Source organism: Melitaea cinxia, chromosome 10, assembly GCF_905220565.1.
Source record: "Melitaea cinxia chromosome 10, ilMelCinx1.1, whole genome shotgun sequence".
Taxonomy (NCBI): domain Eukaryota; kingdom Metazoa; phylum Arthropoda; class Insecta; order Lepidoptera; family Nymphalidae; genus Melitaea; species Melitaea cinxia.
Genome location: NC_059403.1, coordinates 1,485,510 through 1,629,688, shown reverse-complemented (window position 1 = coordinate 1,629,688; position 144,179 = coordinate 1,485,510). Strand labels below are relative to the sequence as shown.

The window sequence follows — 144,179 nt, the reverse complement described above, 5'->3', positions numbered from 1 at the left end:
AGGAAACTTGTCGCCGCAGAGACGCTACCCAAACAATGCTAGTTTGACGGCGAATTGGAATCTTGATTTAGCCTTACGTTTAGCCGTCGATCAGGGTTACTGCGTTTTATCCTGCTGCATTGTTACAACAACGCACATAAAATGATGCACCGATCAATAAATTAATCTTATTTGACATTAAAATATGTAGTATCAAACCTGTACTTGTAGATATATTTATTATGATATCTAATTTATTAGTAAAATAAAATCTCCTGTGCTCATTCATCAGACTCTCACTACTGATAATGAGTCACGTGATTATTATTTTAAAATGATCATATATTTTGTTAATATATAAATACGATAATTATTTAATGTTTACAGGCATAAAGCAAATAATAATTAAAAAATAAACTTAATTTTTTTTAATAATTACAAAAATATTAAGTATAAGTGTTGTGAGCCTAACGAAGATTCCACAATAATCTAAGTATGTATGTATTGTATATCTTGTGTGTATATACAGGTGCGAAATTGTAGAAAGTTCTTAGAAATAAATTGCCAATGACATTTTATTGGTTGTGCGAATTCTTAGCACGATTGTACCAAGAACGTCGCGAGGCCGTTTACTTCCTCTGAACTAATACTTACGTGATGCTCAATCCGCACAACAATGAGGTTATTAACGTATGTAGAACTCATTTATAATAAGCTCTGAAAAAAAAAATAGTTTATGGTCCTTATTTTTGCGGGAATAAAGTTCACACTACCCGAGCAACAAGGTTAGCCTAACGTTTGGGTGGCGGGCGCCAATGTTAATGTTTGCAATAGAACAGTTCCCCTGCTTCCTGCCTTATCGATATTTAGAAACGGTCGACCTGAATATCGATTCCTATGCACGTCTGTAATTTCCTCCTGAATATATAGTTGTCCGCAGAATTTCCATTGCAAATATTAAAAAATTCCAAACCTAACTAATAAAAAAGTACCTATTTTAAATTATATTTTTAAGTATTCAAATGTTTTTATTTTTAAATATTTTTTCACTAGCTCGTTGTCGCAGTTTATAGTGATCCCCCAACGCGATGTATTTTTTTTAGAATTATTAATACTCGTACATACTTTAGGTACTTTAAAATTGAGTTTCTTTAATTATTTTGTACTTTTTAAAGGCAACTCAGGTTATTGTGTCGGGCTTTTTCTTAATTTTTAATTTAATTTTTATTACGTCACGCATTTATATTTTTATATCTTGCAGAGTTAGTGTTGGTAAAGAGAATACGTAAAAAAAATCGTCAGCTATAATGATGCGTCAATCATCAAAGAATCATGATTAAACTGTAATGGAGATATAAATTTATTAAGATATTTTTCTATAATTAAAGGACAAAAGTAAGAAATATGGAGAAAAACAATTACGTAATGAAAATATATAAATTATTAATCGAGGACATGTCTCAAAAATTCGTTGTATAAAATAGACAAATACAAATGATGTTTGATGTATCGACAGTATAAAGGAAGGAGGAATTAGTAATAGAGTCGATTTTTGCTTTTTTGAAGTATTTCTTATCTTTACTTTTTTTTTCTCTACAACATACACACATGGTCGTCTATTCATAATGTAAACAACTTAATGCTTGTATTATAGACCGACTGGTATTAGCTTTTTTTTTTGGTAAACATACATATAAATAATACATATATATATGAAGGAACGCCGAGCGAATTCTGAGGATAGACCGGACTCTCTTCATCATGGTTATTCACAGCGGGCGCTTCCTCAGAATCGGCCATCATGGATGTTATTTTACAAAGATTTAAAACAATTATACCACTACGAAATATTATCGAACTAATTTTAATTGGCAAAAAAAAATTAAGAAACTGAATTTGAAAAGATTACAAAGAAACAAACTGATTTGGAGCTGATGGGTTTGCGAGTACATGTCACACGTCCGCTCTCAATCCAAAAAGTGACCAGCGACCGAACTGACACCTGACTGACAACTCCATCCGGTGTTTACCCGCTCCAAAATACAATAATCGTAATAAAGCACCTAATTCATTATTAACGTAATAATTCACGTAATAATTTCACATGGCAACAGTATAAATCAAACCAAATTTAATTATTTCCTTTAAAATATAGTACGCTCCATTTTATATATAAAAATAAATATGTATATTATACCCATACTCGGTGTGGGAATCGAACCCACAACCCCCGGAGCAGAAAGCAGCACTACAAACTGAGCCAAAGGGCTAGTCAAAAAAGTAAAAATATTTAGTACAAAGCTAGTATATTGTTGGTGTCCTAAGAGGCGACTAAGGGATAACACAGTTCCACTACCACCTTGGAACTTAAAAAGCCGACCATCTAACTGCTGGCTTTGAAATACACAGGCCGAAGACGGGCAGCAGCGTCTTCGGTGCGACAAAGCTAGTACTGCGGTCACCAACCCGCCTGCCCAGCGTGGTGACTATGGGCAAAACACATGAGTTCACGTTATTTTTGGCGTAAACTTGTGGAGGCCTATGTCCAGCAGTGGACTGTATAGGCTGTAATGATTGATGATGATAGTATATTGTGAGAACGTCACATAACTAATCCTTTTTTACTAAATGTTTTTTTTTTCTTTTTCGGGCTTAGCGTCTCAATATATCAAAAAATTTCATCATTATCCAAGAAGTATGTAAAAAAACGAATTAAATACAAGTTCGTTGAATGTCAAATTTCAACGACCCGGGGCCAGGTAACCCATTTTCTTTGTTCTGCGCGTGATCCATCAAAGTATATTTACTTTGATGGATTTACAGCGTTTAGGTCAATTGTCTTGTCTCTTAGAGTCAAACAAACCGATGTAGATTTACGATATTTACGAAGTATAACTGTTTATGTGTTACTAATACTGGCGCTGTGAGTAACTGCAAAATTAGGATTAAACAAGAACTTATATAGCATGCAATTTTCAATTTAAAATATGATGTTTCTGTAGCATTATTTGTATGTAATGATTTTAATTCTAATAAACAGTCAAGATATACACTCAGTAATTTTTTTTTAAAACGGATATAATGTAACTAATATTTTTATTAGATATTTTGATTAAAAAATGGTTGCGGTAAAAGGTAATGGTTGTAGTACTGAGTGAACTTTAAAAGACAGACACTGCAGATTATCTAAGCTTTAACAAAAGCTACTTATCAACTCAAAAAATGAAGTTTCTTCCCCTTATCAAAACCTGGATGAGAGCATTATATCTACATTGAAACCTTAACTGAAGAAAGTACTAAGTGACATGAAATTAGTGACAAAGTAGGGTAATTAATGAGAAAAGGCCATAGACCGTGATGACCTTTGTATATATTGTTACTATGTAGTGATTCATAAAAATAATATAATATATATATAGTTCGTATGCAGTTTTTATATGATTCGTTATTTCAATCATTCAATTTCATTTATTACTCAAATAAAATAACGTATATTTTTAATCTGTGGCAAATAAAATTGTTGTTACTTTAAATATTTTTGGTTAAATACTGACTAATTCTATTACTTTATTGTAACGAAGAGAAAAAAAATATAATAAGTAAAAAATTATAAATATGTGTTATCAAATGTGGTGCAATTCAATTATTCTTTATATTTTAAGCAGTAACGAAGTTATGTGTGTTGGACTCTAGGCCGCTTTTTATAATTCTTTCACTATAGCAAAATTCAGAAAGCTAGATCAGTCCTGATTTTTGTGATGATTTTGTGATGATGTGTGATTTTGTGATTTGTGATTTTTTAAAATATATATTTATATATATACAATTAGTTCTGCAAACAAGCGTACGGCTCACCTGATGGTAAGCGATTACCGTAGCTTATTACACATGTATATTAGTTGCCGACTCTACCCCCAATCCCCCCAGCTTTCGTCACCTTACTCGCCACAGGAACGCAACACTGCTTGAAAGTAGTATTATTTAGCCGTGATCGTCTGTAAATTCGAGGTACTTCTTCAGTCGGACTGGATATTTTTTGCTGTGCCCTATCTCAGTTTTAAAGTGTTTATGTAACCGCGAGTTCTAATAAAAGGGATAAATTTAAAATCAGTAAAGAAGTTGCTAGTGTGTTAAAATGTATTATGAATTAAGGCATCTCTGACTGAAGTAGCAATAGTTCAATAGCACCTGATAGTAACATTTCAATGTACAGACTTAGTTGTCTTCGCTTCAGCCTGTATTATCCCACTGCTGGGCATAGGCCTCTTTCCCCATGTAGGAGAAGGATCAGAGCTTAATCCACCGAGCTGCTCCAATGCGGGTTGGCACTTGGCGGATATATTCCTTACTATGAGTAACGACCGCTATTAGGTGTATATGATAACAACCGGGACCGACGGCTTAACGTGCTCTCCGAGGCACGGTGGGGAGACCCACAAAGACTGCACAAACACCCAGACCACGGCAAACAACTGTATAGCCAATACGCAATCGGGATCGCCCGCAACCGCCAGCGCAACAGGTACAATCCATGACTGTGACCGTTGCGCCAACGCGTCGTCGTTGTCTTCGTCTATATTTTTTTTCTCTGATAAGATTAATAACGCTTCAAAGTAAAATATATAATCTTTCCATGTTTCTTATTACATTTTTTGTCTGCGTCTATCATGACATATCAAAATATAAAACCGAAGTTTCGGTACGAGTGACTCACCTAAACCAGTTCAAAGAACCGTTGAGATCTAAGTGGTATCAAAGCAAAAACATTTTTTACGATAAATGTCATTGCCTTGACATATCTGATTTTAAAATCATTTTTTTTTAATTTATTTATAGAGTATAATATCATTGTAGTCGTATTAAAAATATTTTACATTTAAAACTATTGGATAATGGTAAGAAAAATTACTACACCTTAGAGTCGTAGAACATTCTATAGACAAATCTCTATCAAGCCCTTTGCATAGCAACGAATAAGAAATCCGACACAATTAAGCCGACTAGGCATATTAAGATCAAACACGTTTCATTTGTCGAGAACCACGTGTCATATTCATTATACAATCGCATTCATGTGGTCGTTTTAAATTATATTTATACCTAAAGGAAATGGCATCATAGGTTCAATTTTTGTTAAATTATAGTTAATAATGGGGTTATTATTATTCTAGTATTATATGTATATTTGCTATTTTAAATTGTTTATTGTAGTAGATCGATATACATATATATTAATCAATAAATTTTAGTTCTGAATACATCCACATGTGATATACGTACTAGATGTTTGCAGTAGTACAGGATACTAGCTATATTTTGTAAGAAGATAATGCCATCTATGAGGGAATAGCGAAATTAAAGTTATCCCATGAATATGTGACACGAAAATAGGATAGCAGCTGTACGCGAGACTATTTCAAACTCGCGTGTCACCATTGGAGCGACTTGGCAACAGTATTTGCGTTTCCACTGAGGACGAAGTTCATCCTGAGATATTTAAGTCATTGGCTAATGGTACTAAATTTAAAGACACAAATCATTAAATATGAACATGAATCTAATATTTCGGTTTCGGTAAACTTAGAATCATTCATAATAATAATAATAATAATTATTATTATTATTGATTTAATTCAGATTTACACCTATACAAGTGTTAGTAACAATTTTATATGTTAAATTATAATAAATTTAAAGTAACTAATTTCAGAACAATGAATTCAATATTTTTCACTCTTGTTCATTTTCCCGGAACACAAAATAAGCTAGAATCAATTAACTTCTTACATGTCTATATGTTGCAGTCAGAACTCTTAACCAGTCAAAAGTACTATTGACTAGTGAAATCAGTCAAAAGTACTTTTGACTGGACAAGTTGGTCAAAAGTGGTTTTGACTGAAAGTTATTGGTTATTAGTACTTTTGACTGCAAATTCGCGGTTAAAAATACTTTTGACTGACGCTCTCCGTCAAAAGTAGTTTTAACCTCAAAAAAAACGTCAGTCAAAAGCACTATGAACTCGTTAGATGTGAATAAATTTAGTCAAATGATCCTGATAAACCATAATAAATTTATGCCCGAGATCTTCTTGCGACTGCATGTCAATCAAATCGACTTGGCAGCGACTGTTCATTTCAGTATGCAGGATCAGTTTCTAAAACTGACCCATCCTTTTCTTGTTTTCCTTCCTTTGGCATACTTCGCACATTGATAAATATATATTAATCATTTTTTTTTGGTAACATTAGCGTACTTTTTTGCCGTTTCATTCTAAAGTCTATCGCGACCACCATGCCCTATAGAAATATGAGCAGCATCAATAATGTCATAGATTTCCTCAGCCGGCAAAAATATTTGACAGGTTCTGTGTTTGTAACTAATTTTTTTATACCACAAACTTCAATGTGTTAAAGCGTTGTAATCTACTGTACTTTGATGGTGTTTCCATTTCATTAAATTTCGCGTCTGCCACATCCATTGCAAACTTTTCAAATTTTTCTTTTGTCGTCACATTGAAATGATTATCTTTCATATCTTCCATCGCTAAAATTCTTTGTAAAAAGCCTTCTTTCTTTTCATAGTCACTCATTTTTGTTCTAATATCAGCACGTTCTCCACTAATAATGAGTAATATAAAAGTATATATGTGCGTTTGTCGTTATTTTTATCGACCACCTTTACTTTTTAAGAGTTTTGACGGAATCATTTAGTCAAAAGTACTTTTAACCAGCTCCATTGGGCAAAAGTACTTTTAACTGTTATTTTAGTCAAAAGTATTATTGACTAAAGCAAACGGTCAAAAGTACTTCTGACTGATTTTGCTAGTCAATAGTGCTTTTGACTGGTTAAGAGTTTTGACTGCAACATATATACTAAAGCCGCAAAAGTTGGGTGGCGGTGATCACTCAAACATTAGTTACCTGCATACTCGTTTATCAACATAAAAAATAAATAAAAATCCATATGTGCGCGAAGCATCCGCACAAAAACAAGATGTTCAATCTCTCGATTTGCCTCGAATCAGAGAAACTTCGAATTATGTGTTGCATGCTTACATTTTAATTCAATCAGTTAGCTGATATATGGGAAATACTGACTAAATAAACAAGGTTTTGTATACAAATGCGTTTCGAGCTTCCCATTATACACTAAGTTTAGTAACCCGTGTGTGTGTGATCAATAATAGCATTACATTTGTTATGGTATCAAATAAATCTTATATTGCTGATAAATACTTTATGAATCGTTTAAAGCATCATTTGGGTTAATTGTAACCATTGCTTCTCTTAGAACCTGTTGCATGAAGCTATCTGATGGAAGAGCCTTCGTTGATCTAACGCACTTTTTTTATGTATCTTATACGTTTCCATGTTCTTTATTAGTTATGTGAACAGAATTTTTAGAAAAAAAAAATACGTATTATTCAGTCAAAAAACACACAGACATAATTTGACGGATAAATTTACAATGATGTATAATTTTTTTATCGCAAGAATGCTCAATTACTTGTGGATGTAAAAAAATTGAAAAAAGATGTTTAATTCGTTGGATGTATTGAAACACTGCAATCAAGCGGCGTCTTCACGACGCCGAAGAAACGACTTATCGGGTTTCACATGATAAACGACGAAGAAATATAAATATTCTAACTCGTTCCCATGTTAGTTTTATATAGGCTTGCAATTTATTAATACCTCATTGTGTTATATACACGAAATAATCCGATATTTGTGTACTTTTTCAATTGACAACTTAGTGTTGTCTTGGATTAGACCACTTTATTGTAATGAGTAGAGGGGGGAGGGGGGGCTGAAAGTGTTGTTCCCTGTACACTTAGTACACTAATTTTTTTTGAAGTGAAATTTCTTTAGAATGTGATTTGAAACTCGATAAAACGAAAATGCGTCACGATAAATAAATAATCACACAAATGTATAGGAGTGAATGAGATAGAATACATCACGTAGTGGTTATATCCTCTTTGGAATACATTACTGCTTAAAGGGGTAAGAGACACGTTTTACGACGCTTACGACCTTTTTTAAACGGTTTTATTTAGCTCACCCCGTTTGTTTTATTTTTTATTCTTGGGTCAAATTTAGTCATTCAAATTTCACCCTCTTCCTGTCAACCGATTAATCTGAAATTTTGTATACACTTTGGATTTTGGTGACAATACAATTATGTTTATTCATTATCATTATAAATTCAAGATGGCCGCCGCTACAAAATGGCGGATAATTCATGTTTTATTAATCCCATCAATATGGGTATCAAATGAAAGGGCTCAACAAGCAGAATACAATATACTATAAAAAATTGAAATCCAAGATGGCGGCCGCTACAAAATGGCGGATAACGTAGGTTTTATCAATCCCATCAATATGGGTATCAAATGAAAGGGCTCAACAAGCAGAATACAATATACTATAAAAAATTGAAATACAAGATGGCGGCCGCTACAAAATGGCGGATAACGTAGGTTTTATCGATCCCATCAATATGGGTATCAAATGAAAGTGCTCAACCAGTATAATCAATGTACTATATAAAATTAAAATCCAAGATGGCGGCCTCTACAAAATGGCGGATAACTTAGGTTTTATCAATCCCATCAACATGGGTATCAAATGAAAGGTCTCAACAAGTAGAATACAATTTACTATGCAAAATTGAAATCTAAGCTGGCCGCCGCTACCAAATGTCTGATAACAATTTTTTTATCAATCCTACCAATATGGGTATCAAATAAAAGGGCTTGACAAGAAGAATACAGTGCACTATACAACCTCAATATTTAAGATGGGCCTTGCAATAATGAAGCACTAAATGAATTAAACAGAATGCGAAATAAAAACTAAAAACTAGAAAATAAAAATAGGTAAAAAAACTTTTTAAGTTAAACGGTTTTATGTTGAACATACATTGCAATGTTTAAGATAAATGTACTAAAAACCAAAAAATAATAAAATAGATACAGTCGTGGGAATTATAAACATATGCATAGACTAGACTAAAATAAAACCGTGGGGCACGTCAATTGTCTACAAATTATCGACTTAATGTGCGATAGAAGAATCGTTTAATTCGTCGTTAAAATAGGCAGTTGGCCCGCAGACGGTGAGGAAATTACTATTTTCTTGCTCATGGAAATTCCAATAGTTACATACACTCCATGTAAATAAAAGAGATGTTTCAACTAGTTTATCGTTGGACATTCACACTGCTGGCTGGCGAGGAATCGTTTCACTGCTCGTAGTTTGTCTTTAATCGACAAAACATATGATAAAAGTACTACTCGCTCACCACTATGAAACCCTAAAACTCGCTTATAATCGAGCTTGCTAGCTTGTTTCCACATTCTAGCCCTACTTATCACACGTCCATCGTTGTCGGTTGAACAACTGCCTAATTATAGTGTAACATTACAAAACAAACATTTTAATCAACGATTGTAGACAATTGACGTGCCCCACGGTTTTATTTTAGTCTAGTCTATGCATATGTTTATAATTCCCACGACTGTATCTATTTTATTATTTTTTGGTTTTTAGTACATTTATCTTAAACATTGCAATGTATGTTTAACATAAAACCGTTTAACTTAAAAAGTTTTTTTACCTATTTTTATTACGAGACCGTGATTATCGTCGATAGAACAATTGGAACGGCATACCTTCCTACGACTTTTCAGAAGTTTCAAATCTGCCGTGTGTGAATTGCACACACACACACACAATTCTTTTTAAGTTAATTAATGTTTCAATACAATATGTACTTATTATTATATTCTTTATTGCACTTAAAAAAAAAAACAAGTAAAAATCATATTTATAAAGTTCGCAAGGGCGAACTTATCTCTAGAAGAGATCTCTACCAGTCTACCCATGGTGGTGAGAATTGCCGTATAACGGGGCACAGAAGTGCAAGAGTGATTAATAATAATAATGATTATTAATCTATTTATATTATATTTATATATTTTTCAGAATTATTCAGAATTAATAATATAAAATACATGTAGACTACATAAACACTTAGATGAACGTGTATATACATACATAAAATAAATACATACATTGAAACTTATTTTAAATATTATTATATTATAATAGTTTTCAGCCAATACTCGTTTTTATGGTTTTATAAAGATAGACTTAATTGTTCCTCGCGATAAGGCACACATGAGTTCACGCCATTTTTGGCCCCAACTTTGTCCTATATAGGCTCCTTATCTATCTTCTCCTTATTCTTGTAGGCCTATGTCCAACATTGGATTGCGATAGGCTGAAGTGATGATGAGGCATGACTTATAGCCATAAAATGAGTTGGTTTTAGAGATACATATATACCTACACAATTATTATTAAGTATCGCTTGAACAAGTTCTGTAAACTCTTGGCATTGCTTTGAACATACCTCGTGTATTACACGTACACTGACGATACATTTTCAGGTTCCCAGTAATACAAATTTAGAATACTTTTTAGAGATTTAAATAGTATAAGTACGCGCATACAGTACATGCATCGGTAATTCCATTGTTATAGGTAGGCATATGTTGCGACGCGTTGGCGCACAAGTCACAGCATCGGTTTGTGGCTGTTGCGCGCACATTTGTATTGGTCATACAAATATTAGCCGTGGTCTGGATATCTGTGCAGACCTTGTAGGTCTCTCCACCGTGCTTCGGAGAGCACGGTAAGCCGTCGGTCCCGGTTGTTATCATGTATACCTGATAGCGATCGTTAGTCATAGTAGGGAAGATATCCACCAATTTGCATTGGAGCAGCATGGTGGATAAAGCTCTGATCCTTCTTCTACTTGTAGAAAGAGGCCTATGCAGTGGGATATTACAGGCTGAAGCGAGGTATATGTTGGTCGATTTTTAGCGTATATATTGTTATAACAGTTATGAATTTAAAGGAAACAGAAAAACTAAAAAATAAAAAAAATAACATGTGTTGAGTTAATTTCCAATACAATTTTTTTGCGATACTTTCTTTTATATTTTTCAAAGTTTATGCTTCGATTTTTGAAAACTAAGCTAAACTGTATAAATGAGCTTAAGAATTTCATCTGGTCCTTTTCAAGTCGATTAGAAGATAAGATTAGACTGCTAGATGTTTTGTAAAATAGGGTAATAAATGCAGTTTTTGATATAAAATAGTCGAAATGTTGTCATAACACTTATCAACGTAAATCTTAGTACTTTGAGATTTTCATCATTTGACCTAAAATATATATAAATTGATCAATGATTATGACTTTAACAAGTATACATTTAATAGAAAAGGGATTTGAAGACTGTTTCGCTATTAGAACGCCACATTATGGGTTGTGTATTCTGCAGAATGACGCTACGTCTATGCTTTATGGGCATAAAAAAAATCAAAATGAATGAAATTTTAAGGCAACGTTATAGGAATAATATACTTTATAATTACATATTTCGAATAAAAAACAGTTAAAACAATAGTTGAGTTCTCTGATCATAAATAATTGTCGACAATTCAATGAATAATGTTTTGTCTACAATGAACAAAGTCTTTTAATTACACAATCTTTATGTCATTAGTGAAGCTAATTTCACGGTATGTATTGTAATTGTCTGTGGTTACTAGTTGCTATTGTTCTGAATATTGAATCTTAAATAGCCGTGAAGTCACTGTCACTTACATATGATTTTAAGGTCTCCTATTTTTTATTACAGCCATTATTGCAACGTTCATTTAATTTTTTAACTCTTTCGTATCCACACAAAACTGATTAAAATGCGATTAATCTATTTTTTAGAAGTCGAATCGATTGTATTGTAGCGGGTATAAAACGTCGACTCTATCCTCGTCACACTTGCTTATGCGTCATTTACGTCGAATTCGTAAAATCCAAGGAACTACGAGATTACGTCAACTTTTTTGCGCAACCAAAGTTTATAAAAAGCTGTCACTTCAAGAGTTCAAGCGTCTGATTTGATAAATATTTAGAAAAAAATGTAAAATCAAAATATGATTCTTAGAAAATAAACACATTATCGACTAATCGAGTTATAATATTATCATTAATGATCGAATGATCAATTTAGAAATTAGGGAAGGCGACGGTGAGACGCGCCGCGGCGCCACTGGCAGCGTTGGCACGGGCCGCTTGCAGTTGTGTAGTGTTTGTTTGTGATCGTCTTCACAGCCGTTTCATTAAACATCCGTCTGTTTCAGTTCTCGACCTATTCTGTCCACAATCAGTGCCAGTGTAATACGGCGTTTCGATATTTCTGCGACGCCATTACCGTACCATACTAGTGTGAGTTTTTTTTTCAAAATGATTTTGATAAAGACATTGAAAAAGTTTGTCGTACTATTGTTTGATATAAAAGAAGTGTTCAGTGAATCTCTTATTAATGTGTTACTGAAAGATGGACCGGTGGCACGTTTGTAATTATAGCTGTCATTCCTGTTAAAGATACATTCGTAAATAATTAATTAGTTTTAGACTTTTTTTAAAGTAACTTCTAAGCGCTGGTGTCGCTTTTTTTATTAAAAACTTTATTGAAGAAATTTTAAAGACTGACGAAAAGTATTCGCCTGTTATAGTGCATTAAAATTACCAAAATAGAGAGAGGTAAAATATTTATGTTAAAGAGAATGTCCGGTTTAAAGAGATGCATAAGCCAAGTGTCGATGTTTATGACTGGAAAGCCATTAAATTCATCAGAGTCTGCTTGGAGAGAAGAGTTACAAAAGTAAGTTATTTTTCTAAAAATATATAAGAAAATGAATTAAAAGAGAGAGAAAGAGTAGATTAAATATACCAAAAAAACAAATATCAGTGATTCAATAACATTATTCTCAGATATTTGTAAGATGAGAGAATCATTCACAGAAAAGTTGTCAGTTATCCAAAAATTGTTTGTTTTAAACAGTAACTAAAGTTTGTGTATAAGAAAATAAATAATACACATTATCACTTAAGCCGATTAAGCCTGCTGTGATTATTCTGATTGAATATTGCCGGTCATTAGTGGTCAATCATTGTAAAAATCATTCAACGCCACTTAAACCATGATGGCCGATCAACAACAAATAAATCAATTAAGCGCCCACAGTAAGTAATACGACACTTAATGTACCGTATAAATATTTGTAAAAGAAGCTTATTACTAAGTAGACCCAAAACAATTTTATCAGCCGACTTTAAAAAAGGAGGAAGTCGTCAATTCGACTGTATTTTTTATGTGTACATCATAACTACATTCTAACTTTTAATTGATCTCACTTCAGCCTATCGTAGTCCACTGCTGGACATAGGCCTCCCCAAGTTTGCCCTGAAAATGGCGTGAACTCGTGTGTTTTACCCATACAGAGAAGACGGGCAGCAGCGTCTTCGGACTGTGTATTTCAAAGCCAGCAGTTAGATGGTTATACCGCCATCGGTCGGCTTTTTAAGTTCCAAGGTGGTAGCGGAAATGTGTTATCCCTTAGTCGCCTCTTCCGACACCCACGGGAAGAGAAGGGGTGGCTATATTCTTTACTGCCGTAGCCACGCAGCAGGTTTAATTGATCAGTTACCGTTTTAGATCATTAATTTTTTTAGAAAGCTAGAGCCTCTCGATCGAGTCACTTTTTGACTTATAACGCGTTTTTAACTGACTGTTAGACTACTTTCGTTGTATTATTTGATGATGTCAATCGATGTAGTTCTTTTTTTCGTTTTCACGCAAACACTACTAATTAATCAAGGAAATAATTCTGCGTCTGTCTTTTTATAACATGATCTTTAGGCGTATTGGCGATTGTCAAGTGTTTACTATTGACATATGGCTAAAGGAGATGACAGTGCACTGTTGGGTTATAAGTAACAATAAACTATTGAAGAGGTGTGAAAAGAAATTTTGTTCAGATACAGCAGGAGAAAAAAAATTGGCTCTCTTGTTTAAAAAGATCCAGTTGAAATAGCTCGAATAGGCTTCAAAAGCACTTTCGAATTGTCATTTTATAAGTGAAAATTTTTAATGTGATTATTATTTTTAAATTTAACCCCCTCTCTTCCCGTGGGTGTCGTAAGAGGCGACTAAGGGATAACAAGGTTCCACTATCACCTTGGAACTTAAGAAGCCAACCGATGGCGGGATAAACATCTAACCGCTGGCTTTGAAAGACACAGGCTGAAGACGGGCAGCAGCGTCTTAGGTGCGACAAAGCCAGCCCTGCGGTCGCCAACCCGCCTGCCCAGCGTGGTGACTATGGGCAACATACATGAGTTCACGAATTTTGCGCGAACTTGTGGAGGCCAATGTCCAGCAGTGGACTGCAATAGGCTGAAATGATGATGATGATTATTTTTAAAAGTGAAGCTACCGCCGATTCGGAATGTAGATTCTGCAGAGAAGAATCGGGATAAATGAGATAATACTTAAAATTGATTTTATAAAAGTATGATATACCTTGTTTGTTAACACAATTCCGTTAAATCTATCTTTGATAATTATGCTTTAATAGAGAATACAAAATTTAATTTACAACATTCCCTCTGAAAGAATGAAATTGATAACGCAAATTCAAAGCCGACTGATACGAACATTATAATTTTACTTCTGTAAATCAAAAATAGTGAATCCTTTATACCGGCAACTTTGCTTTGGTACTTTGACTTCAGCAAACGAAAAATCACGTGACATTAAGACTAGGTTAAGACATTGATAGATGTCTCACCAACTCCTTGTTATATTTATTAAAACCCACGTCACCCGTATTGACGTCACCGCTCCGGCTATGTCAATAGAACCAATACTGGACAATATCATATAAGTATTGTATTTACGTAATTCTATAATATAAAAATGAGTCGCTGAATGTGTTGCTAAGCGCAAAACTCGAGAACGGTTGGACCGATTTCGCTAATTCTTTTTTTAAAATATTCCTTGAAGTACGAGGATGGTTCTAACGGAGAGAAAAATTCTAAAAAAAAAAAATAATAATAAAATTAAAGAATCGACTGTTAGGCGATACGAAGTTCGCCGGGTCAGCTAGTATTAAATACAAATTATTGTCATATTACGAAGGTGAGCGTTGCTTAAATCATAGTACTAAACTGTGTACTCGTAAATAATATGTATGTTCGCAGTTATAGATATATGTTCGAAGTTCGTTGAACGGAAATCGTGGTCAAAATACAAAAGTAATCAAAATGCGATTGTAATTTTAACTGTTTATATGTTACGCTTCCACGGCAAGGCCACTAGATTATTTTTGTAAAAATCGAAAATGTTTGGGGGCAGACCTAATAAGTATAGAAGTAGTAAGCAATATGGTACGGACGTATTTTTCATAGAGAAAAGAAAAACTCAGCGCAAACGCTGTCGCGATCACTAGAAATTTGTAAAAGATTAGCCGGATCAAAAAACAGACAGAGAGACTAAAATTGTAAAAAAATGTTATTTTGGTGTATGTACCGTGTATACATATATATAAATTTAGTAAAAAGCGGTTATTTTAACATTACAAACAGACACTCCATTTTTTTTATTTGCATATTTTATAAAAAATAGTAAAATTTTGTTTGTATATTTCTTTATTCATTTATACTTATAAGGATCACAAAAAAATAATATAAAAACTAATATATTACGGGGTCAGCGATGACAGAGCGCTAGAACCATCTCCATATTCATTATACGATCGAGAATACACGTAATAAATTAACAGGAAACGCGACGTTCACGAATGTAACAGTAAACCCGTAATTTCACCCTAGACGAATCGACTCTAGTCCTGCACTATCGTCACTCCCCAAAGCAACTCTGTCCACGTGCTGCCATTGCAATAACAAATGACGTTACGGTGTTTATCATTATCTTCTTAATACAATGACTAAACCATAATTTGTTACTGTAACAATACCCAATCCCACGACGTACAATCCTTTCAATGTTCCACCCTTATAATAACAATCCTAAATCTTAATCTCACGTCGTTCTTCCTTCAACACACTCATACTTTATACTACAGAGCTATACAAAATACAAGTCAAATCAAAAACAAGTGATAAATATATATTATTAATTTTTATATATTTTTGTTCTTAATACATTTGTTGTATTTCTTGTCATACTAGGAATTTCGCTTTGTTTTTTGTGCGGAGATCGAACCCGCAACCGCCAGCGCAACAGCCACAACCCAGTGCTGTGACTGTTGCGCCAACGCGTCGTCACTAGGAATTTAATACACTAAAATGTCTAAATATAAATTTCCATAAATTGAGAATAATTATATCCATATGTACTCAATAAGATAAAATAGTTAGGGCCTGTTTCACAAGTTTTGGATAACGCTATTTTACCGATGACAGTACCCGACAGTAAAAAGTTTTTGATTCATTATTCTTTTTACCATCGAATTCTTACTATATTTATGAAATATTTCTATTCACATATATTAATCTTAAACTTGTAGTTTATTAATTCAAGAGAAACAGGTCCTATGGCCCATTCTACCTCCCGCTGTCAAAGTCTGTATCGTCATCCGTCAAATAGCGTTATCCACGCCTGCTAGCGCCTGCCCAGCGTGATGACTATGGGCAAAACACATGAGTTCACGCCCTTTTTGGCGTGAACTTGTGGAGGCCTATGTCCAGTAGTGGACTGCGAAAGGCTGCTGTAATGATGATTATGTGATAGTAGTAATACATACATTATATATATGTACCATATAATAATACTACTACTACTATTGAATAACTAGCGTCAGTAGTATCAATAACTTTCATTAGTATAACCTTATTATATGGAACCTTTTATATCTTTTAATTTAACACTCCACCATATGAAACGGCTATGGATAAGATAATCCGACATAACGTACAGCGTTTGAGATAATGCTATAGTGCTTTCATTTACTTTATTAAGTTTTACATTTATCATGATCTGATATACATATACAATATTCCACTTTAGTTAATGAAATAAATGTTATACATACAATTTTATTTGATGATAAACTAAGATTAGATATGTGTAAGTGAATAGTTGTTCAGAGGATGTAGGTAGTAAAGGATTACACGCGATGAAAATCTGGTCTCGCAACAAGTCAAAAAGTCCTTTTTGTATCCGGATATTATACACAATATACTTGTGTTGTTTGTTTTTTAAAAATTTCGTTCAGTGTATAATTTTTACCTTAAGGTTTGTATTTCAGTCTAATTTATAATTTATATTTTACTTAAAAATTACCCTATGATCTCGAATTATAATAAACAAATTTTATTATAATCAGTTCAGTAGATATTGTGTGAGATAATCACTATCGCATTTATAATAGTAGTTGGTTTTATTGAGGTAGTACAGCAGGAAACATCTCGCCTAAAAATTGGAGCAGCCTGACTAAGAGGAGTACCCTCAATAGAAAAATAATGAACAATTTGCCTTTAGACATATTCTAGGTTAACTTAAGGAATGTTTAAAATGATAAGTTACAAGTATATTAATCTGTAGCATATACTTTTGAGGTTGGACAAATAGCAGGCAGCAGCCCATCTAGGGCAGTAACTCAAGATATAAGAGAAATATATAGAAATAATACAACTCATAAGTAGTGTTGATTCTATGGTGAGTTAGGTTGCCAGAGTTCTTGAAGAAAGTCGGGGTATACATAGGATCGGCCACGCGCTTGCAGTGCTCCTGGTGTTGCAAGCGTCCACAAGCTATATTCGCTTAACCTCAGGCGGAACTGTACGCTAAAAAAATAATTAAAAAATAAAATTGCGATAGCTATAAAAAATAAAATATATTTAACGAGAAGAACTGTACAGAATATAAGTTTTTCAGTTAAATAAATAAAAACGTAAAAAAATATATATAATATTTAATTTATTCTAAATAAAATTAAAAATAGAAAATTTTGAATTTAAATAATTTTTATATAAAATTACAATTGAGTAACAAGTGCAGCATTTATTCTAAAATCTAGTTCTATAGGGCAGAAAAAGCAGAAAATATTTTGTTATTTTAAACAAAATATAGGAAACTGAAAAGTGAGATTATATTTAGTTATTTTTGTGGATTCGATAGTAAGCCACTTTCTTACCAAATAGTGCGCTTTCCTAACATTTTTGTGTTATTTTTAAAACCAAAATATAATAAGTCGATTGGAAATAACGTATCAAATGCTTATCCACGAAATTTGATTTTTGATCCTCCTCTACTTACAGATATTTTTGTTTATAATGCATGTATTGATTGTTTAAATTAAATATCGTTTAATTAAATTATATATTCAGTTTTCAAAAGACTGATTTACTTAAACGCTTTTGTTTGTTCAAAGCTTTTTTTAAGCCTTAACAACAACTTACGCAAAGTATCAGTATTAAATTTAGCAAATTACAATATTTTTCACGCAAAAAAACAAAGCAAAAATGTTGTTGTTTTGAACCGGTATCAAAAGAAAGCGTATGTTCTTAATTCGACCGTATAGTTTATGTGTGTACTTGTGTAGGTAACACATAACTTCTTATTATAGGTTTACTGATTTTGATGATTCTTAATTTGAAACCTGGTGCATATCGTGTATGTCCGTCGCATTTAAATTTAAGAGAGATCTGACGAGTAGTTTTGAGTAATTTTATTAATAATGTATATTGCACTATTAATTGATGTAAATTATTAATAATAATAATAATAATAAATTCATTTCGGTTTTTTATTTTATTTGAATTCAAACAATTATTTCGTACAAATTGTTCATATAACGTTTCTTTTGCAGATACCGCAACGCCCGTTATGCAGCGAGACGTGTTCGCAAGCGCGTCATCTTCAAACACGGGGATTGTAACGTCGTTCAATGGAACGTGGCGAAGCGCAGGCGCCGATACCTCCAGGACATCTTCACGACCCTCGTGGACGCGCAGTGGCGTTGGACGCTACTCGTATTCGCTCTCTCTTTCATTCTCTCGTGGCTCCTCTTTGCCCTTATTTGGTGGCTAATCATTTTCACCCACGGCGACCTTACCCCGCCCACCAATAGCTCCGAAGTATTCGTTCCTTGCCTAAATAATGTCAATTCTTTCACTGGCTGCTTCCTCTTCTCAGTAGAAACACAACATACTATTGGATACGGTTCACGAACGACGAATGAGGAATGCCCAGAAGCAATTTTTGTCATGTGCTTACAGAGTATTGTCGGTGTATTCATTCAGGCTTTCATGGTAAGTTTTCAAACTACTTTTGATTTCTGTTTTTTTTTGTGTGACATTGGGAATTAAGTAATAGTAAATTTGAATAGTAATTTACATAATGATCGTTTTACTCTAAAAGCCAAATACAATAATTACTTTTTATTTTTACAAATAATGTAATGTTGGCTTTTGTTCGTCAAACCAGAGACGAAAATGTTAAATTTACAAAACAACAATCACGTTCTAAAATAATTATTAAACCCCCATATTTTAGTTAAAAACACATTAGAAATATTTAACAACCAAAGTGGTGTAGTAACAAAAACTAAAGATAATACTCTTATAATTTGAACCAAAATTTTAACCATTAAAAGGGCTATCAAAATATATATTTTTATTAAGAAATCTTCCTGCTTCGTAGCCAATATGATAATATGATATTAAAATAAGCTTGGAACTAAGCCAAATGTATACGAACCAATCTGTGATCCAGATGCTCTCTTAAAAATAATTACGAAATTAAATATACCCACTTAAGATTTTACGTTTTACTAGATTGTGTAGGTTGGTTTTTTCAAATAAAAATTGTACTTTCGGATTATGACATTTTAATTACAAACTTTGTAATAATGTTTTCAATATAAAAATGTCGACGAACGCACCAAGAGGTGGTAGATGTAAAAATTGTTCCAATTTTAGGTGGGAATTGTGTTCGCTAAACTGTCTAGACCAAAAAAGCGAGCCCAGACCCTGCTTTACTCCCGGAACGCCGTAATTTGCCTACGAGACGGTCAACTGTGTCTCATGTTTCGAGTCGGTGATATGAGAAAATCTCACATTGTCGAAGCGCATATAAGAGCACAAATAATCCGCCGCAAGGTATATTATTACGACAAAGCGGAGACTGGTTAGTGATTGGGGAATTCAGTCAGCACGCTTCGAGCCTTCCGACTCGTTCTCACCACCTAACCGAAAGGGATTGAAATCTGTTCTTGAACATAAAATCACCAGCTGTACAGATTTTAATTCCCATCAATTTGATTTTAACCTACCAAATTCCTTATGTTGTCCGTAGGTGGGTCTAATATTCGCAAAGCTGGCGCGGGCTAAAAAGAGAAATACGACACTTCTGTTTTCGAGGAATGCCGTAATATGTCTAAGAGATGGGGAATATTGCCTTCTATTTAGAGTCGGGGATATTCGCAAGTCACATATCTTGGAAGCGCATGTTCGTGCCCAGATAATTCGGAGAAAGGTGGCGTACCTATATTACCTACCCTGCCTTAAGCACGTTTTATGCGGCTGTTTTTATATTTTTTGTACATATTTTGGTGTTTTTTTTTTTCTTCGAATACAATTATTTATTTACGTTTATTTTATTAGACCCATCTATGGATTGCCTAACATCACTCATTTTCGATACAATCACTGTGTGAACACAGTGCTTTAATATTATTTTGCTTCATTTGTGTCTGCAACTAATTTAATAGTTAACTAAAACTAAGGTATGTATTGTATATATTTAGTCATAATCATATTCCTTTGATCCGAAATCCCACGTAGTTTCATTTGCTTGTCACTGTAATTTTGAACCGCCTGTAGAAGTGAATGTTTTAACAGTTACTTGTGTATTTGTATTGTAACGTTGTTTGATTTTTTCTTTACTCTTAACGATAACCCTTAACCATCTCCTAATTGCAATTCATATCGCATGAACCAATACTTCTTATTTTTAAAAACACATTGGTGGAGGTAAATTGTTTTCTTTCGATAATTTTTATAATGTTCATTCGTAACGCCCAGCAGGTCACAAGGGAGGGGGAGACGCTGCCATTCTACCAACAGGAGTTAAAGGTTGGGGCTGACGGGGAGGAAGATAGGCTAATGTTCATCTGGCCTATGACCATAGTGCACAAGATCAATGAGAAGTCGCCTCTGTATAACCTTTCCGCTTCGGATATGTTGAGGGAGCGATTCGAAATTGTAGTCATGTTAGGTGAGTAACTAAATTAGCATTTTTAGTAAGTAGTAAATATTATAACAAATTAGTAATTGAGATAAGGTAGAGAACAAAATATTTAGCACAAATTTTCAGAGCAGTTGGAACATCCATAATACATAAGTACATAGAGTGGGACATGGGCAGAAGTCGAATTCTCGATTTTGTCAAGTAATTCTTGTATTCCTTTTTTAAAAATATTTTTTATTATCAAATCTAAATTATAACGATACAACCAAATTTCGTGCATCGTAATCGTATTATAATAGTGTAATTAAAAACTGTCGCATACAAAGGAGTAGGCGACACACCACACAGCAATGAAAAGCAAATTTAATAAACTATGAAATAGTTTTAAGCTGCGTTCTCTGCGACGCAGACACGTGCAACGCAATTATGCTTGTAATTTATTTTATACATCGTACGACATGCGCTGTCTATTCTGAAATATATCGTTTTATATATTTCGGGTACACTCGACCTTACGTTTAATAAATTGTCTTTACAATTCTTTACTCTAAATTTCTTTACAGTTATATTATTTTATGAATAACTATGAATTAATAAAATTTATAAAAAAATCATCATATCAAAAAATTTCGCTCTAGCGGGTACATCGTTCCATAGCTTAATTGGCTAGAGCGCCAACACGGTCAGTCGGAGACGCGGGTTCGAATCCCGCTGGAGCGGTCAATTTTTGATATGATATTCAAAAATGTTTAGAATTCCTAATGTGTGGGTACACAAAAATAAAATCGTACATATTAAATTTATAAAACTTGAAATATTATGCATATAATAGTAATTTTATATATAAAATGTTATAACGTTAAACACTATGTGGTAACAATTATCGTTTAAAACACGAAGCAGGATGTTGTTTTCTTATCTGCATAGATTAATAAAGCAAGGATTTAATATATTCAGTTGCTGTACAATATAAATAATAGTACCATCAAGTTTAATTATTAAGTATACTTTATATACATATGTATCTCGATTCGCCTGTAACATCCCACTGCTGGGCATAGGCTTCTTTCTCCATGTAGGAGAAGGATCGGAGCTTAATCCACCACGCTGCTCCACTTCGAGCTGGCGGATGTATATATATATATATATATATATATATATATAAATTTAATAATAATATTTCAGAGGGAGTCATAGAGTCCACGGGTATGACGACGCAGGCCAGAAGCAGCTACTTACCATCGGAGATTCAGTGGGGACATCGATTTGAAACTATGGTATCATTCCGAAAAGACACGGGAGAGTATGAGGTGAGATAAAAAGTCAAGTATTTTAAGATTTACGTATACCGTATCTATTTTAAGACGGTCTGGCACAGTGACGAGTTTTGCTTCAGTTTTGTGGGTTTCATTAAATTATTACTGTCTTAAAAAAAAAAAGTTTATATTTGAATTTTTATTTCTTGTTAGCCAAAAGGGCTCTTTTTCTGAGCAAGAGAGGGATCGGAGCTTAATCCAAAATATAAACTGGATATACAACATAAAATACATTTATTTATTTTTCTATTTGTAATTTTGACAACAATAGGGAATTTGTAGGCGCACATTTTCATTTTTTATATTTACTATTTTCAAAACAAACAGAAAATTGAACAGTTAAATGTAACTTTTATTGTTTTGAGAGTATTGTTAATTAATATACATACAAGAAACACATAACACAGACACATACAAACAAGATGAAGGACACATACATCGAGTGTACAACATTAAATTAACTTTTTTTTTCTCTTACAGTCGAGTTTTTCATTAGTGATAGAATAATCAGATGGATGGGTTTTACCATAGAATCCATATTTATATCTAGAAAAACATAAAATTGGTACATCTTAGATCGGAAATACTATAGATAAATAATATAGTATTGTTATTATTTTTTTTGTTTGTATTGAAGTTAGTTTATTTTCCATAGTTTAACAATTACAAAACGATGACATAAAAACTTATCTTTAACCGGTTTGATTACAAATAAAATATATTAATGCATATAAATATTCAGTTAAATATTTTTCCATTGTGTAACTTTTTTATGTAACTCCTTTATATAATATACTGAGTGATCAATCAATACTTACTAACTGAAGACACTTTTCACTAAAAATATATACCTACACATAACTAGCTGACCCCGCAAACGTTGTTTTGCCATATATCTTATTAAACCCCTTAATCCCTCCCCCCTACAACTTAGGGGTATGAAAAATAGATGTTGTTCGATTCTCAGACCTACCGGATATGCACACAAAATTTCATAAGAATCTATAAAGCCGTTTCGGAGCAGTTTAACTACCAACACCGCGACACGAGAATTTTATATATTAGATGTATTTGATGGCTAGAGTATCTATACTAATATAACAAAATGGATATATTTGTATTTTTTGTTTGTGTGTAATAGATACACTAAAATCTTTTGTACCAGTTTTAAACTTTTTTTACCAGTAAAATGCTAAGTGACAATTAAGTGAAATAGCCTGCATTTTAACGTAAGAAAACGTAGCATTCAAGATCTTGTAATATACGCGGGCAAAATCGCGGTGGAAAGCTACTCTTTAATAAAGAAAGAAAATAAATAATGAATAAATAAATAAGAAATGCTGCCAGCATTCTTGGCACAATTCCACGCGGACATGATTTGTACCATAACTATATGTAAGTATTTAGTTCTTAAGTTGTGAATTGTAAATATGTATAATGTTTAATAAACTATTTATAATTAAAAAAAAAATAAACAATAAAGAGAGTAAGACAAAAAAAATAGATAGTTAAAAAAGTGAGTAAATGTCATCCTGTAATGAGCAAATATAAATGGTAAATTGAAGTATTTTTCCAATCTTCTACTTAACTCGACATATTAGTCTTATCTATAAAAAATATGGAATATATTTTTTATTCATGCTTAAGTGTGTAGTATTTGTATATCTTATATAAATATAAATGAATCACTGAAATGTACACGTGTTCGACTTTACCAAATAGAAAATCATTTTTTGGTTTCGTTATTTCCAAAATAAATTTTATAAAAAATATATTATTGCGGAAAAAATATGGCGATAAAAGTCCGAAGTTCGCTTAGTTCACAATATTCATGAATTTGATTTAATGACACGGCCTTTACTATATCAAGGTATCTTCACGCTGTCTATTTAATTCTATATTCATTACTAAAAATACTAGTGGTTGCCCAGTGGTCGTAATTCGACCAAATTAATTTAAATTATAAGTTTGAACATTATTAACGTTCTTTTTTCAAAGACTATAGCTTCTATAATAATAAACAAAAGAGTGAATATGCGTGTGTGTGTCGAGTACATGTTAGTGTGTAATGTTTTTTTTTTTTTATTGATTTTCATGTTTTTTTTATTTATATTTTAAATAAAATATTAGTATTCTGCACTCCTTCGCTAAATAACTTATAAGTGTACGAATTTTCATACTCCTCTGTCAGCGCAATTTTCGCAAAAAGGGCAAAGTTTTTGCTTCACGTAATAATATATATTTATAGATGATGTCAGTTCGTATTAAAAATATTTAAATAAGTGGCGGAAGAGTCATTGATACCTGTGTAGAAAAAACAACATAAAAAAAAAACAAAGAGTTAAACTTAGATAAAAAAGTTGGCTAAGTAAGAGTCGTATTATCGTAAAAATTGTTCCGTAACACATTTAATTTAATACGAATAGTGCACGCGGTTTTTAAGATTCACTACAGCCTATTGCAGCCGCCTGCTGGAGATAGGCCTCCTCAAGGGCAGGCGGGTTGGTGACCGTTTTTAAGATTAAAATACCAAAATGATGGAGTTTTCGAATAAGTTGTTGCTAGGTGTACCGATTTTGATGTTTTTTTTTTTTTTGTAATCGATAGCTGTATTGACGTGTATTTCCTTGACAATTTTTTTTGTCTACTTACGTTGTATTATTTGTCGATATAATTAAAGTCTTTTATTTTCTTTTGCGAAAAAACACAGGTATATAAATGCAAAAAGAAATTTAGAAACTGTCATATCAAATTCAGTTAATGTACAAATTACATAACAATCGTATTCGATTTAAATTATAGGTAGGTACTATACCTGCTAATGTTGAGTGAAATCACTTGCCTTATGTTTTCCTAAAGATAAAATTTTTATTTCTTCTTAGAATATTAAATAAACGATTTAGTTAACTCCGTTGTCAACGTATATAATATTATTTATATTTCTAGTAAAAACACACGTACAAGTTTATCATTAGCTCAATATCTCATTTTCCTTCCTGTTCGTCATGGATTTTACAGAATTTTATTAACTATTTGTAAAGCTTAAATATAATATTATCAGTTTTAATAATACGATTAGTAGCTGAAAATTATGTTTGATATTATGACGAGATTGATTAAAGCAAAATAATAAATATTGTAGTTAAGAATATTACTTAATATATCCATATTACCTAAGTATGTAATGTACCTTATTTTAAAATGCAGCAATTTTGCACTTGTTAGTTGATTCTGCTAGCATGACACTTTTTTCTCGACTGTCGCTAAGTGTGTATGATTCGCCTTATGGCGATACAAATCTATAATATAAAAATGAGTCGCTGAATGTGTTGCTAAGCGCAAAACTCGAGAACGGTTGGACCGATTTCGCTAATTCTTTTTTTTAAATATTCCTTGAAGTACGAGGATGGTTCTTACGGCGAGAAAAATTTAAAAAAAAAAATTTAAATTTCCTGAAAAACTAAAAACAACACTTTTCTATACTCCCATACAAAAGATTTGTGATAATACTTAAAAGTCAATTTGAACTTTAATACCATACGATAAAGTTTGTGTTAGGCGATACGAAGTTCGCCGGGTCAGCTAGTGTTTTTATAAATGTAATGTATAGTGTTTATATGTAAATCAAAACCTTATATATCCTACTTTATTGAAATTGGCTTCGAAAAAACTTATTACTTAACTTATAGTTAAAAATGCATCATTGATTTGGAACATAGGTTCTGCAGCGAGAAGAATCGGAGAGACTCCGCAGGTGTTCTTTAAAAAAAGAAATGTAGTTTTTGTGCATAAATACATTCTTAAATGTAAATAAGTGTGCCTTGAAAATGACATCACTAGTGAATCAGTGATGTCACCTGTTGCAAGCTTTAAAAAAGTAGCTGGTTTTACGTTATATTGAGTAAAAGCGTTACGCCTCCTGCATCGTAATTTATTTTAATGACACATAACAGTTTGCTTTTGCCTTGCCTTTATTATCTACCTACCGTTATGAGAAATCCAAAAGACAATCAAGTTTTGGAGTATTATTTGAGAAAGCGGTGTTAACTAAATAAATAACGGAATTACCTAAACTTCTAAATCATAATTTGAGTTCATTGATCACATAATTAACTTGACAATTCTAATGTCTGTTGAAATATTTGTGAATACGATTCAAGGATATACAGACGAAACAAGTAATTTTGCTTAAGTTTATTACTGACATTTTTTTATAAATTAAATTAGCATTAAAAATGTGTAATTATATTAAATTTTACCACAAAGAACGTCTTAAATAAACTTTAATTGACACGTTAATGAACTTATTAAACATAGAGTAATATTTATTACTTACATATGTATTATTTATAGGTGAATTTATCATTACAAAATAATAAATCGCTACATTAATTGACTGTTATCTATAATACAGGAATTGTGTTGCCTATACGACCGTGTTAAACATATTTGATATAATCGTATTTAACACGTGGATCGCCATGGGGGACACCAGTTGGGCCTCACTTATTTAGTCCATGGGGCCACTATAAAAGTCATTATTTACAAAACAATTATGATAAGTTTCTATTGCACTACCTGTATTCCTAAGGATCTTACTTATTTTTCCTTACACTCTATGACATATTTTTCAAAGTGTTTCATGTGGAAACAAATGCCACAATTGTGTGTCGATTACATGGTGCACCCCATGGCCCATACAGAAAAACTAAAAAACCAAGCCAACGTTAAACGTGTTAAAAAACCTTGTTCTTTATAAATCGTCTTTGTCTGTATTATCCGACAAAGTCCAAACAAACCTTGTGTATATAAACTATTTCTCTTATCCTTTTATATATTCGTTTCAGGTCGATTACACGAGGTTCAACAATACATACGAAGTAGACACACCATTGTGTTCGGCAAAGCAACTTGACGAGCTCCGAGCCACGGTCTCTACTTCGCAGAAGTTAGGTGCGTCCGAAATTTCCTTGACAACTTGATAATATATCGAGAATGTCGCTCGATATTGTTCTGAGCATACTTTAAACCTGTTTTATACAGATTTTCTGTCATAATATTGGTTTGTAATAAAGGAAAGATCGCGTTATATAATAATTTTATTATTCTTAAAATGTGTTTTTTATTTTATTCACAAAAATTTAATACTTAAGTTTTTAAACTATTAATAACAAATAACAAAACAAATTTGAAATGTCGAGTAGATAAATTAAAATTTAACCTTTATATTGTTAGAATCTTAGTTGTCTTACAATCAATATCAAATTAAAAATAAAAAAAAATTCAAATAACCATCTAAAATAAAGTAAATAAAAATAAACTCTAAAATCTCTTATAAATTAAATAATTATAGAAGTCGTTATTATTGTTATTATTATTATTATTAAAAAGTATAGTAAATAAATAGTTATATTAATAAAATAATTTCACATTTCCAGATCGAATGCTAGGCACGATACCGAAGACCTTCTCAAACGACACGCTGGACATGAGCTCAGTGGACTCGATGTCGCTGGACGAACACATCGAGATCAAGATACCGGAGGCCAGGGTTAGAGAGAACAGGCTGATGGCTCAGAACAACTTCGTGCAGCACGTCAACGAGAAAACGCGCTGCAGTCACACGCACCTGGCCGTAGAGAACGGACTCGATGGTCTCGGCAAACACAACACTATAGATGTCAAGGAACACCACATGCATAGAAGCCACAGTCATGCCAACATGAAGAGGGTCCACGGTTTGACTCCAAACGGTATCAACCACATCAATGGCCACGATCATAAAATTGAACTTAATAAAATCAAAAAGTAAGTTTCCCTAATTTTTGATTGTTGAGTTTTCTATTTTTATTTTAGCGATAATTTGCTGATTCATAATCAAATAGCTTTAAGAACTTTTTAAGAACCTTTCAACTAACATAAATCTTTTGTTATAAAATATTATTCATTAATTACTGCTTATTTTATTTTTATGTTACTTGAACTTTTGAATCATAATTCAAATTAATCTATATAAATAAATAAAATTGGAGTGTCTGTTTGTAATATTGAACAGCTTTTTACTAAATGCATATTGATTTATACACGGTACATATACAAAAATAGCATTTTTTACAATTTTTGTCTGTCTGTTTATCTGTCTGTTTGTTCCGACTAATCTCTGAAACCGCTGGACTGATTTTGACAGCCAACTTTCATTGGCAAATAGCTGATGTAATAATGAGTAACTAAGGCAACTTTTATTTTAGAAATTTATTTATTTTATAACTCTGCGAACTGAACGATAACATTTTTGTGCGCGCGGATAAGTCGCGGGCACAGTTAGTTTTAAATATAATTCTAATTGTGTTGAAATGGTATTTTGAGCAGTAAAATGTTCGCGGACATTCTTTTTATACTCGTATATTACAATAAACGCTTCCATTGCTTGTTTAACAGAAAAGTACCAGTACAAAAACCTAAAAAAAAAATATGTATATAAAACCGACCTATATTATTTTTGTTACGTCTCTTTCTTGTACAATAGAGAGTATTTATTATAATATCAAATATAGCAAATAGGAAAAAAAAAACTGAAAAATATACGGGTAAAATAATTTAAAACATTGTATTAGAAAAATGTCGTGAGCGTTGGACCACGTCCTTACTTTACGAGGCTGTCGTTCTGTAGTCATAAGCGTAAGCTATTTACCTTAATCAATGTGCACGATTCCACTTGCTTCCTTTATACAAACGTCGTGAAATTGCTGACATTATTTTTTTAATAAAACTTATTACTAATAAAATTAACTCTCCGGAACTACTTTCTAAAATTAATTTCATTGTACCATTGAAATCAGTACGGCATTACACACCTATTCAACTACCTCTGGTATCCACAAATTACTGTCAAAATGCTTTCCTGTGGCGCGCGAGTAAAGGCTTAAATAATTTGTGTAGACAGAGCGATTTTGATGTATTCTGTTCGGGTGTGGTGGTGGCGAGGCGATTATTGAACCAGAATTTCTTTGCATTGTTTAGTTGATATATGTATATGTAATGTTTAAAAAAGGTTATGTAATAATATCTTGACGTGCAACTACTCTGTCCGCATGATATGTTTATTTATGTACTAGTTCTTATACGTGAAGACCTTTCATTAGCCAAATGTTGTTTAGTTCAATTTACTATGTGTTGTTATTTGTGCTGTTGGTTTTCCGAATATTAAATAAATAAATAAATAAATAAATAAATAAGTAATGGATGATGGTTGAAAAATGCATGGGTTACTTGGAGCCTGTGGATATTGTTCATTTTAAATAAAAATTACTAGTAATCAATTCTGATGATTTAATTATAACCAATATTAATTTAAATAAATATCTAATTAATTTAGAATATTGTTATTTTCTTTATGTAATTTCAAATTTAGTATAATTAGCTGAGGTAGGGCAGAACGGGAAATTTCCTGCTCAAAATATGGAGCAGCTCGACTGGGGTAGTATCTACCTCGACCTTACAAACGAGCCGACCTTACAAACGAACACAGCTAAATAATATTGTTTTCAAGCAGTGTTATGTTTCTGTTGGTGAGTAAGGTGACTAGAGCTCCTGGGGTGATTTGAGAATAGAGTCGGCAACGCGTTTGGTTGCCGACCTAGTTATATAAAAAAAATGTGGAACAAAATGTTAAATAAATAAAACAATAATAATTTGTTTATTTATTATAAACTCACCAGATCCCCGAGCGATAACAACATAGCAGACCAGATTCCAGTGATCCCTATCCTCGTGACGTCACCGGACACAGAAGCTTGACTGACAATTGAGGCGTGTTGAAGTAGACGATTATGGTAACAGATAAAAAATTAAACAAAATTTGTATACTTAAAAAAAAACTTAAAAATGTAATTCTGGAAATATTTATACACTTGTTGTTCAGTAACCATAATGTTATAATTGCTGTATCCCCGCTGAAAATTCCAAATGAAAAACGATGATTAAATAGGAAGTTATTTTAAACTGTTGTGTGTTGGAATCCAGATAGATCTATCTGGATCTAGATAACTCAGATAAAAACAGACAAACGATAGTTTACAGTAAGTTCCCATACTATTGTATCGTTTTTTATTTGGAACTTCCAGCAGAGATGGTAGACGTATTTAATAGTGACAAAGCAGTTTACTGGTCTTTTCTATCTAACTGGATTTTAATTTTATATCGATGAATAAATATAGATTAGGCGTTTATATTGTTTATTGTATGTTATTGAATTTATAAAGGCTATTTTGAAACAAACATAATTTAACCTTTTGTATAGGTAAAAAAAATGTCCAGTTTATATGGATTTTAATGAGCTACTAAATAAAACTTACTATATAATAAGATGAATCAAGAGTCTATGAGTTAAGCAACAAATAAAAAAAAAAGTAGGAAAAATTAAGTGCCAACATCTATTACATAGAGAAACATTGTGATATGTGAAAGTATTAATATCAATACTATAAATTATTTATGATAGCGCTAGAAAATTTATTTTTAACGGACACCGACCAACCTTGGTGCCACTAAATTAAAAAAAAAAAAAAACAAATATAAATACTCACTCTGTAGAAACTAAAGTGACAATCGAATGATGTAAAAATGGTTCTTTTTTATTTTAAACGTCTTTTAAACCATAAATATATAATCTTTAATAATTTCCTAGACATCTTTTTGCTTTATATAATTCGTCCAATATTAGACCAAAGATTATAATCAAGATAAATTACCTTCAAATTTTAAGAAAGTTTGGCAACGTTTTGGCTGCATGATGTTTGGCAATAGTTTATAACAACGCCAGTATCTAATACAGAAATTACTTACAGGCGATGCTTTCACTCATCTTCACTATTAATAAAAGCAAATAGTTTCTTATGAATATTATTATATATACAAAACAACAGGCAACGTTACATGTTCCGGAAAGAGTTGCGTTTCTACTAATCTGGCTGTAAGCCAAAGCTATTAAAAATACAACGAGAAAAAAAATTAGAAAACATTAACTTGTAGTAGCGAATTATTCCTATTATGAGTTTCATTTACTATGAATCATCGTCACTTCCTTGTGCGTAGCAAATTTTTTTGTAGGTATTTTTACAGGTCCTTTGTTTATAATGTCCAGTTATATTCCTACAGAATAACTTGTAACTTATTGTATGTCTCTTGAATTCTTTGTAAATTATTGTATTAAAAAAAAATAGGAAATATTATCACAAAAAAATAAAATAAAATTACTTCTGCTGAATATTGGAACCAAGTAAATTTCTTTCAAACCTAGCCTTTTGAAAGTCATATAATAGACCCTTAAATATATATTTTAAGTTCGTAGCTATTTAAAAAATAAATAGAAATGACTTTTGAAACTAACCTCTTGTTTCGAGGTTATATAATATAAATTAATTATCTTTAATAAACAATAAAAAAAACTTTTAATATTGAATGCGAATTCTTATTATTCATACTTCAAAATTTCAAAAACGAGTTTAAATATTGTTCTCTTGGCTCTTTATCATATATTTTTTTTAAACCTACGATGATAATATTTAATTAAAATAAAGTGTATTCGAATTGATATTGGCTTCAAGAACAATTATTTTTATATCATTTAACTTGTCACCTGATTAGCTATGATGTCATTAGCTATAATGAAATGATATAAGCGATGTTCAAATTAAATGTTTTGAAAATAACAACATATTTTAATAGTTTATTTCTGAATATTTTCTGATTTTTTACAAATAACCTCCTCAAGGCAAAAGTAAAGTTCTTACAATTATTCTCGTCGCCTCGTCTACTTCAACAGAGCTATTAATTACAGGGTTGTACTTGACAAACTATTTCTAGATCATATTAGTGAAATTGGAAACATGTACTTCAGTAGCCCTATCATCTTATTACTGCAGTCATGTTTTCTCTAAGTGTATAAGGATTAAAAACAATTTGTGTTAATATTTTTTTTTCTATCAACAGTCAAACAGATAGAAAATTTTCCATTTTATAGTTCAAAGTCGCATTAAGGCCGAATTGAATGACCGTGAATATATCGAATTTCCTGTACAAATGCGGCCCCTGTTACATTATTAACCATGTAAAATATTATATAATTCTGTCGTACCGGCTTTTAATCTATTGATTGATATAACTACAATTTAAAATTAATTTAATTCGATATATTTTGAATGTAAACAATCGAATGTACAAATATATATTTATAGTCTACGCTTGATTTTAATGCCATTTAATAAAAGTATTGAAAAAAATTCGCGTTCCTTTATCATAGTCATGTTAAGCACTTATTTATGAATAGTTAATAATAATTAGGCGATTTTTTTATATATATATCAATATACTTTTATCATTTTTTCTTAACTAATTTACTAGTGTTAGTTTAACTAATGCTATAGACGAAGTGTATCTAAATTTAATAACTTCAATGGATAAGTTTTTATTATACATTGTAGTGTTACGATTACTATTTACTCAATTGAATTATTTTAAAATTTATTGTCTGTATACCATACCATAATCAGATGCTGTTTAATAAAAAAAAAATCGATGTATTTAAAACGGCTGTAATAGAAATATTTTTTTAAACTGTTATTAGAAATCAGGGGCCTGAAACGGCGCTGGCGCCGCCAAGTATACATTATATGTGTATAAAAGCTTTTTATCTCGCTCATAAATTATGTACATTAGATATAAAATAAAATATGGTCCATATACATTTTACAAGACTTTTATTTCAACCTTTTAATTTTACTTACAATTAATTGCTTACTTTTTAAAAGTAATGACTTAAGAACATGTTTCTTTAATAACTGTAGAAAATTATTTAAGAATAAAATACATTAATTCTATCTATATAAACAAATATAATAAAGGTTAAACTTATAAATGAACAATATTTATAAAAAAATATTATTAGATAATTTTTACAAACATAACTGTGTGAACTATCGCCAAGAACACGATTTGAAATATAGTACAACTACTCGATGATAGATGGCGTTAGCGAGCGTATGCCTAAAAAGAGATTATACTTGTTTTTTTTCCTTCATATTTTCCTTTTGGTTTCATCTTCACTGGACGACGTCGTGTGTTCCTCAGTATTAATACTATTAAAGAAATCAGGTGGGTATTTCACAACAGAGGGTTTGTTGCTTAGACTCGTTCGCCTCATAGCATCAACAACCAGTCTGTTGACTACGTTTGCGAGAGGTGATATTGGTTTGTCATAAAAAATACCAGTCACCGTTGAGCTGTTCGTGTAGCCTGAAAATATAATATACCTATATTTTTTTATTATGTCAAAAATTGAAGATTTAAAATATTTATGACGTAACTACTAAGGTATGATTATTCAAATAGCTACATAATAATAGTTTCTCAATATTTAGTAAAATATGTCTGTTATTAATATAGGTAATATATTGATAACGTGAAATAATTTTTACATTATTCAGAATAAGCAAACGCATTGTTGCTTACATATTTTTGTAGTTACGCTTTGATAAGTTGTTTGAAAATCAACACGTTCGTAATATTATTGTAAAGAAAATATGTATATTAAATTATATTACGAATATTTAAAAAAAATACGTTACCTGTTTTTTTTTATCCACACAGCGGAACTTTATAAACATAAATAGCAAAGCATATGCTTAAAGAGGATGTATTTTGAACAGACTTCAAGGAGATGAGTGGGTCTGGGTACTCAATTTTAATGTAATTTATGTGTGTTACCTAACAATTTTTTTCTGAGTGTACTGATTATGATAACTCTTCATTGAAAGCTGGTACTTGTCGTGTGGCTATATTTAAATTTAACCGACATCTGACGAGTAATTTCTCAGTTATGTATTAATTAGCTATTTTTTCGACGACCTACGTTGCATTAATACTCGTCCATGTAAATTGAAGTCAGTTTTTTTATCGTTTGCGAGCAAATTTTTATCATTGAGATATTATCATGTTTTGTTTTTTAAATGCGTCGTAAAAATTTAGAAATTACAATTTTTAAATATGTGTTTGTGACTGCATCCTTATACAATTGACTGGCCCGTTGGCGCAGTTTGCATTATGAAGTTGCAGAATTTAATGTCATTACATTCTGGGTGTAGTATACCTAAATTTTTTCTACACATGAATTGTTTCGCTTCAGTCTGTAATATCCCACAACTGGGCATAGGCCTCTTTCCCCATGTAGAAGAAGGTTCAGAGCTTAATCCACCAAGCTGCTCCAATGCGGGTTGGCGGATGTTTATGCTATATCCGCCGACGTTTATTTAAAACACAAGCATCTTTGGAACAGACGATCGTGGCTTTATGTTAAAGCTATCTCTTTATAATTTAAAAAAAGAACAAATATGTATATGTATGTATATTTACTTCTTTTTAATATCATATTGTTTGTTAACTATATGCCAATTCTTTATCAACTGTTTGTACACTTCCCTACCGCTCCTCTTTTTCTACGCTATGTCCTATGCCCAAAGGTTGTCTGGAAGAAATCGCTCTTAGCGATAAGACCGCCTGTGTACATCTTTCTTTGAATGTATCACTTTTTTTTGTAAAGTTTCTTTGTGGTGTACAATAAAGAGTATTTATTATTTATTAACAAAAGTTACATATTTAAGTAAATCTGCATTTGATCATGATTCGATATTTTACCATTTCCATTTCCCTTATTTGGTAATTTTAATAGAGGATAATAAAAATTTAGATAAGAAAATTTGTTTTCGTACTGTATTTATCAATTATAATCTGAAATTGTTAATACAATTAGGTATAAATCGTAGAAAACATAAAAGAATTAAGTACTAATTTCCTACGATTAATAGTTTTTTTTTTTTAAGATTGTAGGATTTACGTATTAACAGCTTAAAATTGACGCAAAAATACATTCTCCTTAAGACTTTCAGCACTAGTTGTTTATGTACAACACAACAATAAGGGACAAAAGACATCACAAGAAACAAGCGGAAATATAACATTCTTAAATTACGATACACGCGATACCCTTTATTGAAATTTAATATTGGTAACAATAAATAGATAACATATAAATGACAAGCATCTGTGAACATATATTTGCAGGCGATTTACTCGTAACAACGATTGAAAGAATAGTCAAAAGAAGAACCATTAAATTCGAAAGAAAAACCATAAAATTATAATAATAAATTGTATAATAATTGATGAATATTGAAACTGTTTTTGATGTTGTTTTTTACCTACTATGTTTTTTATCCTTTTAAAATATATATACAATGTTCTTTGGTACTTTTAATTGTGACTTTGTATATAATTAAATAAATAAATTATCTGTATTCATTTGTAAAATAAAAAAATAGGGGGTTTATACAAAGAAAAACAAATTAATTATATTTTATCTATATAGGTGTAATTCTGACAAGAACAAAAAAAAAAAATGTATGTATGTAATTCCATATCCAAAATATGATTATGATTATCAAAGTAATGTAGTGATAAAAATCAGAACATTTCTATTGTTATCTAAATCTATGGAAAGTAATAGAAACACGATTTCGTTACTTCAAATAACTCTGTAATCAAATACATATTTTATATCACTATAAAGTAGTTTTATCTTTACTTCACATCGTATATCATCACTGGCTAAGCCTAGCGGATTTACACGCGCTAATTTAAAAAAAAGTAGCCTATAGCCTTTATCTGTAAACAGGCTGTCCAACACAAATAAAAATTTTCAATTCGAACCAGTATATACCTGAGATTAGCAAATAAACTGTTCAAGCGGGGATCGAACCTGCATCTCCGTGACCGTGTCGGTGCTCTAGCCAATTAAGCTATTGATATGATATTCAAAAATGTTTAGAATTCCTAATGTGTGGGTCACACAAAAATAAAATCGTACAAACTGTTCAAATTCATATTATTAGTCTTTATGTATTTATATACATAAAGAATATATATTAAGTAGTAATTTTATTTTATCTTGAGTAACAAATATTTTATTATTTAAATAAAGCACAGCCGTTTAAGTTTCGGTTAGGTAAATAACATTTAGGTAATACTGCAATACATGATTACTGTTCAGATTTACATTTCATTTTTTATATTTTATTTATTTGTCTATTTAATTTATAATATATGACTGATTGCTTATAACATTTCATCTTATATTTACATAAACACGTTACTTAAGGTTGAAATATCAGTAAATTGAGTAGCCATTTTTTTAAACGTATTTTAACCTAAACTTTTGAAAATTTCGTTTCCGAAAATTTGTGTATGTCGTATCGTATAGTTTGTTGTTTTTTTATCTGTTCTATTTATGCGTCTGTATTTAAAAAAATACTTTGTTTTATATTCTTTTTAATAGTTTGATGTTTTTTTTTTTTTAATTATCTTCGTTAACGTCAAAGTAACGTAACTATAACTCGTAAGCAAAGATACGACATTTTTGGGTCTAAGTTATAGTCTAATAAAAAGTAAATAACAAATTGAGGTTAAGTTTTTAGCTTTTATTCACTCAAAATAACTTCTATGAGGTACTTGTTGAATTTGTGCAAATTATAATGACTTTTTGACACTTACCTACCATTTTAAACCAATTTAAAAAAAATGAGGTACGTCTTTATTTATGTTTGTGTACTTTTTTCAATTTTAGATAAAATCATCGTTATTTGTTAAGTGATTTTGCAATATGATGACACATGAGTTCACGTTGTTTTTGGCGTGAACTTATGGAGGCCTATGTCCAGCAGTGGACTGTATAGGCTGTAATGACTTTGCAATATTCCTTTTAGTTTTAAAGAATAGAGATAGAATCAGGATAGAATTGTTGAAACACGTTAGCGACTTTGCGCTTCATTTTCAAAATCCGTTTGAATGTTAAGAGAACGTTTTACGTTTCACTGCGTTCTACAAACTACGACTTGGAAGGAGTTATAAATTAAACACGAATCAACCTCACATTATAAATTATTCATTTAATATTTACATCGAACTAGATTCAGTAACACAATAGTGATGCTATCTCTCGCATGTGATACATATTGTAACAACAAAATAAATATATCAAACAAACAGTATATCAACATCGATAAAACAAATTTCAATACTGGGATATCTTTCGAAAACTTTATTTGTATAATTAATAAATTAAAAGTCGTATATCGTTAGTATTTAACTAGAACTTAGCTTTACCCTCTATATATATATTTTTAATTTCTTATCAAATAAAGATAATAATTTATTTTCTTTATAAAAATATAATGGAATGTATTTGAACAACGATCTTTATCGCACAACCTAAAAGGAAGACAGGTAAATGTAACAAATCTCTTATCTGATAATTTCACTACTTCTGTTGGAAATTCGATAAAATACAAAATTTGGAATGACTAGTAAAATGAATTAAAATTAACCTCTTATTTCATGAAGACTAGTTGAAATCTACAAAATACTGTTATTTAAAAAACCGAAGTACATGAAAAGAGATTCAATAATATTACTTTTGTCTATAATTATACATATTTGTTTTCGATAATTAATATTACATAAAAATATTCTTAAAGCGTAACGGTAAAATCTCCATTCTTCTGTTCGGCTTTTGGCGCAGGATTTTCAGCGGCGGGTACAGGCGTGCGGAGAGCGCGATCCGGTAACTTCAAAACCATGGGCTCCGTACTCTCTGTGGCACAACAATACACTATAGGAAAATACGTTTCAGCGTAGGTAATATTTATTTATTTTTTACCTACAAAAGTATATACATAGATTTTATTATCAATTTTTTAAATTTTATATTATCTTCAAAATCAGAATACTATATTTATGCTTGAGATATAAAAAATATTCGCATCTATAATTAAAACTAAAATGGTAAAAGGAAAATTATATACCACAAAACACAGATTACGAACTCGTGAAACGTGCTTCAGAATATTATACATAAGTATGTTTAATTGTTAATTATATTAATATCTTATCGTGAATTTATTATTGACTGTGATAAGATATATTGTAACAATTAATTAGAGATCATTATTGCAGAATACTTAAAGCAAGCTAGGAATTTTTGTAAGTATTCGAGAGGAACCACATTACAAAAAAGAATGTTATAAACAAAGTGTACTTACTTTTTGTTAGTACAGGTACCATAACACATGCGATTAATTCTCATGCAACACATCGTTAGGGTGAATTATTAATGTTAGAAGTAAATTAAAAAAAATATTTTGCACATGACACAAAATTAAGTTTCCGACGTTAACCAATCAGCCGTTTAACTATCAAAAGTCAGTTGACGTATTGTAATTTTTAGATATTAATATTATTTTAAATTGTCTTCATTCAATGCCTATTGCAAAATGTTTTCTGACGATCATAAATTTGCCTTTTAGAACTTGATCTTTCATGAACTTTTTTTTTATATTGTTAGAGTAAAAAATTGTAGTGTACTCGTAAGTAGATTCAAATATTTCTATTGTGATATCTATAGAATCCAACTGATATTTCTTTTTAATTTTAAATATTTTTTTAAAGTAACACATTTCTATTAATATAATATTTAAAAATAAAATAGGATGAACATTTATGTTTCTAATATTTTACTCCTTTCATAAATAAATCTATTAATTCATTTATTCACATACATTAAAAGCCGATTGTGTTACTGACAATGTTTTCATGAAAACTTCTTTCAAATTTAAAAATCGATTACTTAGTAATATAAAGTCGTTAAATCCGGTCGTCTGCTCGGTGATTCGAATAAACGGCAAGCCAATTGTTTGTGGTCATAAGGATAATGGACTGACGACAATCATGACGACATTCACACAATAAATTGTTCACAAAACGTGAGCGAAATATTATTGGTATCCTGTTTAAAAATGGGGGAGTGTTGAATTTGCCAAAATTGAACGTCCGGTTAAGATTTGACGGCATGGGAAGAAGTATTTTTCATTACGTGCTTACACTGTTACTATTTTACAAGAGCTAAAAGGTTATAAACTAAAAATAGTCATACCCCTTTGTTTATTCTATGAATCTATTAAACTTTATATAACATTTATGCTATCTGTATCTTGGGGCGATTACCGTTTTTTTTTTAAACGGACACAGCACTTGTTTGTAGCTGTTGCGATGGCGGTTGCGGGCAAACATTTGTATTGGCCATACAGATATTTGTCGTGGTCTGGGCGTTTGTGCTTGTGTATTGTGTGTGTTTCAGGATCCCCGACACAGGAGATAATCCTAATGGGGGCCGTTAAGTGTGAAGCGTTTATTTAAATATTTTTAATAAATACGATTAAGATAATATCTTATTATTTTTTTTTAATTCTCTTTAACTGAATATACTGATCTCGTTCCACCAAATACGAAATACAAATGGTTAGATCTTGAAGTAGGCACGTAAGATTTTTGTTTATCTATAAACATTATCAGTATTTTTGAATAGTTTTCACAAAATAACCATAAAAACGTAAAACATTTATATAATAAGATAATATTCAATTTCGCTTAATCTCGCTTTTACTAATGTAGTAAAATTGTGGGAATTATATTATCAAGCGTAATAATTATGAGTATTTACAAAGTATAATCTCTAAAATATATTCGTGTCGTGTCTTATTTTTCTCTACTTTCCTAATTTTTAATTCGTTATTTTGTGATCATTTATTTTATCAACTGGCTGACATGTTAGTCTGTCCTGTCGAAATTATTGTAATTAAAATCTCTAATTAAAATTTTTAATAAAAAATAATAAAACATTCTCTAATAAAACATTGTCATATCAATATAATTGATCGCAATTTTTAAGTTATTTAATTTTGAGAAAATAGAAAATTAATCCAGCCATTAGAATAACTGCAAGCGCATAGAGTTGGCTTTTTAACCGACTTCCAAAAAAGGAGGAGGTTCTCAATTCGACTGTATTTTTTTTTATGTATGTTACATCAGAACTTTTGACTGGGTGGAGCGATTTCGACAAATTTTCTTTTAATCGAAAGGTGGTGTGTGCCAATTGGTCCCATTTAAATTTATTTGAGATCTAACAACTACTTTTCGAGCTATATCTAATAATGCGTTTTTAGTTGACGCTTTTTTCGTCGACCTACGTTGTATTATACCGCATAACTTTCTACTGGATGTACCGATTTTAATAATTCTTTTTTTATTGGAAAGAAGATATCCTTAGTTTAATACTATGATAAGGAAACCAGGATCTGATGATGGGATCCCAGAGAAATCGAGGGAACTGCTTGAAAATCCGCAATAACTTTTTACTGAGTGTACCGATTTTAATAATTTTTAATTTAATCGAAAGCTGATGTTTGTCATGTGGTCACATATAAATTTAATTCAGATCTGATAACTACTTTTTGAGTAATCTTTGATACCGCGCAGTTACTTGACTATTTTTTCGTCGATCTACGTTGTATTACTCGTCGATGTAATTGAAGTCAGTTTTTTTTTTTCGTTTGCGAGCAAACACAATTATTTAAGTTTTAAACTGTTTAAGAACTTTAAAAATTTTCGGTTGAACGGTATTTTAGCTTAAATTTGACACACCAAAATTTATGTCTCGATATTTGAATCTTTATACTGGATTTTAAGTTACCGAGGAATATGTAAAATCACTATTTAATTTTTAAATTCCCTAGAACGAAGTAACCATCGCTTGTTAAACAATAGATGTTGAAAACCTCTAGTATTGTATGCGACAAACTCAGGATCACGTGAATATTCTAACAAGCTGTGAATAATAACGCTCTATATCAGTAAATATCCTACACATATTATATTGTCTCCTCAGAAAATGATTCAGAGTAAATAAGTGTCTTTAAGATGCTCATATCCTTTGTCATTCGAAAATAAAAATACAATAAAAAATAAGTACTAATTAGAAACTTATAATATTGTATAATTTATCGATACATGTTATTAAACTGTAAAGTACTACTTATTACATAAACAAATAATAAAAAAATATTTACAAAGATAAATGACAATGATAGTGAACAAAGTGGGTTAAAAAGCATATTAATATGGTTGGCACTTTTCCGCAATCAATTCTAAGGCAACAAATAAGATATCATTTAAAGTAATAGCTGAGACCGTTCGTTTGTTGACCTTAGATAAATTTTCTTAGATAATTCTAATAGCGCGTCACGGAAATGCAAATTTATAAAATCATAAATTAGCAGCTCGATATCATTTGTAAAGAAAATTAAGAGGTTTATTCTTAACATTTTAAGGAAGTTACATAGTTCACGTCAATCTATCGTTGGAAATCATGATAAGGCTTTCGTTGTTAAGATAAGCCGATACACAAAGCAAGCAACGTATTGATTACAAACTACAGTTTTCCACAAATAATCAGACAACGATGCCATCACCATATTTCACAATCAATAAAAACTTACCAATAGATCTACGATCAGCTTGATTCCCGTAGAATTCATCCAACTCCTTAGCAGAACAAAGGGGAGTATCGACTTGCGCAGTATTATCGAATTTCGAGTAATCAACCTCGTACCCTTGGCGTTCGCGGTTATATGTCACTAACGGCACAAATCTGTGTCCCCACATAATTTCACTTGTTGTATAACTAGAACGCGCTTGTGTCGTTTGTCCCGTCGATTCAATGGTTCCCTCTAAGATAACTACAATTTCGAACTTTTCTTGAAGAACGTCAGCAGCGGAGACACCGTAGAAAGGGCTATTGGCATTTATTCGATGAACCATTGTGATGGGCCAAATGAAGAAAAGATTACTGTCACATCCATCTGCGTTTAGCTCCAATTCAGTTTGATAATGTGATAATAGCTCTCCTTCCTTAGTTGTTCTGGATCGAATTAATTGTGCTCTTACGCTCGCTCCTATGATGTGTGATTTTCTCAAATCACCGACCCTGAACATGAGACACAGTTCACCATCTCTTTGACAAACTACTGCATATTTCGAGAATAAAAGTGTCTGAGTTCGGTGCTTCGGTCTCGTCATCTTAGCAAATACAATACCTACCATGAAAGCCTGTATCATTACACCCACTATACTCTGCAGACACATTATGAATATAGCTTCTGGGCATTCTTCTGTCGTAGTACGTGCACCGTACCCAATGGTATGTTGAGTTTCAATACTAAACAAGAAGCATGAGGTGAAGTCAAAAATGTTGAAAACACACGGTTTCCAATTTGTACTCTCTTGCATTGGTGGTAAATGGTCCGGTTCGAGGTCGCCGTGTGTGAATGCAATCAACCACCAGATAAGAGCAAAACCCAACCAGGACAAAATGAAGGAAAGCGTGAACACGAGTAGAGTCCATCGCCACTGGGCATCCACGAGCGTTGTGAACATGTCCTGAAGGAACCGTAAACGCCGTTGTGAGATCTTTGACTTGAGAATATTACATTCACCATTTTTGAGAATGGCCCGTCTTCTAGTTCTTCTAGAAGCTCCATGCCTGTGCGATCGGCTTCTGCAAACAAATACACGAGTATTTATTACACCGTTCTATGTCAATGATTCTAAACATAATTATGTAGATGATTGACTGTAAGTGTGAACGCGTAGATCACGTTCGTATAGTTGCTACGATGCTACGACCTTCGTCGATGTTAATATACTTAATGTATAATATTTAAACATAAACTCTATATGTATATAACTCGATATATTATTATAAAAAAATGCGGAAATCAGAAAGACAAAAATTTTTAAATTTTGAAAAAAAAATCGAAAAGCAACAGTACGGGGTGATTGCGGTCGGAGACGGCACAGGTTGAGGCGCATCGACGAACCTCTTGCTGACGGTGGGATAATAAACTCCAGGGGAAAGGTTTCCATTCCCTGGAACTGGCTTGATTTTGAGCCACTCGTCGGGCAGGAGGTGGGCCTCCTCTCGGCTGGCTGGCGACTCGGGGTCGGCGTGCATGGCGTCGTGCGCACGGCTCACTTGCAGGCGATCGTCTGCGCCATCATCCCCCGGAGCTCTCGTGCCTCCTGAAGCATCGCACGCGATAATGTCGCGATCACGACTGCCTGTATCGTGCTCGAGACGACGCGTTAAACGCTTTATAATTGTATCGCGAAATTCTGTATCAAAAATTATCAGCTTACGTCGGAAAACAAAATATTGTTTGTGTCTATTTTGATGTCCATGCGCTTACATGGTGTTTTACCGTGTACAATGTTGAGTACTTTAGAGCCAATAGTATCGATACCGTAAATATATAAATAAATTCAAACTAGCCGTAGTATATTTAACATTTGACATTTTAATATGCACTTTGATATCGTCGTGATATTATTGAAATTAAATAATTACAGTTTTCAAATGTACACGAAGGGTTTTCTTCTTTGAAAAGTTATTTATGGATATCATTACTTAGTTATGATAAAAAAAATCACTAGCAACACCCGTGCGAATAATTCACACTGAATAAGAAAAAAAATACCGACCGTCAATCATGTTGACGTTGTTTCAAAATTAAAGCCGTCATATAAGTATATATAATTTTAATAGTTAATTAATTTACAAAAACAAAAGCAATAATAATTTTTTTAGTTGTGGATGCTGGTAGAGCAAGCAATGGTCTATAATATAATGTAGAATAATTGTGAGGTTTTTTCTAAAAAGGGAGACTAACATCTTAACCGGAACGTATTAATATATAAAAATTCATAACGTGAAAACATTATTATTCGTTCTCTATTTTAATCAGTTTTATTGGTCAATGTTAATAAAAAAAAAAGAAGTAACGGTTTTAACATTAACGATAGTAGAATTTTGTATGTCTCTAAATCTCTATAGCTCTCTATAAATATACAATAGCATTGAACGTAACATTTATATTTCTAAAAATATCATATCTAAAAGAATGATTAGCCCGTTGGCGCAGTTTGTAGTGACCCTGCTTTCTGTTCCGAGGGTTGTGGGTTCGATTCCGACCCCGAGTCTGGGTTTAATATAAATATTTATTTATATATTTATATATGTATTATTTATAAGTATGTTTATCAAAAAAAAAATGTAGCTATATACCAGTCGGCTGTTACCTATAACACAAGCATTAAGTTGCTTACTTTAGGAACAGACGACCGTGTGTGTATTGTGTAGATATTTATTTATTTACTTATTGTTACCTATTTTTTAATATCTGCTTAAAAGTTTTGAAAAGATCAATTATAAGAACAAAAATTGTGTGTACAAAAATTCAATTATTGATAACAACCTTTGTTGTTAAGGACATACCTCCCCGAGTTTTCATTTCATTTCTGATTTGACAGTGCAAATTAGTATGTTAATGCGCATCATTAAAGCACTAATTTGTATTTCTCGACGTTACAGTTTGAAGGTTGTTTAAAAAATACATTTTATCTGGTCATACACGTCACAAGCCACTATTTACCTGTGTGTAAGATTGATGCGATTAAAACCCATGAAATAAAAGTTTAACGGATAAACAGATTATTCTTAATTGTTCTTGACAATTGTACTAATTGTATAACATGTTTTATGTTATAGCTGTATAAAATTCATTATATGCAGGTAATTATATAGTATTTTCTATGTAGAATATTTGAAAAATCATTTTTTTGCAAGTTTATTCCTTAAAAAATAATAAGGTCAGCAGTATGAAAAAATATGAGAAGGGAAATCATGTGTAATAACGCTGATGCTCAGTGACACTGACGGTAAGGCACGCTGAAAGAAGTTAAATAGAAGTTATAATAAAATACAATATTTTTCTATAATATTACACTGAGTTTATAAAGGAAATAAACTAAATTGGATTAAAAATGCTATGATTAAATAATATATAATTGTGTTTGCTCGCAGACGAAAAAAAAAAACGACTTCAATTACATCGACAAGTAATACAACGTAGGTAGACGAAAAAATAGTCAAGTAAATATGCACTATTACTCCACTCCGATTACTCCAAAAGTTGTAATCAGATCTCGATGAAATTTAAATGTGACCACATGATAAATAACGACTTTCAATGAAATTAAAAATTATCAAAATCGGTACACCCAGTAAAAAGTTATGCGAATTTTCGAGAGTTTCCCTCGATTTCTCTGGGATCCCATCATCAGACCCTGGTTTTCTTATCATGGTACCAAATTAAGGATATCTCTTTTTCAACAAAAAAAGAATTATCAAAATCGGTCCACAAACGACGAAGTTATCCCCGAACATACATATAGGGTCGAATTAAGTAAGCTCCTCCTTGTTTGAAGTCGGTTAAAAATAATGGTCATGCAGCATAAATAAAAAACTTAGATATAATTTTTTTTCACTGAAATAAAAATAATAATAATATATTTATTGAGCCTATAATTGGACTAGTTAATATAATATAGTGTATCCTTGTAGTTATCAGAAGCTCTTAAGAATTTATTATGTTAAGTACATAAAGCAATTGCAATCATGTCCTAAGAGCGAGCGTCAGAACGAGGACATTTAAATAAATTTATTCTTTAAATGAGGCCTAACAATAATTTTGTGAAGGATCATCAAAGTATTTACATTTTTCTAAGGGTTTCGTGATTGAAAAATAAAGCTATAATATTGTTTACTAGCTGACCCAACTACGCTGTCCTGTCTTAGTTATGAATATTAAATTCGAATTGGTAAATTAATTTAAAAAAAATATATTGAAAAAAAAAGGTTTATAACCAATCTTCTGTCAATTCTTTGTCAAACGACATAAGGTTACATTAAAAAGTTTGTATTGTCCAAATTGTTAAGGTTAGATTAGAAAGAATTTATATGGTGGTTAAGTATTCTAAAATTTTCTAATTATCCATGCAATTTTCTTAATATTTCCTTTCATAAGAACCTTCTTCTGACAATAACAAACACAACAAAAAACCCACAACCACAGTAACATCCCACCCTAGATATAAAACTATATTCAAACTATTTTAGCATTTTTTTTTTTAATTTTCTTATATTTTGTAGAAGGATAAGTCTTGAAGAATATTAAAAGATTAGGAAAATTGCTCCGAAAATTGAAAAATTTCAGAAAACTTAACGATGACTAAATGCATTTGAAAGTTTGACAAGCAGTGACTGTCAGTTTCTATATCAAAAATATATGACGATTATTACGACAATTGTAAATGATTTTATTTTTTATATTTCAGGATAATCTGTTTATATTATACCTTTATCATTATTACTTTGTGACAAGAGATTCTATTAGGATTATTATTGTATTATCCAAGTAATTAAGCGAAAGAAAAAAAAAGACTATTTATAACAATTTCAAGAATAAAGACAAGAATAATTTAGATCAGAGGATTACATTTGATGTGAATACCTAATTACTGACAAGAACGAAGAGATCAATAAAGTAAGAAGTTTTTAAAACGTAATCTATGGGCGGTCTTTTTAATAATTTATAGGCACACACAAATGAAAAATAAATCAATTTATAATTTACATCGACAGGTACGTAGGTAGTTGACTTTTCAACTCATTAATCAGTTAAATACCCATTTTTGGGAAGTACTCAAAAAGTAGTAATCAAAACTTGATTAAATTTAAACGGGTACCTAATAACAAGCCCAGTTTTCGATTAAAATAAGAATCATCAAAATCAGTACAACCAGAAGTTATCAGGTGACACCTAAAAAATACAGTCGAATCGAGAACCTTCTCATTTTTTTTAAGTACGTTAAAACCTAATGAAAACGTGTGCTTATAAACAGATGACGTTATACCGTAGATGATTTTTAATAAATATATTTACAACTTTTCACAGATCTAGCAATAGGTAAGTACATATTAATTTTTCAATTCGCACCACACCTCCGAGCAAATAGTTATGTGCACGATTTAGCATTTATTATTAATTTATGATGTTAAACACTACGTGATACACTAATTTGCAATATTTGTCGCTTACCGAAGAAGATGAAAATACTCCAAATATACCTAAATTACATAATATGGTATAGTTTTTCCTAATAAAAGTGGGTGTGTATACGAAATCGGTACTTGTAATGAAAAAGCCACGATTTCCTATATTTGTGTAAAGTAATTGTTCGTCATATGATGACAGTCAGAATTGGAATACTTATTTCAACGAACATATTTATGGTTATAATTTACACCGCGAGCGCTACGTACCTGGCTAACATACATGGCATGTTTTGTCTGTAACCTCTCGTAAGTAGAATATAGCTATGTATGAAAAAATACATATATGTAAGATAACTTATTATCAAGCCTTGTATCACATGAAATGCTGTTTTAAAATTTGTATTGAAGTTTTAGAAATTTTAAACAAAACTCTCAGGTTGACTACATCATTATAGCATAATACCGAATAAATAAAAACAAAATAACAAATATGAAAATCTTATAGAGTGAGGTTGAAATTAATCATATAGTTATTAATTGAGTTTTTTACAAATACTATATGTGCCCAGAGGTGTCAGCCGCGTTAATTTGAGGCAAACGTACAAAAATATTTTTAAGCCATTACTGTTTTAAGATTTTTGATTTAAAAAAAAAATCAGATAGGTATCTTAAATAAAATACTGTTGTAAAATTATTTATTGAGTCGATGGATAGTTTTTTTTGTGTCATTGACTACTGCTATGTTCCCATGATAAATGGCAATGTTTCAATCTAGCTAGTACATCGTTCCATAGCTTAATTGGCTAGAGCACCGACACGGTCAGTCGGAGATCCCCGCTGGAAATGTCGATTTTTGGTATGATATTAAAAAATGTTTATAACTCAAAGGTTCACGTGGCAAGCATCACCTTTCGATTAAAAAAATAATAATTGAAACAGGTCCACCCAGTAAAAAGTTATGATTGAACACACATAAAAAATACAGCTGATTGTGAGTTGATTTTTTTTCAGAACAGTTTTACACAGTAATAAATGTACTATAATCGTATTGCTTATATCTAATCTATACATATAATAAAATGGTAGGAAAGTGAAAACTGTACGTTGAATATTTTTTTTAAAGAATACTTGGGGTGTGATCTCCAATCAATACCGAAGCCGAAAATATAGTTTTTAGAATTTTTGTCTGTTTGTCTGTTTGTCTGTATGTATGTCCGGGATAAACTCAAAAAGTACTACATAGATTTACTTCAAATTTGGCACGAATATTATTATGAAGTCGGGTCAACATATTATAGGCTACATATTATCACGCTATCACCTACGGGGAACGAGCAGTGAACCTTTATTTCCTCAACGTATTCTGTAACAACGTGTAACCTAACGAAGCATATTTTAATGTTGTTGTTATTATGTTAATAACCATGCCATAAGCTAGGTTCACACTGTCAATAAAGACATTCTGTAGTATATTTAGTATCAGCATGCACCCGTGCGAAGCCGGGGCGGGTCGCTAGTTTATAAATATAAGTTAGCAGTAATGCACATGTTTCTAAAATCTGTACGCTAAAGAATAAATAGTAAATGTTTGGTTAAAATAAAGAATTAAAAAAAAACTGTTCTGAAAAAAAATCAACTCAATCAGCTGTATTTTTTATGTGTGTTCAATCATAACTTTTTACTGGGTGAACCTATTTTAATGATTCTCTTTTTAATCGAAAGGTGATGCTTGCCACGTGAACTTTTGAGTTATAAACATTTTTTAATATCATACCAAAAACCGATCGTTCCAGCGGAGATCGAACCTGCATCTCCGACTGACCGTGTCGGTGCTCTAGCCAATTAAGCTATGGAACGATGTACTCGTTAGATCGAAATTTTTGATGTGATCATTTTATATTTGGTCTAAGCACTTGCTTTTGAGTTATTTCTAATAATGCATATTTACTGACTGTTTTAACTTCTTAGGTCATATTACGGGTACTTGTCGATTTCATCGAAGTTGATTTTTTTTCGTTTGCGAGCAAACACAATTATTTATTTATTTTTATTTCCGTATTTACACAACATATTCAAGTAACAAGTAACAAAAAAGGAACAATCAGTTTCTAGGTGTATTTGAAAGTAATTACTATTATGATCTCTACTTCTCCTAGCTAGGTAGCTGAGCTATCTGTATTAAGGAGAAGCGATTTTCCTCCCAAGAATTCTACAATTTTTACTTTTCATTAGTTTGCCACGAGTTATTCAAAATTCAAAGTTACATTATAGATTATAAAGTTACATTATATTCTACAAAAGATTACAAACATAATTTTTAATATTAAGTAGGTTAAGAGTGAAATAATAAAAAATAAAATTTAACATCAAATGAAATTACGTCGAATAAATTAATTAATGAAATTTATACATAAAAATACCCCTCATAGTCATCACTTTAGCCTATCGCAGTCCGTTGCCGGACATAGGTCTCCACAAGTTCGAGCCAAAAACGGCGTGAACTCATGTGTGTTGCCCATAGTCACCACGCTGCGCAGACGGGTTGGTGACCGCAGGGCTGGCTTTGACGCACCGAAGATGCTGCTGCCCGTCTTCGGCCTGTGTATTTCAAAGCTAGCAGTTGGATGGTTATCCCGCTATCGGTCGGCTTTATAAGTTCCAAGGTGGTAGCGGAACTGTGTTATCCCTTAGTCGCCTCTTACGACACCCACGGGAAGAGAGGGGGTGGCTATATTCTTTAGTACCGTAACCACACAGCATCAATTACGTCGAAACAAATTAATTAATGAAATTAATACATAAAATTACTCCTCATAGTACTATTATCAAAACGTCGTAAACTTAAATAAGTATGCTAAAAATAGTCCAGTAATCTGATCCACATCCCGATCAAAACGATATAAATCAAAATGAATGCAGCCGTGACACCCTGCAAATTGTCCCCGCTGCCTGTAATAATGCACTTACGTGAAGCGCGTGTCGAGTTAGATACAAGAACTTGCTGCATTGTTTTAACCGACTTCAAAAAGGGTGGTTCTCAATTCGACTGTATTTTTAATACGTGTTCTTTCATCATTTTTTTCGGGGTGTACCGATTTTGTGTCTTTTCATTTGCGATGAAACAATTTTATTTACTTATTAACTGACTATAAAAAGAAGAAGGTTCTTAATTCGATTGCATTTTTTTGTGTGTTACCTCATACCTTTTTACTGGGTGTACCGATTTTGATGATTATTTTCTCTCACGCTCGTGCTTGTCGTTTGGTCTCATTTAAATTTGATTGAAATCTGACGAGTACGATTATATCTAATACTTTTTTTGATAAATAAACATACAAATAATACATATATAAATAAAATTACACCTAGACTCAGGCGGGAATCGAACTCGTAACCCGCGGAACATAAAGCAGGGGCGCTACAAACTGCACCAACGGGCTAGTCAATTATTAGATGATGTAAATTATGTAAAAGTTGCTTTTTTCGCTTGTGAACAGAATTATATATTTAGTCAATATTCTAATGCCACTCTAAGAAAAGCAAATCCTACGTTATTACAACATTTATCTATATATTCTTATATATAAAATTCTCGTATCACAATAATAGTTACTCCTTCGTAACAGCTGGACCAATTTTTATAAAATTGTGTGTGCGTATCGGGTAGGTCTGAGAATCGGTCAACATCTATTTATCATAACCCTAAGTTATAAAGGGAGTCGGGTATTATATTATTATAACACACATGGCAAAACAACGTTTGTGGGGTCAGCTAGTAAAAACAATGAATTACTGGTCATTTGTCTCGCTAGAACTCGAGAATGGCTGGACCGATTTGGCTAATTTTGATCTTGAAATATTTATACAAGTTCTGAGATGGCTTAAACGTTGAATGAAGGAATGAATTTAGAATTAATGTCTTTCACTAGTGCCGAATGGCACAGATGATTTCGCCAATGTCACGTAAGATGGAGAAGACACGACGGAGATTGTTTGGTGAATTAGAGGTAGGTTTAAACGATGAGAAAATATTTCTAGTTGTAAAGCATTTGATATCTTTTGTCAAAAAATTGTCATTTGGATGACAAATATTGATAGATGCGTTCAGAGAATCTATTGCGCATATTTTTCCTAAATAACCTATATGTAGGTGATAGAAAGTTCACCGGGTCATCTAGTTGTTAATAAAAAATATTTTAATATGTTCAACAGACTCCACTAATTAATATTCTTCGTAATTTACCTTGTAACAATTTTTTTTATGTGCAATAAAGTTATTTTATTAACATACATAACCCAGTCGCCGAATGGTAATTAAAAGTGAACCCTGGAGCGGAAAGTGTAACTGTCTGAACAATCAATGAGTTTTGCAATAATAAATGACAAGACTTATGGTGTAAAAATTACAGCTTCTTAAAATTGTATTGTATATATGTTAAAAAAAGTTTGAGTTCAGGATTAAATTTAAAATTTAACATATTCTAGTGTACGAATATTAATTGTATTATTATCCATATCTAAAATAATAAATAACGTAACGATTAATAAAATATCTTTTTGTATTTTTTTTTGTTTTGTTTTTTACACACTGTATTTGTCAAGTGCTTATCATTCGTTTTACACACTGTATTTGTCAAATGTTTATCATTCGTCTAAGGCAAAAACATGTTACTCTTTGATGCAAAAACTACTGGAACGATTTTAGGCTGCGAGTAGCTGCGCCATGCGGTTTTACCTCCGTAATTTCCGATTTCATGTGAATATTGGGATAAAAAGTGTCCTACGTAATATTATAAATTTCCAGCTATTAACGTACTAAGTTTCATTAAAATCAGTTTAGTAGTTTTTGCGTGAGAGTAACAAACAAACGCACATCGATCTTCACAAAATTTAGCATTTATCAGTAGGAAGTATATTCTTTATTAGTTACACTTTGAAACAATGTTTGGTTTTTATGAACGTTTTATTATGAAAGTACTGTAATTTACAATATTCAGTGGAAAGATGGTCATTAATCACTATTATCTAGACACGTATCAATGTTTACCGATTTATAGGGATTTGGCAGATTAAGCGTTTATCCACAAGTTTCAAGCATTCTCGGATCGTGCTTCATGAACCTTGAGTGACGCATAAAACGTAAGGTGAAAGAGATTACTTAAGACGGACTAGGATTATCTCCATATATCTTTTTATGATTAATATTACAAGACCTGATCATTGTAAAAGGATTTTGCTGATGTAAATAATTCGAAGGCGAAATGTCCACAAATGTGAGTCATAACTAAAATGTTTACAGCGATTATTCTCTACTTCATTTTTTTTTCTTTATAATGCTCTATTAAATTACTCCCTACCCGTCCCGTCCTCTCTTCCCGTGGGTGTTGTAAGAGGCGACTAAGGGATAACACAGTTCCACTACCACCTTGAAACTTAAAAAGCCGACCGGTGGCGGGATAGCCATCCAACTGCTGGCTTTAAAAATACACAGGCCGAAGACGGGCAGCAGCGTCTTCGGTGCGACAAAGCCAGACCTGCGGTCACCAACCCGCCTGCCCAGCGTGGTGACTATGGGCAACACACATGACTTCACGTTATTTTTGGCGTAAGCTTGTGGAGGCCTATGTGGACTGTATAGGCTGTAATGATGATGATGATGATGATGATTAAATTACTCAATGTGGTGTAAAATAAAGAATAAATAAATACTTCACGATTCACGATTCGGACTGTAACATCCCACTGCTGGGTATAGGCCCTTTCTCCATGTGGGACAAGGATCAAAGCTTACTCCACCATGTTGCTTCTTCGGGTTGGCGGATATATTCCCTACATTGAATAACGATCGCTATCAGATATATATGACAACAACTGGGATCAATAGTTTGGTGTGATCTCCGAGGCACGGTGAGGAGACCCACAAAGATATACAACCAGACCGGAAATAAATATCTGTATAAACACAAAGATCTACTCCGAGCGGGAATGGAACTCATAAGATCGCCTATGTTTATGCGCCGCCGACACGTCACACGCACCATCACACTAGAGCGGTCCTCTCTACTTATATTTTCGGAAAGACTTATCAACAGATTAATTATAATATCCAATCAACTATAAACGTGATTGTCTATTTTTAATTTAAGTATCAATAAACCTAATTACTATTAGAACAATGTCACGATTTAATTATGGAATAAAAAAATGTTCTATCAAACTATTGGCTTTATGTACTCTGTCTAAAGTGTCTTTTGATATATTCTTGAAATTGATGAACTTTACTGTAACATCAGTAGAGATGATATACTTTGGCTAAAGATCTGCCCATACCTTTTCTGTAATACAGGATAATGAGAACCTTCGTTGATAAATACGTTGAATATCAAATTACGTTTACGATTGATAGAATATAAAAACAAATTAATGAAACAAAAAAAAACAATGAAATATTAATAAATATAAATTCAAATGTGTTTTTTAATTACCCATCAAGACAGGTATCTTGTCACTCCAATACTCTTAAAACGAAGTGGAACAAACTTGGTCAATAATGATAATGTCTTCTTATCACCACATTATTTACGTCGTCGACGCATCTTGAAACACTTCACCTAATTTTAAAATTTATATATATTATTTAATAAATAAATAATATTTAATAAATATTATTTATTTATTTTATCGATTTTTTTTACCACCCGAGGAGCAAAACGAGGCACATGTGTACACTTTTACGAAAATTTTACAAAACTATTCGATAAGTAAGGAATGTATCTTTATTCTGATTAGATATTGAGCAGTCAAGGATTTAAAATCATCGTATTCGCTAGGTGTCTTGATAACATGCAATTAATAGTGATATTAACTAATTTATACCTAAAGGACTAAATATATTAAGCCGAAACATAAAAAAATACCATATTAATGCACTTTATTAATTGCGTATCAGGTGTCATGTTAAATTTATGTAAAGACACAGTATATAAGGCTAGCTGGGTCGGCAAACTTCGTACAGGTACAGCCACGATATTATATTTTTTTATAAACTAATACGCCGCGTTGGCGCAACGGTTACAGCCATGGATTGTACCTGTTGCGCTGGCGGTTGCGGGCTCGATCGCCGCACATGACAAACATTTGTATTGGCCATATAGGTGTTTGCCGTGGTCTGGGTGTTTGTGCAGTCTTTGTGGGTCTACCCACCGTGCCTCGGAGAGCACGTTAAGCCGTCGGTCCCGGTTGTTATCATGTACACCTGATAGCGATCGTTACTCATAGTAGGGAATATATCCGCCAACCGTTTTTAGTATCAAAATAACTAGTCTGTTACTTAACTTCGGTCTTATTAACCGACTTCAAAAAAAGGAGGAGTTTTTCAATTCAACCATAACCTCAGAACTTTTGATTGGGGGAACCGATTTTGATGACTTTTCTTAATCCAAAAGTGGTTTTAATTGAGATCTAACAAGTTCTTTTCGAGTTACACCTAATTATGTTGTATTATACAACATAACGTTTTACTGGGTGTACAGATGTTGATGATTCTCAACTCGAAAGCTGATGCTTGTTTTGTAGTTCCAATTAAATTTGATCAAGATATCTGATGATTACATTTTGAGTAATCTTTGATAACGCGTATATACTTGACTATAGTTTCTTCTAGTTACGTTGTACTTACGTTGTACATAAGACATTATTTTTGTATAAAAGTAGGTAATGAGTCCGTTATTGTAAATATAGATTCGTGTTGGACTTGAACGAATTAAGCATACCATATTGATAGCCGCGCTATAGAACTGTTTCAGATTTTTTCACTTCAATACCATTTTCAGCGAGATAATAAATAATAATGACAATTAATTAATATTAAAATATGTTGTACTTTCTTAGTATAAGTTTTATCACAAGATCTCTTGATCTCAATAAAAAAATTTTCAATAGCAAAATATAAATTGTTCGTAGTTTTGATCAAGGTGTACAATAACGTTACGAATCGTAATTCACTAACAGCTTATGTAATCATATTCGAATAGTAGTAGAAACTTCGACTTAGACTTCCCAACTATATCCGACCAATAATCTTAAACAACGTCATAAGCGCTAATATGCATATCAGTTTTTTATATTTAAGACAAGTATCACAACTCAGTTTATTTCAATACTGCTATAGGTATACTTTATGAAGAAAATAAAAAGTAATTTCTAAATTTTTTTCTAATAATTTTATATTTTTTACGTATTAGAAGGCAATATTTTATATGGTTGACATTCCCACTATACGCACTAAGCGATTCGCTAGTACATTCTTAATGCGTACGGCCAAAGAATGGAATTCTCTACAAGCGTCCGTGTTTCCGGAAAACTATAAGCGTGCTTCATCCTAGACCGCATTTTCACTTATCATCAGGTGGAATAGTGGTCAAATGAAAGCCATCATTGTATAAAAAAAAGTAATATCAAATAATGATTCTACGATTCGTCGAAGAAGAGTAGTAACTATAAATGAGACAAAAAAGACTACTTCATATAAAAAGACTAAGACTACTTAGGTAGGGCACAGCACGAAATTTCCTGCTCAATATATAGAGCAGGCCGACTGGGAAAGCACCTCGACCTTACAGAATAGGTGTTGAGTTAGGTGACCAGAGTTCCTGGGGGGAGATTGTGGATAGGATCGGCAACACGCTTGTGATACTTTTGGTGTTGCAGACGTCTATAAGCTACAATAATCGCTTGCCATCAAGTGAGCCGTAGCCTTGTTTGCCGACCTAGTTATATAAAAAACTGTAATTGTAATTAATTTTTATCTAAGAAAGTATATTTACTTTTTATATCTAACCTTTATAAAACGTATTAATTGTTTTTGCTCCGTACCAGATGTCGCCGTAAGAAGTTACTTTAAGAGCTATTTTTACATTTGCCTGTCTGTTGTTAAAGAAGGAATTAAATGAAATGAAATGAATGAATGAATGACTATTGAGTAAGGTAATAAGGTAAAAACAGTACGCTATGAGTAAAAGGAATTCGAAACAATGTCAGCCAATGCAAAACTAATTAAAACCGTGGAAAACGCCAATTTATTTTTATTTTTAAAGGACTGCCAACAGATGATATACATTTTTTTTACAAATTAGTGTACAGAATATATTTGCGCTCATCCACTTATAGGCAATCAGAGATAGAATATACCACTTCAAGAAGTACCTAACTAGCCCAAGCGACTTCTACCATTTGGCTGCCATAATCATAATATGATATTTCTCAGCCTGTATTAGTCGCCGCGTTGGCGCAACGGTCACAGCCCTGGTTTGTGGCTGTTGCGTTGGCGGTGGCGCGTTCGATCCCCGCACATGGCAAACGTTTGTATTGACCTTACAGATATTTTGCCGTGCTCTGAGTATTTGTGCAGTCCTTGCTGGTCTCCCACCGTGCCTCGGAGAGCACGTTAAGCTGTTGGTCCCAGTTGTTTTTATGTACACCTGATAGCGATTGTTACTCATAGTAGGGAGTATATCCTATGTCTAGCAGTGGGATATTACAGGCTGAAGCGATTACTAAGAGTTAATCTAGTTTTCTAAGTATTTAAGTCCGTTCACTAAACTCCAAGTACAATCATTATAAACAAACAAAGGTACAAATCTTTTATCTTTACGATATTAGTATAGATAAACAAATAAATCCACGTTGTCATTTGAGACATGACGTACCATCTTATCCGTAGAGTTATGCAAAATGTTTCACCTGAAACGCTTATCTAGTGTTTAAGGTAACACATTCCGTGTTATTTACACGTCCTTTATACTGTTTTGTTTCTATGAAAAATATTTTAAATGTAGTTAGAACATTATTAACATTAGAAAAAAATAATAAAAATTTAAATATTTTTTAGTAAAATTTTTATGAATTACATTTGAAATTATCATTCATCATCATCATCATTTCAGGTTATTGCAGTCCACTGCTAGACATAGGCCTCCACAAGTTCGCGCCAAAAATGGCGTGAACTCATGTGTGTTGCCCATAGTCACCACGCTGGACATGCGGGTTGGTGACCGCAGGGCTGGCTTTGTCGCACCGAAGACGCTGCTGCCCGTCTTCGGCCTGTGTATTTCAAAACCAGCAGTTGGATGGTTATCCCGCCATCGGTTGGCTTTATAAATTCCAAGGTGGAAGTGGAACTGTGTTATCCCCTCGTCGCCACTTACGACACCCACGGGAAGAGAGAGGGTGGCTATATTCTTTAATGCCGTAGCTATAATAGCTGCGTGGCTACGGCATTTGAAATTAATTAAACTTCAAATATTTCAATAAATGGATTTATTACAAAACAAATCTTCTTAAGTTTACGGAATATGACTTACACAGCCATGGTAATGGCTAAACATTGGCTTTCTTATAGTTAGGTCAAATATCCTCTACCATTACGTATAGGAAAAAACCGCCATAAGAGTGACAACAAAGTCAAACTCTATTAAGAATGTATCGTTTGCATTAATTAATCTTTTTAAATTAGTTCCATAATTACTTTTTAGTGCCAAAAGTTGTAATAATGCTCGGACATTGCATTCATTTCAAAATCAACCAGTGCGATTTCCATCTAAAAAAAACTATAAAAATGGACAACGTGGTCTTAGTTCTTATCACAATCATCTTGGAAAGTGTCCATAATTATCACAAACTATTCGAAAAATTTTTTGACTTGGTAGTCCATTTAAAAAATCCTCTTGCTGTCAACAACCGACACAAAAATGTACATCATATGACATTTTACGCATGTTTCTGTCCCAATTCGTCAATCAAAAATGTGTAGATTGGTCCCTTTAAAGTTTTTGCTGTCTTAAAAAATAGTAGGTATTCTCCTCTTAATTTACGAAAAAAATCAAACATGCCAAAGTATAAAATACAAAGACTTAGTCATTAAGATATATTTGAAGCTTTTATAGTGAAGCAGATGTTATTTTTTGATCAAATAATGTAAACCAAATATGTCGAACTATACAAATACCAAATGATACTTATTAATAGGTAAGGGTACCTGAAAGACTTTTGAAAAATAGGTATTTGAATAAAATGTTCCTGTCTCGTTGTATGCTGCCGCCGCGCTCTGAGCCAAGAGAGGGGTTTTCGGTAGATAAATAATTATTGACCAAAAAAGCATTTCGTAGTCGACTGTTTTCTCCTCAAAATGTGCCAATTTTTTTATGTAACTTAAAAAACCTTCAGCAATGCCCATGTTCTCGTTTTTTGTAAATATGTGATTTTTTTTAACGAGTTTTGAAGCCCTTTACTGCCTATGATAATAAGAATATGAAAAAAACCAAGACATAGGTGCATGGTCACGGCAGTTAAAGGTTTTACGTTACAAAAATATTTGATCTAGTGCAATTACCCAGGGAGGAAACAGTCGACTACGTTTGTATGGAAAAAGAGCCGGTATCCTTTCCTCTTAACCATGAACATCTATTAGAAGCTTTTGTAGTCAACAACCATGGGATGTAGGTAATATAGATCAACCTAGTTATTATTTTAATGAAACACACTTCAAGATTTTCTTTTTTACATTGACATTTACAAAATGTTATCTGTGATAGTACTTGTAGCCTTCAAATTTAGAACAATGTGAATTAATTTACAAACAAGAATGTTATTCCAAACAAAAATTCCCATTGAATGAGTTTCCTTTATAAATACAGGTTTCTATGTGATATACAACATAAGTAGAACGCCTTTGAACATTGTATGTATCAAAAGATATAAAGAAAAATATTGACATATAATAAAATCTTACCTACAAACGTCGTGTCGATAAACAGTGCTTTGTCCGATCGAGCTGCTGTAAGTTGGGACTCTATGAAGACTAGTCGTCTGATGTAGCGGCGGCCTCAAGAATCCACTATCACCGTATCCCACCCCAAGTATCGGAGATTCTATCACAGAACTGTCTAGAACGCTTGTTTCATCCGTCTCTTCGTCAATGAGCCCAGGTCGATAGAATATCTTTCCAGATGAAAGAGCAGGTTTCGTTTTAGTAGCAGAAGTAGTATTAGATTCATTCTGGACCTCATCTTTCCTTACTTGCATTTCGTAAGATGAAGTCTCTGTACTCATGCTTGTTGTGTGAATTACTGTCACGATACCGTTGAAACCCACAGAATAATACTTGTTTCCCTTAAATATTTAATGAAGTAATTACAGTCGGAGTACATTTTTGACGTCCGGTTACTTAAGTTTTTGTTAAACATTGGTGCAGAGTACCTGAAATTAAAAATATTAAGTTATTTATTTCTGTATATCTACAACTATATTTAAGTTCGTTTTGAAATATAATATGATATTTTATTAATAATTTTATATATCTAGTAATGATTCAATCTTGAAATTTTTGTAAATGTATAATTTTTTGTTTCGTAAATAGGTACAAAAATTAAACATATTCGTACTACGTGGAAAGCAAGATGTTATATTACAAAAACTAGCGGCTGGGCGAGAAGACGTGTTGCAGTGTAAAAATTTTGTTCCATTTAAAAACGTAGTTTTCTCGGGTGAATTGCATGATTTTATGTACTTGCTTAAAAGCAATTGGTTTCCTATTGTGTTTATTCCTAAATTATCGCTAAACAAGTTTAATTGCAAGTTTAACATTGAATATTTAAGTAATAGTTTTGTATACTCACACAAAACGTTACGTTCCATTGAGAAATTTTGTAACTCAGTGGAACAAATTGTAACTCAATGTAAGGGTAAAGGCGCGATACATGTACGTAAAATTAATATTTTTCACTAAGGTGTCATAAAGTATTATTACGACTTTTGTCCGCGTGTTTTATATAAAAATATTACTATATTACTTAATAATTTTGTTTTAGACAATAAAGTTTTACAAAAATGGCTTTGACACCAGCAGAACGTATGAAGAGGTATCGAGAACGACTAAAACTAAATCCAGAAAAATTGGAAAGTATTAAAAAGAAACACGCTGAATATGTAAAATCTAAAAGCAAAACAGTTAAAGATCTGACGGAGAAGGAAAAGGAAAAACAACGAAAAATTTGGAGAAATCAGAAACGTAAGCAAAAACAAAAGAAAAAACAGCTTTTAGTTCAGGAAGAAAAAGGTACTAAGAAACAAAAAATAGCAAACCAAAGTAAATTGATTAAGAATTATAAGACTGCTTTAAAAAGAAACCAAAAATTGACAAAACTAGTAAATACCTATAAAAAAAGACTTTACCGTTTAAAAATTTCAACAGAAAAAAAAATTCAGACGCTTGAAAAAGACAACTTAAAATTGAAAGCAAGAACAGAACTTTTAGAATTAACTTTAAAAACTTCTTATAAACAATGTCAAACCGTAAAAGAAAAACAAACATTAAAAAATGTTGTTCTAAAGGAGAATATCCAGAGCATAATTAAAAAGACTTTCGTGTCGAAGCTGCTAGGATTAAAAGGAATGGTAAGAATAACAAATAAAAATAAAACCGAAAACAAGATACGTAAAGAAATTGAAAATTTTTATGTCAGAGATGACGTAAGCAGAATGACTGCCGGAAAAAAGCAATGTCGTACATTTAGAAAAAAAAAGGAGCAAATTCGATATCTCACCGACACAGTTCGTAATTTATATACAATGTATCGTAAAGAGGGAGGAAAATACAGCCTTTCAACTTTTAACAAATATAAACCTTTTTATGTACTATCCCCTGCCGTGCAAAACAGAGAAACGTGCTTGTGCATCAAGCACAACAATATGCAGTTGATGTTTTATGCTTTGAAGAAATACAGAATACTAAATAACTTCAACACTGTTTTGGAAGTTACAAAAAATCTATGCTGCGACATAAATTCGAAGAAATGCATGTATGAAGAATGTAAAGAATGTAAAGACAAGACTATTTGCTACGAGCCTTTGGAAGAAAAGAAAGAAGATCAGGTTAAGTGGAGTCAATGGGAAGTAATTGATCATAAATACACGAAAACGGAAAATAAGAGCACAAAAGAATTAACAACAAAAAAAACGCTCAAATTGCAAAAAGTAGGAAGCATTCTTGATCTTAGGTCTTGTTTTGAAAAAAATCTAAAAACATTTAAAATGCATCATTTTAACTGGATTTACCAGCAAAAACAGTACCAAAAGTGTGTTAAGAACCTTCAACGACACGAAGCGCTAATTATTTGTGATTTTTCGGAAAATTACGCATGTAAAATGGGTGAAGAAATACAAGCAACACATTTCGGGGCCAGCAAAAATCAAATCACGTTACACACCGGTATGATTTATTGGGCTAAAAAATCACTTTCGTTTTGTACTATATCGGACAATAATTCTCATGAACCTGCAGCGATATGGGCACATTTGTTGCCAGTAATAAATGAGGTGAGAAAAATAGATAATTTAACAAAAGTGATCCATTTTTATTCAGATGGTCCTACATCCCAATATAGGCAGAAAAAAAATTTTTATTTGCTCAATTTATTCACAGAAAAATTAAAACTTGACTATACTACCTGGTCATTTTCCGAGGCAGGTCATGGAAAGGGAGTAGCTGATGGGATCGGAGCCTCTGTTAAAAGAGCGTTGGATCGTCAAGTCGCATTTGGCAGGGATGTTGAGAACGGTTCACAAGCATACGAGCATCTTTCAAAATGTATGAATTTAGTAAAGATCATATACATACCCGAAAATGACATTGAAAATATACAAAAACTTGTGCCACAAAACCTCAAAACGATTATTGGCACTATGAAAATTCATCAGCTCTCATCTTGTTCACCAGGCCTCATCCAGTACAGGAATTTATCTTGTTTTTGTGGCACTAATAGGGGTTTGTGTAATTGTTTTGATCCAAAAACACATGCTTTTAACAACATATCTTCCCTGGAAGTTGCTAATTCCGAGTCTACAGTTATTGATATCTCTGATGATGCTGTAACTGACGGAACAAACTGTCCCAAGTATTCACTAAACATTAAAAAGAAAGAAAAATCTTTTCCAAAAGTCGCCAAGAAATGTAATTCTAATTTTGAGGTGATTACATTTGCAGCTGATATTCATGTTGACAATTTAGACTGCTTACCAAAACTTAGAATTCCTGATGTACTGACTTTTAACAAGGAAAATGTGGACATCAATCAAGCTGACTTACCAATTCCCGTGAATTCTGATATTATGAACATAGATACAAATTTGCAAAATGTTGACGACGTCATATATGCTCATGATAATAACTACCCGGCACACACCACACCAGAAGATTTAGATGGGATTGTAATAGACTTGATGCTGGATGAGGAAGAAAAAAAACTCATAAATGCTACTTACGACCTCCCCTATTTTGATGCAAACGACGATGCGACTACGACACCTAGCACGGACAATACTGCAGACCGTAAATTTCAACTATTGTTTGATAATTCTATAATCTCAAAGCCATTTGAAACTGACCATGTTGCAGACAAAACTTTTATCCAGATGAATGATAAATCGGAAACTCCGAGACCAAGAAATAAGCGTGTTTCAACGGTAGCATGTTCCTCTGCTGAGCCTGTTCTAAAAAAAGTTAAAATTGAAATATTAAAGAATAGGATATTATTAACACCAAATAAAATGAAGATCGTCAAAAGTAAAACTGAACAAAATCCAGTAAGTTCAAGAGCACTTAAAACGACGATTAAACGCACTGTGTCGTGCAACAAATGTAAAAATATTTATCTTTTTTATAATTGCATGACGAAATGTTCTAAATGTGAACTATTCTACTGTGGAAAGTGCATCACAAGTTCAAAATTAGAAGTTGATGATGTTTATGTCTGTGATACATGTGTGCAGAAGTGAGTAAAATATTTTTTATAATGCCTAGACGAGTTGGCACGAGTAGGTATGAGTAGGTATGGCCTAAAACCTAAGACTGATTAATTATAATTGTAATGATTCGAGGATTAGAGAATAAGTATTAGTTGATCTTAAAATAACTTTATTATTTGAAGACTGATAGAATAAGTAGGTAACATCTTATCTAAGTCAACTGTCAGGTTGTTTGTGCAATAATAAATTAAGAGATTTTATTTGTTATTGTAAGTAAAGGATTTTTTTTAATATATATAATTTGATTACTTTTCAGAATTTAGTTAGACTAAGAACATTGATAAAAATGAGGCAAAACCTACGTTAATTTTGTTTGTTTAATTTTTTTCTAATCAATTTTCTTTATGAGAAGAATAAAATTGTTTTTGTTAGTTTTAAAGTTGACTTTTATTTTTATAACTTTAAATCTATAGTCATTTTGGTAGCCATAGTGAACATTGCCTTACAATTTTGTTACGTTCCACTGAGAAATTGTCCTCTACTTTAGTAAGTAAATAATATTAATTTGTGTTATACCTACGTTTAGTACGACTTTTTTACGATTGTTATTTAATATTAGAAGATGTTGGTTTATAGATAATTATAATATTTGATATTGAGCTTTTTTAACTTAATAGCTATGCGAATTATAATAGTTAGGCCATATCAGTAATGTAACTCAAAGGAATTACTGATATAAATACTCAGCTATCTTTCTTTCTTTTCTTGGTTTTCTTTGATGATTACTGAAAAGTACTTTATTATTTCTAAAATAAAACCTTTCATTTAAGCATACTGAGTTATATTATAGGGTTTATAATGTTTAACATTTCGTAACTCAATGGATTAATAACTCCCAATAAAGCAAAGGAAAATTCAGTTATTTCATAAAATATTGATTAATTTGTAGATTTTCTTGCCTTTTTACGTACTTTCCTTGTTAACATATCAAACTTAGTTATTTTATCCTCACAAATACGAACTTTTTTTTAAATTAACCTTTTTGCAACATCGACAACAAAATAAAAAATTGCCCTTATATGACAATACCATCAAACTCTTCAAGAAGTGACATCTATTAGCGAATAGCACAAGTAATTAAAGGATTTGTGAATATTTTGAAAAACATTTTGAAAAATACAAATTATCGTTTTATGTTGAAGAAGTCAATTAATTAAAAAAATATAATATTAACATTCTCTATAATTGAACGCTATATAATTAAATCATTTAGCTTGATACACGTGCTGCCATCTATGTTAAAATTTTAACCCTTTAAGGACTTAAGTCCTTGTTTTTAGTTTTAGACGCTACAGTCAATAACGTTCGCTTGGGAGTAGATTTGCCTATTTCCTTACACAGTTTACTAAGAGAAGTCTCGTAGAGAACTACTGACTGACCTTTAAGTAAAATATAATTATATTATGAAAATGTCACGTAAAATTGACCATTTACGAAGGAGATTGATCGGTGCAATCGAAATTAACACCTTTGTTAGATTATACATAAGAAATATATTATGTGGAAGATGTAATATATATATATATATGTATTAGCACAGCACAGAATATCAGAATTATACACATAGCGTAGATATTGGTAGAATTGTTAACGTGATGACGCGACTTGCAAAGAAAACCGTTGCGGACGATTTTTCCTGAGTAGTAATCATACCCCGGCTTGCTCCGTCGTTTTGACACGACACGTCCTTGCACTCATTAGGATGTGCTCGATCTCCATGACAACTCACGGATGCTTTTATTTCCTCCCACCAGGATTATTAGTTATATTGCGGAAAACCTCGTAAAACACTTTATTCGCATATTTTACAAGATTCCTCGCCATCTAGTGACTCAACTTTTAAAGGATTGCTAATATTTCCTTTGTTAAAATAATGTTTTTGTTCTATTTTTAAATGCTGGTCCTGTTTTAAGTATCCTTTATTTCATTTTAAAGTTGTAATTTACGACAAAACATGATTTACATCGAGAATAATATTCAATATTTTGACTCAAATTGGTTGATTAAGTTAATTTAATTGAGATGATAGACAATATATATATAACAAAAGCATATTATTTTGGAATCACATCAGCCTATCGTCCCTTACTGGACATAGGCCTCCATAAGTTCGTGCCAAAAATGGCATGAACTCATCGGCACGGCTGGCTTTGTCGCACCGAAGACGCTGCTGCCCGTCTTCGGCCTATGTATTTCAAAGTCAGTAGTTGGACGGTTATCCCGGCATCGGTCGGCTTGTTAAGTTCGAAGGTGGTAGTGGAACTGTGTTATCCCTTAGTCGCCTCTTACGGCAGCCACGGGAAGAGATGGGGGAGGGGACTATGTTCTTTACTGCTGTAGCCACACAGCTTAAAAATATTATATAAGCTGAATTATATGTATGTGCTTGTATGTGTAATAAATATGCTTAGATTAATTTCTTAATATTAATGATTACTTTTCTCCGTCAGAAACCAATCGTATTGGACCTCTAATTGTGGACTATGCAATGTTTTGCTGTTTGACGTAACCGCATCATAGTCATTGATATATCATAGTCATAGCTTACGCCTGTCAAACGTATACCTGGTTATGAAGGCCAGTTTCAATTGCCGTGTCTGAGCAGTAATTAATAATTACATTGTGGAGTACTGTCTTATACTTCCAACACGTTGAGCAATACAACATTAGGTTCAAAAAGGGCGACGTAAATATTTTGGTAATACTTTTTTTTTGTAAATATAAACAAATAATTACTGATATTAACCATATGCTATATAATATTATGTACGAATTGTTGTGTACGAATTGTGGAAGAATTCTGAATAATATTCTCTACTCTTGTGAAGGAATTTTAGTGTAATCTGCCATCCTTTTTTTTGGTATCGCAGGAGAACCCATTTACGGGTGATATCCAGGACGCCCGGGTAGACATTCCTAGACTGTATGTCGGTTTCAGCACTTGGGGGTGCAGTACAGACCAAACCCCTGCGGGAGCCTTCAGCCGCTTTAATTGGAGGGTCCCGGATCTGCAGGCAACAGGATCCCTCCAGCGACCGGCTGGCCTCGGCGAAAAGGCCAGACTTCTCCTCCATGGGTAATCTACCATGCTGCTCTATAGTGGGTTGGTGATTATTGTGGCGCAGAATTTCTTCTCATAGATGTGTTGCTCAAGATGTTTTCTTTACTGCCCAGCATAAAATAAATTTTAGGAACTCGAAAGTGGTATTTCAGATTTGATTCACGTGTTCGATTTACTGATCTATATCGACTATTTTTCTAACGTAAAAATGAGTAAGAGTAAGTGATAGTAAATGATATTCAAAAATGTTAAGAGTAAATGAAAAAAACTTAACTTTGGGTTTCTTTTTTAAAAGGTGTTTGCAAATACCAGTGGCGCCACCTTACACGCTTTCTGTATTAGATCATCACCGGCCCTCACAGTAGAAATAGTGTCAACGCACAAAAGGTTCATATTTTTTTGTGCTACAACAAGTACGTAATTATGACAAATTATAGTTTAATACTACATAACACCAATAAGAACAAAGGATTGATGCGTATCACCGTATGATGAATACGCTAATAATAGAAGTTTTATGATTATTATTATTTTTTATATTTATTATAGGAAGTTATGACGCAATACTTAAAATGACGTATGTATCTTTGCTTACATTATTTTGTTTTTGACTAGTATTATTTAAAATTAATTTGTGATTTTAGACAACAAAAGTCTAAAGAATTAATAGGAACAGTGGCGTAGCGTCGCGTAGATTTTTTAAACTGACAACAAAAGAATTCCAATGCGTACGAAACGTAAAACACATAAAAGTCGGTTAATGAACATAATGAAAATTATGCTTGCAACGAGAGTCGTAAATTAATTTAGAAAAAAGATTAAATTAAATGTAGGGTCGTGTAAATTTTCGGCCTCGGGCGGCAAAACACTACGCTACGCCACTGAATAGGAATACTTAATAATCGTAGTATTTACCTAAATTTTGATACTTATGTAAAATTATGTTCATCAATTCATTTTTTATAAATTTACTAGCGGTGTCCGCGACTTTGTCCGCATGCATCAAAAAAGCTATTTTTTAACCGACTTCCAAAAAAGGAGGAGGTTCTCAATTCGACTGTATTTTTTTTTAAATGTATGTTACATCAGAACTTTTGACCGGGTAGACCGATTTCGACAAATTTTGTTTTAATCGAAAGGTGGTGTGTGCCAATTAGTCCCATTTAAATTTATTTGAGATCTAACAACTACTTTTCGAGTTATATCTAATAATGCGTTTTTACTTGACGCTTTTTTCGTCGACCTACGTTGTATTATACCGCATAACTTTCTACTGGATATACCGATTTTGATAATTCTTTTTTTGTTGGAAAGGGGATATCCCTAGTTTGGTACCATGATAAGGAAACCAGGATCTGATGATGAGATCCCAGAGAAATCGAGGGAAACTCTCGAAAATCCGCAATAACTTTTTACTGGGTGTACCGATTTTGATAATTTTTAATTTAATCGAAAGCTGATGTTTGTCATGTGATCACATATAAATTGTATCGAGATCTGATAACCACTTTTTGAGTAATCTTTGATAACGCGTAGTTACTTGACTATTTTTTCGCCGATCTACGTTGTATTATTGTCGATGTAATTGAAGTCGGTTTTTTTTTCGTTTGCGAGCAAACACAATTATTAGTTCGCAGAGTTATAAAATAAATAAATTTCTAAAATAAAAAAAGCCTCAGTTACTCGTTATTACACCAGCTATCTCCCAGCGAAAGTCCCGTCATATATATGTATATATATATTACAAACATAAATTCATACGTTTTTAACGGTGACGATACGCAATTTGAATGGTGACGATAGAAACGGGAAGTCTCTATTTTGGGTCAATACGTTTGGTCAATTGATTGCAAGCATAGATTGCGCACTACAGGACTGCTACCGGGCACTTCTCGTTGTGGATCTGATTTATGAACTATTTTACCGGTTGCTATATCCTGATATCACGTCAACTAATAAACTAACTTTTAAATAACTTCTTGATTCAGAGGCTGTGTATAGATATATTTGACAGTAGATTTTAATGGTGAGAAAGAACTCAAAACTGTGTGTCAGCTCCGTCACGCAACTGGATTTTTCTCCTTAAGAATGATTACTGTGATATTTTTAAAAGTGTTACAGTAATAACTTTAACTGAGGTAGGGCACAGCAGGAATTTCCTGCTCAAAATATGAAGCAGTCTGACTGGGGTAGTACCTCGACCTTACAGAAGATCACAGCAAAATAATACTGTTTTCAAGCAGTATTGTGTTCCTGTTGGTGAGTAAGGTGACCAGAGCTCCTGGGGGGATTGGGGATTGGGTCGGCAACGCGCTAACGATGCTTCTGGTGTTGCAGGTGTCTATAAGCTACGGTAATCGCTTACCATCAGGTGAGCCGTACGCTTGTTTGCTGACCTAGTGACATAAAAAAATAACAATAATAATAATAAACATATATGATTCCGTAGTGAAAGGTACGGAAGAGACGCTGTGAGGTAAAACTTCATTCTCAGCGTAACTGTAGTGTTTCAAACGATTTTACTTCCTATTTTTTTTTCATACCACGGTATATCGTTTCTTAAGAGTTAAAGTACTAATATTTATAATTAACTAGACGTGCTCTGCACGCGTTGCTACACTTTTTTTATTTTTGGTTGTACCAACTCAGAAACCTTTGTACTTCATATGCACAACACTTTGCTGAAGATAATGACATGATCAAATGTATAGTTTAGGATTCTATAAAGGACATACAGACAAACATTCATTTTTAGAACGAAGTTCCTTACGGCAGGTTTGACATTTGGCTGGGCGACCGAACTGAAAAATGTGATACTAAAGCCGTAAGAAAAATATATAACGGAAGTGACGTAATATCAGTTACACGACTGTATAATAAGAAGTTTGTAAAACTAAAATATTACTAGTAAACTTTTTTTAAATTATTTAAGTAATTTTATACTGTCGAGTGTTGACAAAAATGAATAAAGACATGTTTTTTTTATTTCACTTAATATGTAGTTTGAATTATTATTATTATGTTGTTAGATTTATTTTATTTTACGATATTTGTTATTTTCTAAAACACTAAATTTCCTAAATACTTTTATGTACTTAATAAAAACCAATCAGCAAAATTAAAAAAAAATCAAGAACTAGAAAATATATATATAAAATTCAACATTTTTTTATTCAAATTGTGTTGCTTCATACTATCCGAAGGAACTTTGTTCCTACCTGGTGTCCCATGACACCATTTTTTGTATATATATAGATTGTATCTGTTGGATACTTTTAGCTACAATCAGCTAAATGGGCCTCAGATAAATCGTTAGTTAACCTTAATCCCTGATTAGTGTGTTTCTGGTTACATTATATTGCAGACTGTGCAGAGATTCATATGTACAATTGTTATTTTAGAAAATGGAATAATACAAATTTCCCAATTTGTATTATTCAATTTTCTATATATGTAGCCCATTTGCGCTTCCCGCCTCAACCTATCAACTAACTTTTCCATATTGTTGCATTTGTTTTTAGGTGATGTTTTCAATAATTTACTTTTTGAATGGATTATTTCAATACTAATACTATATGCTGTGTGGTTACGGTAGTAAGAATATAGCCACCCCCTCTCTTCCCGTGGATGTCGTAGGGGCGACTACGGTATAACACAGTTCCACTAACACCTTGGAACTTAAAAAGCCGACCGATGGCGGGATAACCATCTAACTGCTGGCTTTAAAATACACAGGCCGAAGACGAGCAGCAGCGTCTTCGGTGTGACAAAACCAACCCTGCGGTCAACAACCCGCCTGCCCAGCGTGGTGACTATGGGCAAAACACATGAGTTCACGCCATTTTTGGCACGAACTTGTGGAGGCCTATGTCCAGCAGTGGACTGTATCAGGCTAAAGTGATGATGATGATGATGACGATGACTAAATACTACACTAATAAGTAAACATACGTATATAATATAGTACTATAGAAGAGGATCAACTATATCAGCATCTCTATAAATCTCTAAATTATTTTTGCTATTGTACACATGGGCGTAATTATCCTAGGCCCAAAGGGGCCATGGTCCGGAACGGCATTTTGCGATGGGCGGCGCAAGTCGAGCACGAGTGGCAGTGGAAGTCTAGCATATAAAAAAAAATGTTCGAAAAAAAGGTCAGCCGAAATTTAATGGATATTGCTAGTTTCATCAAGTATTATATGAAAATTATACGAATAGGCGGTCTAAAAAAAGGTCATCGAAAAATTTCTAAGAATCGATTACTTATTAATCGATTTTTTTTTCTCACACTCACATCACCACGAAACGTTGGCGCAACGATCACATCACTGGTTTGTGGCTGTAGCGCTGGCGTTTGCAGGTTCAATCCCCGCACATGACAAACATTTGTATTGGCCATGTAGATGTTTGCCGTGGTCTGGGTGTTTGTGCAGTCCTTGTGGGTCTCCCCACCGTGCCTCGAAAAGCACGTTAAGCTATCGGTCCCGGTTGTTATTATGTACACCTAATAGCGATCGTTACTCATAGTATATATCTGCCAACGCGCATTGGAGCAGCGTGGTGGATTAAGCTCTGATCCTTCTTCTACATGGGTTCAAAGAGTCATATGCCCAACAATGGGATATTAAAGGCTGAATTGAGTTCAAAAGATACGTTACTTTGGACTATTGACCCGGGGCGCTGAATTTTAAAATACGCTCCTTGTACGTCATCTTAAAATTTGCGGTACCCATATGACTCAACGTAATTTTAGATGTCAACAAGGAGATATCTGACACTAGACACACGCACGGTAAATTCAATTAAGGTGGAGTATATTAAACTTTGCATTGTGTACAAGTTTATATTACATTGAACATTTAAAATTAAGTTCAATACATTTATATAATAATAGTTCATGTTTTATAATAAAAGATTAAAAATTCATTCTTAATTATTTTTTTTTGAAAGAGAAATTGTACATTGTCTGTGATCATTAATAAATAATGAATATGTATAATTAGACTAAGAGAGCACAGGTTAAGGTTTTAGTGGTTTCATGTTATTATTTTTAATTATTTTATGTATTGTAAATATATTATGTATAAACAATTATACTAAAAAAATATATGAATTGTAATAATTTTGTAAGTTCACTACTACTTATTTTATTTATAATACTAATTATTTTATAATACTTTAGTATATTGATGCAAAATAATCGAACATTCATAATTTAAAGTCAATATTTTATTTCGCCGGGTAATGCGAAATACACAAAACTAAAACTTTACTTAAGTTCTTATATTTTGGTGATAACTTGTGAAGTCATATTTTTGACGAAACGGCAGAAGTTTTTAGTTAGCTTAGACAAACGAATACAACTAATATTCAAAAAATATGTAAAATATTTTATACAGGAAATTATGTATCATTGTATATATTATACTATTAAGTATTATAAATTTACGTAAAACCAATGTCGAAACGTCTGTGAAATTAATGGTTGTTTATATAATAAACGCAGATAATTTTCAGGATATTTGCTTTGACATGAACAGGCGTTGACGATGAATATAATTCGAACGCCGGCTCTTGCCTACTTTTCATTAATTTACTTGTCATTCTCGCTCTAAGATGATCTAATTTACACAGAAAGCACCCACGTGATCGTGTATACACAGCTGATTCTTTGAAAAGTGACAGCCACTCTATGATTGTAATACAAATTTAATTATACACCGCGCTTTTATACTTACCATGTCGCATTTCCTTGAAAACCATAGAGCATATAAAATATAATTAATCACATTCAAAATAACCAATCATCACTATCATTGGATGTAAACATGTTTTTGTCTATGACCAAGAGTCTATCGGAAACAAAGTTTTTGGCAAGAACTGTTTAGAGCGCTTATTTAAATACTGAAACTGTTCACTCAACGTATTAAAATGTCTTTTGTTTTCCAGGAATATATATACCCTCCGCGTGCGGTCAGAGAGCCAGGATAGCGATGACTGGCAAGCGTACAGACAGCTCTTGCCTCGTGGTACCTACGCCAATTGTGAATCGACTTTATTTGTTAACTAGCCACGCGCTCGGAAACAATTGACGGTGTTTCACTGTTAACCTCTGCAGATAAGATTTAAATGTCCGTTTTAGGTACACATGTTTACAATAACCATTAAAAATAAACATTAATCATAAGTTTTAGAAATTAATTCGGTCTAATTTCACAATTAAAAAATATTTAATATTATTAAGTACCATACATTTACCATAAAAAATTACTAAACACAAAAATAAATTAATATAAAGTTAATTAATCGTTCAGACTTTCCTCTCTTTAAATTGATATTACGCTATTTATTTAAAATAATAATTTACCTATTTTTAGCTGCACCCAAAACAATATAAAATAAATTGGTGTCCATATAACAAATAGTTGGTATCATTTAAGTGACGGTTATTAATTAGCATAACAAAACGACGAAGCTAGTATCTAATCGTAATGGCCTTACAGAAATATCTTTTAACTGTTGAAATATATCGTTCACTTTCTAAGCTATTTTGTCAAATGTCTTGTTACAATAGATTTTTTAGCAATTAATTTTTAAAACTTTAAAATGATTATATGATAAAAATCTACAATTTAAGTAATTAACATGTATTAAATTTTTATTATCTAACAAGTCAGTCTTGAAGTCTATTATTTATTTTTTAAACTTTGTGCCTATATTTGAATAGTAAAATAAATACAGTCGTTTAGCTATGATATATGTCATGTACGAAAAATTAATCTTCTATATATTAATACGCGAAGCAAAAATTTTGTACTCCTTTTTACGAAAATTGCGCGGACTGCGAGTATGAAATTTCGCACACTTATAAGTAGTTTATATAGAGAAGGAGTGCAGAATGCTAATATTTTTTTCATTATCCATACGAAATACATTACATCAATAAAAAAACATTACAAACACTATTATGTATTTGACCACACACACGCATATATACTTTTTTGTTTATTATTATAGAAGTAGATATAGTCTTTGACAATAGAAACTTAATAATGTTCAAAATTATAATTTAAATTAATTATGGTCGAATTTCGACTGCTGGCCACTAGTAATGATAATATTGTGTTTGTTCGCAAACGAAAAAACCGACTTCAATTCGATCAATAAGTAATACAACGTATGTCGACGACAAAATAGTCAAGTAAATACGCATTATTGGAGATCAAAAAATACTCATCAGATATCAATCCAATTCAAAAGAGATCGCATGAAAAGCTCCACTTTTCGATCATAAGAAAAAAATCATCGAAATCAGGTAATACGGTCGAATTGATAACCTTCTTTTTTTGGAAGTCAGTTGAAAATACGTGACACACCATAAACCAATATACAATACAATACAAATACTCTTTATTGTACACTATCAGAGAAAAAAAATTTACACCGTAAAAGAAAATATAGACATGTACAAAAGGCGGTCTTATCGCTAAAAGAGCGATCTCTTCCAGACAACCTCTAGCATGAAAATGACATGACTAAAGAATTAGACGGCATGGATGGAGCAATATAGTTAAAATTAATGAGTAATTTTAGTATAAACCAAAAATATAGTGTAAATATAAAATAAATAATTAACACATCGGTCAGTACGCTTACATTTTTATTCCCGTTTATACTTTAGCGCAGCTATGAGGAACAAAAGTGGGAATTATTCAACAAAGCCGACGGGATGTTGCCGTCCAAGGTAACACTCATGATGCTCCTTTGTTTGACTATCAAGACGAGAACACACATGGTAACTACAGTTTTGTATATATACAAATGTAGTTGCATTTTTAAAATACTTTAGCTTATAAGCTAAAGTATTTTAAAAATGCAACTATTATTCTACGATTATTTATAGAAATTATTTATAGGTACACTAATTCCCTTAATGAAAAAGTGTAATCAAATTCGAGGCAATAAGTACTTACAATAAAAAAATGTCGTAAGAGGCGACTAAGGGATAACACAGTTCCACTATCACCTTGGAACTTAAAAAGCCAACCGATGGCGGGATAACCATCCAACGGCGGGCTTTGAAATACACAGGCCGAAGACGGGCAGCAGCGTCTTCGGTGCGACAAAGCCAGCCCTGCGATCACCAACCAGCCTGCCCAGCGTGGTGATTATGGGCAACACAGATGAGTTCACGCCATTCCTGGCGTGAACTTGTGGAGGCCTATGTCCAGCAGTGGACTGTGATAGGCTGAAATGATGATGATGATAAAAATAATTGTGTTTGTTTGCAAACGAAAAAAAATCTACTTCAATTACATCGACGTGTAACAAAACACCGGTAGACGTAAAAATAATCAAGTAAATACGCATTATCAGAGATAACTCAAAAAGTACTCGTTAGATCTTAAGAAAATTTAAATGGGACCCCATGACAAGCACCAGCTTTCGATTAAAAAAGTATCATTGAATCGGTCTACCCAGTAAAAGTTCTGAATTAACATACATTTAAAAATATTCAGTCGAATTGAGAACTTCTTTTTTGGCAGTCGGTTAAAAAGAATAATGATTTTTGGAAATCATATTTAAAACCGAATTACATATTTATAAAATATGAATAATATTTTTTATCGATAATAATAAAAAATATAAATAAATATAAAAAATCAAAAATAAAAAAATAATAATTAAAAAATAATAATGATAAAATATGAATAATATTTTTCGATTTTACTGACATAATAATAAAAAATAAGAACTGGCTATTTAAATAAAAAATAACGAGTTCAATTAGAAAAAAAAAGAAAAAAAGAAAACCGATCTGGAATGAGGATTTGAACCGTGGTCTTTTCGACCGATCGCGACCGGCCGATTTCCCACCTGAGCTATTACAACACACGCGAAATTTACTTTCGTATTCTAACGATGTTGTAGCCATTTTTTCACTGTCTAGAAACTGGAATAAAACGACATTTTCTAAAAATGAATCTTAGCTAGATTTATTTATCTCTCCCGAAATCCCCTGCATACTAAATTTCATGAAAATCGTTGGAGCTGTTTCCTAGATTCAGATTCTATATACATATATACAAGAATTGCTCGTTTAATAGTATTAGATTAGGTATAATAGTAATATATAGGAGTACTACTTTTATGTATACCTAACTTTAAAAAAAATGTTTGTTTTTTTATAAATTTATTTAAAATTTAATTTATAATTTTAAAAAGTGTAATAAAAAAAATAAAATTATTTTTGAATCGGATAATAATAACTTATATTTATCAAACGCTACCAAGGAGATAATATTAACCGGTGTCAACATTCCCCCTAACATTTGCAATAATTACGTCCTCTAACGTGTCAGATCAAGATAGATCGCCGAGGCTCAAGAGCAACGCGATTATCAAATTATGTTCCCCGTGTGCCATTGTAGTTGCTCTTTCGACTGTCACGGCCGATGCTCATTCCTGCCGAGCGACCTCAAATGCATCCCGGTAGGGTCGAGGCTGTAAATGAAGAAAATGAAAATACAGTAGTTACGCGGAATTGTCACAAGAAACGGAAGATAAAAAATTTTAGTTAGTACATATAGAGGTATGATTGATGAGAGATGAATAAAAACTAGTATTGTATTTTCCTTTAATAAAGATATATTCTTATGTAAATTTAAGAATAGCCTAATAACTACTGTAAATCAACAGCTGAGATAAATAGTTAATAATAAGCGCCTCACACTCAACGCTCCCCCTTATGCAACTTCTACTTTATACAACTAGGTTGGCAAACAAGCTTACGGCTCGCTTGATGGTAAGCGATTACCGTAGCTTATAGACGCCTGCAATACCAGAAGCATCACAAGCGTGTTACCGACTCCACCCCCAATACCCCCAGGAGCTCTGGTCACCTTACTCACCACAAGAACACAACACTGCTGCCTCAGTCAGGCTGATCCAGATTTTGAGCAGAATATTTCCTACTGTGCTCTATCTCAGTTAACTAGGATTTAATCCTGTATCGGGAGATTTAAAACGAACATGATACACAAGCAAAAAACCTAGACCACGGCAAACACCTAGTATGGCCAATATAAACACATACCAGGAGCGAGTTTTTGTATCTATATTGTTACTTGGCATCGATGAGCTCTACATTTTAGCATTTATTTTATCATATATTATGTCCCGTCTGGACAAATTTGCTAGTAATTCACACTCAACCAACATTTGCGAATAACAGCTTTATATTTTACAGGAGAATCATAACATAATTCTTGTAAATTTTTATGTTCAGTCATTCCTTGATCCAAATGATTTTGCTATTGTTGTATGGAGAAACGTAACATGGAGACGTGCGTAAATTGGAGAATATACGAAAGAGAACATTTTTATATGATTGTCTTGCAACGTCAGTCACCTAGTTTTTAGAAGTAAACCCAAATAAAACCAAAAATATATTTTTATATCAATACTAGCTAACCCGGCGAACTTCGTATCGCCTAACACAAACTTTATCGTATGGTATTAAAGTTCAAATTGATTTTTAAGTATTATCACAAATCTTTTGTATGGGAGTATAGAAAAGTGTTTTTTTTAGACTTTTTCAGGAAATTTAATTTTTTTTTTAAATTTTTCTCTCCGTAAGAACTATCGTCGTACTTCAAGGAATATTTTAAAAAAAGAATTATCGAAACCGGTCCAACCGTTCTCGAGTTTTGCGCTTAGCAACACATTCAGCGACTCATTTTTATATTATAGATATGTAACGAAAAAACCAGCCAAGCGCGAGTCGGACTCGCGCACCAAGTGTTCCGAACAAAAGTTATTTAAAATATTTTTACTATGATGATGTAACTAAAAATTTATGCTTTTCGCAATTTTCCCTTTATCTGTGCTATAAGACGTTGGTTCGTGCCAAATTTCAAGATTCTGAGTTCACGAGAAGTACCCTTTAGGTTTTGATTCCCTTGCGAGTGTCAAAATTTTGCAGCATAAATGGCTATATCGTTTGATTGCGTTGGCTTAGTAGTTGATATGAAATTCAGCTTGTTACGGAACCCTAAAAACTAAAAAATTGTTGGTTTTTGACACTGACACTTTAATTCAATATCCTGCTCATCTTTTATATTTATTTTTAAACGTAAGTAATATAATATTTACAATTTAATATTACGTGCCAGGACTTTTAAAAATTCGATTTTACTTTTTTACAGATACCCAAATTAATTTTGCCCTTTGAATCTAATTTTGATGATATCGGCACTTAAAACTTTTTCTCGCTATGTGACGCATACCGCGTCGATTTGACACTATTACATTATTCCTATCCGTACTTAGCATGCCGAACAATAACAGTTGCTTATATCACAAGAATTTCTGAGACAATTTTGCCGTCCGTATATATATATAATATTTTTTATATTATTACTGACCAATTACATAAATACACTTCGCCTTACTTGAATACGATAAATAAGCCTATCATTGTTATCTTTTATACAAACAGTTGATATTAGTTAGATACGGAAACAAGTTATATTTAGTATTTCTCAGTAATCATCTGAGTTAGAAGGATAGTATGAAGTCAATTGTTTCATTTCTTAAAATAATGTTAGTTGTTATGTAAATTAGCTCTACATTATAAATATGGCATGCAGATTGGATAGCCATGCAAATAACATTAATCATACAGAATGTTCATACTGAAGTTAAGAACCTTTTCTATGGATTCTAAGGAAGTAGCATAAATTAGTGTTAATATGTATATTTTGCCTTAGAATATTTCTATGTGCGTTGCATAATACTTTGAATAAATCATATTCCTTTTTTTTCAGACATATAAAACGGAGGAAATGGACACGAGGACAAAATGATCGTATGGTTTTTAAAACTGGAGAGTTAAATTTTGATAACTATTTAAAACTCCGTTTCACAAAATTCCTGAAATAATTTCCATATTTTTGAACGCGAGATGGAGGTGGAGCCTTGTGTATTGCATTTTTGTCTACCTACTTATTTGGTTCACGTTTGCATTGGTTTGGTGACTAATTCTTTATTTACACGGAGATTTAATAGAAGAAAATTTACCTAAAGCGAATAATGAAACAGTGTGGAAACCGTGCGTTAGAGAAATTTATAGTTTCACATCAATATTTTTATTCAGCATTGAAGTCCATACTTCTTTAAGCTATGGAAAGCGAGCGGTAACATTGGAATGTCCTACAGCTATGTTTACAATGTTTCTCGAAAGTATAGCAGGTCATTTTACCCAGTCATTAATCGTGGCATTGATCTTCACCAAATTAAGCAGACCAAAAAATCGTGTACAGACAATTATTTTCTCAAAAAGTGCTAACATTAATCAGAGAGACGGTCACTTGTGTTTGATATTCAGGATTGGCAATATAAGAAAATATAGAATAATATCAACAAAAGTTTTTGCTTATTTAATAAGACACGATACGAAAATTGATGACATAACAAATAATAACGAACTAACCAATTTACGTATAAAGGTCGATGCATGTGACGACATACTTTTTTTAAATCCTGTATCCGTAGTTCAAAAAATTGATAGATATAGTCCTTGCTATGATATATCAGCACAAGACGTTTTAGAATCAGAACTAGAAATAGTGGTTGTCATAGAAGGTATCATCGAATCAACTGGATAGCCTATTCAAGCAATATCAAGTTACACTAGTCAAGAAATTCTATGGGGTCGTCGTTTTATAGAAGTAATAAGTTATGACAAACGTAAACAAGGGTTTGTAAAAGATTTTTCTAAATTTGATGGAACGAATCGTGTGAACACACCGCTTTGTAGAGCAAAAGAATTGGATCAGTATTATGAAAATAGAATAAAAAGAACATATTTACTTACGTGACTCAAAATCAAAATCTGTATCACTCGTTTATTAATTAAATGTCTTTGGACTGAGATGTGGGCTTAATATTAGCACCAATTTCCTTAGTTCCATCAAGTCTTTATACATTGTTCTCATAGCGTGCATTTGTATTTCAAGCGTGGATAACCTTATCTTTACATCTGTCAATTGTCTGATACATACGTTTATATCTTCGTCAAATTTTTCCAACTTTTTCTTATTTACGTCTAAATTATCTTGGAAGAAACTATGTATAGACATCCTGGGACACTATTGGTGTGTGTAAGTGTAAAATGGTTTACTTTTCACACTGATAAATTTGGTGAAATCAGGATAGCGATGAGTAATCACTGAGTATATGATAAGGAGTAGTGATATAGCGACTTACGACGATGATTGAAATTAGAATCGAAATAATCACCCGAATTTATTTAGTAATAAAATGAATGGGCAAAGACAAATATAATGTACTTATTGAAAAAACAATTAAATAGGTATATTGGGTTGGAGTACTTTAATTGAATTCAATATAAAACAGTAATGTATATTATGAAAGAAAAAAATAAATAGACTTAGAAAACTCTACAAAATAAAAAAATGTATTTTGTTTGTATTCTTACAATTAACCAGCATTTCCAAGTCGGTCTGGATAGTCGGAGTGGTTATTTTATTGTTACGTGTAAAAAATGTTTGCTTTAGACCTTCTGAACAAATAAAAGATTGCAAGTAACTTGTTTTTTGGTAATATTTAATTATTTAACTAATACAAATATGTACAAAAATCTTGTGAATAGTAACAGATATTAAAATAAATGAATAGACAAAAAATATTGCAATCCGTAAATGAACATCGTCATGTCTTGTAAAACGTCCCTACGCAAAAAAATAATATTTGGGTTCTCTGCAGACCATTCTGATTACAGCTCCAGGTTAACGTGGTCATTTCGCAAGATCATAACGTGTAAGGAAACTACTCACTGGAACTAATCTAGTAATCCAAACACGAAATGTTTCCTGTACAATACGGACGGTTCTTTGCAGTGCAACCTGGTTGCGACATAAGGTCAAGGATTCCAAAAAAAAGTCATTTTAACTATTATACAAAAATAAGAAATTAAATTTATTGTATAAGAATTTGTGGCTGAGGCAACCCAAATGTAAATTTGAAATTTTTAGTTTTAAAATTTATTTAAATATGAGACGTTATTATAACATTAGACTGATAAGTAGTAAAAAATGTACGTAACATGTTTTATGTGCCCACATCTATGTTTGGGTGTATAATAAACTAGTTGTACCCGCTACTTCGTTCGCATCAAAAATATTTTTTTTTATAAAACACGGTCAACAAACATGCGTACGGCTCACATGATGGTAAGCGATTACCGCGCAAGTGTATTCCGTTCCTACCCACAATCCCCCCCCCCAGGAGCTCTGGTCACCTTGCTCACCACAGTAATACAACACGGCTTGAAAGCAGTATTATTTAGCTGTGATCTTCTCTAAGGTCGAGATACTTCCCCAGTCGGGCTCCTGCAGATTTGCGCAGGATATTTCCTGCTGTGATCCCGTAGGAATTATGGGATGAAAAGTATGTCTTGCCATGTGATCTCATTTATCTTATTTTGCGATTTTAATTATTTTAGCTTGCAAAAATTATCATATTTAATACAGAAATGTTTGATTATTTCATAATTGTGGGCGGTAGGTACTCGCACGCGGTAAATGCGTAAATCCCGATTGCATGGAAATGAAAAAGTAGCCTATATGTTGCTACTCACTCTCCTCTATCCTTCAGTGAAAGTCCCATAACAATCGGTTCATCCGATCCAGAGATTAGCCTAGACAAACAAACAAAATTTAAAACTCGTTTGTTTGTGTTTTAGTATCGCGTAAATAACTATATGAACATGCAAAAACCCAGTCATTTTGAAATCACAGACAGACACTTCTATTTTATTTATATGTATAGATGTGTAGTTATGTCAATGTGGTTTATTCCATCTGAATAAGAGTGTATTGTGCACGAGAATTCTACCAGAGTAGTACCTAACATACATTGTATCCATTGAAAGATTAGCAAAGCACAATTATAATTGAGATATAGGTAAGGTCTTTTTAATTTTATACTAATTTATTCATTTATTTATTACTAGCTGCTGCCCGCGACTTCGTCTGCGTGAACGTTATACAGCACCAAAAATACCTACGATTATACCTTTTAAAATAACATTCATTTACCCATTTCTTCTTAGCATTTCATATCTACAGAAAAATCTCATAGATGGCGCTGCTTTAAAATTGTCTTGTCTACTTATATTCATTTCATTGTTTATTGGCTTAGTTACTTATATTGCGTGATTTTTATAGTGTGAAGCTAACTTATATACCATGTTTATTAACATAATAAAAACAACATTCAAATATGCGTCGTTAGATTTAGACGTTGTTACAGAATGCGTTGAGGAAATAAAGGTTCACTGCTCGTTCCCCGTAGATGATAGCATGATAATATGTAGCCTATATGTTGACCCGACTTATTAATAATATTCGTGCCAAATTTGAAGTAAATCCATGCGGTACTTTTTGAGTTTATCCCGGACAATACATACAGACAAACAGACAAAAATTCTAAAAACTATATTTTTGGCTTCGGTATCGATTGTATATCACACCCCAAGTATTCTTTTAAAAAATATTTAATGTACAGTTTTGACTTTCCTACCATTTTATTATATGTATAGAAACAAGAAGTATATTTTCAGTCAGTAATTGACTACCCAATCACATCACCTTGTTGTCATGACTAGTTTGCAAAAATTACAGACGAACCTACCCATTATATTATTAATGCTTCCATTCCTTAAGGTAATTGAAACGAAACTGCTTCCTTGAACAAAAACATGTCCTTAAGTGATTGATTAATCTAACTCATCACCTCCCGCCAAAACTATCGAAAATATACCCAACTGGTATTTCTTTTTTTTTGGAAATATTTAACTCAAAATGAAGGTGAAATGAATCAGATTCACCGCAACAAAACATTATTTTATTATGAAAAAAAGACAATAAAACAAACATTTTTTGAAAATCATATCAAAAATTGACCGCTCCAGCGGGATTCGAATCCGCGTCTCCGACCGACACGGTCAGTCGGAGACGCGGGTTCGAATCCCGCTGGAGCGGTCAATTTTTGATATGATATTCAAAAAATGTTTAGAATTCCTAATGTGTGGGTAACACAAAAATAAAATCGTACATACAATAAAACAAATTCAAACTTTTCAGAAATGTATTAGTATTTATACATAATAAATCGTAACTTAGATATAAATATTACAAAACAATTATTTGCAAAGAAAAATAAAAATATTAATTTGAATTTTAATATATCTCGTATTATTATCTTAATTAAATTACATACGATAGATATATTACACTTTAGCACATTTACATAGATTACAAGGCCATTTCTCTAAAATCTAAATTGACTACTGCCCGTAAATCATTATCGTATTCAATGTAAGATTGTGATGTAATGTAACTCTCAAGGAATCGCATAATTCGCACAATAATATAATTTTAAGAATAGTTTAAAACATCGAAAGTATTTTAAAAGCAGAGTGAGTACATGCTTAAAATTACTTTAAGAATTTAACATCATATCACATTCCTAGTGAGTTATCAAATTTGTCATAAATTCCCATTTAAATTATAAATAGATAATCTAACTATAATATATAGATCTCTTTTTCTGATATACCACTTAAATTTAATCGAAGCTTATCAGCTCCGCAGTGTTGTTATTGTGTTCAGACTTAACGGGAGTCTGAACTTGCTGGACTTGTTGATTTGGCACTGCTGGCTGTTGGTTCGGAGGGTTATTTCCAAAGTTTTGTTGAACTTTCATTGGCTGACCTTGCATGTTTTGAGGCATACCCTGTTGTTGTTGTTGCCCTTGATTCGGCACCTGTTGCTGCACTTGGCCTTGCATTTGCGGAGGTTGTTGTGGCATACTACCGGGCAATATATTATGCTGGGAAATCTGTTGCATTGGACCCATCTGCTGTCCTTGCTGATTGGCCATCATAGAGTTGGGCGGCATTTGCTGGTTTTGTGTCATATTATTTTGATTTGGTTGTTGCATGTTTTGCCCTTGATGTTGCATTGGTTGGCCTTGCATCATCCCTTGTTGACCTTGCGCTTGTGCTGGATGACCTTGCATAGGAATCGTTTGACCTTGAGACATTTGCGGTTGAGATTGAGAAATCTGCTGACCTTGATTTTGGTTCATTTGTGGCACTTGGGTTAATTGTTGATTTTGACCCGGTAAAGTTTGATTTTGAATCATAGGTTGTCCTGGCATAGGCATCGGTTGACCAGGTAAAGGCATTTGGCCTATGTGTGGAATTTGCGTTTGTGCCTGTTGGTTACTTTGAGGATTTTGTACATTCATAGGATAACCAGACACGGGTATTTGTTGGTTATTATTTGGCTGATTATTATGCATAAAAGGCATTCTCATATTTGGCATTTGCATTGGATACATTGGGTTGCTAGGATTGTTCTGTTGGCTCATATTAGACTGACCGATTGTCATTGGTGGCATCATAGGATTAGTTGGCTGGGAATGATTTGATACATTTTGTTTCGGTAATTGTTGAGTAGACTGTGGATTTTGTTGAGGAATATTCTGACCCGGGAGACCATTTGGTACATTTGGTGGTACAATTTGATGAACGCCAGGCTGGCTAGACAAACGCATTTGTTGCATCTGCTGCATCATCATTTGCTGTTGTAAGGGTATTTGTTGGCCCATTGGTCGTATATTTGGCTGGTTCATTGGAGCTTGGACACTAGTTGGCGGTTGGCTTAAAGCTACGCCAGACGTTGACATGGCATACGTATTTGTCATCTGTGGCATCGACTGAGATATTGTTCCCATTTGGTTTACATTCATTGGAATATTAGCTTGAGACATCTGAGGTTGTCCAGGCATAGGCAAAGAACCGTCAGTCGTGGGTTGGGGTATCATTTGAGGATGAAATTGGGGACTGGCATATACGGGTTGATTAGGGTATCCCGGTTGGTACTGATGCATAGAAACACCAGGCATATAGAAACCACTGTTAGCTGACATCATATACTGATGCTTCTGTTGCTCTTGCCTTATTTGCATTTCTCTTTCTTGTTCCTGCAGATCAAATAATTATTGTTAAAGACATTTATTTAATAATTTTTGTAGGTTACAAATAATACACATACATATTGTTTCACTCAATGTGAGTAATTATATCAAATTTATAAGTTAAATCTATTATTTTTCCAAGCTTAAAATCATCAATTAAATATTTGTTGGTACTGCAGGTAGTCGTGCTTCTTCCTGCGCAGCGCCTGCAGCTTGGCCGCCATCTGCAGCTGGCGCGTGCGGTCGGCCGCCTCCGCAGAGAGAGAGAGAGAGGCCCACTACACGCCCAGCGGTGGACGTCCCGCCCGTGGCTCACCTGCACGCGCTGCAGCGCCAGCTGTCGCTGGTACTGCAGGTAGTCGTGCTTCTTCCTGCGCAGCGCCTGCAGCTTGGCCGCCATCTGCAGCTGGCGCGTGCGCTCGGCCGCCTCCGCGGAGAGAGGCTCACTACACGCCCAGCGGTGGACGTCCCGCCCGTGGCTCACCTGCACGCGCTGCAGCGCCAGCTGTCGCTGGTACTGCAGGTAGTCGTGCTTCTTCCTGCGCAGCGCCTGCAGCTTGGCCGCCATCTGCAGCTGGCGCGTGCGCTCGGCCGCCTCGGCCGCGGCCGCCAGTCGCGCCGCGTGCTCCGCGCGCAGCGTGTCCAGCGCCGCGCGGCTGTCGCGCACCTGCGTTATCTTGTCCTGCCACAGAAATATTGCATTGTTACTCTACTCACCTCACTCTGACATACTAGTAACTAGCCAGGTGTCTGAACAAAGCTGAAGATAATAGCTAGGCTTTTTGAATACTAGTCCGGCCATGGTATCCAGCTTGTCCGGCTTTATTTATTTATTTATTAAACATTTTAATATTGACCAGTTACCGAAACGCAATTCACGAGCGAGCGAAATTTTTTATATATACGAGATACTAAGACACAAAATCCTTAATAATTTAGGATGTCCGGCCTTTTTTTATATACCAAACGTCTGGCCAAATTGTCTATTCTGTCCGGCTACTAGGTTTGACGACCTGGTTACCCTACTAGTATCAATTTTCAAATACATGGCATTGTTACCGAGACTCATTTACTAGTTCTCAAGCACATTTTTTAGTGACTAACTTTAGTAACTGGCTGTGCCCTGCGGTTTCGCTCGCGTTAATTTTAGGAAACAACGTACTTAAATATAACCAGTAGCCTTCCTTGTTTCATGGTTCAAGTATTCATTACATCATTAATTCACAGATATAGTTAATAGGAACGTCGTAAAAAAAGGGTAGTAATTTTTTTTTAATTTAACCATTACCTGTAAACTTTCCAAGTACACTCGCTTATCATCCTGCTGTTGAATATAGCGCAACAACTTCGAATGCATCGCCGTGATGTTCATGAACAAAGTTTGGACAGATGTATCGTTTGCGATTGACCGACCACTGAAACAGTTTAAGTACAACTTGTTATATTTTCTTTCTTTCTTTAATTCAAGGGGATTTCTGGCGTAAAGACAACACAGTTGAGCGTTTACAAGTACAGTAAGACATTCTGAAGTAATTGTTCATTAACAAGGCAAATGAAGCTAGAACCTGTTACCGTCTTCAAAGACATTATAAAATATTGGGATGGTTAAACTTAATCAATCAGATTTTTTTTTCAGAACAATCAATTTGTATGTTACACCTGACTTGGTGCTGCTGATTATTGTAAATAAATTATATAAAAATAAAAGTTAAAATGTAAATATGTTTTGTAATATTTTATTGCCATGAGTGATGATGATACATGAACTGATGTATGTAGCTAATAAATCGTGCAAGTAAGGAAATGTACGTGCGGCTGAACCGTACACAATTACTTAACAAAATGTTATACTTCTTTTAAAATTCAATCAATTTCTTAAAGATTTAAGACCAAGCCTAAACAGGTGAGTGACGCTAGAAGATATGAATAAACATAATTATAATAATCAACATTTTTTTAAGATAGTTAATTTTTGCTGATCATAAATGAATTCTGATTATTTAAATAGTAAAAATAGTGAAATAGTTCAAGATACTTTTGAAGGTTACTTGAGTGTAGTAGATTGATTAATCTATTTACATAGATATGACACGACATACCGTGATGAGTTACTTTTCATCCTGTTAACAAATATCTCCACTTGAGATTTCAGCGACTCGATGAACTCATCAATTTCCTTGTCTTCGGCTTCATCGTCTTGTACTTGTCCTTTTGTAGTCGATGGCTTACTGAACTCTTGCTGAAACGACAAATGGTCAACCACTATACTAAAATATTGCAAAAATTCATTTTGAAATTTTATTTTTCACTAACAATAAGTAGAAACATTGTGATAAAATAATAATTGTCATGTATAAAATAAAATAAAATGCAACACAGAAAACAGTATCTAAACCTAAAAGCTACATTTACTGTTCACTTTTGTTGCTACTAGTCATCATCTATTAATCACTGAGTCTTGAAGGAGGGGGGAGAGAAAGAGATGAAGGGGGGGGGGGCAAAGAGAGACATCACGTGTACTTATTATTCGTTGTAAGCGTGACTTCTAAGCCGGACAAACAACTAATGAATACCATGAAACCTTAATGTCTACCTGGACATTTTATAACTATGTTTTATTTCCCAAATTTAATCAAGTATGCGTGTATTACGGACCCGTCTGTCCAGTGTGGTGACTATGAACAAAACACATGAGTTCGCGCCATTTTTAGGGCCAACTTGGGGAGGCTTATGTCCAGCAGTTGACTGCGCTAGACTGAAGTGATGATGCGTGTATTAAGATTATGTTCTAAGAACTTCAATAGACTTTGTACTGCAAAATACGCGCGATTTTTGGGTACGATTATTCTAAAACTTCACCACGTATTGTATCACCAGACGAGGGTAGGAAGTTGAAAAGTTATTTAAAAAAAACATCGGGTGATTAATGGTCTCCATTCAAGATTATTTTAATAAGACGACTTAACTGATTTAGCGCACAAAAGGACATATTCTGCTCAAAATCAGTTCTGCACGATTGAGGAAGTATCCCAACCTTACAGAATATAATTAACTGAGGTAGGGCATAGCAGTAAATTTTCTGCTCAAAATATGAAGCAGTCTGACTGGGGTAGTACCTCGACCTTACAGAAGATCACAGTTGAATAATACTGTTTTCAAGCAGTGTTGTGTTCCTGTTGGTGAGTAAGGTGACCAGAGCTCCTGGGGGGAATTGGGGATAGGGTCGGTAACGCGATTGCGATGCTTCTTGTGTTGCAGACGTCTATATGCTACGGTAGTCGCTTACCATCAGGTGTGCCGTACGTTTGTTTGCCGGCCTAGTTATATTTTTAAAAAAATTAAAAAAAAGAGTTTCACAGCTAAAAACACTCACACATATACTCTCAAGCAGTGTTGTGTTTCTGTAATGAGTAAAGTGACCAGAGTGTTCTGGGGGGGAATTGGGGGTAGAGTCGGAAACGCGCATGCAATGCTTCTGATGTTGCAGACGCCTGGCTATAGGCTACGGTAATCGCTCACTATAAGCTGAGCCGTACGCCGGCTCGCCAACCACCATTACCACAGTAGTACAAAAATAAGTATTAACTTTGTTAAATTGTGACAACATGTTATGTATGTGTGTATGTATGTATGTGTGTATGTATGTATGTGTATGCATGAAGTATGTTTTTTTCTATATTTTTTGAGTAGGGAACGAAAATGCTTGCGTGCATAATGTTGAATTTACAATTTATACAGATAATTGCACTGCTACCTTTTCAATGCATATTATCCCATATCTAAAGATTGTCTGGAAGAGATCGCTACTAAGCGATAAGACCGCCTTTGTACATTACTATCTCTATGTGTAAATAACTGTTTTATGTAATTTTTTTCCGAGTGGTGTGCAATAAAGTATATTCTATTCTATTCTATAAGACGAACCTCGGGCGCGTCGTTGGCGGCGTGCGAGGGCGCGGTGGGCGCGGCCGATTCCCGCTGGCGTTGCTCCCAGTAGCCGCGGTCCAGGTAGCGCGACAGCTCCGGGGCTGAACCCGCGTGCTCGGGGGACGCGCTCACCGTGCTCGGGCTCGGGACTGCGGACGCCCGGCACTTGTTCACTTACACGATACACTATGACGCGTGGTATGGGTACGATTTTTTTGAGGCGTGGTATGGGTACGTTTTTTTTTTTTAAGTTTTAACATCCATAGGCTCTTGAGTGCCCATGCCTTTATTTACATTTTTAATTTTCGAAGCGTTGAAGCGTATTCTTTTCAACATTGCATGCTTCAAATTACGAACTAAAGCTTCATCATTACATCATTACAGCCTATACAGTCCACTGCTGGACATAGGCCTCCACAAGTTTACGCCAAAACTAACGTGAACTCGTGTGTTTTGCCCATAGTCACCACGCTGGGCAGGCGGGTTGGCGACCGCAGTACTGGCTTTGTCGCACCGAAGACGCTGCTGCCCGTCTTCGGCCTGTGTATTTCAAAGCCAGCAGTTGGATGGTTATCTCGCCACCGGTCGGCTTTTTAAGTTCCAAGGTGGTAGCGGAACTGTGTTATCCCTTAGTCGCCTCTATCGACACCCACGGGAAGAGAGGGGGAACTAAAGCTTCTTTTCTCGAATTCGATTGTGAGTCCAAAACTGACCGTGAGAGATATATATACCTATACATACATATATAGTATGGGTACGTTCCCTAACATCCCACTGCTAGATATAGGCCACTTTCTCCATCTAAAAGAATGGTCGGAGCTTAATCTAAGCCGCACTACTACGGCTTGACGGATACTATATATAACAATCGCTATCGAGTGTATATGATAACAATCGGGCACTTCCCGCTGTGCTTTGGAGAGCACGTTAAGCAGTCGATCCCGATTACTATCAATAGTATCTGCCAACTCGTAGTGGATTATGCTCCGACCTTTTCAAATGGAGAAACCCTTTGCCCAGTAGGAGTTACAGGCGAAAAAAAAAACAATAATTATTTCCTTTCCTTTGCCTCTTACAACATCCACGAGAAGAGAGGGAGTAGTTATATTCTTTTCTGCCGTATAACAGTAAGAAAAATAATAAAAGTGTAAAAATTAATTCATTGCATTTATAAAATCTATTTTGCATTATTAAAACTTACTTGTGGGGTGTAAAGTTGTTTCAGGCGCGATATAAGATCGAGACTTGCGTTCTTTCTCCTTGTGTTCGGCTTCAGACTGGCTGAGGGCAAGCGCCAGCTGTAACTCTTCTTCCTCCTGTAGCTCCTCAGCAGATTTACCAGGACGTTTCTATATTAACATAAGTTTTATATAACTTAGGTATATGACAAACGAATTTCTAATCTATACTAATATTATAAAATTGAACATTTTTTTGAACGCGCTAAGCTCTTGGTACTAGGTAACTAGTTCGAATTGAATGGATGTTCGTGTTGGATGGTCTATTGACCAAGAAAGGCTATATAATATTTTAGTGCGTGCTCAAACTAACAAGGGTGAGATCGCAGGGCACGGATAGTTCTATGATAACTCAAAAATAAAAATTAATTCAGAAAGTGATTCAAACTATAATATTGAAGCAGTTATTTAAAGGTTTCCACTGACCTTTGGAACCAATTTTATTTCCTTTCAAATCAAGTCTAATATAATTTAATTTATATTGTAATGTAACGCAAACATATTTAGTTTCTTTTTGTACTGCTGTTTGGCGCTCTCTCTTTTTCTTGTTACTTTTAAAAAAAAAGACTATTAACAAATTATTTTTCAAATTTTGTCGTAAGAGGAATTATGGAAAAAATAATTACCTATCTCCTAAATTTTGTTAATAAGAGATATTTATTTATTTTTTAACATCCATCCATTCATTTTTCCACATTTTATCATTCAATTTTATCATTATAACTGGATCGACGATCTACGTAAGATTGCCGGTGCAGGCTAGATGAGGATTGGGTAAAACCGGGTTGGCGCGAACTTGGGAAGGCCTATGACCAACAGTGGACTGCGATAAGCTGAACTGAAATACTTATTCAGTTATATACAAATCATTCGTCTTTACAAATTTTCGTAAGTACATATATTTTACGGTATAATTTTATTTTCAATACATCTTCAGAATAATATCTTAAATATTTATTGATAACCATTTATTGATCATTATCTTTTCATTGTGCGTACATATCTCTTAAAAAGAATTAGTCTGAATGTTGTTGGTCAATTTCAATAATGGAACTACCATTTTTTCTAAAAAGTTTGAACTGAGCTCTGAAAAGTATCTATAAACTAACCAAAATGCATATGACTTCACTTATTAAATGAAAAATCCTGTTGTTCTCAAAAAAAAAAAAAAAAAAAACCTATATATGAATAGAATTTACACCTTCTTTCGTGTTTCTTTGTTATGAAATAATGTTTAGCTTTTTGTTGAAGTATTGAAAACTAATAAATTATAAGACGTTGATTTACTCGTATTCACTAGACCTTAGTCATTATTTTATTATGAGTGATATTGAATAATTTGTAAATTTTTCTGTTTGTCACATTTATTTCACCTATCTTAGTAACCCATACATATTCTTTCCTAAATAATGTCATTAGCTATAAATTAAAGAACACAGTAAAAGACATATTTATATGTATTTAAAAATTACAAATGTTTTTTACATTACAGAATAAGTCAGAAAATAAAATCAAAGTCAATAAATTGAATATTTAAAGAGTTAAACATTATCAAAAGCTAATTATTATAATGGCTTAAAAATATTTCATGATTTTATACTAAGAGCCAATTAAAAATATTAATTTTGCCTCAGTCTCCTAACAAACTTAGGTGTTTCCGGAACAGTAATAGGTGCAGCTGACTTTTCTGGGACAAATGGATCTAATGATGGAACTGGTTTTGCATGATGCACAAGCTTGGCCCGTAATTCAACTATTGCACGCTCTTCTGCTTCGAGCTGTTCTCTTTCTTTCTCCTGTTTTAATCTCTCGTTTTCTTCTTCTTTTTCTTTTAACTGCTTTTCAAATCTTTCTCTTTCCGCTGCTCTTTTTTCTGTGGTCAACTCAAAAGGAATAGACTTGACTATGTGTGTTTGTTGCAGAACTGGTTTGAAAGGCTCTTTATAAAGCACTGTTGGTGGTTTAGCTTCAAATTTAACATAATTTTCCTTATTCTCCGATGAAGTATTAGAAGCACTGCATGCTGAACTACCACATTGCATCCTCTTTTTTACAGCCGCAGGTAGAGGCTGAGCTTTAAATTGAGAAGCAAGCCTTTTTTCCTCTTCCAATTGCCTCTTTATCCTTTCTTCTCTCTTTCTTTTTAATTCTTCATCTCTTTTTTCAAATGAGAATGGTTCTGGTTTCACTGGACCGTGGCGCTGTACCATCTTCTCACATTTATCCATTTTTTTAGCATTGGCTGGCAGATCCTTTAGCTTTGTTTCAGATTTAAAGTGATCAGCAGAGTTTGCTCGTTTATAACGGAATTTGGGACTAACTGGTTTAGTCACATGCGGAAGTGATTTAATTGCTAATTGAGGTTTCTCAAGTATATGCTTTGGAGCTGGACGAGCTTTAAAATTTGGTACTTGTCCAGGTGATTGAGCTGCTTTCTTTTGAATTTCAGTCAACTTAAATGGTTCTGGGACTGTTATTGGCTTTCTTGGCACTTCAGGCAAATGTTTTGGTCCCTCTATAACTGATTTAGGAATAGGATTCGCTTTAATTTTAAATTTTCTAATCTCCTCGAGTTCCAATTCTTCTTTCTCTTTTTGAGAGAGTATATGATGTGGTCGCGAACGGGCTTTACATCTCAACATAGGAGACTGAGGAATTGTTAAGCTGGCTGGACCTCCACAACCCTTAGGGCGAAATGACCGGGGCCTGCTCGAGTGGAATCTATCAGGAGTGTCCCTTTGGTAGTGGTATATCGCTTCAGCCATTGACACAAATTTTGTCTTCGATAACTCTTGTGGCTGCCCAGTCGGTCGCCGACGTCTATGATATACTTCTTCCTGGCTATCCGTAAATTCTAACTTGATCAAATCTTGTCTCAGTGAAGCTATATCATTCATCGATAAAGATTTTCTCATCCCTCCGAAATCATCTTCAAAACAATCGAAGTTGTTATGATCACCAAAATCTTCTTCAATTGGTGTTACTGGTTCGTCTTTTAAATGTAATTTACCACCCGGTGTGAAATACACCTCACCTCTAAAATTAGTAACGTAGTTTTTAGCCATTTTGTTTAATAATACAAAGAAAAACTTTTATTATCCGCGTAGAACTCACACCGTTATTTTAAACGCATTTCAAATCTTAAACAGTTGTCAGTTGTCACTAAAAATAAAGATCTAACATGAAGTTGCCATGAATGATAAATAATAACATTTCTCACTTCATGTAATGTAATATAATAATACAAATTATTAAAACATTTATTAAAGTCAAGTTTTATAAATATTGAATAATATTTGTAAATAAACAACAAAATTGTTTTTTTCACTTCACAGCTTTTTTTATACGTAGCTAACAAACTTTGATAACTTTTACAGACGATATATATGTAACTGTCAATGTCAAATGTCATACCATTATCTAGTAACTATTGTGAAAAATAAAACTGCTAACAAGCTAATTAAATAAGGTTAAAATAATTAAAACGATAAACTTTAACTCAGAATGACACAAGCACTGCCAAATCCCAACACACTATTGCCACTTGAACTCGTGGACAAATGTATCGGATCCAGAATTCATATTATAATGAAGAATGACAAAGAAATGGTGGGAACATTGCAAGGTTTCGACGATTTTGTAAATATGTTACTAGACGATGTGACTGAGTACGAATCGACACCCGAGGGAAGGAAAATTACAAAGTTGGATCAAATATTGCTCAATGGAAACAACATAGCGATGTTGGTGCCGGGAGGTGAAATGCCAGGCGATTCTTACGATGGTCAATGATAAACAGTGCAGTAGTTTAAATAAACGTAATTATAAGGAAATGATTCACGTTTTATTTACTTTCTTACCTCACATTAACTTATCAGTGGCAATTATTGTTTATTCTTTAAAGAAAAACAGGAATTTTGTTTTGTAGGTATATTTTGTGCTTTCAACATATTCACAATCAATAAGAACCAACCAATAAACAATTCATTATCCATAATATGCCTTATTAATGAAGCATTATCTATATTTTAGAATAATGGCAGTTTTTTTTTATGTAAGTGATATATCCACAGGCTTATAATGCCCATGCTTTTGTTATTACATATTTTTTTAATTTTTTTTTAAACATGCATCGGTACTTCACTGCAACTTTAGAAAACTTATGAATATTTATATAAAATACTTATAACAAGTTGATCTGGCAAACTTTGTACTGCCAAAAGAATTAACCAATTTGTTGCAATCTAAAGTTATGCACAAATAAATAACTATATAACTGTAGTACTGAATAATTTGTTTACTTGTAAAATGTGAATGGTTGAACTTGTAAAACACTTTATTTGCCTGAATGTAAAAAAAAAAACTGTTATTAACTCCTTAAAGTCAGTCAATTGGATAATTATGTTATTTGTAACATATTTCTTTTTATTGTTTTTACATACCATCATTTTTAATAAACTTAATATAAAGCACTACTTTATTCACACTTAAAAATGTATATTACACTTATTTGTGAAAAATTAACTTTTAATTAGTAACTAGCATATTTTAAACTAAATATAGTTATGTCATTTAAGTAATATACAAATTTTACCTGCACAGGAGTTGAACCATAGTCGCTGGCAGTGTCAATAATTTCTAACTTTGCAGTAGAAGACGGTGGACGGCTTACTTTATCAAAACAGGCGTCACATACTCGCACCTAGACATTATATTTATATGTATTATACTATAAACATTTCAATAATATTGTCACCAATATCACTTCTCTTACCTCCTTTTCAATACCGAACTTGGGTAATGTTGATGTTTTAGAACTGCATTGCTGACAAAATACTTGACCACAAGCACGGCAATGGTGCCGCCTCACCATCAACGTAAACGCTGTACGGCATCTAAATGTTGCGATTATTAAAATTAAATTAGTAAAAAGATTTACCACACCATAACCATAATTATTCTCATTCTAACCTATGACAAACTTCCCCATCTGCCCATTCAGGGGCTGTATCAGCAGAAAACATTGCATCTGATTCCTTAAGCGGTGGAAATTTGTGTCCTTCAGCTTTTAAAATATTCACTGTATCCTGTCAACAACGAATAAAAGAAAATATAAGCTCACTTCACAAATACAGTTCTAATTTTTATATAAGGTGAACACAATTTTTTTTTTTTTTAAATAACAATTTAAATATGATGATATGTTTAGGTGTTTTGTTTCGTCTGATTCTGAGATATGACTCATGCCACGACTGATAACGTGATAATAAAGGTGTAAACGTCATATTTTATTGTTGAATCAATCTCTAGTTCAATAACCTTGGATTCAAAATAAATTACATTGACTTTTTACGTTTTAAGAATTTTATAGTTGAAAAAAACACTTTTAATTGAATGGAATAGGCACTTGAAGTTGAAATGAATTTACTGTTTGTTTAATTAATTACACATGAGTGACAGTTAATAAAAATTTTATCAACATTACACTATATATAACTTCTTAGGTAAACTATTATTACTTAACACAGATTGTAAAACCAAGTAATGGCACAATAACAGACTTAGACATAAGGTTCTGAGACAGCATTTAATTAGATTAAAGAAAGATCAATAATAATATAGCATATAATTAGATCGTAACGCGATTCAGTACAACACCTATACGATTAGCTGAAGAGTTTGTTTCGAATCCTTAATGGCTTTATTTGTAAAGAAAATCTACCTCATTTTAAAATACAGTTTTTTTAGGTACTTCCAAGTTATTAATAGATTCTGCGCGTCTATTCTTGGTATGATACCAAAATTTTGCATATTTCGTGTTTTATAGAAGACCTATTTTTTATAATAATAATGATAATAATAATAATAATAATACTTTATTTCAGACTAGATTTTAAGTCCATATTGAGTTAGTACAACAAAACAACATTTAGAATAAAAAACAAAACAAAATTAAATTAAAAAATCAATAAGTAAAAATAAAATTAAATAGGTAAAGTAAAAGTAAAATCAAAAATCAAAAATAAAAAATTCAAAATTAAAAAAATTTAAAAAATTTATCATCCCAAGGTGAGCCGTGTCTTCTTCAACCGACTTCAAAAAGAGGTACTCAATTTGAGTGTATTTTTTAATGTGATTCTTTTTTTAGTCGAAAGCTAATGCTTAACGTTTGGAATGTTCGGCATAATAACTTTGTAGTACTCGTTGATCGATATTAAAGACGGTGTAATTTTTTCGTTTCCGAGCAATCACAATTATTTTGTTTTACTAATTATATATTTATGTTAAGTACGAATTCGTATTTTTTTTTTATTCATCTTGTTTACTTTTTAATCATTCCAATATAAAAATAATTGTAAGAAAAATATATAATTAATTGAGATAGTTTAACGGTACTTGAACTCTGTATTAATAATTATAATTGACATGAATTAAAATGACCTTATTTATGCTCAAAGCTCTAAGGAAGCTTCCCAATTAGTCGACAGACTACAACGTGGGCATTATCCGACTCCAGTGATGGTTTTGTGTGGTTTTAGCTATGAAGGAGTGACTGAGCCATATTTTTGTGAAAAACGTATCAAAACATTGGCACAAGTGTATCAAAATATCATTCTTAAGAAGGTAGGTAAGCTCCCTTAACAACACCATGTTCAATAACCACGAATGTTCCTTTCAGCTCGATCCACCCAATCTTGGCTAGAAAGCAACGTTCCGGACTTCATCAGAGCTGAAGACTGGCCGTCATCTAGTCCCAATCATAATCCGCTGGGTTATGATTTATGATCAGTTTTAGAGAGCATGACTTTTTCTAAATGCCATGATAATTTGAAGTCTCTAAAACGAAAAGAGCGCGTGCTTCTATTGATAACAGGCCACAACGTTTAAATGACTCTATTGCAGCCAATGGAGATGACTTCAAATATGCTTTATATATTTTTAATGGTTTTATATTAATGTATTAAAATAGTAATACTTGTTTGCCCGCAAACGAAAAAAAGCGACTTCAATTACATTGACAAGTAATACAACGTAAATAGATGAAAAAATTAACCAACGCACTAGTCATCACTACGATTTTCGAGGGTTTCCCTCGATATCTCTGGGATTCCATCATCAGATTTGAATCATTTTTTTTTTTTTTTTTTTAGGACAACTTACAAAACATACACTAATACAGATTTAAAAAAAAAATGTTTACAATAATTTGCTGAGTGTTGTTTTATTTACAAGTTGCCACGGCGTGATCATATATTGGTTTGATCATAATTGGTTCATAAATGACGAAGTTATCCCCGAACATACATAATATATATATAGGAGAATATATACGGTCGAATTGAGTAACCTCCTCCTTTTTTGAAGTCAGTTAATAAAACACTGTAAAAGTAAGTTCTATCCCACGTGACATTGGCGAAATCGACAATGCCTCCTGGTACAACTAAGAGCCATTAAGCCCAAGAATTAATTAATAACTAATAACATTACAATTTTAACAGTTGCAATCGAAAATATTTCTGATTTTCGGTTCTTTCGAATAGTTTCGAATTTTAAAATTAAAAAAAATGTGGAAACAAGAAAAATAAAAAATACATGTCATAACATAATTATAAAGAAATACAATATAATTATGTAGAGTCCATTAGAGGAGGCCAGGGAGGAAATTATGTTATTTCAAATTTGAATTTTTCGAACACAATTTTTCTGACGTTTCTAATGAGTGTTGGAATCAATTTCTTTTATTTGTACGTATTTTTATAAATAGTCCATTAGTGAAATTACTTTTGAAATGTAATATTAAAAGTACCTCCTTAAGCTCCCTTCTTCTCGTGACCATGGTTGCTGTAAAGTAACCGAAACGTTGGCCATCTATTACCTTATGAACCACGATAAAATCCGAAAAAGTTGTTTATTATAATACCTTCTTAAATGTCTAAGCCCAGCATGAGTTATCGTTTTAAATAATTAAATTTTGTAATCACGTGCGGTTGAAAATCCTAAATATTATAATTATAGTTTACTTAGTCATATCTAAGATACCAAAGTAAATAATTAACAATAATTTATTATTTACATATATTTTAACATCATATATGTACAAATGCAAATAGGCGTATTTATAACACTTAAGGACATTTCTCTACTTGTTTGTTCATGTTGTGCGATTTTATCTATTCACAAAAAGTATTATTTTTATGTAATGTGATTATGTAATTATTCTTGAATTGCAAAAAAAAAATCTTGTTCAGCTATTGTATATGAAAAACGTAACCATAATATATTTATTTAGATAAAGTCGTATCAAAATAATAAAATAATGTAACTAGTTTCTTTTCTGATTCATTTACATAACATTTAAATGATATAAAATGGAATATATAATCAATAACAACAAACCTGAACAGCTCTGTACTTAGGATTGTTGCGGAAAGCAAATGCCCAAGCTTGAATTAATTCTAAAATCTTCGTTTTCAAGTTCTCATGTTGCGTGGATTTTACCAAATCTCTCAGCATTTCACAGAATGCCTTTGAAGCTACCTCATCGTGAACTCCTGATCCTGTAATACAAATTTATTAATGTTTGCTTCACAAACAAGAGCTAAATACATAGGTTAAGCTATGTTTTGATGAAAACACAGATATACACTGATGGATTGTGTTGTTCGAAAATAAAAAAAATTGTAAGTAAAAATGAAAACATCTTAAGAAATATGAGACATACAGTATAAATTAAAGAAAACTATATACGTGTATTACTATACAGTAATACCCCGACTTACGCTACCTCGACTTACGCGAATTCGGAGTTACGCGATTTAATTTTCTCGTCTATTCGTTTTTTGTTTGACTCCCCCCCACCCGCATTATTATTCGTTCAGTTTACAACAGGCACAGACGTGTAGTGCGGAATCGGCGCGTAGGGACATAAGTTACGATTTTGTGTTTTTTTGTGCGTTGTGCGACGACCTGAGATATTTACTAAGTATGTACAACTATGGCATCCAAACGAAGTAGAACCGACTCTTTTGCTTTAAACAAGAAGAGAAAAACATTATCTTTGGAGTGTAAACACAACATAAAGACTATGATGCAAAAATAAAAATTTGTGATTTAGCGAAGACGTATGATCTACCGGAATCGACAGTCAGATCAATTACGAAAAGCACACCGTAAAACTGTACCTCGACTTACGCGAATTCGACTTACGCGGATAGCGCTCAGTCCCACCTATCGCGTAAGTCCGGGGTATTACTGTATATATGTATGTACTATATACATGTATATATGTATGTACTATATACATGTATATATGTATGTACTATATACATGTATATATAGTATGTATAGTAGTATGTACTATATATGTCATCACTTCAGCCTAATGCAGTCCACAGCTGGACATAGGCCTTCCAAAGTTCGCGCCAAAAATGGCATAAACTCATGTGTTTTCACCATAGTCGCCACACTGGGCAGGCGGGTTGGTGACCACAGGGCTGGCTTTGTCGCACTGAAGACGCTGCTGCCCGTCTTCGGCCTGTGTATTTCAAAGCCAGTAGTTGGGAGGGTTATCTCACCATCGGTCAGCTTTTTAAGTTTCAAGGTGGTAGTAGAACTGTGTTATCCCTTAGTCGCCTCTTATGATACCCAAAGGAAAAGGAGGGGGTAGCTATTTTCTGTACTGCCATAACATGTACTATTATTATAACCACACAGCAGGTATGTTTAATTATTTGAATAGCTATACTAATATTATAAAGAGGTAAAGTTTCTAACTTTGTTTGTTTGTAAGGAGAAACCTTCAAGAATACTGATCCAATCATGAAAATTCTTTCACTAACAGAAAGCTACACTATTAAGAAATTATATATGGCTATATTTTATTTTCATTGAACAAAAAAAATCAGTGACAAATAATAGTATATGTAAATTAAAATCGGAGAAATACGAGCGAGATGAAAACTTTACTATATATTTGCATCACAAAAATAATTAACACCCAACGGAGTGAGTATATACTAATGAGAAAATACAAAATAAAAATACTTTATTATATTTGTCTTGTAGATAAAAACTACTGTTACGTTACTCTGTTTACAAATTGGTGATTAGCTTTTAACATATAGATGTTTAAAACTACAACAGACAAAACTTACCACAATTTTTTACAATACTTTCAAGTACGAGAAGTGCAAACATAGCCTGGTGTGGATTCTGCGAGTATAGTTTCTTTTTTACAGCTACCACTGCATATTTAGGGCTAAAAATATAAAACTTACTAATTATAAAATAAAATTAATATGACATTAAAAATCCTATTTCAATGGTAAAATGACTGCAGATGAATGCAGTGACATTAAAATGTTACTCACGAACAATCATTTTGCCTAATTAAATCACAAATCTGTAAGATCGAGGGCCAATCGGGATCTAGGCGTAGATTACTTGTCGCTTTATCTAGAACAAATTAAAAAACATCAACATACCATCAACATTAAAAATGTATACTTTAATAAAGACGTTGAAATTAAACAACTGAAAACCTTTCACTGAAACATTTAACCAAAAGAAAGTGATGCAAATTAGATAAAATAATAATCGACTTTTATTGCAGCATAAATAAAATAACAAAACATGCAACTATTAATAGATTTTTTCTTACGAATAAGTAAAAATACGTACCAAGTAATTTATCGAAATTATTAGCACGAAACATTTTTAATAACAAGAACGTTTACAGCAAACAAACTTTTGTTTTAGATAATCAACTATGATGATTCTTCAATGGACAGAAAAATGACAGCTCACTGTGTCAATTTTCTATTTTGTTTCTACAGTGGTCACAGACTAGGTACTTAAGTAGGTAGAGATACTATTCTACGTATACGTAGACGTAGTAATACGTAACTATGTAAGTATATTGTGGTCATTTTAAGCAGTGTTTTTGATTATGATTAGAAATTGAGGTTTGTCAAGTCTCGAAATTTTGAAAGTCTTGAGATGTGGTCTCGAGCTATATTTCCCGAGACTTTCAAGACATTTGAAAGCTGAGACATGAAGTAAACTATAAATTTTTACGATCTTTACGATGTTTTTTTTATTGATAACTTGTCTAGTTGAATTCAATCCCTATTCACTCTATCTTTTAAAACTTTTTGTTACATCTTTACGACTAATCTGATAATGGGATCCCAAAAAAATCGAGGAAAACCCTTGAAAATCTGCATAAATTTTTACTGGGTGTATATTGTTGTTGATTTTTAATTTAATCAAAAGGCGATGTTTATCATGTGATCACATTTCTTCTAACCTCAAAACTTTAACCATGGATTGGCTAAGATCTAGACTAAGAAAAACCGAATTATGGGGTTTTGAGGTGTGACAATGTTACCTTGTATAGATTCCCCTACACCCTCCGCCCTCCACACCCAAAAACCCCATAATTCGGTTTTTCTAATTCGGTTTTTCTTAGTCTAGATCTTAGCCAAATAAAATTTTGGTCGAATTTCGACAACTGGGCGACCCCTAGTATCTATAATAAGGCAATTCATTTTCAACGAGGCCGTATCGAATAGCAAGTTGTTGGTAGATAATACTGGCTACTTGGTTATGTCTGTGCAAGTACTTACTGTTAGCAAGATGATTACAATCGGAAAAAATATGTTTAATGGATTCTCCAGGCCTATGATAAGCTCGACATATGTTTGGAGTTCCATCTTTAATTATATGTTTTCGGTTATATGTTATCCGTCTTAATAACTTCATCCATAATTGCACAGACAAAACATTCGGTTTTTCCAAAGAGATTCCCGTGTTATAATTAGGATGCAGAGCTGGTTGTTCTACATCTGGGTCTATCAGAACTTTGTAAAACTGATCATGTAGTTCTTTGCTCTTTCATGCGGCCACGTGGTCTACGGTACTCATTGCTATAGGATGGCTATAGGCTTATGCCATTTCGCTTTGCCTAAGGACAGCGGAGTAAAGCCCTTATATACAGAATGTCCGGTAATTAATGGAAACCCCGCAGGTGCTTATCAAGGGGCACAGGGCCAACCCAGAAAAAAAAATTAATCTATCAGCAATGGTCTAGGGTTTATTTAAAAAAAAATTAAGTATGAAATTCGATACCTTTGTTCAAACTTTTGGATACTACGGCTGCAAATTCAATAATAACGAATAGATTTTCTCTGGAAATAGTCGTGGATAGTGTTTCTTTTTTTTCACCAATCATCTCGGACAATCGGACAGCAATCGGACAGTCGGACAGTGTGATACTCGGACCCATAGACGTACAATACAAACTCGTCGGACCGCGGTGAACTATGATAGTTGATAGTACTGGTACAGTGTACGATTAGTCCGATTCAGCGTTGCAAAAGCTACCGATTTATCGGTAGATCTACCGATTTTGGCCCTTGTCTACCGATATACCGATTTAGCAGTGCTATCTACCGAATTTTTGAATTTTCAACTAATGTAAAATAATTTTCTAAAAAAAAAGGTAAAATAATATTCTTAATACTGTAACACTAAAAGAAAACGGTAACACAAAATCAATGTACGAGGACTTCCCGAAATTCTTCCCACCACGTCGAATATGACCGTTCAAATCCGCGGTGTGTTAAAACAAATTGTACTAACACGTCATATAATAGAGTTTATTATTGTCTGGTGAGTATACAAGGGAAAATCCCTGAAAATAACTTTCTTCGGGTTTGTTTCTTGAATTAGGTATAGGACTAGTGATAGATTATTTTTGGATTATATCGATCGATTAGGATTAGTATTCGGATTCATTATTGACATGGGAAGATTCAATTCACATTTAACAAATTAAATGTAGTTGCGAAATTTTGTGAAGTGTTAAGCGAATTCATCGCTAATTCATACTTCTTTTGCGGCAACGTGCTATTCTATCGGACCCACGGGAAGTCGGGAATACTAATAATCTGTTTCATTATTAGCAATTTAGCAGTTGCTGCGAAGAATGAAATTATGCAATCTTTGGTTTGTTTGTATTTATGATGCTTGTATGGACTACTTCTATAATTAATGTTTCTTAGTGATAAAACGTATTGCTTTTGAGTACTTTCTTTTTCTGTAATGTAAAATAATTATAATTATAAATGGAACAAAAATTTGCACGCCATTTAAGCTAGATTATATGAGACATTGCAACTAATAACACCATATGTATTAACTATATTCATGCAAATAAAGAATTTGATTTAATTTAACGGAACAAATTTAAATAAATGAACGCATTATTGACTTAAAATACTTTTGTTTTACTCCGAGTAAAAATCTACCGATTTCTACCGATTTTTCGGAGCCAAATATACCGATTTTTTATTTTACACTTTTGCAACACTGGTCCGATTAGGTCCGAATAGCGATTGACGTTTGGTACTATTATATTTCGTACCTTAATAAGTAACGTAACCTTTTAGTACATCGTACATGTGCTACCCAAGACTAATGCTGTGTGTGTTTTCGTGATATCTGTGTATACATGTCGCCATTCGCGGGAATTTTAACATTTCTCACCGCAATGATTTTAACGGTTTTCGTTTGACATAAAAATGTTATTGACGTAACGATAAACAGATTGTCTAGTGTCTACATAGGTACTTTTAAGTATAGTAATAATGTTTATTTGTTATCATAGTTGATAAGCGTACACAACTTTTAGTATTTAATAGGAACAAGATTTACAGGAAACTATGGATGACGATAATAGTGATAGTCCATTTACAGTGTGGCAGATGTTTAATGCACCTACACTAGTATTGTTTAACAATTTAGAACATGCTGCGGATGGTCTTGATAGGCTCTTGATTTCTATATTAAAGTTATCCGGGTAAGATGAACAGGTGTAATGTAATTGTATATAAGTTAAATAACTGTGAAGTTACTATACATATTAAAAATAATTTTTTAAACAGTGATTTTTCAGAAGTATTGGTCCCTCGACCAGGAGTTTCAAAATGCCCAGATTCCTACTATTGCGCCTTTAATACATGGCTAATTGGAAGACTATTTTACATTTGTTCAGTTGATGATCTTCAAAGGTAATCTCTTTACTAGTCTAGTTCCTTATTTTCAATATTTTCAAGTGTAACTGTATTTGTATAGTTTTTTGAGACGTTCTTCTTGAAAAATAGAGGGTAATAAATAAAAATTTAACCTAACCTATCTAATCTCAAAATTTGACTGTTTATTGGCTTAATTTTGTTCTGAAAAAAAACCCTAACCTATCTAACTTCAAAATTTAACTGTTTATCGGCATAACTTCGTTACAAAATTAATTCGACGGGTCTTAATCTAAAGACTAGCCAAATTGACTTTTTATTGTTTTTAGAATCCACACTTCAAGCAAGAACGCACAACTTAAAATTCTTAATATTTTGTGTACAAATGGAGCATCATTTTATAGAAATATTCATTCTGAATATTATACAATTTTAAAAGCACTCTTAAAATACTACGAAGATTATCCCCGTGGGAATCATAATGAAATTATTTTGAATAATTTTACACCTGAAAAGATAGAAATACCAAATGTCGATTTACAACACATATATGTGAAGGTAGAAAATGTTACGAAATGTAAAAGTTTGATTGATTTGGTACTGCAACTCCTATCTGATAGTATACCACCTGGTTTGATGTACACTACTAAATTAGACGGTGAAGAGAAACTTTTTACACAAGTATTGTATGCAATGGAAAATTTCAATATGGATCTAAAATATATGGGTTTTAGATTTTTTCTTAACTTAATTAAAAATACAAATACTGTGTCAATCACGAAATTTAATGAAATGTTTCCAAGGATTTTTCAAACTTTGCTCTCCGCCCTCGAAGCTCTTGTTCAGTGTATGGATGTATTACACGATAAGTCTGAAATTGATAACATTTTACTAAATAATTTAAACACTATTCTACTAGAATATGTGAAACTTATTGAGAATAATCATAAACAGAATCTAGTTGGTATAGTTTCCAGTATCCTATCGAATAAAAGTACCAGGATATTTGACAAAGAACTTCATTTGTATTGTTTATCATTAAGTAATAAAATCAATTTATCAAAAGATTTGATAAATATATCAGATATGGATGCTTCTCAAATACACAAACTGTCACAATATTATTCGAAGCAAATTATTGAATACATTGAGTGTAATAGAAAAGCTGCAACAAAATTACATTTAAATAGAAATTGGTATTACACTCAAGTAATATCAACTGTAAATAGTTTTAAGACTTGTGCAGAATTGAATGCGAATGATATGTTTTTAGTAAATTATCATCTTCAAAGGTGCTATGAAGCTCTGGGTATATTAGAATTAGTTAGAATTGATAATGAAATGTATGTTTCTGAAAATATTGAAACTTTTTCTGAATTAATAAGCAAAAAAACAATTTTGGCTATTTGGCACATATTAATAAAAGTAATACAACAGCATCAAATCCAGCTTGTTAACAATGAGAGTAGCATGGATTTAGTTATGAATATTGTGCTTAGTACAATAAATTTAAGCAATAACATTGTCAGAGATGATACTCAATTATTGTTACAAATACTCTGCTTTCAAACATCATCTGTTTTTACCGAACATAATTTGTCATTTGGTGATTTGATAAAAACGCATATATTGAAGTATTTGCTACTCGCCAAACTATATTTACAAGCTAAAATAAATGACGATTTGATAAAATGGCAAAAAATTATAAAATTTTTGCATAATTCGGTATTCAATTGCAAAGATTTGAATGTTTCAAAAAAGGTAAGAATAAGAATAGAAGCTTAATAATTTTATAAAAGTAGTAGATTTGAAATAAATTGTTATTGTAAATTTGTTTTTTCAGGTTATAGAGTTGTACACTTTATTGAAATTAAACAATATGGCTTCAGCTAGTAAGATAATAGAAGTTGCGATGCCAATACTTATGGCAAAGGATGATTTGCAAGGAGAAATTATTAAAGTGTTGCCAGCCATTGTCTGTATGTCTTTGGGAACTTTTGGTATTATCGTAGCTAGTGCTAGACAACCTATAGGCCATGTTATATTTTCGAATTCTTTAATAAATGTTAGTGTTATTTGTTACAATTGCCATAACAAATCTGAAAAAATGAATTCATCAGAAAACTTTTGCAATGAAATTAGGAAAAATTACAGAGTTTTAGTCACAGATAGCAATTCAATAGTACAGACCAATAGCTCTATATTGATTAGTCTAAAAACATTATTTGGCAAATTTCTAAATATGAAGATATGGTCAAAAATTGATGATAACTATTGGAAGCTAGTTGGAATATTGTGCAGGCACTATTATATTTTTGATTATGAAGTTTCCACAAATATTATTAATGAATCTAATATACCTGAAAGTTTGAGAGTGTTCAAGCCTTTTATTGAAAACACACAGGTATTCACTTTTATGCCATCATATATTACTTATTAACTTGAAATAAGTTGATATTACAGTTAGTCAATTTATATAAAATTTTAATTGCCCGATTATTGTTACAGAATTATAACTACCCCGAATGGAGTCCTCATGTTGATTTATTAATAGATGTATTTATAAATGTCCTAGTAAATCTTACACAAAGATGTTTAGAAAACAATGATAATAATTTGCAAGCATCAACTTTGGATAGCATAAAAAAATTGGGCCTTTGTTGTAATGATAAACTGGTTTTCCCCGTTACAAAGCTTTTGGTTTACTACATAATGCATCCACTGTGCTCACATGCACCAAAAGCGATAATCGACTTAAAGAATGTTTGTGAATTTCACAACCAAAGTCCAAACCAAGTGTACCACAGGTACAAGAAAGACTACTGCAAACTTTTCGTCGAATGTAGTCTTTACAATGGCAAAGACTTCGCCATATATCTCTTAAAAGTTGTAAGAGCATTCGGATTCGTAGGATATCGGGATTTTATATCAAAAGATATTCATCATTTTCTACCATACCTTATACCTTATGCTGTGGTTGTGAAAGAAATTCCGTCAATGATAGAAGAAATCGCGGCCCTCGTCCAATGTTCCGTGTCAGATTTTCTAATTGAAAGATTTCCTCACATATATGTTCACGTGTACCTCACCGAGTCTGATGACTCCGCTAAGAAGTGTTATGGTATTTTAGAAAAACTTACTGGGACACCTACATTGAATTTAATCCAACGGCACTTTAGAGTGATATTAACGGAATTCTTATTACAGTATTGTACAAATCCAGAGCGAGTTTTAGATGCGTGTCGATATTTGGCTTATCACGATCCAGAGGAATCAACTCCCAGGTATAAAATCAAAATGAGTACTAGCAAAATTGCGGAATTCCTGAACCCAAAGTTCTTGGGCGTTTTAGCTTATTTCGACCAAAAGTTAGTGAATGGCAAGGTAGCTTTGTCGGTGAAGCGTAAAGCATTAATGAGCTTCCCAGATATAATGCAGATAATGGGGTCTCAATATCTTACACCTCTAAGATTCAAGGTCCTAGCAACCTTGAGATCGGCTTTGCCATTAGCTAAAGAATTTCCGAAAATACTCGCCAAGGCATGGGGGGCGTTTATCTACAATATTGACAACATTTCTTTGGGTCCCCTTTTGTCGAACCTAGCTGTTTCATTACTTCAGCAGTTCGAATATGCTCCAAACGAGATAAATGAAATATTCGAGTACATGATACTTGACAAGGAAACCCTTTTGAAATCTTATATATCGGATTTGTTTTTCCTCGAAGATTCAAAAATTTCTGAGAGAGTTAAAATAGTAATACAGAAACACGTAAATATATCGCAGCCCAGTCGTTTTATAGATAAGATAAAGTGGTACTTGGATCGTTTGAACCACGATACTTCGAACCTTAAAGCGTATGCTTTCTCACATTTGAACAAATTATTGAAGAATAATAGATCTGAAATACACAAAGCAATATTTGGTGGGAAGAATATACATCCAGTAATGGTTGAACTAATAGATTCTTTGCTTGACGGTGAGTAGCATCTTAATTTTTTTAAAGTTTTGTTTATCAAATGAGTAATGTACCTAATAAGATGAGGGATGGGTGATGAGATGACATCCGTTACACACGAAGTTTACTGAGCCATTTTGATTTATACAAATAAATAAAATTGGAGTGTCAGTTTGTAATATTAAAATAACCGCTTTTTACTAAATGTATACACTATACATATACCAAAATGAAATTTTTTACAATTTTTGTCTGTCTCTCTGATTGTTCTCGCTAATTTCTGAAACGGCTGGATCGATTTTGACGGGATTTTCACTGGCAGATAGTTGATCTAGTAAGGAGTAACTTAGGCTACTTTTACTTTAGAAATTTATTTATGTTATAACTCTGTGAACTGAACAATTACTTTTTTCATAAATCGCACGCGGCCGAAGTCGCGGGCACAGCTAGTATAAAATAAATTAGTTTGACAATGACGACGCGACGGTAAGAGATTACCGTAGCTTATAGACGTCTGCAACACCAGAAGCATCGCAAGCGTGTTGCCGACCCAATCCCCTCCAGGAGCACTGGTCACCTTACTCACCAACAGGAACATATGCTTGAAAACAGTATTATTTAGCTGTGACCTTCTGAAAGGTCGAAGTACTACCCCAGTCAGGCTGCTTCATATTCTGAGCAGGAAATTTATTGCTATGCCCCTACCTCAGTTAATTATATTTTGTAAGATTGGGATACTTCCTCAATCGTGTTGAACTAATTTTGAGTAGAATATGACCTGCTGTGACCTAATCGGTTAAGTCGTCTTATTAAAATAATCGGTCGAGGTGCTACCGCAGACCTTATAGAAGATCACAACTGAGGTGATAAAAACTTCGGGAGGGGGGGGATTGGAAGTAGTAGTAGTAGTCGTCGCTTTCTCTTGGGGTGATTGGAAGTAGGGTCTGCGACGCTTCTCCGCTAACGCTGACCGCCCGGTCGCAGGCTGGCGGGCGGGCGCGGCGGGCGCGTGCCTGGGCCAGCTGGGCGCGCTGGAGGCCGGCCGCCTGCCGCGCCGCTACGTGCGCGCCGGGCCCGCGCGCTTCGCCTTCCGCCTGGCCGACGACGCGCTGGCCGCCGCCGCGCTGACCGCGCTGGCGCAAGCCTTCCGCGCCGAGCAGGACGCCACGGTGAGCGCCGCGCCGCTGCGACTGCTATTTCATAAAAAAAAAAAACAGTGGTCGTCCGCTGAGCGAAATTCGACCATGACTCATTTAAATTATAAACTAGAACCATACTAGAACGTTATTAACATTCTGTTGTCAAAGACTGTGAGGTGATACACGTGTGAACTTAAACTACGCGGTTTTGTAATATCGCGAACTTGAAGCCGATGCATACCTACGTAACGTGGACGGGACGAAGCGGGGACGGGACGTGATTAGTAAAAACTGACGGCAATTTTTAATGCATACGTACCGTAAAAGAAACTCGGAACTAGCGCGCTAATGTGTTCAATAAGGAAAGATAAATTTTTCATTTGAAGAATTATCTTTAATTTCTATTGCTTTGGCTACGACCGTCAAGACGAAATGAGGATTTTCTGTTCAGCGTACATGGCAGTAAAAAGAAATGACAGAATACACACAGAAATAATATCGTATCAAATTATAGCTATTTTATTATTATTATTATATATAAAAAAGTTCTTATGATAATTATTGTATTACATTAATACGGTTAAATTATAATTTATTTTTCTAAATTTGTTTTCTCGTATTATTAAGTTATGGTTAATTTCAATAAGTTAATATACATTTACTAATAGGTACATTTACTAATAGGTACATTTACTAATAGACAGGTTACAATCAAAAGTGAAGTTAAAATAAAAATAATACCAAAATCATACTGATTATTCTTTTTAAACAATAAAAATATTCTCTCTCACTTTCAATATTTACTTAAATTAATTTCAATAATAAATATACAGGACGGGACGTGAAAAAAATTGTCACCGACGATATTTTTTTCTCCCCATTTGTTTTACGATTCCGTCCCGTCCGTGCATCCGTTACGTATGCACTTTCCTCTACATTTTGTATGAAACGATATTTCCCCCTGTTCCGTCCGGGTAAAAACACATTACGTATGCATCGGCCTTTACTCAGCTCGACGCCGGTGACACGTGAAGCTTACTCATTCTGTGTTGCGATGTCGTCGAAAGAAAAAGCTTTGTGTTATTTAGCAATTGTATCGTATTACATTTTAAAAACCAAAAAATAAGACGAAGCGGGAATCAAACCTGCAAACCGCTGATGCTAGATACCGATCGTAAATGTGTTGCGAACAAAACTAGAGTTCGACGGGATCGATTCTTCTTTTTAACCGACTTCCAAAAAAGGAGGAGGTTCTCAATTCGACTGTTTTTTTTTTTTTTTTTTTTTTTTTTTTTTTTTTTTTTTTTTTATGTTACATCAGAACTTTTAACCGGGTGGACCGATTTCGACAATTTTTTTTTAATCGAAAGGTGGTGTGTGCCTATTGGTCCCATTTAAATTTATTTGAGATCTAACAACTAGTTTTCGAGTTATATCTAATAATGCGTTTTTACTTGACGCTTTTTTCGTCGACCTACGTTGTATTGTACCGCATAACTTTCTACTGGATGTACCGATTTTGATATTTCTTTTTATGTTAGAAAGGAGATATCCCTAGTTTGGTACCATGATAAGGAAACCAGGATCTGATGATGGAATCCCAGAGAAATCGAGGGAAATTCTCGAAAATCCGCAATAACTTTTTACTGGGTGTACCGATTTTGATAATTATTAATTTTATCGAAAGCTGATGTTTATCATGTGGTCACATTTAAATTTTATCGAGATCTGATAACTACTTTTTGAGTAATCCCTGATAACGCGTAGTTACTTGACTATTTTTTCGTCGATCTACGTTGTACTACTCGTCGATGTAATTGAAGTCGGTTTTTTTTTCGTTTGCGAGCAAACACAATTTTTTTTTTATGTCACTAGGTCGGCAAACAAGCGTAAAGCTCATCTGATGGTAAGCGATTACCGTAGCTTATAGACGCCTGCAACACCAGAAGCATCGCAAGCGCGTTGCCGACCCAATCCCCAATCCCCCAGGAGCTCTGGTCACCTTACTCACCAACAGGAACACAATACTGCTTGAAAACAGTATTATTTAGCTGTGATCTTCTGTAAGGTCGAGGTGGTCGATTTTCTGTGTACCGATTTGGACGTATACTAAAACACATATAATAACACACATTATAATATAACACATACATTATACTAAAACTGGTGGTTATCGTGTGGTGGAACCGAAAAAATTGAGCGAGATATGACGAGTCGTCTTGAGTTATCCCTAATACAGCATATTTGAAGTCGGTGTTTTTCGTTTAAGCATTATCAATTATTTTTTAAGTTTTCCTAAACACCGTTGAGCGTTTTTCCGAAATGAAAATTAAGGAAAATGCGAAGAAAATTGTAGAATTACAAAAAATGTAAAAAAGAAACAAAAACTAAAAACATATATTCAATTATTATTTTATGCTTTTTGTATAATTGTTCTCTGCTATTGTTATGATTTCAGAACATGGATTGTTACGCTCTATCAATTCAGGAAATATTAAAAATTTACGAAATATCGCCTACTGGTTCGAAGAAGGAAGTTTGGAATAGTTTTCCAGAAAATATGCATCAAATCATGTTACCCTTATTAAGTTCGAGGTATTTAATATGTAATTATGTTTATAAGTACACAATAGATACAGATTGTGAATTTGTTTGTTAATTTTACAGGTATACCCTAGCTTATCCATCGCAACCTAAGAAAGTTCATCCTTTATTTGGTTCCGTTCACGCGACAGTATTTCTCGAATGGGCTTACAAGTAAGTTACAGTTAAATTTGTTGTAGTGTAATTAAAACCTTAAAAATTGTGATATATTCACATTATTTTAAAGAAGATATCGTTAAAAGACAGTTTTTTGTAGTAAAACTTCTTTACGCACGTAATTTGGTGAATGTGTGACGAGAGTGTTACGAAAAATGTGATCGGGTGTGACGAACGGAAGTTGAGAGGGAGATATAAGTTAGTGAAGATAGAAAGCACAAGCTTTTATTGCTGATCGTTTGTTTGATAACAATATTGAAATGTTTCAGTTGGACGGTTCAGCTCATTCCTCTGATAGAGCCGGAGAAGACCCGCGAGCTACTACAGGCCGTGCTCCCGAGTATGCGCCGCGATGTCCGGACTCTTTTCCTGTTCTTGCCCTATGTACTGTTGCACGCTGTCATGTCTGAGAAAAACATGCCGTTTATTCGCGAGGAAATGATGGCTGTTATAGGTGAGCTTTTGTCTGGCATGCGTTCCGGATGGCTGTTGTAGTTAAGGTATTTTTTATAAACCTAAGGTGGTAAACAAGCAGTATGGTCCATCTGATGGTAAGCGGTTATCATAGCCTGTAGACACCTGCAACATTAGAAGCAATACAAGCATCGGTCACCTTATTCATTGCAGAAGCTCAAAACTATGTGAAAGCAGTATTGTTGCCCAGTTTTCGATTAAAAAATTATGAGCACACATAACAAAATACAGTTAATTGAGTCAAATTGACCTCCTCCTTTTTTGGAAATCACAGGAATTAGGATGTCTGTCTTAGGAACAGACGATTACTTATAACCTTACTTATTTATCCAGGCTTAGAAAATAGTCAAGAGGAGATCCCAGTTACGGTAGAGAAATCTAGTTACAAAGTGTTACGACATATTCGGTTAACGCCAAATATCAATACGGCTCAAGCGGAAGGCAATCAGGTAATATGTTTATATTTTACTGTTACTAGGATAAAAGGTACTGTGTGGCTACGGTACTAAATAATATAGCCACCCCCTCTCTTCTCGTGGGTGTCGTAAGAGGCGACTAAGGAATAACACAGTTCCGCTACCACCTTGGAACTTAAGAAGCCGACCGGTGGCGGGATAACCATCCAATTGCTGGCTTTGAAACACACAGGCCGAAGACCGGCAGCAGCGTCTTCGGTGCGACAAAGTCAGTTCTGCGGTCACCAACCCGCCTGCCCAGCGTGGTGACTATGGGCAAAACACATTAGTTCACGTTATTTTTGACGTAAACTTGTGGAGGCCTATGACCAGCAGTGGACTGTATAGGCTGTAATGATAATGATGAGGATAAAAGATTTGTCTTTTTGACGTTTATTTTAATAAAGGTATATAATAGTAGATGGTTAGAAAGTGGGTATTATTTTCACAATTGCTAAATCGAGTTAGTGTTTGGTTCTATATCTAAGTGTATTACTACTGACATCTAGTGAGGGTGGGTAGGTAATATACATTGGTACACACCGAAGTTTCAGTGTGGCTGTCGATTAGCTGTGCTGTAGACCTAAGATGTGCTGTGATGAGCTGCTAAATATTTATTCTTCAAATAATAAGTTTTTTTCTTTACAATATATAAGGGTCACCAGTATTGTGATTGCCTATTATCATAAGAACAGTTAGACATTATCTACAACCAAATATGTAATGTTAAATAATAAGTCGAGCCACAGATTTCTTTATAGGCCACGTGATCTAACTTCTCATTTTATAACTAAGCAACGAGAATACGAGATAGCCTCGTCGATGTCTTTTGTGCGTTCGTATTGCAATTGTTTCATCGGCAATTAAATAGTTACACCATAATCCCCCATACCACTCGCAATACAAGGTAATTGCACTATTTTTGAAAAAAAAAAAACAAAGCCCATAGACCTAAGCTCAAGATTAGAACGTTTATCGGCATAATTTCGTTCCGTAACATCTCTGGCGCTTCGGGAGCCCATCGCTCTTGCGTTAAAAACAAACGTAGACACGCGCTTGCAACGAAAGTAACGGACGGAATCTAAATAGGCATTGACTTATGCCTCAAAATGCTCACATAACGGAATCAGCCCACCCTGACTCCACGTAGTGATGTTTGCCCAACCCCTAGTGTTGTTCAGAAGGCGGAGGCGCAGTAGGGCGGACGGGCCGCCCCTTCCGAAGCGCCGGAGACGTCACGGAACGATATTTCATTGCACAAATTTATTACAAAAATAAAGTCCTTCCTTCGTAATACTCAAATTAACTAAATACAATCCCGTGGTCCACGCAATCAAATGCCTTTGATAAGTCACAAAATACACGAATAGCATTTTGTGACCACTCCCAAGCGTCATATATGCGAGTATGCTAGAGAAGTGTCACATCTGAATCTGTTGTAGAACGATCTCTAGTAAATACAATAATAAAATATAAGTAAAATAATAATTAAATCTATAATATAAAAATGAGTCGCTGAATGTGTTGCTAAGCGCAAAACTCGAGAACGGTTGGACCGATTTCGCTAATTCTTTTTTTAAAATATTCCTTGAAGTACGAGGATGGTTCTTACGGAGAGAAAAATTCTAAAAAAAAAAAAAATAATAAAATTAAAGAATCGACTGTTAGGCGATACGAAGTTCGCCGGGTCAGCTAGTAAAATAATAAAAATTTTCTGCCATATCCCGTATATCGAAGATATATAATAGTATATGTTAGAAAGTGGATGTTTTTAATGATAAATTACCTGCTTTCAAAAAAGTTGTTTTGGGACTGCTGAGGGATTAATTACTTATAAATGATTTTTGTGTTTGTTGTTGATGTTTGTTTTTAACTTACTACATCTATTTTTAATTATACTCATCTGTATTTCAATTTGTAGATATAGTATTTTAATAATACTAGTGTTACATCTCTTTGTGCATGTTGTGACAACTTAAAATGTTGCGCATTTAAGGTGAATTGTAGTACCTATAGTTTTTATGTGAAAATTGTAATGAAGCAACTACTGTTTGTCAAAATGAAATAAATAAATAAATAATCTAAATAATATAATAAACAAAATCGGGTCTTATAATTATATAATTGTGCTTAATGTATTATATATGCAGACTTAGCTTCAGTTTTGTTATTTTGAATATTTTTTATTTTCAGAACGAGTGTAGTAAAGCTGTATACAATTTATTGGACTTTCTCAATCGATGGCTTTTGGAATGGACTTTCACGTTCCCAAAACCTTTGGAGCATGAAAACTACAAGTGAGATGATAAGTTTTAATGAATTTTTATTTTATTTTATTAGGATAGCTTACAGCTTATTATAACTATAACTAATACAGAATATGAATAAAAAAAGCTAATAACAAGCTACCACATATAGAAACTAAAAAAAATCTATATAATGCTAAATAAGAATAGTTAGTTACCAGTGTGCACAGATTATATCAAAAAATTACTTTTCAACAATTTGTTACAGAAGTTCTTTATTAAAATTTGATTTTTTCGAAACTAAGAGTCTTTCGTAATAGACATTATACCATACATTTTTTTTTTTTTATAAATTTTGATCCACAGGCTCAAAATGCTAGTGCCTTTGTTTATCATGCATGCATTATAATAACCACAGGCGATTTTTCTACTTATTATACTACAGATCAACAGTCCTGTGACTGCCAGTAAAACTACGACGTGGTCCTACGCCGACGGTTTTTTTTTTTTGCCTTACTAAATACTGTTTATGCAGAAGTATACACATAATTGCTTTTTAATTTCTAACATTATTATTTTTCTTATCTATGTCTATATTTACACTTATTTGTTAGTTATCATATATGTACACTTATTTCCTAGTTACCATATATGTACACAATATCATACAATTAGAATTCAACAAGTTCGAGTGTCGAGCGTGAAGTGGGTTTTCTTAAATAATAATTATTAATACTAGTGAGATGACCGAGCAGCAGTGCATGCTCTGATAAAGTTATTTTACATCTTAAGAAATATTAGAATAAATAGATATATTAGATTCAGACAAGAGTTGATTTGTGTGATGCGTCCCAGATACACAAATAATTGTGTTGATAACGAAAAACAATCGACTTAAATTACATCCACAACTAATAAAACGGAGGTAGACCAAAAAATGCACACGAATTTAGTACTTCCTCCATTTTTGAAGCCAATTTAATCGGTCTTTTAATGAATTCTTACCCAAATTTCGTCTTGTTGTTAGTTTGTGATGCTTAGTGTGATGGGTCATGTATCTTTTATGTTATTATCATTTATGTGGCTATCCTATTAACTTAATTTTGTTTTGTTTTTCAAGTCATTTTAATATCAGCTCTTAATACTGCCCTTTTGTAACAGTACTAAGATGTATAGATAGGAAAACCTATTACTGGCCTTATTATTGTTAATATTATGTTAAATGTCATATATATACGAATTGTAACGCTGCTGGTTTTCGAATAAAATAAAAAATAAAAAAAACAAAATTTAATGGAGTTTCGCATATCATAATGATGTTTTTATTTGTGTCACTTTATGTAGATCGATCAAATCGTTCGTGGATAGCTTCGACAAGTTGGTCATAGCGCGCGGTAACTACGCCTGCGGGGAGCTGGAGCGCGCGCTGCAGTACCTGGAGCTGTACACGGATGACGACGCCCGGCTCCAGGGCCAACTGCCCTTGCTGGCCGAGATATACGCGCTGCTGGACGAGCCGGACTGTGTCGCTGGTGACTTAGTTACTTATTTACTTTGATTATTCATAATAAATATATATATAATTATTTACTTTAATTATTCATAATATATAATATTCATAATAATATAATAATAAAAGTAGCTGATCCGGTGAATTTAGTACCGACATATATTTTATTTTATTTTCCAATATAAAAATCGCGGCCATTAATCGAAATAAAATATTGCCCATATCTTAAATTACGTTAGTAAGTAAAAAAATAAATAAAAAATAAAAGTTTTATTAAAGTTTTCCAGCAGTTTCGGAGATTAGTTTACTGATCACGATCAACATCGTGATTCGAGATTAATATATCTAATATATAAAATTCTCGTGTCATGGTGTTAAACATTGAACTCCTCCGAAACGGCTCGACCGATTTTAATAAAATTTTGTGGGCATATTGGGTAAGTCTGAGAATCGGCCAACATCTATTTTTCATACCCCAAGTTATAAGGGGGGGGGGGAGATTAAGCGGGTTAATAACATATATGGCAAAGAAACGTTTGCGGGGTCAGCTAGTATATATATATATATATATATATATATAGTTATATATATATATAGTTATATATATATAGTATATATATAGTTCGTAATCTATATATATATATATATAGATTACGAACTTTTTACTATACGTCAATTAGTATAGGTATATAGAAACTAGGGCCGTCATTAGTAACTAATACAAGGAAGTTGCATATAAAAATAGTAAATAAAAATTCAACTAATTTATATTGTAACTTAACCACATGACCTTTGACCTGCGATGGCACTCTAACAAAAAAACATACAATTTCAGGTATTTTAGCCATCAAAAAATCGGAGCCATCCCTAAAAGAGTTTATTCTGACACAAGTGGTTACCGGACGCTTACAGGATGCCGCCTTATGCTACGAGAGATTGGCCCAAGAAGAACAACTGGACAGACATGGCTTACAGGTAATTTTTTAATTACATTATCCTAGTGTTTTTAAATCGACTTCAAAAAAAGAGGTTCTCAATTCGGTTGGTATATTTTTTTTTTAATTGAAACTTTAGAATCGTTCTGATTTGAAACTCGATGATACGAAAATGGTGACGAATTGTCACGAGACCGTGATCATCGTCGATAAAATAAATCGCAGCGGTCTTCCTTCCTGCGACTTTTCAGATTTGATTGAATCGCATACACACACTATTTTTGTACGTACACCGTTTACGCCGAGATTTCTGATCCGATTGTACGTAAGTCTTTCTCAGTTCGATGCGGAATAGTTGCCATGATCATTTGAAACTTTCGATTTATTTCGAGTAGTTTTCATTACAATCATCATCATAAGAATACGTTTTTTTAATTGAAAATTATTGGGCCTGTGTTCTCTTCTATGAAAACAGATGTTGGGTAAACGAAAACTTAGGATCAGTGAAACAGTGATTAAGAGTATCAATTTTATTATTGTTCTAGGGTATGATAGAATTCTACTTGGATCTTGATCAACCGTTTACAGCGTACCGCTTGCTAAACGAACACGATTCTGATAACATGACGGAAATGTCGGCCGAGCCGCTGTGGAGACTCGGGAGATTCGATCAGCTCGAAGAACTTGTTAAGAAACCTGTGGTATGTTTTAAATATTATTATTTAATTATAAGTTTGGTCTGTTACTTTGTAAACTGTTCTTGATTGATTAATTTATTCAACCGGTAACGTTTAATTACTGGGTATAGAACTCTTTCTCCATATAGGAGTAGGGTTGCAGCTTAACCCACTATGCTAGTTCACTGTAGGTTGGGTTGTCTATGATAACAATTAACAGCTTTGATGTGTTCTCCGAGGCAAGTTGAGAATATCCACAAGAACACCCCTAGATTAAAAATACCTACCGCTGACCGCTGGTGTTGAGGCGATACCAGCAAACGAGAGTTTTTGTCACTTAGTAAGGTTTTTTCACATAGAAATATTTGAAGGACTAAATTTTATTAATTAACATATGTTTTATTAATAATTATAGCCACCGTCTCGTGAAAACTGGGGACTATTAATGGGTCGTATTCTACTCGCTTACCGTAAGGAAGATCATGATTTATTCAAAGTGTCCTGTGATAATGCTATAAGCAGATTGGTTCATCAAATTGATGGAAAGAGTAGAGGGGAGAGTGCTCTCAGAAGTAACTATCAGAGTGTACTCGGACTGCATATTGTTACTGAGGCCGAGCATACAGAAGAAATTTTTAGGAGGTAAATTAACATCTATACAAATAAATAAAATTGGAGTGTCTGTCTGTAATATTAAAATAACCGCTTTTTACTAAATGCATATGGATGTATACGCAGTTGACGGTACATATACCAAAATAACATTTTTTACAACTTTTGTTTTTCTGTTTGTTTGTTCCGGCTAATCTCTGAAATGGTTGGACCGATTTTCACGAAATTTTTCTGATAATAAGGATGATAATAAGGAGTAACTAAAGCTACTTTTATTTTAGAAATTTATTTATTTTATAACTCTGCGAACATAACAATAACTTTTTGTTAAATTTCACGCGGGCGAAGTCGCGGGCACAGCTAGTATAGAATATTTTATAGATATAGATCGGTAGAAGATACACATGGTCGTCCCCAGAATTTTGTAAAGGTGGGGCAAAAACAAATGAATGTAAAAACTCAATAAATAGCAGAAAATTAAAAATGATATTTGTTTACTGAAACTTTCATTTCTTTCATTATCTTCACTACTTCAATAATAGCTTTAGGCTACTCTAATAAATAATAATAGATTTACTTTAAATTTTCTTATTTATAAATCTGAAATATCTATTATTAGCTTGGAGTCATAACCCACCGTAAGTACCTCCAGGCAGATACATATTGTATTGTAGCAGCCAATATATGTCTTTCTTATCTTCTATGAAGAAGAATTGTTGCATTTTAAACTGCTACGTTGATCTACTGTGTACACATGTATAAGACCATTTTTATAGATAAGCAGATTTTTCGGTACCATCAATATTCTGTATAACTAGTTTCTACTTTAGTATACTATAAAGTAGGTTAATATGTGCTGTTATACGTTTTATTTTTTAAGCCGACTTCAAAAAAAGGAGGAGGTTCTCAATTCGACTGTTTTTTTTTTTAATGTAACATCAGAACTTTTGACCGTTTGGACCGATTTCGACAATTTTTTTTTTTTATCGAAAGGTGGTGTGTGTCAATTGGTCCCATTTAAATTTATTTGAGATCTAACTACTACTTTTCGAGTTATATCTAATAATGCGTTTTTACTTGACGCTTTTTTCGTCGACCTACGTTGTATTATACCGCATAACTTTCTACTGGTTGTACCGATTTTGATAATTCTTTTTTTGTTGGAAAGAAGATATCCCTAGTTTAGTACCATGATAAGGAAACCAGGATCTGATGATGGGGTCCCAGAGAAATCGAGGGAAACTCTCGAAAATCCGCAATAACTTTTTACTGGGTGTACCGATTTTGATAATTTTTAATTTAATCGAAAGCTGATCTTTATCATGTGGTCACATTTAAATTTTATCGAAATCTGATAACTACTTTTTGAGTAATCTTTGATAACGCGTAGTTACTTGACTATTTTTTCGTCTATCTACGTTGTATTACTCGTCGATGTAATTGAAGTCGTTTTTTTTTTTCGTTTGCGAGCAAACACAATTATTGATAATTGTTTATTCGTTTAAGGTTAAAAGATTTGGAAGATGGAGACGGACAGAGTGTTGATGTGGTAAATAGACTTTTAGATGACTGGCGACAAAGATTGTCCCTCGTGCAATCCGACTTTAGGACCATTGAGCCCCTGTTGAGAATTAGGAGGATACTGTTGCAGCAGACTCAGGTGATAAATATCATTTTACAAACTAAACTAGTAACTAGTTTATTGAAAATCGTTTTTTGAAGTAAAATTTCTTTACGCACGCTTTACTTGAGGAGTAAGCTGGTGAATGCGTGACTAGAGCGTTACGAAAAGTGTGATCAAGCGAGGTAAACGGAAGTTGCGGGGGAGATATAAGTTGATGGAGCTAAAGAAGTTTTACTTCAGCCATGTGGTCTAAAGCACACTTCTTTTTTTTGTTATCAAGAGGCAGCTTGTAATATCCCACTGCTGGGTAAAGGCTTCTTTCTCCATGTAGGAGAAGGATCAGATCTTAATCAACCACGCTAATCAACTGCGCGTTAGGTATTCCCTGCTATGAGTAACGATCGCTCCTAGGTATTTACGATAACAACCGGGACTGACAGCTTAATTTGTTCTCCGAGGCACGGTGGGGAGACCCACAAAGACAGATATCCTATATAGGTAGAGATAAGACTAGCCCGTTGGCGCAGTTTGTAGTGACCCTGTTTTCTGTTCTGCGGGTTGCGGGTTCGATTCCCGCCTGAGTCAGGGTGTAATACAATATTTGTATTATATATGTATTATTTCTATGTATGTTTATTAAAAAAAAATAGTTATAACGGTGGCTGTTATCTGTAACACAAGCATTAAGTTGCTTACCATAGGAACAGACGACCGTGTGTGTATGTTATATGATATTTATTATTTATTTATTTAAATCCGAACCGTAAATAAATATTTGTATAAATACAAATATCCATTCTGAACGGGAATCGAACCCGGAAAACATCCGTATGTAATATCTAAAAAATTGTGTTGATATTTAAGGATTTAACTATCGTTTTGTTTCATTGTTCGGATTGATTTCCATGACTTCCCCAGTGAACAGTAACATGATACTATTTAGATTTACTCAGTAAATAGTAATTAAAATACAAAGTTTTCTTTTCAAATTAAAGAATATACGTATGTAGTTTTAAGATTAAATAAAAATACCAACTGTTATTAAAAATATAGGAATTACTTGAACCGACGCATCCATTAATGGCGAGTAAGTTGAAGTCATGCATTGGCGATCTTTGGTTGCAAAGCGCGAAACACGCTAGGAAAGCTGGTGTCTTTCAACAGGTGTGTAAAATTTTATAATAAAAAATTAAATAAAAAATAAAATAAAAAAATAAAGATCATTGTGATTTCGAAATAAATAATTTTAATATTTAAACCGACTTCAAAAAAAGGAGGAGGTTACTCAATTCGACCGTATATATGTTTTTTTTTTAATGTATGTTCGGGGATAACTCCGTCGTTTATGGACCGATTTTGATAATTCTTTTTTTGTTGGAAAGGAGATATCCCTAGTTTGGTACCATGGTAAGGAAACCAGGATATGATGATGGGATCCCCGAGAAATCCAAAAGTGTACCGATTTTGATGATTTTTAATTTAATCGAAAGCCGATGTTTATCATCTGGTCATATTTAAATTTCATCGAGATCTGATTACAACTTTTGTAGTAATAGTGCATTTACTTGAAATTTGATAATGCGTATTTACTTGACATTTTTTTGTCTACCTACGTTTTATTACTTGTCGATATAATTGAAGTCGGTTTTTCTTCGTTTGCCTGCAAACACAATTATTATTTTTAATGAGTTACTTTATTATAATAAAAATTATCTTGAAACTGATTTTCTTCTTGAATTTATATATTCTTATATTCTATTTCAAAAAATAAATAACTCAAGACAACACATATATAGCTGCAGTATGTCTTTCATAAAATAAGTATGTACCGTGTTTTTTAATAATAAATATTTTTGTAAAATTTTTCCATTTTTCTATCTCGAAATACCATTAAAACACATCTACAAAGCAAAATAAGAACTATCCAGTTGATTAGCAGAGAAGGGTCAGTTTAGATCATGTGGGTAAATAATTAATTTCAGTCATACATGTACATCCTTAATGCCGAGGAACACAAGCCAGAGGGACTGTTTGTCGAAAAAGCAAAGATATATTGGGCTCGTGGGCAACAAGAACACGTGATGACAACTCTAAGACGGGGAATCCAAGAGAATTTCCCGGAAATAGACAAACTTACAGAGGAACAGAGGTAATAACAATTTCATTTGTGAAATTAAAATGTTTGTACCTCTGTTTTTAACCGACTTCAAAAATAGAAGGAGGTTACTCAATTCGACCGTATATATATACATATATATGTATATACGAATGTTTGGGGATAATTTCGTCCTTTATGAACCGATTTTGATAAATTTTTTTTATTGGAAAGGAGATATCTTAGAGACATTTAGAGATAGAACCACCCTACTTAAGGGACGCTCAACCGGACCAGTCTACCGTCTGCAGAACCCATTCAAGACACAGGGTAAAAAAAAAAAAATAATTAAAAATAAATAATTTTAATATTTAAACCGACTTCAAAAAAGGAGGAGGTTACTCAATTCGACCGTATATATGTTTTTTTTTTAATGTATGTTCGGGGATAACTCCGTCGTTTATGGACCGATTTTGATAATTCTTTTTTTGTTGGAAAGGAGATATCCCTAGTTTGGTACCATGGTAAGGAAACCAGGATATGATGATGGGATCCCCGAGAAATCCAAAAGTGTACCGATTTTGATGATTTTTAATTTAATCGAAAGCCGATGTTTATCATCTGGTCATATTTAAATTTCAACTAACTAATAACAATTTCATTTGTGAAATTAAAATGTTTGTACCTCTGTTTTTAACCGACTTCAAAAATAGAAGGAGGTTACTCAATTCGACCGTATATATATACATATATATGTATATACGAATGTTTGGGGATAATTTCGTCCTTTATGAACCGATTTTGATAAATTTTTTTTATTGGAAAGGAGATATCTAAGAGACATTTAGAGATAGAACCACCCTACTTAAGGGACGCTCAACCGGACCAGTCTACCGTCTGCAGAACCCATTCAAGACACAGGGTCCAGGAGCGTCCCACCTCCAAGCCCAACCTCCAACGTCGGATTGCACCGAGCAACCGAGCAAAGCTCCAAGGAACCAGCGTGACCCGGCCTCCACGCGCCACAGGGCGGGCGAGCGAACCCAATGTGCGCTCACAGGTCAACTCTGATAAAAACAGAAGTACCTGGAGTGCAGCCTCACTTTTTATATATGAGTTGAGGAAAAACAGCTGACAGATAATTAAATGACAATCAAAAAAAAAAAAAAAACAATTTGTGAATATCGGAATGCAACCCAATATTTTTGTAATATATTTCATCAATTATCTATAGTTTTTTTTTTCAGAAAAATTTGTGCCAAGGCGAAACTTTTAATCGCTAAATATAACGACGAAACAACTAACGTTGACGTGGACGTCAATATTGGATATTATAAGGAAGCGGTGGAAGTGTGCAAAAATTGGGAGAAGAGTCTGGTGAGTGATGGTTAATGAATTCAAAAATATAAAAAATTATGGTATTATTGGCAGTCTGGCATGCGACGCATATAGATACAGATAAGTAAATAAATAAATCTTGTAAGTGTAAAGCTGCAAAACAAGCAACTTACTTGCTACTTGCTCGTGTTATAGGTAAAAGCTGACTGATGTAGTTGTAATTTTATTTGATAAAGTTTTAAATAATATATAGTATATAAATACATTAATATATTACATTCGTGGCAGAAATCGAATTCACAACCCTCGGAGCAGAAAGCAGGATAATTGCTTATTGCGCCATCAGGCTATTCAATTTTATTTGTCCTGTCCACATAAAGTTTCGGCTTTCGATGTTTGGGCGCTGATATTTTTAATATCCTGTCATCAGGACAAAGTGGTCTATGTCCAACAGTGGGATTTTACAGGCTGAATCGATCAATAACAAAATAATAATTAAAATAATTATAACACATTCTGTTCGGGACCAAATATTTTTATTTAGTTTGCTAATAATCACATAGACTCTTCATTATTACTTAGCAATCCACTTTTGAACTGTCCATGATCTGGTTTACGTCATCCGAGGTAATCTAACTTGTCGTACCTCATATAACGCTAATTCGTATTTGATCAGAACTTGTCATGAATACAATAAGCTTTTTGAGAATTTTGATCTATTTCATTTATCTTTGGCTGAATATAAAAAGAAGTTATCGAATTTCATTAAAAAAAAAAAAAAAATGTTGAATGAATTTTGTTGATGATTTGTGCTTTTTTTTAATTTTTGACGTTGATTAATTTATTATTGCTTAGCATAACTTTAAGAGTGCTTGTATGAAATAATAATTGGTGGAAACTGCTGGATTTCGTAAAATTAATTTGTTAATATTTTTTAATATGTGTATCTGTTTGTTTCCCAAATATTAAATAAATGAATGAATGAATGAATGAATGAGTGAATGAATGAATGAATTTATGAATGAGTGAATGGATGAATGAATGAATGAGTGAATGAATGAACGAATGAATCAATGAATGAATGAATGAATGAATGAATGAATGAATGAATGAATGAATAAATGAATGAATAAATGAATGAATGAATGAATGAATGAATGAATGAATGAATGAATGAATGAATGAATGAATGAATGAATGAATAAATGAATGAATGAATAAATAAATAACTAATATTTTATTTCAGGTTTGCCTCGGATCATATTATGAGAAAGTCAGTACTAGTGACAATTGTAACGCGAATGTTATGTGGTCACGTCGCCTGTATGCGCTCAACAGTTACGGCAAAGCGCTGCAATACGGACACAAGTACCTCTATCAGAGTATGCCGAGGATGCTGTCTATATGGTACGTAAGGTTTTCTCAAAGGTGGTAAACACGCGTACGGTCCTGATGGTAAGCGAATACCTTAGCTTATGGACCCCTACTACGTCAGGAGCATTATAAGTGCGTTGTTAACCCTACTCTGACCCTTCTCTGGGGTTCTGTTAGCTGTGTGCTTTAGCTGTGATGGTATAAATGAGAGCAGTGGTATTTAGCTGTGATTTTCTGTAAGGATTAAGGTGTTTCTTCAGTAAGGCTGCTAGAGCTGAAGTATAAAAAATAACCCAGACAAAAAAAAAATAAGCAAGAAAATTGATTTATTACTAATTTTATTTTCAGGTTGGATGTAGAAGTAACCCCGGAAGATAAGACTATTCATTCAATACTAGGCCAAATGACGGAGATTATAAAGACGTATTCTGAGAGATTGCCGCTATATTTATTTTTGACGGCTTTCTCGCAGATTATATCGAGAATTTGTCATCCCGTTTTAGAGGTAAATCGAAATAGACTTGCTTTTAAAAAAAGATTTTAATTTTAAACTTAATATTTGTCATTGAGTTATTACAAAAACACATTTTGTAAAATTTTCATACCTTTGCTTATTACGGTTTTGAAGAAATGATATGAAATAATGGTGTTAAAGCGAATCCGACGTCGCAGGTGTACGTGCAGCTGAAGGCGATCCTCGTGCGGCTGGTGGCGGCCTACCCGCAGCACGCGCTGTGGATGTCGCTGAGCGTGCTGAAGTCCGGCTACCCCGTGCGCGCCTCGCGCTTCCTCTACGTGCTGGCGGACGAGCGCCTCAGCGAGCCGCGCGCGGCCCGCCTGCGCGCCGACTTCACGCAGCTCGCCGAGTGCCTCATCGAGCTCTGCAACAAGCCCGTCGCCACTGCCGCCGGGGTACTGTACCGCACCGCACCGCACTGTACTGTACAGTGTACAGTGTACAGTGACACACGTGCTGGCGGACGAGCGCCTCAGCGAGCCGCGCGCGGCCCGCCTGCGCGCCGACTTCACGCAGCTCGCCGAGTGCCTCATCGAGCTCTGCAACAAGCCCGTCGCCACTGCCGCCGGGGTACTGTACCGCACCGCACCGCACTGTACTGTACAGTGTACAGTGTACAGTGACACACGTGCTGGCGGACGAGCGCCTCAGCGAGCCGCGCGCGGCCCGCCTGCGCGCCGACTTCACGCAGCTCGCCGAGTGCCTCATCGAGCTCTGCAACAAGCCCGTCGCCACTGCCGCCGGGGTACTGTACCGCACCGCACCGCACTGTACTGTACAGTGTACAGTGTACAGTGACACACGTGCTGGCGGACGAGCGCCTCAGCGAGCCGCGCGCGGCCCGCCTGCGCGCCGACTTCACGCAGCTCGCCGAGTGCCTCATCGAGCTCTGCAACAAGCCCGTCGCCACTGCCGCCGGGGTACTGTACCGCACCGCACCGCACTGTACTGTACAGTGTACAGTGTACAGTGACACACGTGCTGGCGGACGAGCGCCTCAGCGAGCCGCGCGCGGCCCGCCTGCGCGCCGACTTCACGCAGCTCGCCGAGTGCCTCATCGAGCTCTGCAACAAGCCCGTCGCCACTGCCGCCGGGGTACTGTACCGCACCGCACCGCACTGTACTGTACAGTGTACAGTGTACAGTGACACACGTGCTGGCGGACGAGCGCCTCAGCGAGCCGCGCGCGGCCCGCCTGCGCGCCGACTTCACGCAGCTCGCCGAGTGCCTCATCGAGCTCTGCAACAAGCCCGTCGCCACTGCCGCCGGGGTACTGTACCGCACCGCACCGCACTGTACTGTACAGTGTACAGTGTACAGTGACACACGTGCTGGCGGACGAGCGCCTCAGCGAGCCGCGCGCGGCCCGCCTGCGCGCCGACTTCACGCAGCTCGCCGAGTGCCTCATCGAGCTCTGCAACAAGCCCGTCGCCACTGCCGCCGGGGTACTGTACCGCACCGCACCGCACTGTACTGTACAGTGTACAGTGTACAGTGACACACGTGCTGGCGGACGAGCGCCTCAGCGAGCCGCGCGCGGCCCGCCTGCGCGCCGACTTCACGCAGCTCGCCGAGTGCCTCATCGAGCTCTGCAACAAGCCCGTCGCCACTGCCGCCGGGGTACTGTACCGCACCGCACCGCACTGTACTGTACAGTGTACAGTGACACACGTGCTGGCGGACGAGCGCCTCAGCGAGCCGCGCGCGGCCCGCCTGCGCGCCGACTTCACGCAGCTCGCCGAGTGCCTCATCGAGCTCTGCAACAAGCCCGTCGCCACTGCCGCCGGGGTACTGTACCGCACCGCACCGCACTGTACTGTACAGTGTACAGTGTACAGTGACACACGTGCTGGCGGACGAGCGCCTCAGCGAGCCGCGCGCGGCCCGCCTGCGCGCCGACTTCACGCAGCTCGCCGAGTGCCTCATCGAGCTCTGCAACAAGCCCGTCGCCACTGCCGCCGGGGTACTGTACCGCACCGCACCGCACTGTACTGTACAGTGTACAGTGTACAGTGACACACGTGCTGGCGGACGAGCGCCTCAGCGAGCCGCGCGCGGCCCGCCTGCGCGCCGACTTCACGCAGCTCGCCGAGTGCCTCATCGAGCTCTGCAACAAGCCCGTCGCCACTGCCGCCGGGGTACTGTACCGCACCGCACCGCACTGTACTGTACAGTGTACAGTGTACAGTGACACACGTGCTGGCGGACGAGCGCCTCAGCGAGCCGCGCGCGGCCCGCCTGCGCGCCGACTTCACGCAGCTCGCCGAGTGCCTCATCGAGCTCTGCAACAAGCCCGTCGCCACTGCCGCCGGGGTACTGTACCGCACCGCACCGCACTGTACTGTACAGTGTACAGTGTACAGTGACACACGTGCTGGCGGACGAGCGCCTCAGCGAGCCGCGCGCGGCCCGCCTGCGCGCCGACTTCACGCAGCTCGCCGAGTGCCTCATCGAGCTCTGCAACAAGCCCGTCGCCACTGCCGCCGGGGTACTGTACCGCACCGCACCGCACTGTACTGTACAGTGTACAGTGTACAGTGACACACGTGCTGGCGGACGAGCGCCTCAGCGAGCCGCGCGCGGCCCGCCTGCGCGCCGACTTCACGCAGCTCGCCGAGTGCCTCATCGAGCTCTGCAACAAGCCCGTCGCCACTGCCGCCGGGGTACTGTACCGCACCGCACCGCACTGTACTGTACAGTGTACAGTGTACAGTGACACACGTGCTGGCGGACGAGCGCCTCAGCGAGCCGCGCGCGGCCCGCCTGCGCGCCGACTTCACGCAGCTCGCCGAGTGCCTCATCGAGCTCTGCAACAAGCCCGTCGCCACTGCCGCCGGGGTACTGTACCGCACCGCACCGCACTGTACTGTACAGTGTACAGTGTACAGTGACACACGTGCTGGCGGACGAGCGCCTCAGCGAGCCGCGCGCGGCCCGCCTGCGCGCCGACTTCACGCAGCTCGCCGAGTGCCTCATCGAGCTCTGCAACAAGCCCGTCGCCACTGCCGCCGGGGTACTGTACCGCACCGCACCGCACTGTACTGTACAGTGTACAGTGTACAGTGACACACGTGCTGGCGGACGAGCGCCTCAGCGAGCCGCGCGCGGCCCGCCTGCGCGCCGACTTCACGCAGCTCGCCGAGTGCCTCATCGAGCTCTGCAACAAGCCCGTCGCCACTGCCGCCGGGGTACTGTACCGCACCGCACCGCACTGTACTGTACAGTGTACAGTGTACAGTGACACACGTGCTGGCGGACGAGCGCCTCAGCGAGCCGCGCGCGGCCCGCCTGCGCGCCGACTTCACGCAGCTCGCCGAGTGCCTCATCGAGCTCTGCAACAAGCCCGTCGCCACTGCCGCCGGGGTACTGTACCGCACCGCACCGCACTGTACTGTACAGTGTACAGTGTACAGTGACACACGTGCTGGCGGACGAGCGCCTCAGCGAGCCGCGCGCGGCCCGCCTGCGCGCCGACTTCACGCAGCTCGCCGAGTGCCTCATCGAGCTCTGCAACAAGCCCGTCGCCACTGCCGCCGGGGTACTGTACCGCACCGCACCGCACTGTACTGTACAGTGTACAGTGACACACGTGCTGGCGGACGAGCGCCTCAGCGAGCCGCGCGCGGCCCGCCTGCGCGCCGACTTCACGCAGCTCGCCGAGTGCCTCATCGAGCTCTGCAACAAGCCCGTCGCCACTGCCGCCGGGGTACTGTACCGCACCGCACCGCACTGTACTGTACAGTGTACAGTGTACAGTGACACACGTGCTGGCGGACGAGCGCCTCAGCGAGCCGCGCGCGGCCCGCCTGCGCGCCGACTTCACGCAGCTCGCCGAGTGCCTCATCGAGCTCTGCAACAAGCCCGTCGCCACTGCCGCCGGGGTACTGTACCGCACCGCACCGCACTGTACTGTACAGTGTACAGTGTACAGTGACACACGTGCTGGCGGACGAGCGCCTCAGCGAGCCGCGCGCGGCCCGCCTGCGCGCCGACTTCACGCAGCTCGCCGAGTGCCTCATCGAGCTCTGCAACAAGCCCGTCGCCACTGCCGCCGGGGTACTGTACCGCACCGCACCGCACTGTACTGTACAGTGTACAGTGTACAGTGACACACGTGCTGGCGGACGAGCGCCTCAGCGAGCCGCGCGCGGCCCGCCTGCGCGCCGACTTCACGCAGCTCGCCGAGTGCCTCATCGAGCTCTGCAACAAGCCCGTCGCCACTGCCGCCGGGGTACTGTACCGCACCGCACCGCACTGTACTGTACAGTGTACAGTGTACAGTGACACACGTGCTGGCGGACGAGCGCCTCAGCGAGCCGCGCGCGGCCCGCCTGCGCGCCGACTTCACGCAGCTCGCCGAGTGCCTCATCGAGCTCTGCAACAAGCCCGTCGCCACTGCCGCCGGGGTACTGTACCGCACCGCACCGCACTGTACTGTACAGTGTACAGTGTACAGTGACACACGTGCTGGCGGACGAGCGCCTCAGCGAGCCGCGCGCGGCCCGCCTGCGCGCCGACTTCACGCAGCTCGCCGAGTGCCTCATCGAGCTCTGCAACAAGCCCGTCGCCACTGCCGCCGGGGTACTGTACCGCACCGCACCGCACTGTACTGTACAGTGTACAGTGTACAGTGACACACGTGCTGGCGGACGAGCGCCTCAGCGAGCCGCGCGCGGCCCGCCTGCGCGCCGACTTCACGCAGCTCGCCGAGTGCCTCATCGAGCTCTGCAACAAGCCCGTCGCCACTGCCGCCGGGGTACTGTACCGCACCGCACCGCACTGTACTGTACAGTGTACAGTGTACAGTGACACACGTGCTGGCGGACGAGCGCCTCAGCGAGCCGCGCGCGGCCCGCCTGCGCGCCGACTTCACGCAGCTCGCCGAGTGCCTCATCGAGCTCTGCAACAAGCCCGTCGCCACTGCCGCCGGGGTACTGTACCGCACCGCACCGCACTGTACTGTACAGTGTACAGTGTACAGTGACACACGTGCTGGCGGACGAGCGCCTCAGCGAGCCGCGCGCGGCCCGCCTGCGCGCCGACTTCACGCAGCTCGCCGAGTGCCTCATCGAGCTCTGCAACAAGCCCGTCGCCACTGCCGCCGGGGTACTGTACCGCACCGCACCGCACTGTACTGTACAGTGTACAGTGTACAGTGACACACGTGCTGGCGGACGAGCGCCTCAACGACTAGCTGCGGGCATATTGCAGCAATCTTAAAGATGCTTTCTTTTGAGTAGACGCAGTAACTAGAAGCATTGCAAGCGCGATGCTAACTCTGAACTCCCTACCCTATCCACCTTACAAAAGCTTCATTACATAGCTATGATCTTCTGTGAGATTAAATTATTTCCCCAATCCAGCTGCTTCATATTTTGAGCAATCCTGGCTACATTCAAGTACACCTTACCTTCATAAACTTACTCTTTAATTATGTTCTATACTATCTCTATACCTTCACAAGGCGTAATACTTATACTGCTTTTTATTTTTTTTCAATCTAACACAATAGGACACTTGACATATAAACAAAACTTCTCCTTTTTTAATAACCGACTTCCAAAAAAGGAGGAGGTTCTCAATTCGACTGTATTTTTTTTTATGTTTGTTACATCAGAACTTTTGACTGGGTGGAGCGATTTCGACAAATTTTCTTTTGATCGAAAGGTGGTGTGTGCCAATTGGTCCCATTTAAATTTATTTGAGATCTAACAACTAATTTTCGAGCTATATCTAATAATGCGTTTTTACTTGACGCTTTTTTCGTCGACCTACGTTGTATTATACCACATAACTTTCTACTGGATGTACCGATTTTGATAATTCTTTTTTTGTTGGAAAGGAGATATCCCAAGTTTAGTACCATGATAAAGAAACCAGGATCTGATGATGGGATCCCAGAGAAATTGATGGAAATTCTTGAAAATCCGCAATAACTTTTTATTGGGTGTACCGATTTTGATAATTCTTTTTTTGTTGGAAAGGGGATATCCCTAGTTTGGTACCATGATAAGGAAACCAGGATCTAATGATGGGATCTCAGAGAAATCGAGGGAAACTCTTGAAAATACGCAATAATTTTTTACTGGGTGTACCGATTTTAATAATTTTTAATTTAATCGAAAGCTGATGTTTGTCATGTAGTCACATATAAATTTTATTGATATCTGATAACTACTTTTTGAGTAATCTTTGTCTGGTAAGTAATACATCAATATCTATCCTCAGTCCACGACGGTGTCAGCCCTCGTCCGAACTCTACCCCGATTGCTCGCCTCGAAAAACTTCAGTCAAATTATGATGCCGTTTCAAGAGTTCTGTAAAATAGTACTCCCGTCCAAAGCGGCAAGACAGGAGCAGATCGACATAAACATACCGACGGAGCCTGAGGTCTACATCGCGGGAATCGAAGAACATATTGAAATATTGCCATCGTTACAGAAACCAAGGAAGGTCACACTAAGAGGTATGAATACGACTTTGCTTATGACCTTAAGTTTATGACCTTTGTGTTAAGACCTACTTACATACCCAAAATAATTTGGGTCAAAATCGTGCTTGGTCGAAAGATATCAAGTTGTTTACTGGGATTTTATGCAGAATTGATCTTTGACTTAGTTTAAGTAAAGTGTAATTTGTCTCGTACTAAACAAAAAATTTCTTGAATTCAAAATATATCAATTACAAAGATCATTTCAATGTGCGGGAAGAAATGGAAGAGTAATGCATGTCAGATTCATGCTACACTTCCTTCTTATTAACCGAAAAAGAACCTGTCGCCCACCTGTGGGAAATTTCCTGTCACCGTGTGTCTGATATTATAGGCCCTGTTACATTATAGTACAATACTATGTCTCTTCATGGAACGTGTACTTATTACATGGTCCAATGTGGACCTACTACGAGTATAAAAAACATTAATCGTTTCAGGTTCTGACGGCAAAGCATATATAATAATGTTGAAACCGCGTGATGATCTTCGCAAAGATTTCCGCTTGATGGAATTTAATGGCATCGTAAATAGATTCCTTCAAGATGCACCGGAAACCCGCAGAAGACGTCTATACATACGGACATATAGTGTTTTGCCTTTGAATGAAGAATGTGGACTTATAGAATGGGTGCCCAATCTCGTTGGGTTAAGGGCTATTCTTGTGCATATTTATAAACAGAAAGGTTAGTAATTTTAAATTCTTCTTAATTTATTTATTTTATACAAAAAAAAAAAACAACAATAGCATATTGCAAGTAAAGAACGGTATTCAAAGGGGTCTTATCGCTTAAACAGCGATCTCTTCCAGACAACCTTTGGGCAAATAAGAACGTTTGTACGAAATATTTATATTTAATGTATCGTCCACATATAAAAGAGGCGGTTAAAAAGTTTATGTATATATTCACTACTAGACCAGCTTGGTTCATTCTTGTTAAAAAAGCTTTAATCTTTTGTTAAAAAAGTAACTATAAAAAATCATGTACCTTTTTTGTACTACTAGGTCGGCAAACAAGTGTACAGCTCTCGTGATGGTAAGCGGTTACCGTAGCTTATAGACGTCTATTACATCAGAGCCATCGCAAGCGCCTTGCCGACCCTACCTCTAATCCCTTCAGAAGCTCTGGTCACCTTGCTCACTAACAGAAACACAATACTGCTAGAAAGCAGTATTATTTAGCTGTAATTTTCTGTAAGGTGAGGTACTTCCTCAGTCGGGCTGCTCCAGGTTTCAGGGTATTTCTTGCTGTACCCTACTCCTCTGTCTTAGATGTTTTATGGATATTTTTATATGTTGTATGTAAATGTACATTACCTACATACATACCGTGTGCATGTTATGTCGCTCGAGTTATGCGTACCCTTATAAATTTCCTATTATTTGATTGATCTTTATATTACTTTTAGGTATCTACATGAGTAACCGCGAATTAAAGGAAATGATGTGCTCCAACGGGGACCCCGTCGAAAAGAAACGTCGTATTTACGAAAAGCACTTACTTCCGCGACATCCTCCCGTGTTTCAGGAATGGTTCCGAAGAGTTTTTTCTGATCCGTATGGATGGTACGTTTCTTTTTTTTTATATCACTAGGTCGACAAACAAGCGTACGGCTCATCTGATGGTAAGAGATTACTGTTGCTTATAGACGCCTGCAACACCAGAAGTATTGCAAGCGCGTTGCCGACCCAATCCCCAATCCCCCCAGGAGCTCTGGTCACCTTACTCACCAACAGGAACACAATACTGCTTGAAAACAGTATTATTTAGCTGTGATCTTCTGTAAGGTCGAGGTACTACCCCAGTCGGGCTGCTCCATATTTTGAGCAGGAAATTCCTGCTGTGCCCTACCTCAGTTATACGTACATATATTTTTGAAATAAAACTTCTTTACGTACGCTTGACTTGGAAAGTAAGTTGGCGAATGCATGATGAGAGCGTTACGAGAAGTGTGATAGGGCGAAGCGAACGGAAATTGAGAGGGAGATATAAGTTAGTGAATATAGAAAGAGAGAGAGTTACGTTTCGTTCGTTTTACTTCAGTCGCGAGGTCTAAAGCGCACTCGTTTTTTTAATATTTAAATATGATTAATTCATAGTTGAATTCGATAACTTTTATCATGTCCTGATTCAGTATAAAAATTATTTTTTCCTGATGCAGTATATAAGATATTTTTCGTTTTATACACACAAACAAAAAATTCACACATTTAAATAGAAGTTTTTGTAAAACAGTTTTCAGCGCATTTACTAGTGAAGAAAAGTTGATTTTTATCTAAATGTATTACTAGAAATAGGTTTGTTAAAGATCAGATAACTTGTGAGTTAAATATATTATTTAGTTTCGTTGTGTAATGTAATGAAATCTCTTTCTTTTTATTCCACAGGTATCAAGCACGATCAGCTTATATACGGACCACCGCTGTGATGTCCATGGTTGGGTATATTTTAGGTAAGTTTTTAGCGTCTTAATTCAAGAAAATTAAGTGTCATAATAAAAGAATGTTCATACAAAATAGTTTATATGAATTCTGTCTTGGCTTTTAAATTAATTTGTTTATTATATTTAATGGTTCTTCGTGCGTCTTCTGTGCGACAAAGCCAGTACTGCGGTCACCAACCCGCCTGCCCAGCGTGGTGACTATGGGCAAAACACATGAGTTCACGTTATTTTTGACGTAAACTTGTGGAGGCCTATGTCCAGCAGTGGACTGTATAGGCTGTAATGATGATTTAATGGTTATAACTTTGTATATTATTCCGTTCTTTTTGTGTCAAGAATAATTACATTATACTAAATGTTAAATATTATGTTATCCTTTAAGTCCTATTCAAATATTTTTAGGTCTTGGCGATAGACACGGCGAAAACATATCATTCGATTCAACAAACGGTGACACAGTTCATGTCGACTTCAACTGTCTTTTCAACAAGGGGGAGACGTTTCAATGGCCGGAGAGAGTCCCCTTCAGGTTGACACACAATATGGAAGCAGCCATGGGTCCACTTAAACATGAGGGCATGTATAGGTTAGTTGTCGCTTAATTTTTTTAAATTTTATTAGTTTCATTTAAAAGTTAAATAATACTGCTTTTATGCAGTGTTTTGCTTCTGTGGTGAGTAAGGTGACGAGAGTTTTTGGGGGCATTGGGGGTGGGGTCGCTAACGCGCTTGCGACGCTTCTGCTGTCGCAGGCTACGGTAACCGCTTACTATTAGGCGTGTTATATGCTTATTTGCCAAATTTACATTAAAAAAAACGAACGTGCTTCAGATCACACGACTGAAGTAAAACTTCTGCACAATAGACCTGCATTGTGTCTTAGCTATACGAAACGTAACTGGCTATGAGAGAAAGATATAAAGAAAATGTGTGCTCGCACCTCTCTCTCTTGCTCCGTTTGCCTCGTCCGACCACACTTTTCGTAACGCTCTCGTCACGCTTTCACCAGCCTACTCCCCAAGTCGAGCGTGCCTCAGAAGTTTTACTTCAAAAAATCGCTTCTTAAGCGCGAATTTCCGGGACTTGTTTCTCGTTACGAAATTACGAATCAGGACATGACAAAAGTTATTGAATTCAACTATGAATTAATCATATTTAAACATAAAAAAACGAGTGCGCTTTAGACCACACGACTGAAGTAAAACCAACGATACGTAACTCTCTCTCTTTCTATTTTCACTAACTTATATCTCCCGCTCGATTTCCGTTCGCTTCGCCCTATCACACTTCTCGTAACGCTCTCATCATGCATTCACCAACTTACTTTCCGAGTCAAGCGTGCGTAAAAAAGTTTTATTTCAAAAGTAGCTGACCCGGCGAACTTCGTATCGCCTAACACAAACTTTATCGTATAGTATTAAAGTTCAAATTGACTTTTAAGTATTATCACAAATCTTTTGTATGGGAGTATAGAAAAGTGTTGTTTTTAGACTTTTTCAGGAAATTTTAATTTTTTTTTTTAGAAATTTTCTCTCCGTAAGAACCATCCTCGTACTTCAAGGAATATTTTAAAAAAAGAATTAGCGAAATCGGTCCAACCGTTCTCGAGTTTTGCGCTTAGCAACACATTCAGCGACTCATTTTTATATTATAGATATATGTAGTCGAGTTTCTCGTTAACTAATATAGAGTTTAAATTGACAGGAAAAGCTGCGAAGCGGTGATGCGAGTACTGCGATCGCAGACGGAGGCGCTGATGTCGGTGGTGGGCCCCTTCGTGTACGACCCGCTGCTGTCGTGGGGCTCGGAGCGGCCCAAGCTCGTCGAGTGCGTCGAGCGGACCAACGAGAAGGCTCTCACGAACTTGTTGCACATACGGCAGCGGCTCAACGGGCTGGTGAGGCTTAACTCGTTCTGAACTAGAGCTCTTGCGTGGCTATGAGCCCCTGGTACTGTGGCACCGAGTGACGTTGGCTTTGATACCAAGAGTACGCGTGTCGAAAGCGCTCACGAACCTGCTGCACATATACGGCAGCGGCTCAACGGGCTGGTGAGGCTTCAACTCGTTTCGGACTCTGGCTCTCGCGTGGCTATGAGCCCCTGGTACTGTGGCACCGAGTGACGTTGGCTTTGATACCAAGAGTACGCGTGTCGAAAGCGCTCGCGAACCTGCTGCACATACGGCAGCGGCTCAACGGGCTGGTGAGGCTTAACTCATTCTGAACTAGAGCTCTCGCGTGGCTATGAGCCCCTGGTACTGTGGCACCGAGCGACGTTGGCTTTGATACCAAGAGTACGTGTGTCGAAGGCGCTCGCGAACCTGCTGCACATACGGCAGCGGCTCAACGGGCTGGTGAGGCTTAACTCATTCTGAACTAGAGCTCTTGCGCGGCTATGAGCCCCTGGTACTGTGGCACCGAGCGACGTTGGCTTTGATACCAAGAGTACGCGTGTCGAAAGCGCTCGCGAACCTGCTGCTGCACATACGGCAGCGGCTCAACGGGCTGGTGAGGCTTAACTCATTCTGAACTAGAGCTCTCGCGTGGCTATGAGCCCCTGGTACTGTGGCACCGAGCGACGTTGGCTTTGATACCAAGAGTACGTGTGTCGAAGGCGCTCGCGAACCTGCTGCACATACGGCAGCGGCTCAACGGGCTGGTGAGGCTTAACTCATTCTGAACTAGAGCTCTTGCGCGGCTATGAGCCCCTGGTACTGTGGCACCGAGCGACGTTGGCTTTGATACCAAGAGTACGCGTGTCGAAAGCGCTCGCGAACCTGCTGCTGCACATACGGCAGCGGCTCAACGGGCTGGTGAGGCTTAACTCATTCTGAACTAGAGCTCTCGCGTGGCTATGAGCCCCTGGTACTGTGGCACCGAGCGACGTTGGCTTTGATACCAAGAGTACGCGTGTCGAAAGCGCTCGCGAACCTGCTGCACATACGGCAGCGGCTCAACGGGCTGGTGAGGCTTAACTCATTCTGAACTAGAGCTCTTGCGCGGCTATGAGCCCCTGGTACTGTGGCACCGAGCGACGTTGGCTTTGATACCAAGAGTACGCGTGTCGAAAGCGCTCGCGAACCTGCTGCTGCACATACGGCAGCGGCTCAACGGGCTGGTGAGGCTTAACTCATTCTGAACTAGAGCTCTCACGTGGCTATGAGCCCCTGGTACTGTGGCACCGAGCGACGTTGGCTTTGATACCAAGAGTACGTGTGTCGAAGGCGCTCGCGAACCTGCTGCACATACGGCAGCGGCTCAACGGGCTGGTGAGGCTTAACTCATTCTGAACTAGAGCTCTTGCGCGGCTATGAGCCCCTGGTACTGTGGCACCGAGCGACGTTGGCTTTGATACCAAGAGTACGTGTGTCGAAGGCGCTCGCGAACCTGCTGCACATACGGCAGCGGCTCAACGGGCTGGTGAGGCTTAACTCATTCTGAACTAGAGCTCTTGCGCGGCTATGAGCCCCTGGTACTGTGGCACCGAGCGACGTTGGCTTTGATACCAAGAGTACGCGTGTCGAAAGCGCTCGCGAACCTGCTGCTGCACATACGGCAGCGGCTCAACGGGCTGGTGAGGCTTAACTCATTCTGAACTAGAGCTCTCGCGTGGCTATGAGCCCCTGGTACTGTGGCACCGAGCGACGTTGGCTTTGATACCAAGAGTACGCGTGTCGAAAGCGCTCGCGAACCTGCTGCACATACGGCAGCGGCTCAACGGGCTGGTGAGGCTTTCACTCGTTTCGGACTCTTGCTTTCGCGTGGCTATGAGCTCCTGGTACTGTGGCACCGAGTGACGTTGGCTTTGATGCCAAGAGTGCTGGTGTCCACTGAATAAAATGTGTTCATGGGCTATTGTGCTGGTTTTTGTTTGAAGTTAAACTTCTTTACGTTAACTTGGGGTGTAAGCTGATGAATGCGTGACGAGAGCGTTACGAATGAGATCGGACGAGGCGAACGGAAGTTAAGAGGGTGATATTAGTTAGATGGAGCTACAGAAGTCTAACTTCAGTCGTGTGGTGGAGCATACTCGTTTTTTTTTAAACACAGTCCTCTTTTTGACTATCTTCGTGTTGATGACGAGTCTAGGTCCTAAATGCTTGGAGAGGCTGTTCAGTGTGAGGCGTTCTTTTATTCCTAAGGTAAGCAACTTAATGCTTGTTTTGTAGGTAACCCAGTGGTTACCTACAACACAAGCATTAAGTTGCTTACATTAATTAACCGATATAGCTATATGTTTATTTTTCGTTTATTTTTTATTTTAATATCGATGTTCTACTTTATATTTGTGTGAAGTATTTACTGATACTATTGTTAACTACAATTTAATATATTGTTAATGACGATTTAATACTTTTATGTGTTTGTATAACTTAACTTTTGCCTACACTAAGATTACAGTGTACCTTATTATACTTAATAAATTCAGCGTGAAGACCAAGACTCCTGGAGAGTTTAGTTGTTTCGTACTTTCGTTATTATAACTTCGTTATATAATATACGTATACTAACAGTTTCGTACAGTAAAAATTTTTTGCCTTCGTATTGGATCTGAACCAGTCACGTATGGATACACCAGACTCGAAGCAGGAATCGAACTCACAACGCTCGGAACAGAAAGCAGGGTGACTTTAAACTGCGCCAATGGGTTAGTGCACTGCTGACACTAACTATAACACTATGAAAAATCAAAATAATAGTTTCTGCTATATATAAATATGACCTTTATAAATAAAAATGAAACACTAAATGTGTCCTTAAGCGGTACATTCGAGAAGGACCTAATCAACAAATCTTTTGTTATAAAACTTTCTAATTCTCTTGTTAAGGCTTAATGAATAAAAACTTATTTAAATTGCTCAGAAATTTCAGAAAACGTAACGTTTATTAGGACGTATATAAGTTCGCCATACGTGTTTGCGTTGTTTTTTTTATTTAATATTTAGTTAATACGAGATTAGTCCATTTCAATAAATAATCTCTTCTGGACTATAAATATTATGACGAATATTTTTAAACAACTTTATTATTGTTTTATTTATACTATATATTACTTTCCAGGTTAAAACAAAGAACAAACAGCTATCGTTGTCTCTGTCGCCAGAAGGTCAAGTTGAACATTTGATTGTTGAAGCCACCAGTGTCGAAAATTTGTGCCAGATGTACATAGGTTGGGGAGCGTTTCTGTGAAAAATTGCTATTAATAAAGTTTGATAATTTTCATAAACAGTTTCTTATTTGTAAAAAACTAAAGAAATTTGTTGTTTTGTTCTTAAATATATTAGTTTAAAAAAAAATTGTAAATACTGGACAGTTAAAATAAAATTCAACTTGATTCACTAAACAGTGGACAGTAAATTTTTAATAATTCCTGAATATTAATGTAATCTTTTGTCATGAAAGAAAGCAAAATAAATAATAAAAATTAACAATTTTGGTTTTGAAACTAAATTATTTTTAAATTTCCTTTTCTGCTTTACTTTTTAATATTAATATCGTAATAAGTAATCCATAAATCTATATGTGGCGACATCTATCGCGCGACATACGAACTACGTAACTAAGAACTGGCGTATCCTACATCGCGATATCAAAGTTGTCAGAGCGATTGAGTATATATACAAGAGCCCGACAACAACCGTCGGGGCAGTAGCCCACCAGACACAACACCCGTCTGGTTGGAGGATCCTCTTTTGCGGTGGCGGACGAGGAACTTAACAACCTGTTCCTCGCTCACACCGCCAAATATATATAAATAAATTTCGTGTCACGATGTATGTTCCAGATAAACTCTGAAACTAATAGATCAATTTTTATCAAATTTTTTGAACATCTGTTATTTGCGCCAACTTGGGAGATAGGATAGTTTTTATCTCAATTGAAACTTTTGCGGGCAGGACAACGTCTGTTGGGTCCGCTAGTTACATAGCATTCTAATGGGTATATGGGTATCAAATTAAAGGGTGAAAACTATCATTTTTTTTTTAACTTTAAACTAGCGTCTCATAATCGTCATGTTTATTTTTAAAGTCACCTATTTAAGAATACTTAAATTTGATAATCCAAGACAAATCTAACCATATCTTAATAATATACATCAGTTAAGCGGCTTGGATGATATGAGGCGATAAAGAATATTATCTTCTTCTTGTCAGTTGGGTAAAAAGAGAAATCATTTCAGGGTACGTTTTAACTGCCAGGCTAACGAAAATCTGAAGTACCACAATAATTTAATAAATTCTTTTATTAAAGAGATTGTGGATGATAAGGTAGGAAACTACTGGTCAGATAATTTAATTTCAATAAAAATACCCAAACGTGTCATGAGCTATATTTTATTTCACATTAGACTCTTAGGCTTTAGCTATTGTAGGCGGAAACTGGAAACGTTACAGAACGTATAAAATGTTTGTGGACAAAATCATGTTTTTTTTTTTTAAATCAATATTATCTAAAACGCTGCTGTGTGATTACGGCAGTAAAGATCAACATCAGATCAGATCAACATAGCAACCCCCTCTCTTTCAGTGGGTATCGTAAGAGGCGACTAAAGCATAACACAGTTCCACTACCACCTTGGAACTTAAAAAGTCGATAGATGGCGGGATAACCATCCAACTGCTGGCTTTGAAATACACAGACTTCGGTCGCAGTCGTCTGCGGACAGCAGCGTCTTCGGTGCGACAAAGGCAGCCCTGCGGTCACCAACCCGCTTGCCCAGCGTGGTGACTATGGGCAAAACACACGAGTTCACGCCATTTTTAGCGCGAACTTGTGGAGGCCTATGTCCAGTAATTACATTTTATTAAGTAATTAATAAAATATAAATATATTTTACATTTTATTGATAAGTTACGGTACCAATATGTACTGAGTCTCGGTGCTACGTTGTCGTTTTTCTCGATATTGAAATAGGATGGGTATTTAAGATTCACCGCTGTACTATGACTGCTTAGTCTCAGTCATTCAGTCAGTCAGTTCAGCCCATTGCACTGCTGGGCATAGGCCTCCCCAAGTTCGCGCCAGACATCCCGGTTTTCAATCTTACGTAGATCGTCAGTCCAACGGGCCGGAGGACGTCCCACACTGCGTTTGCCAAGACGCGGTCTCCACTCCAGGACCCGTCTGCTCCAACGGCTATCGGTCCTGTGACACTGTAGACGACCAGCCCACTGCCACTTTAGCTTAATTCTGTGGGCTATGTCGGTTACTTTCGTTCTCTCGCGGATAGTCTCAATTCTAATTCTATCTTTGAGAGAAACCCCAAGCATAGTCCGTTCCATTGCACGTTGGGCGACTTTAAACTTGTGGACCAGTCCCTTCGTCAGTGTCCACGTCTCGGCTCCGTATGTTAACACAGGCAGGACGCATTGCTCGCAGACTTTTGTCTTCAAGCATTGTCGAATCTTCGAAGTGAAGACTCGACGGAGTTTGCCAAACGCCGCCCAGCCTAACCGAATCCTCCTATCGGCCTCCTTCTCGAAGTTGTTGCGGCCTAGTTGGATAGTATGGCCTGGGTAAATATATAATCCTGAACAACTCCGAGAAGGGTACTATCGACCGATACCGGCTAAGACTGCTTAGCCTAGTGACTAAAAAAAAAATTGTCGACTTTGTATTTGCCATACAGATGTTTGTCATGGTCTGGGAATTTGTGATTGTGTATTGTGTGTGTTTCTGGACGCGAGACAAGAGTAAAACGAAGTGAAGGCCGTTGAATGTGAGACGTTTATTTATTTAGTTTATAAAAAAGAGATAATTTTTTCTAAAGGTTATTGTTGAATGTTCGAATGTTATTAATTGTCTGTTATGTAATGTTATTAACTGAAAACAAAATATCACGTATAAGCAATATTGGAACACTTCCAGAAATTATTAAATTATATTTGTTGTATAAATTCTATTAGTTATTGTTATAATTAACTTATCGCATGAACAACAATTGCATGATTACTTCCTACGTTGTTATTAGTTATACAAGGTTATTTTATTAAACATAATATCAAAATCGTAGGTCATTTAACATATTAAAACCTTAAAGTGATTATTATTTTTGAAAAAGTAAAGCTACCACCAATTCGGAATGTAGATTATGCAGAGAAGAATCCGCAAGAAATTCCGCAGTTAATCTTTTGAAAATAATATCCACACACCGGCATATTTAGCGGAACATTAAATAAAGGTTCGATATCAGTATCATATAAGGTTGCTGGCTGGTATATACGTCATTTAATTTAAAAAGAAATATTTTCAAATGAAGAAAACGACTGTACAAAACATTTTATGCAATTATTTTAATTTTATTCAAATACACCTTATCTGGAGCGAACTTCGAGTTTTTTTTTTTTTATACCACTAGGTCGACAAACAAGCGTACGGCTCACCTCATGGTAAGCGATTACCGTAGCTTATAGACGCCTGCAACACCAGAAGCATCACAAGCGCGTTGCCGACCCAATTCGCAATCCCTCCCCAGGAGCTCTGGTCACCTTACTCACCAACAGGAACACAGTACTGCTTGAAAACAGTATGATTTAGCTGTGATCTTCTGTAAGGTCGAGGTACTACCCCAGTCGGGCTGCTCCATATTTTGAGCAGGAAATTCCTGCTGTGCCCTACCTCAGTTAACATCTTGCACAAGTTTGCATCTTGTCGTTAAACTGCGATCATTTTGAAATAAGTGTTAAGGTGATCCACACTAATAATGTTCCTACGAAATCACGCATCTTTTTAACCGACTTCCAAAAAAGGATGAGGTTCTCAATTCGACTGTATTTTTTTTTATGTATGTGACTTCAGAACTTTTGACAGGGTGGACCGATTTCAACAAAAACAAAAAAAAAAAAATTAATCGAGTTATACCACATAACTTTTTAATGGATGTACCGATTTTGATAATTCTTTTTTCGTTGGAAAGGAGGTATACCTAGTTTGGTACCATGATAAGGAAACCAAGGTTTGATGATTGGATCCTAGAGAAATCGAGGGAAACTCGAAAATCTGAAGAAATGTATTTATCGTCTTAATGTATGTCAAGCAATTTTATTTCAATGAGTAGGTACTTTATGCTATGATGTTTTGTCTGTCATTTAAAATTTATCAAGTTTTTTTTATTACTATTATTGATATATATGTAGGTATTTGTGTATGTATGTGTATGTATATGTATGTATGTGTATATGTATATATCTGAATGTATGTATATGTAAGTAAGTATTATGTATATGTAAGTATATGTATTTGGTGTACATGTACGTTTGTGACTATAACATGTTCATATGTATGCTACATAACATTTTTGCGCCCCATCCCACACTTCTTATTTAGTCCTCTGCCCAAAGGTTGCCTGGAAGAGATCGCTGTATTAGCTATAAGGCCGCCTGTTGCAGCTGATGCAAATTTTATTTTTATTTTTCATTTGTTATGCTATTAAAATCTTGTATTAGTGTGCGAAAGTGTAAATAAATAAATAAATAAATAAATCTGCATCACTTTTTACTGGGTGTACCGATTTTGATAATTTTTAATTTAATCGAAAGCTGGTGTTTATCATGTGGTCACATTTAAATTTTATCGAGATCTGATAACTACTTTTTGAGAAATCTTTGATAACGCGATTGATGATTTTTAAGTTAATCGTAGTAGTAGGGTATTTACTTGACTATTTTTCGTCGATCTACGTTGTATTACTTGTCGATGTAATTGAGGTCGGTTTTTTTTCGTTTGCGAGCAAATACAATTATGTACAGTTGTCTTTGTTTTAACAATAATTATTTTTATTCTGTTATGATGTTTGATACACTTTAACGATAACTATTTAAAACATTTAACTGGTAATTAATTATAAGTGATGAAGTAGGTACCTGATATTTGTATTACTTTGACGGACTTTGATATACAAAAACTTGGGGGCAGAATCGAACCCATGACTCATGTGTGGAATTCAGGGCACTGGTAAACATGTCAATTGCCCAGTCATAGATATTTAAGAAACAAATATAAACGAATAAGGTTGGT

At 34.8% G+C, this 144,179-nt stretch overlaps 7 protein-coding genes and 1 pseudogene across 7 annotated transcripts in view; 5 read left to right on the top strand and 3 right to left on the bottom strand.

The window, feature by feature from the left end:
* Positions 1–33,175, top strand: part of LOC123657024 (G protein-activated inward rectifier potassium channel 3-like) — a 34,031-nt gene extending 856 nt beyond the window's left edge. The window contains exons 2-8 of the mRNA XM_045592627.1: positions 18,732–19,173; positions 19,843–20,022; positions 20,950–21,139; positions 22,298–22,422; positions 27,276–27,381; positions 27,867–28,236; positions 30,147–33,175. Of these exons, the coding sequence (XP_045448583.1) occupies positions 18,732–19,173; positions 19,843–20,022; positions 20,950–21,139; positions 22,298–22,422; positions 27,276–27,381; positions 27,867–28,236; positions 30,147–30,225 (1,492 nt within the window). The 3' untranslated portion in view covers positions 30,226–33,175. The remainder of the gene's footprint in view (positions 1–18,731; positions 19,174–19,842; positions 20,023–20,949; positions 21,140–22,297; positions 22,423–27,275; positions 27,382–27,866; positions 28,237–30,146) is intronic.
* A 326-nt stretch (positions 33,176–33,501) lies between these two features.
* LOC123657025 (G protein-activated inward rectifier potassium channel 3-like) lies at positions 33,502–59,439 on the bottom strand. Its single transcript, XM_045592628.1, has 3 exons — positions 59,112–59,439; positions 41,868–42,925; positions 33,502–33,720 (listed from the first exon to the last, which is right to left on the bottom strand). Exons 1-3 carry the CDS (start codon positions 59,429–59,431, stop codon positions 33,503–33,505), a joined length of 1,596 nt encoding a protein of 531 aa, XP_045448584.1. The 5' UTR covers positions 59,432–59,439; the 3' UTR covers position 33,502.
* A 350-nt stretch (positions 59,440–59,789) lies between these two features.
* On the top strand, positions 59,790–63,154 carry LOC123657151. Its single transcript, XM_045592730.1, has 3 exons — positions 59,790–60,080; positions 60,190–61,696; positions 61,844–63,154. Exons 2-3 carry the CDS (start codon positions 60,209–60,211, stop codon positions 63,152–63,154), a joined length of 2,799 nt encoding a protein of 932 aa, XP_045448686.1. The 5' UTR covers positions 59,790–60,080; positions 60,190–60,208.
* Positions 63,155–77,910: 14,756 nt separating this feature from the next.
* Positions 77,911–79,162, top strand: LOC123656868 (annotated as a pseudogene).
* A 3,245-nt stretch (positions 79,163–82,407) lies between these two features.
* Positions 82,408–100,312, bottom strand: LOC123656871 (hepatocyte growth factor-regulated tyrosine kinase substrate). Its single transcript, XM_045592483.1, has 13 exons — positions 100,163–100,312; positions 99,853–99,937; positions 99,637–99,740; positions 97,880–98,040; positions 94,454–94,569; positions 94,257–94,377; positions 94,068–94,184; positions 89,446–89,593; positions 88,242–88,393; positions 86,417–86,556; positions 85,606–85,732; positions 84,802–84,999; positions 82,408–84,323 (listed from the first exon to the last, which is right to left on the bottom strand). The coding sequence occupies exons 1-13, from the start codon at positions 100,194–100,196 to the stop codon at positions 82,902–82,904; spliced, it is 2,925 nt and encodes a 974-aa protein (XP_045448439.1). The 5' UTR covers positions 100,197–100,312; the 3' UTR covers positions 82,408–82,901.
* On the bottom strand, positions 91,034–92,605 carry LOC123656867 (targeting protein for Xklp2-like). The gene has a single exon (XM_045592481.1). It carries the CDS (start codon positions 92,545–92,547, stop codon positions 91,102–91,104), a length of 1,446 nt encoding a protein of 481 aa, XP_045448437.1. The 5' UTR covers positions 92,548–92,605; the 3' UTR covers positions 91,034–91,101.
* On the top strand, positions 92,872–93,315 carry LOC123656869 (U6 snRNA-associated Sm-like protein LSm5). Its single transcript, XM_045592482.1, has one exon. The coding sequence runs from the start codon at positions 92,987–92,989 to the stop codon at positions 93,272–93,274; it is 288 nt and encodes a 95-aa protein (XP_045448438.1). The 5' UTR covers positions 92,872–92,986; the 3' UTR covers positions 93,275–93,315.
* A 2,806-nt stretch (positions 100,313–103,118) lies between the features above and the next one.
* On the top strand, positions 103,119–139,389 carry LOC123656919 (serine/threonine-protein kinase ATR-like). Its single transcript, XM_045592532.1, has 29 exons — positions 103,119–103,343; positions 103,429–103,554; positions 103,845–105,276; positions 105,359–105,919; positions 106,024–107,494; positions 108,458–108,642; positions 111,071–111,207; positions 111,280–111,369; positions 111,642–111,826; positions 112,180–112,295; positions 114,495–114,598; positions 115,892–116,079; positions 116,893–117,032; positions 117,538–117,693; positions 118,085–118,311; positions 119,788–119,941; positions 120,959–121,069; positions 121,888–122,054; positions 123,248–123,377; positions 124,585–124,745; positions 125,061–125,217; positions 125,385–125,624; positions 131,458–131,695; positions 132,160–132,405; positions 133,130–133,286; positions 134,109–134,173; positions 134,567–134,750; positions 135,868–136,060; positions 139,224–139,389. The coding sequence occupies exons 1-29, from the start codon at positions 103,207–103,209 to the stop codon at positions 139,350–139,352; spliced, it is 7,587 nt and encodes a 2,528-aa protein (XP_045448488.1). The 5' UTR covers positions 103,119–103,206; the 3' UTR covers positions 139,353–139,389.
* The last annotated feature ends 4,790 nt before the right edge of the window (positions 139,390–144,179 follow it).

What these genes read in the sequence shown, in the direction of transcription:
- LOC123657025 (XM_045592628.1), bottom strand. Translation starts at nt 59,431, where the DNA reads ATGAGTACAGAGACTTCATCTTACGAAATGCAAGTAAGGAAAGATGAG. An exon ending in TATCGACACGACGTTTGTAG is followed by an intron (nt 42,926 to 59,111) that starts GTAAGATTTTAT and finishes ATTTGTTTGCAG; the next exon opens with AAGCCGATCGCACAGGCATG. An exon ending in AGCTGATCGTAGATCTATTG is followed by an intron (nt 33,721 to 41,867) that starts GTAAGTTTTTAT and finishes TTATATTTTCAG; the next exon opens with GCTACACGAACAGCTCAACG.
- LOC123657151 (XM_045592730.1), top strand. Translation starts at nt 60,209, where the DNA reads ATGGCTTTGACACCAGCAGAACGTATGAAGAGGTATCGAGAACGACTA. An exon ending in TGTTGCCAGTAATAAATGAG is followed by an intron (nt 61,697 to 61,843) that starts GTGAGAAAAATA and finishes TCATTTTCCGAG; the next exon opens with GCAGGTCATGGAAAGGGAGT.
- LOC123656867 (XM_045592481.1), bottom strand. Translation starts at nt 92,547, where the DNA reads ATGGCTAAAAACTACGTTACTAATTTTAGAGGTGAGGTGTATTTCACA.
- LOC123656869 (XM_045592482.1), top strand. Translation starts at nt 92,987, where the DNA reads ATGACACAAGCACTGCCAAATCCCAACACACTATTGCCACTTGAACTC.
- LOC123656871 (XM_045592483.1), bottom strand. Translation starts at nt 100,196, where the DNA reads ATGTTTCGTGCTAATAATTTCGATAAATTACTTG. An exon ending in AAGTATTGTAAAAAATTGTG is followed by an intron (nt 98,041 to 99,636) that starts GTAAGTTTTGTC and finishes TTTGTATTACAG; the next exon opens with GATCAGGAGTTCACGATGAG. An exon ending in AACAACTTTACACCCCACAA is followed by an intron (nt 88,394 to 89,445) that starts GTAAGTTTTAAT and finishes GGGCGTCCGCAG; the next exon opens with TCCCGAGCCCGAGCACGGTG.
- LOC123656919 (XM_045592532.1), top strand. Translation starts at nt 103,207, where the DNA reads ATGGATGACGATAATAGTGATAGTCCATTTACAGTGTGGCAGATGTTT. An exon ending in AACTTGTTAAGAAACCTGTG is followed by an intron (nt 117,694 to 118,084) that starts GTATGTTTTAAA and finishes TAATAATTATAG; the next exon opens with CCACCGTCTCGTGAAAACTG. An exon ending in TACTGTTGCAGCAGACTCAG is followed by an intron (nt 119,942 to 120,958) that starts GTGATAAATATC and finishes TTAAAAATATAG; the next exon opens with GAATTACTTGAACCGACGCA.